Here is a 144179-nt window from a genome sequence, read left to right on the forward strand (position 1 = left end):
CCGTTCTACCAAAATGTCAGCATTATTCTTAGTTCCTTATCAGAAACATGCAGCTCATGTGCTTATCCTTTGTTCTTGTCCGTTTAGAAATATACTAAATATGTGAATAGTACATTCAGGTTCAAAATACCTAATTTATTTTGTTGGGGGGAAATCTACTACTTTCATCTGGATGTGCTGAATCAAATTCCAGTGTGCTAGTCTAAGATTTATCTGAAATACCTTTTTCACTCCAGTATCTGTTCTCAATGTGACAGTGGTGGAAACTGCTGTCAAGTCATAGCCAATTTATGGTGGCCCCAAAGGGTTTTTGCAGCAAGAAATATTCAGTGGTTTGCCATTGCCTGCCTTGACTTAGTGACCCTGAACTTCCTTGGTGGTCTCCTATCCAAATACTAATCAGGACTTACCCTGTTTAGCAGCCAAAATCTGATGAGATTGGGACTAGTGTGGGCCATCCAAAGCAGGACCTGGTAGCTATCTGTTCTACTAATGTGCATGGTATTGACCTGAACTGACAAGTGTTAAGGAATATTTATGTTTCATTTAAGAGGGACGATTGCTAATGTAGGAGCCAGTATCAAAATAGTAAAAAGAAAACGTCAAATCATCGTTCTGGATAGGTGAGTGCATAGCTAACAATCTATTCCAGCAGAACGTTTGAATTTAGTGGCACCTTTAACACCAAGAAGTTTTATTCAAGGTATTATCATTTGTGAGCAAGTACATTTCTTCAGATACAGATGCTGTATCTTTTAAACTTCGTTCTACTGCTTCAGACTGGCATGGCTGCCCACCTGGATCAATGTAATCCAGCACAAGCTTTCTTGAGTCAGACTTCATCTCGTCATCTTTCAGTTGCATCTGCCTATTGGAGATATACTTCACACATCTCATAAAATGACCTCTGACTCAGATAAATTTATGTTGGAATATTTTTTTTAATCTAACATGCCACTGGACTCCTCTATGTCCAAAAATACTCTGTACAGTACATAATTGCTTAATTAAAAGCTATCAAAGGTTGAGAGAGCATTAGAGGACTGGAAGATATCAGTAGCATTTTATGGTATCTTTTTTCCAGGCTGGAGAAGTTAAGAGTAGCCCAAACCTTGAAGATACAAGTCTTTGGATGGCCCACGCTAGTCCAATCTCACCATTTGTCCTGTTATCTTGTAAGAGGCTGCCTTGCTATCTAAGATAGCTGCTGCCCCTAACTTTGTACTGTAAATGTGCAAAAGAGCTCTACTGTAATCATGTAGGAAACAAATGGCAAACTTTGCATGTTATCCAGGCTAATAGTTGTCTTTTTTTTTTGTTACTGTCAAGTCACAGCTGCCTTACGGTGCCCTCTGGGGTTTTCAAGGGAACAACCATTCAGACATGGTTTGCCATTGCCTGCCTCTGCATAGCGATCCTGGATTTGACAGACTCTCAACCAGATACTAACCAGGGCTGACCTTGCTCAGCTTCTGGGTTCTGCCAAGATTGGGCTATCTAGGTTAGGGAATTAGTCATTTGTACACAACCATTAAAAATACATGAGTGGTGCCTCCTGGTGTTTGGTCACTTGTGGGTTTTTTGCTTGCTTTCATCTCTGCAGTGATTTTACCTTAAGTAATACTTTTTGCCTCAGTCCCATTTAGCAACTGAAAACTGGTATGGTAAAGCAAATAGCTCCCATCCCCCTTCAATGCAAGCCCTTGCTACTTTATGGAAGAGAGGGAAAAGAACTTGAGTGCAAGAACAATGTATGACTTTTGTAGGCAGTCTTCATCAGAGATTATTTCGTTGCTTTGAAGATATTTCCCTGGCCCTGCTTGTGAAGCAACTCAAGAACTTGCAATTTTGCCCTCTGTTGCTAATATGTGACTTTCTATGGTTACACGACGTGCGGGGAGGAAAATAAAGTATGACATATCTATCTGAAGATGGCTCCAGGTTGCCAACACAACGGAAGAAATCCCAAACATTAATAGTGACCAGAATCCCCACTAGAAAAGTCCTTTATGCTTGTATAGACCACGTAAAGAATCTCGTGACAGTGTCGTGAGATGTCAACTGCCATTTTCTGGAAAGATACCTAGGGTGGGTCCTTTTCCCTTCTTTTCCAGCTCCTATCCCTGCGCAGACAAATGGCAGCAGCTGCAGACGGGAGGAGACGCCGCTCCTACTTTCTCCTTTCCAAAAAGATGAACAAGCGCCAGCGACTGTGAAAAGGCGTCAGCTCCCCTTGCGCGTCTCCGCTCGTAAGGACACGACCACTTCGGCACAGAACGACGGATACGCGGGGCGATTGAGTCCAGATGCCTATTGGCCGCCAGGGCGTGACGTCACCAACACACGCCACAAATGACGGCTCTAGCCGTCGCGCGCCTTTGTCGACAACCCACAGCCGAGGCGGTTGGTGCGGTATGGGCAGTTAAATAGATATATTTAAGAGCATTGTCTGAAGAGGGGACCATGACAGGCCGTAAATTCGCTAAAGAGAAGAAGCGGCATCGCTCCCGCCTGTGTTGCCCGGAGGAGGGAGGAGGCACCGAGAGGAAACGGCGGAGCACGGACTCTCAGCACGGCCTTCAGGAGGTAGAGCGCGCCCTCAGTCGTCGGGGGGGGGGCTGTAACTGTAAAACGCACGCGCAGAATTGGGGGGCGGTGTTTGATTGTGGCTCGTCTTAACCCTTTTCGTCCTGCCACAGTTGTTTTGGTTCGGTGTTTTGTATTTCTCACTCGTAAAAATATTCTTCCGTTCCAACCCGAAAATATGTCTTGGAAGAAGGCGAAGAGAACCGTCCAGGAGCCCGATCCAGCCTAATTTTAGTGTCATTTACTCCCATTGATTCTTAGAAGCCATTCTTGGCGGGGTTAGGAAACCTTGATTTATAGAATTTGTCACAGTAACATTTCCAGGCTTTCCTTTTACGAGAGCCGGATTAATAAATAGGCCTCCACGCCTTTAGGAGCCCCGGGCGGCTCCCCCGCCCTGGTTTTCTCCCTGCTTGCAGCCCTCCCAGCCCACATATGCAGCCAGCAACTGAACTGCTCTTTGCGCAACTTGCCTGGTATGGCTGCTGCTGGCGTTGTCACCAAGTTTGCCTCTCTCCTGCAGCTTAGTAAAAGGGTTTTTTAAGAAGGTGGCTGCAGGGGGGGCCTTGGGCAGCGGGGCTGGAGCTCAGACTCTATTTGCTAGAGGCCCCAAGATTTTGACTGCCTAGGGGCCTCCACAGAGTTTAAGTTGGCACTGCCTCTTATAGAGTTGACCAAATCAAAGAGTATTGATCCGAAAATGGGAAACTTAAAGAAAAAAAAATCCTGAGCTTACAAGTAATAGAATGTTTCCTCTGGAAATCAAATTTCAGGGAAAACATTTTTTAAAAACATGACGTTAGTGTTTCTGTTTAAAGGGTTAAGGAAAACATGACAAGAATTTGAAATTGGAAACCTGAAGCAAAGAAACTTAATTTTTTTTGGTCAATCAGACCAAAGGGCTATCAAATCCTTGTATCCCAGCATCACATAATGGTGGAGGTACTTGCTCTGTTACCGTATAGTTTGTCTCTAACATTTACTAATCAGAAAGAGAAGGCACTTCTGAATATAGTTTTTCTCTTTAATAATCCTGGTGAATAGCTGATAGATCCATCTATGTTGCCTAATCATCTTTTATAGTTTTTTAAGCTAGTATTGTGGCAAGGAATGAATTATAAATTGCATGAGGACAGGTCTGAGAATTGGTACAACGTTATTACATGCAGTACTGGATCAGCCTATTCAAGTCTGTTAAGCTCAGAACCTTGTATTCTGTGCAGTAGGGTGACCATAATGTCTGAAGGCCAGCCAGGGACACGTTGGGGGGGGGGAAAGGTAGGGGTGCGCGCGCCGCCGGAAACAGGAAGTGACGTCACTTCCGGTGATGTCATGCCACCACAGGAAACAGGAAGTGACATCACTTCCTGTGACATCATTTCCCTGCGTCACCTGCCGGAAACAGGAAGTGACGTCACTTCCGGTGACGTCATGCCACCACAGGAAACAGAAAGTGACATCACTTCCTGTGGCATCATTTTCCTGCGTCACCTGCCGGAAACAGGAAGTGACGTCATGCCACCACAGGAAACAGGAAGTGACATCACTTCCTGTGGCATCATTTCCCCGCGTCACCTGCCGGAAACAGGAAGTGACGTCACTTCCGGTGACGGCATGCCACCACAGGAAACAGGAAGTGACATCACTTCCTGTGACATCATTTCCCCGCGTCACCTGCCAGAAATGGGAAGTGACATCACTTCCTGTGACATCATTTCCCCCAAATGACATCATTTCCCCCAAATGCCACTGCTGGAAACAGGAAGTGACTTCACAGCACTTCCTGTGACATCCCCAAAAATCCCCCAAATATCACCGCCGGAAACAATTTTGTTCTGAAATCCTGTATATACTTCATCAGTATATGGGATAAGGCACTTTCTCAACTGTGCTGCATAATGCAGCCTATTTATTTTGTCCTGTTTGCTCTGTTGGCTCTATCTGCGACATCTTCATCACTTTCGGGGTGTGGATCCCCCCGTGGGGTGGTCTCCCGACTCCCTCCGCCGGCTGTTTCTGATAGCCCTGCGCCCCCTCTTTCATTTGATATGTGTCCCGTGCGGGTGCCACCCTCCCACCGGGAGATGCCGCAAAATGAGCCCCCTTGAGGCTTATGGCGGCAGGGCTCGGGGGAAGCGAGCTAGACTGCTGTTCTTTTGAGGGGTTATAGAGTGTTTCGAGCCCGTCCCTGTGTCATCGGTCCCATCGTTGTGGGACCCAGGGGGCCGGCGCAGCGGCACGCCGAAGCAGCCTGTCACTAATAACACAGGTCGAGATGCAGGACAGGAACCCGGAAGTGACCGACAGGCTGCTTCAGCGTGCCGCTGCGCCGGCCCCCTGGGCCCCACAACGATGGGACCGATATAGCCAGCCCGGGAGGCGGGAATAGGGGGCCAGAACCGGGACATTCCCGGGCTCCCGGGACGGTCTGGCCACCCTACTGTGCAGCAACACCTCTGAATGGAGGCTTTTCCCAGTCTACCTGAAATACTTTTAACTGGAGGTGCCAGGGGGTATCCTTGTAGTCCAGAGCTCTCTGTATACCAAACATATACTATGTCTCCCCTTCCATGGCCCACAGTGAGGGAGTAGGACTGTCTTCTATTGCAGTGCTGACTATATGTGTGTTCTTGTTTTTTAAACACCATCTTCCTCCTTTGTTAGCCCATTTTCTGCATTTTGGTATGGCATGTGTTGGGCAGGGTTGTTGTTTTCCAGTTCTACACTCCTATGCTTACTACATTGTTTATTGGCTGCCTTATGCTATTTTTTTTGTTTTTGTCTTGAATTAACCTAGCTTTCTCTCTTTTGGGACCCAGGGTAGAACATATAAGGAATAGAACACAGCACAACCACCAGCAATACTCACAGATAGCCCACAAATATGAATAGAACCATCCTTTGACCAAATACAATTATAACCAACTTTTACCATCCTTATAAAAAGTTGTTTTAAATCTCTTCCAAAACCTCAAGAGAGTTGAAGCCTTTCTCACTGACTGTGGTGTGCGTAGCCACAGTCCTTATCTCCTTACCAAATGGAATACATACCAAACCTTGCTGCAAGGATCTTAACTGCCTTCTATATGGGGCAGCATGCGCCTGCGAGTATAAGAGTCGCAGATTCTACCATTTATTTTGCTGCATATCTTGATATGTTACCTGAGAAATGCTTGGAATACTCTAAAGTGCTATATAAATGCTGTGTATTTTTACTGCTTTTGTTATTTCCTTGAGCAATCATTTTTATTGAACTGCTCTTAATTGTAGTATTTAAAGAGAATCCTCTTGATGGAGACTCAGGTGATGCATATCGCCAAGGAGGTGGTTTTCCATCTGTGCCAAGTTCAGCAGCTGGCTCCTCTCCTATCACACACGGACATAACCACAGTAATCCATGCAATGGGCACCTCCAGATTAGACTACTGCAACTCACTGTACTCTGGCCTACCCCTGAGACTGACCTAAAAACTCCAGTGGGTCCAAAATACGCTGGCGTTGGTCCTGACAGACAGCGCATATTTAACTGGTGCTGCTCCAGTTGCATTGGCTCCTGGTGGAGTACCAAGTCAGATTCAGGGTTTTGGTTTTGACCTTTAAGGCCTTAAGCGGTCTGGGACTAATGTCTCTGCAGAACCATCTCCTCATGTATGTCCCTAGAATAGTATTATGGTGATCTCTGACCCTAGGGAGGAACGGCTGTCCTCAACCAGGGTCGGGGACTTTTTGTTTCTGGCCCTAACCTGTTGTAACTCTCTGCAAGAAGACATCAGGACCCTGCAGGACTGTATGCAATTCCGGAGGGCCTGTAAAGCAGAGATGTTCCTCCATGTCTTTAGTTGAAGGCAGAGACGGTTTGTTCTCAGCTGGCACTTTCCCCTTTTATTTCCTCCCCAGGCACTCTGTTTCTCTCCCTCCTGCCACATCATGCCCTAGTAGTCCAGGATGCAGAAATCTTATAGGGTGCCATCTGGGACTTCTAAATAATTTTAAAGTAATTTATTGTGTTATTTTAACTGTATATTGTTTTAATTTATGTTGTACGTCACCCAGAGCCTGGCATAAGCTGGGATGGGGCAATCGAGTTTAATAAATAACAGTAACTACAACATCTCAATCCACTCTCTGCACTTTTCCTATGTAAATATATTTGTTGACCTTCTGATCTTTCAGATCAGACATGTGGAATTCAGGCTTATGAAATATCATGTTAAAATACCGACATACACAATTGCTTCCGTCCAGTTTGTGAAGCTCTATGATTTTAGGTTATACAAAATCATGCAGAAAGCTATTACTTTCTGTATACAAGCAGTTTAAGTGACCCATGCTGCAATCCTAAGGACGCTTTTTCAGTTAGTAAGATCGATTGCATAACGTGAGACTTACTTCCAAGTAGACTTTCTTAGGCTTGCCCCCTCAGTTCTCTAGGTAGAGCTTAGTTGCTAAGATTATCCAGTAAAAGAAGTGTTCTTCCAGTAGATGACTGAAACATTTTTCTCTCTTTATATTTTAGGAAACAAAAAGTACTCTACAAGTTTCAGAAAAGGAGGAGGTGGGAGAAGAGCCCAGTGACATAGAAGAAGGTGGATTAGACCTCAGTGTTCAACTGAAGCCAGTTAGTTTCTACATTACAGACAAGAAGGAAATGCTTCAACAGTGCTTTTGTATCATAGGAGAGAAGAAATTGCAGAAAATGCTGCCTGATGTTTTAAAGGTAAGAACATAAGAGAAACCATGTTAGATCAGGCCAATGGCCCATCCAGTCCAACACTCTGCGTCACACAGTGGCAAATTTTTTTTATGTGTATATGTGTGTGTGTGTATACACACACACACACACACTGTGGCTAATAGCCACTGATGGACCTCTGCTCCATATTTTTATCTAAACCCCTCTTGAAGGTGGCTAGGCTTGTGGCTGCCACCACCTCCTGTGGCAGTGAATTCCACATGTTAATCACCCTTTGGGTGAAGAAGTAAGGTACTGTTTATTAGTTTGAGAATGCTTACTGTTTGCAGTTTTGCTTAAAAAATATTAGCCACTATGTTGGCTAATAATGTAAACAAGATCACTAAAACATCCTCATGAAATGAATCTCCCCCCCTCCAAATTAGTATAATTAAATTATACCTATATTTTCAAATGTTCATGCAAACTGGTCTTGTCTTTTTAGGTTATATTAGTGTTTTTTTAATGAAAGTTAAGGGAAAAATGACAAGACATTCAATAAACCAAGTCTGTCATTACAGCTTGTTTATTTGGGGCAGGAGGGAATCAGAAGGATGCCATAAAGCCCTTTTCATGTTTCCTGCAGTTATATTTGAGCTGGAATTGGAACAATATTTCATATATTAAAGGTGTACTACACTTATCTCCTGTTGGCTGCAATCATGTATGAAGTAAGGTTGCTTAGATCTCATTGGTGGTAGAGGGATTTAATGCAGCCTAACTGCATGGAGGAGTGCAGCTGTTGTCTTTTCACTGGATTACGTAAAGGATGCAATAGAAGTGAAATGATAAGACCTTTTGGCCTACTTAATTATTTCGTCAAAAGAGCTCATAAACAGCAAGTGATATGAAATTTTGCTTTGGCAGAAGACTGGTTGAATAGTTTGGGGATATAACAAAGTTAGAGTCCAGTGGCACCAGTTCGGGGATATGTTATTCATAACCAAACTTATTTGGTTAGGTTTAGAGAAGGTGAAGAAAAGTCCAAAAGGTATTGTTCCTTTATGGATAATTGGAAACTTTTTGTTATCTCTTGGAATCATTAATTTAATTGGAGTGTTCCTGTTATTATTTTATGGCTGTAATGGCTCTTTCTTTATTTTTGTGGTGGTTACCCATATGAGCGTTTGTCTAGATTCAGTTAAAAACATCGTGTTGAGATACCACGTCAGCATGTGTTTTCTCGGAGCCAGCCATGCATAGGCCTCATTAGACATCTAAAATACTCAAGCATCAGCATCATGTTTCTTTGTCTTCAGGTGATGAGGCACCTGGGTTGTTCCAGCCATACCCAACAGTCAAACTACATTGCCACTTCTATGCTCTCTTCCTGCACATGCTCCAGCATCTGCCCTTTTCAGTATAATCTTATCACTTTTGACACCACAATGTTCAATATTTGGACTGTCAGCTGATTAGAGAATTTTTTGCTGGTTAATAGTCTTCCTCTTAAATGGTTCTAAATTTTGCATATCAGCAAAGTTGCCATTAACTGATATTCACAAGAGGGAAAAATAGTTTTCCATTTAAACCAGTAATTCTCAAACATGGAATGAGAGAACTGCTTTTGCTGCAGGCAATAATTAAAAGCTCCTATGGGTCTAAGAACCTACTTGCTGAGGAAGCTGCCATCTGCATGAAATGCTATTCTGGGCTTGCCTTCTTCCAACCAGAACAGTGGCTCAGAGGTATAAACAGGGCAGGGAGGCAAGGGCTCCTGTGCAAGCAGAAACACTGTACTGTGCCACATTCTAAAAGTAAACATTTCTGGATGTAAGTGAAGCGTGGCTTCAGGTTTAACACTACAAAAACTGCTGCAGCTGTCAGAAATCTGGGAAGTGCTGGACTAAAGCTGTGTAGAAAAGAAGAAACAACTTTCATATTTTTCATTGTTGTGACCTACAGGTTTGTTAAATTTCAGCCATTAAAATGTTTTCATGCTGATTAATCAACCAAGGTTTTCCCTGATTAACCTACCAATTAACACTTGGGAGCCCTATATAATGTGTGCCAGCCTATGCATTTATGATGCAGTTCAGCAGTAGTTCAGCAACATCAGACAGCTACAAAGACACTCTTTATCTGTGTATGTTTTTAAAAGAAATACTATTGCACAGTCCTTGGAACTGAGCAGGCTGGAAATGTAAATAACATTAATTACAGTGGCATATGGAATAATGTAGTATATAATTATAGTATTTCCACTGGGATGTTGAAATTTTTCTTTAATTGGACGTAACGCCAATGCCATCAGAGATGAGTGTGGCAACCTGGCAGTTTATAAATAAGTCATTTATAATTAAAAAAGAGCAATAGTCCCAAGAGACTTTCTGATGTACTATATAGTAACTCCAGGCAGGATTTAAGAATAAACTAACAACATAGTACACATTTTGCGGTGTTTCAGTCGGTCAAGGAAAGGCAAAAATATTCAGATTTATAATATAATGTGCAGCCTGGAGTTAATAAATATTTTAATGTGGAGTGAGCAGAGAGATTCACTCTCCCTTATCCACTCTTTGTTGCATTTCTTTCCCAAGGCTCCAGAGGAGGCTCAGTATTAGAGTTTCCATAGAATCATCCAGCCAGCTACATGGAGGTCCACTGCCACATAGTATCTTTGCAGATGGGTCTTCTGGCCCCCATACATTTTTACAAGCATGCTTACATCTCTGTGTTGGTGGCTTACAAGGAAAAATATTACTGTTAGGTTGCCTGGTCCCACCAGGCTACTGGCAGTTTGCAAGCCTGCCACAGAATTTGAAGTGGACTGGAATGTCTTGGAGTAACTGAAAATGCTGGAACACGGCAGAGTTCTTGCCAAAGGGCAGATGCTGGAGCATGTGCAGGAAGAGAGCATAGAAGTGGCAATGTAGAAGTGGCAGAGTTTCTTGTTCTTGTTTTTCTGATAATAGTGGTTTAATAAACTAGGGTCTGAAATGGCAATTTTGAATTGGTTGCAGATCTTGGGTAAGGGAAATCCTAACTAGGTTATAATCACAGTTAGTGTCACTTGGCTTGATTGTTGTTAGAGGTGGATTTTATTCAAGAAGAGGGAAGGATAGTAGTCTTCAAGGAACCAGTGTTTGTATTCAGACATCTAATTGATCACAGTTAAATAAAAATGTTCATGGACCCAGCTTGTGCGTGCATGCATGCATGCCTGTTTCCTCCTTATTTTTCTCTCCTCACTCTTTTTGCTCAATGGGATCCTCACCTGCCCTGGTTTAGGGATCCCAGTCATTGGGGAACAGCAAATTTCTGGTTAACTTGCATGCTGACTTCTTTTGCCTCATAAGCAGTGGAACTAGTCTTAAACCACCATGCTTTCATTGTACTTCACAAGGAAAAGTAGATGGAAGCTACAATTAGGGCTTGAGAACATTTTTACTTAACCATAGTTTAATTGGGTGTTTGACTGCAATGTTACATCTGTACTCATATTGTCTAATGTTTTAAGAAACATACAGTTGCATAATAAGTTAGCTTCAAGGTTCACTGGTGCTCTTTGTATGATCAACATGCCTTCAAAATCATTTCATTGTAAAGAGAAGATTGTATTAAAACTTTACGTGTATTAAAACTTTAGACATTCCTTAGGAGTAGGACTGATCTTATCCATAAGGTTATAGACCAGTAGTGGCAAACCTATGGCATGAGTGCCAGAGGCGACACTCTGAGCCCCCTCTGTGGGCACGCGTGCTCCCTGCCCCCCCCGCACACAAGTCTCTGGAGTCATATCTCATTGAAGCTCCTCCTCTCCCCAAACTCAGGCTCCTTCCCCCAAATCTCCAGGTATTTGCCAACCCAAACCTGGCAACCCTAACTGGGCCCTCCTTCAGAGAGACAACAGGGTACTCCAACCTTTTTGAGCTCATGGGCACCTTTGGAATTCTGACGGGGGAGGTGGGTGCAACCATAATGCAGCCCCCAAGCACAACACACAGAGGAAAATTCCTTGCAGGTGTTCCTGCAGTTTTAGGGAGGGGGTTAGATGGGACCCACTAGGGCAGGGGTGGCCAAACTTGCTTAACATAAGGGCCACATAGAATAAATATCAGATGTGTGAGAGCCACCAAACACAAATGTCAGATGTATGAGAGGAAGGAAGGAAAATAGGTGGGGAGGGAGGAAGAGAGGTGGAAAGAAAGCAACTTGAACTTTAAATGCATTCTCCAAGCCACAGGCTGGCTTGGCTTGAAGAAGTAGTTTAAAGAGACAAATGCCTTCTCTGGTGGGGGCTTCAAGAGCCACACAATGTTGTGAAAGAGCACCATGTGGCTCCCGAGCCACAGTTTGGCCACCCCTGCACTAGAGGGATGGGTATAAGGCGGCTTCACATTTTCATGTGGCCAAGACTTGGTTGCGTTTCATATTTCAAAACTGTTGTGGCATGGTCCAAGCCGAAGGGAAGAAGAGAGCATGGGGATGGGGGGGGGGGAGGAGAGATCATGACCTTGAATCAACTACATTTTTTTGAAGGGATGTGGGATTATTACAGGAAATGTTGGATCCCACTAATTTGGCAGAAACTGCGGCCAGGATTGCCTCTGGTTTAGGAGTGGAAAGGGCGGAACTGCAGGCTTTCTTGCTTTCAAATACGATGCTTCTGATAGTAGTATCTGAGCAGAGCTGTTTCAAGCTATAGGGACCATAAGGCAAATTGTTGATAACCTGTTTTTGAACTGTTGCACTGCTGTTCTGATTTCTCGGAGCATCCCTGACAAGTGTTTGTCCAGCTGCTGCTTAGCGACTGCCAGTGAGGGGGTCGATTGCACTGTTGAACAACTCTTACTGTTAAAAAGTTTTTCTTATGCCAGCGTTTCTCCTCTGCTGCCAGCAGGAACAGCTCTCTGCCCTCCTCTAAGTGGCAGCCCTTCTAATACTTTAAAATAGCAATCATGTCTCCCCCTCAACCTCCTCTTATCCAAACTGAATATCCCCAAGTCTATTTGCCTTTCCTCATTGGGCTTGCTCTCCATGGTTTCTCAGAAGTAATCTACAGTGAGCACTGTGGCTCCTACTCTCTACACATGCACAGGATTGCAGTTTAGTTTAAAGAAAGAAGATATTGGATTTATATCCCACCCTTCACTCTGAATCTCAGAGCAGTTCACAATCTCCTTTATCTTCCTCCCCCACAACAGACACCCTGTGAGGTAGGTGGGGCTGAGAGAAGCTTTCCCAGAAGCTTCCCTTTCAAGGAGAGCTCTGTGATAGCTATGGCTGACCCAAGGTCATTCCAGCAGCTGAAAGTGGAGGAGTGGGGAATCAAAACCGGTTCTCCCAGATAAGAGTCCACACACAACCTCTATACCAAACTGGCCCTTCTTTCTCACATCAGACTTTCTAGTTAATACAATTCAGACTATCCCTGAAGTTTCCAAGGGTAGCCGTGCTGGTCCATAGTAGAACAACTAGATTCAAGTCCAGGAGCACCTTAGAAGATTTGGGGGAGGGGGCACAAGCTTTCCAGCATTAGAGCTCCCTTGATTAGATAAAAGGAGTTTTGACTCTCAAAAATCTTGTTCTCTAAGGTGCTGCTGGGCTCAGATTCAGCCATATAAATCAGTTGACTCCTTTCATCAACTTAATTTATTAGCTAACATCATGTATCCCCTGCCTTCCTCCCCAAAAGGACACTGAAATGGTTTGACACGCTCTCCCCTTCTCTTTTATCCTCACAACGAACCTATGAGGCAGGTTAACTCAGAGTATATTACTGGTCCAAGGTTTTCCAGCAAGCTGCCAGGGCAAAGTGGGCATATGAATCAGGACCTCCCAGATCTGAATTGGACACCCTAACCGCCAGCTCCTACTAAACACACTATATTTTAAGGTATTCTTTTCTCCTAATGGCAAACTAGAATGATGTTTATAATATATGTTACATGTTCAGAAGTAAATTAGGTGAACAGGAACACCTCTGGGAAAGGCATGTTCTCAGTTTAACCCAGACCTGCAAGCAACAGAACAATGAACAGCCTCCATTTATTGCCTTATGACACTCTCACCATCATTCTCCCATTCTGACATGTTACTATTTTGTTGGTTTCCTAAGCAAATGCTATCAAATGTGTTTTCAGTGTGTTAATTTCACTATGAGTTGTGTTTTTCTAAACTAAAACCTCAGTATTCAGGTTAAATTGCCGTGTTGGCACTTTGCAATAAATAAGTGCGTTTTGGGTTGCAGTTTGGGCACTCGGTCTCTAAAAGGTTCACCATCACTGTTATAGACTGTTTTCTTGAATATAATTAATGAAAACAGAAGTTTGAATAATCTGCATGGAATTGTCAGGATTCGGACAGAAATGTTGTTAGAACACGGGTCTCCACTTTCCAGTGTGGTGGCCAGGAATCCCATTGAGCCTCCCAGCACTCTTTCTGGTGCCTATCAAGTGTTTTAGAAAGTGGACAGGATTTGTGATTGGCTATTGGAGATATGATTGGCTGTGCAGCTTTTTAAAAAAGGTTGCTTTGGCAGCAGGTGCTAACATAGCACAAGGGTTTTCCCTGTATGACTAAAGATAAACTCTGTTTATAAAAATATTATCTTGGAAACAATATGTTCAGAGTTTCTTCCTGAAATTGTGAGGTGTTACTGTGAGGTGTTACTGTTAAAAGTTATGCAGAACTTTGCTCACTGATATTTTGTGGCAGGCTGTACATCCTGTGACAGCCATTTTGTGGTTGCACCCACCACCGTGTCAAAATGTCAAATGTGTCCACATGCTTTAAAAAGCTGGAGACCCCCGATGTTGCATATTTGTTACTTAACTGACATTTTCTTAACATTCTTTATTGTAGAACAAAGTTTGTCTAGTGGCACCTTTAAGACCAACAAAGTTTTATTCAAGGTATAATTTTTGTGTGCAAGCACACTTCAGTTTCAAGCTTATATCTTGAATAAAACTTCGTTGGTCTTAAAGGTACCACTGGACTCAAAACTTTGTCCTGCTACTTCAGACAACATGGCTACACACCTGAATCTATTCTTTATTACAGTTATAAGCTTTTGTTTGACTTGTCGAAACTCTTTTCTAAAATGTTATTGGGTAACATTTTTTTCAAAACTTAACTTTGCCTAGAATTGTTCCATAGAAGAAATCAAAAGGCTTTGTCTTGAACAGTTGGAACTCATGTCTGAGAAGAAATTATTGAAAATTCTTGAAGGTAAGCATTTTTATAGAATACAGTGATACATGTAAGTTGGTATTATATTACTCTGAAGCTATGTCCAGTAAAATCCTTAGCTGAATCTCTACTAAAACTTTGTGAACCCCCTGTGAGCCTTGGGAAACTTAACTGACAACACTTGGTTTGACCCCAGTGAAACTTTGGTGAAACCTTTGCAAAACTGGATGAAAGCTTAGTGAAGAATTTTCACAACAGCTGTAAGGGACCTTTGACAAAGATCCCGGTTAGATTTTAATGTTATTTTTGTATATTGCCTTTACATAACTGTGAATCAGAATTACAGATTTCTGTTTCTCCATTTGCAAACATCAGAAAGACGGAATCACTTTCCTCTATCTCTTGCATGAGTGGAGTAAAGCTTCCTCTGTCGGTATGAGAGAGGCCTACTACTGTCCTGGGAGTAAGCCCAATTAAATAAAATAGGACTTTTCACAGACTTACTTAGGATTTCTATGCAGTACCAGGGTAACAGTTTAACATGCTGATACTCTAAAAATGCTAGATTTAATTTTATAGGAACAATTTGGTAAAGCCTATTTGGCTATGTGGTATTGTTTCTCTCTCCCCACTGCTCCAGACAATAAAAACTTCCAGGGATGGCCTTTTACAAGAATAGCTGTTCGGTAAAGAGAGGTACTGGAGGTGTGTAATGTCTACTTGCTTATAAAAGTACTAGTTGAGTATGGGAGAGCAAGCCTGTACTGGTCTTTAAAGTAGCATATACTGTCTACAGAGGAACAGCGTACCCTTGGAGCTTGCTAAAGTTTCTTCTTGCCAGCCAACTGGAAACTCAGACCAATATCTCCTTCATTCCAGTTCCAAAAGTTTTCTCCTCTCCAGGCTTCACTCAAGCAGTCATACTGTGTGTCATCCATAACAGTCTTTTATTTAGATACAGCAGTAACAAGACAGAGGAAATATTTCCAAGATATTGCAACTCATAGTAATGTTTTATTTCAAGGTGAACATGGGACTGATTCTGACAGCGATGAAGAAGCCAATGCAAGTGAAGAGAAGGCTGCTATTGAATCAATTAGTCAGTAAGTATTTGTAATAAAGAGCTTAACGTTAACCATCAGAAGATTTTGTTTTGCACTGGAAATGGTCAAGTTGCTGCTGAAAGTCCAGAAATTCCAAGAAACCCCCAATTAAATGTTCAGTAAAATCCTTAGCTGAATCTCTACTAAAACTTTGTGAATCCCCTGTGATCCTTGCAAAGCTTAACTGACAAAACTGGGTTTGACCCCGGTGAAACCCTTGCAAAACTGGATGAAAGCTTAGTGAAGAATTTTCACAGCTGTAAGGGATCTTTGACAAAGATCTTGATTAGATTTTAATGTTATTTTTGTACATTGTGCATTACTATGTATCAGAATTACAAATTTCTGTTTCTCCATTTACAAACATCAAAGTTGGTTGGCTGTGTTTGATGTACCTTACTTGCCCTGCTGTGTATATTTCCAGTCTTGAGCAATTTGGGGCAAATTCAGGATACAAATATTTAAAATAAAATTTAAATATGTAAAGTCTGTTTGTGGATAATGAGATTTGGTGGAGTGCATTGTGGATGGCCTACAGTGCAAACTTTAATCTCATTATTTCCTTCTTGGCTTATCAAAGAAGTGGTCCTACTGTCAAGAAATATGAAGATATCTTTTTTACAGTTTCCTTTGAGCTTTGCATTTTGATTAAAAAGTCAACAATGAACATGTTCCTTTATTATCCAGAGAAAGCAAAAAAATCAGCTGATTTCCCCAGAGATTCACATATTATTTCCTTTTCTGTTCTGTTACTTTTGCTGGCACAATGGTGTTTAAAGGATGTGATCCACTATGGTCTGTGGATGTGACTTTATTGTGTTCATGGCTGTTCAACCATGGGAAGGCAAAGCTCTAATGCACCTGGAGAAGGTCTCCAACTCTATCCAGTTGCTTAATAATTAGCTAGCCTGGATGCCTTTTTATACATTATGGAGTACACACAGATAACATCTAGTGTCCCTACCCTATGTCAGTTGTAAGCTGTCCTCAGTTTCTGCAAGTATGTTTTCCAGTTGGGATTGGTACCACAGTGCACATGGGAAAATGGCACTTTCTCAGCCTGAAATAGTTTGGGGTGGGGTGAATGGACCTGTTAGACAAATCCACATGTATGCCTGGAAACATGTGGATTTCGCCAAAGAGCCTCCCCCCAGGTTCAGCTACTCTTTATATATTATGTAAAGAAAAATTAGCCAGACCCAACACAGTTTGACTGATCAGATTTTGTATCCTGCCATTATGAAATATCCTTTGGAAGCTTAAAAAAGTTCAAGCCTGTACATTTTTGAAGTAAGAACGATGGGTGATTGAAGTGCATTATGATGGTAGATGTACCGTAGGGGGGTTGACTTGATTTGCTTGGTGAGTGGAATTTGTTCAGTGCGTATAGGGAAGAGAGACTAAATGAGGTGCTATAGAGTGTGAGAGAAATCTGTGTTCTTTGTGGAGGTTATTAGTCTAATAGGCAAGTTAGAAAATTAAGCTTTGTGGATGGTTATTAGCCTATGGCAAATGAGAAAATAAACCCTTGTAGCTAGGTCTGTTTAAAGAACTTCAGAGAAAGAAGAACTGTACCTATCTGAAACCATTAGGCTTATCACCTTTATTGCAACCATTACTCTGTTACACTTCTAAATAAACTCTGTTTATATTAAAGAGAAAACAACTGTTTTATTTAGAGTAAATAATTACCTTTTACCGCAGAATCACCCCCACACACTGACTGTTCTATCATTCTACCAAATATAGCTAAGCCATTCTGTTCTTTAGGTCCAATTAAGAATTTCAAGACGAGAGCTTTTGGTGGCAGCAAAAATAAGTAGGAAACACTAGAGAAGGCAAGGAAGTAGCATAGCACTTCACCTCAGAATACTACAGAGAGGTTATATATATAATCTCCTTTCGTGGTGGCAAAATGAAGCATCCTGATTGGTTGGGATTATGGTGTATCAACCATGAGCCCATCAAACCATCCATCAAGGTCTGTTGCATGAGGATGGGAGTGTGGGGGGGAACAGCCACAGAAAGCCTTCCCCTATTTGGCTGAGGGTTCCTGGGTCTTCCTGGTGAATGTGTAAAAGGAAGAGGAGCAAGCAGAGCCGCTGTTTGTTTGGAGCTGCTCTGTTTTCATTTTCCTGTTAGTCTTAAGAAGTTGGGTGAAATATAGCAAATAGTTCCATTCAGCAGTTTAGGTGAATAAATTGCCCCAGTGTGATAACAAAAGTGTATGCTTGCAAACTGTGTTTATTTGACTGCTTTATGTGTGAGAGTGTGTGTGTGTTCACTTTCATTTATTGGAAGTGCATTCAGCTGTGGGTGATGAGGAAATGGGCTGTATTCAGGGGAACAGCATTGTTGTATTTTTATTTTTTTTGGGGGGGGGTGGAATGGGAAAGACTCCTGACTCCATTCCCAAAGTCCCCAGGTATTTTCTGAGTTGGACCTGGCAACCCTACAGCCAAGCTTGGTTCTGTCAGTAAAAGGCTGAGGGGGGAGGCCCTTTCCAGGCCTATTTTGGGCTTTGGGGGAGAACGCATTGGGGCCAGTCCTGACTAGGGCTGCCAGTTCCAGGTTGGTGGGAAATTCCTGGAGATTTTGTGATGGAGTCTTTGGAAGCCAGACTTTGGGGAGGGGAATGACCCCAGCTAAATAGAATGCCATAGAGTCCAGCCTCCAAAGTAGTTATTTTCTTCAAGGGGAAAGAGATCTGTTGTCTGGAATTCAGTTGTGATGCCAGGATATCTTACAGCCTCCTCCAGGAGGTTTCCTGCTCTAGGCCTGGCAGCACCCTCTGGGTGACATAATGCCACCTGACTGGCATGACTTAACTAGGCCTGGCTGCTTGCTCCTGTTCAGAAAATACAAAAAAAGCCCAACAAACTGATATACTGGCTAATAACATTTGGTAAAACATTTTTAAAAGTCATAGAAATCCTGTTAAATACATTATAAAGAAGTTCAGCTTTGCTAGATTACAAAGAAAAGTCCATCCAATCAGTGCCCAGATGTAGGCTCATTTCATCAAAAGTCTTCCTCAGGAGTATTTCTATTTTCTTCAAAGTTATTAGTTTCTTATTACAATTCAGTGTTAATATTGGGAGCCAGCCAGGTCTTAATGTCTTCTCTAAACAGATGCAAAAGCCTTTCTGAATTTTACTGGCAAAATACTCTCTCCGAAAAGCTTGAAAACTATCTCTGCTTAAAGAAAACTATTCTAGGTAACTCCATGCAGCTGTGTCTTAACTATCACTTTTTTTAAAGGTATAAGACACAGTGATATAGTAAAGATTCAATGGTATAGTAAAGTTTCATAAACGGTGTTCCACTAGATCCTCAGAGAAATAATAAGTTTCTGTTATGATTTTAAAATGTTTTAAATACTTTTAAAATGTTTTAAATACTTCAATCATTATCATTGAAGGGGATGATGCTTCAGTTATTTAGTAAATGTAAGAAATAGAGCCCAGTTCATTTCTTAAAATTATCATATTTAAAGTACATTTAAGTGGAAGTATTACATATGGTTTCAGCCCACAATAACTTTGACAGCTGCTGTGACATTATAGTCAGTGCTTTAGGGCAGGGTCTACCAGACCCTACTGTGGAAACTGACTGGGTGATTTTGGAACAGTCACAGACTTTCAGCCTAACCTACCTTACAGGGTTGTGTGGATCAAAAAGGAGAGAGGAAAATTATGTAAGCTGCTTTGTTCCCCACTGTGGAAAAAGACTGGGAGCAGGGAGAACATTGAAAGCTGATGTCAGATGGGCAGATAAAGGTAGGTCGATGGTTGGCTGGGAAGGAGAGAGGGTTGCCAACTCCAGGTTGGGAAATTTGTGAGGATTTGAGGGGTGGAGCCTGGAGAGGGTAAGGTTTGAGGAAGAGTGGGGACTCAGGTACAATGCCGTAGACTTCACCCCCCAAACCAGCCAGTTCTTCCTCGGGAACCATTGTTGCTAATCTCCTAGCGAGGCCTGGAGATCACTCAGAACTACGACTGCTCTCCAGATGGACAGATATCAGTTCCCCTGGAGAAAATGATAAACTCTGAGTCGTCATATCCTGCTGAAGTCAACTTCCTATGACAGCTAGTGTGACATGGCAGCTGGCACTTCAGAGCAGGGTCTGCCAGACCCAGCTTCTTGCTATGGAAGCTGGCTGGGTGATTTTGGATCAGTCACAGACTTTCAGCCTAACCTGTCTCACAGGGTTGTTGTGCAGATCAATGGGGGGAAGAGGAGAATGATGTAAGTTACTTTGGTCCCCCACTGCAGGGAAAGACTGCACTTTTCTTTTCCTAGATAGAGGCTGCAGGAAGGGGAGAGGAGATGGAAAGCAGTCTACCGCCATCTCTTTTGCTTCCATTCCCTCTTTCTCAAGATATCCCCCTTCTCTGATAACTTACCCCAAATCTCCCCACTTTCTCCATTTCCCTTCCCAACAGCTACCTTCTTGACTTACCTTGCTTTCCTCTAGCTTTCCCTTCCCTCCCCAGCCCCCCCCCCCCCCGGCCATGAAACTCACCCATAGCAAATTTCTAGTGCCCGTTGCATATTCCCCCACAACAGGCCTTATTACTAGTTATATATCAAGGACCTTAGAAATCCTTGATATATAACTTGCATATTCCCCCACAACAGGCCTTATTACTAGTTATATATCAAGGACCTTAGAAATCTGTAAAACTATTACAAGAATTTTAATTCATTTTGGTATACAAAGGGTAGTGAGAAGGATCCAGCACCTGGAAACATTTTTGGATTAGCACCTCTGCTGGCAATTGACATTCAGAGTATGATATAATCCTTCAACATTCTCTTAATATGAATTCACATGTGTTTCATGAGAAAAGAGAGAGACTGAGAATTCTGCACACTAGCTACTAGATAATAGATATCTAGTTATTCGGGTGAAATTTTAAAACCAGAAAAGGTAAGAGAACTAATATATGTTGTCACTGTTTGACCACAAGATGGCAGAAAATGCATATATATTAAATTCCTAATACCAAGCTCCATACTCTCTGTATGACAGCACAAGATCTGATCAGTGGCAAAGTATTTTGGACAGCAGATTCTCTATTTTAGTGTGCGTGCCTTTCTGCTGAACTGGTTGCTGTAAACCAAATACTATGAAGTTCCGTGTCTGGTTTTGTATTAGGCTGTTCAGTTGTCCAAAAATAAGCATAACTAACTAAATTTAATATAAATATTTCTTATGACCTGCATTTAAAACCAAGTGCATTGTTAGAAATAAAAAGGTTGCTGTGAGAATGGTGCCAAAGGAGTAATTCTGATTGTTGAATGAAGTTGGCGGAAAGATTCAGGACAGCGGGAGCTTTATTATTCTGTATTTGACATATTTTGATATCTTATCCTTTTACAGACTTACAGACCATACCTCTGTTTGTCCAAATGGCATGTTTGATATTAACATTATTCATAATTCAGAGGTTGATGTTTTCGTCCTGTGCTTGGGTGGGAATGAGGGACATAAATGCCAGGTTATATTTTCAGTACACTTTTACTCTGCTTAAAGCAGCCGAGACTCAAAAGACTCAATAGCTTGTGTGTGTATGTATATATGTATGTGTGTGTGTGTGTGTGTATGTATATATATATATATATATATATATATATATATATATAAAATACTGAGGTTTTCAGGCTGTTGCATTCAATACCAGTTTCTGCTTCATGGTGATGATCAGGGCTTTTTTTGAGCAGGAACGCACAGGAATGCAGTCAGGGTGTGTGGTCTAATATGTAAATAAATTTCTGCTGGGCTTTTTCCACAAAAAGCCCTATGTGAAACAATGGTGACATCAAGGTGTGTGGCCTAATATGCAAATATGTTCCTGCTGGGCTTTCTCTACCAAAAAAGCCCTGGTGATGATCAAAGAATACTCACAACTTTGCTTGTACCACAGATGGACTGCGTAAACATTTTTACATCATATACACAAGTTGGGGACTTATAAAAATCCCCACTCAGATCTCCTGCTGTAGAATACTATAACCTCTCTGGGTTTGAGAAATCCAATTTCCAGCCAGTTTCCTCATCTGCCTATGTATTCTTTCTTTCTTCAACCAATTCTGATTTAGTTAAATGAGCATTGGGCAATTTTAGGAGCCCTTAAAAAAATTATGAACGAATATTTTTCTTCATGCCTGGGGGATCACCTGACTGTACAAAACCTTTGTTTGGTGAGTGTGCACTTTCCCCTTATACCTTGAGAAACACCTGAGTATAGAAATCCTTACCTTATCTATGGCTTGGTCTAGATTTGCTGATTGACATAAGCCACCCACTTTACAGATAAATAAATGGTGATGTATTTGTGCTCCAATGTAAAAGGTTGGCCTAGAATGTCAAATCCATAGCTGCCTCTTATACTGAATTGAAGCAGCCTGAGAGAAGATACCCTTCCATTAGGCAGTTTTTGTATCTGTTTAGCCAAGGAAGTACACTTTGGGCCAAAGGAGAAAAGACTTCATGGAGATTTTAACTTAAGATCTAGCTAAAAATGAATTTAATTGATAGATTAAAGAAGAAAGAAGAAAGATATTTAATCATGACTGTTAGTACTTCAAATAACTGGACGCAAATAATTAGAAGTGAACCTGTGAAATTAAAAAGTCTGGGTGACTCGTTGGGATGATGCCAGTCTTTTAATGGTTCTGTTTAACTCCTGTCTGTAGGCTGGGTGCTTTGATTGCACACATATTAACATAATATGTACTTCACAAATTTTAGACAAAGTAGTTGAGGTATGAAATTGGCTAGGTGAATATAAAATAATTTTATGGCTAAAATGCTCATTAAACTCAACAATTGGACTCGCCTTTCATGATTTCAAGATCCTATGGAGAGCTGTATCCTGCCTTCTCAAGTGTATCATAATCTTTCATTTGCTTTCTTGCTTTGTATAAAGTCATTTGATAACTATGGTGAGAGTGCAGATAAAATTTTAGCCTTTTCAGGAAGTTTTGAGTCTCCTCCCCCAAAGCAGAAATCTTTAAAGCAGCCGCTCTTTCCTCCTCCCAAACTGGAGCTCATAGTTTTGTTGTTCAGTCGCAGTTGAGTCCAACTCTTTGCGACCCCATGGACCAAGTCACACCAGGCCCTCCTGTCTTCCACCATCCTCTGAAGTCTGCTCAAATTCGTGCTAGTTCATAGAGATATTAGTGAATAGGACATGCGATGGGTATGCTGTGAAGTAGTCGCATACTCTCAGCCTAACCTACCTCATAGGGACGTTGAAGATAAATTGGAGAACCGCTTTGTAAACCACTTTGAGCTGAGCACATTTTTGCTGCTTTATAGTGTTCTAATCCAGACTGTACAACTACCCTCAAGGAGAAACTAGGATTGGCCATTGTTTGTGAATTTTCCTGCCTTTGGACAGTAGTAAAGGTCCCATCTGGGATAAAACAAGAGCCTGCCACACGGCAGAGGAAATTTTAGTGTAGCTGGTGTAGCCATAGTGCTCTGATAAATTCTGTATTTAGACCTTTAAGAGGTGTTCGCAATTTTCTGTAATGCTGTGCTTTTATTCTTGTTAATTTTCTCAGAGCAGTTAAAATGAACTGTTTCTGGTCTAGAAAAATTGGCATCTGCTGTAACTGTGTCCTAAAACTAGGCTGGAGCTTCTCCCCCAGTCAAAGATATAATCATGTTAATTTGACTGTCTTTGGCTCCTGGGGCCAGACTGCCCATTAAACCTGAGGAGAATGAAAATTCATGTGAAACATCAGTATTATTCTCCGAATCCATGAGATGTCATTGCAGAATTACAATTCCTTACTATGTTGCTGTGCATTCTGCCTTGGACATAAGATGCTGCTAATGGTGACAGTTTGTAGAGCCATGAAAATAATTAGTTTTAATTTCTTGACCTAGATATGTAAAGGAAAATACAGGGTTTTATCCACCCATCCACCAATGCAGTGTGCACACATTTTCATCACTCTGCCCTTCCCCAGTAGTCCTTACTGGCCCCCCCAAATGATGTTCGGTGTTGCAAGTCCCACAGGAACAGAAAGCAGTATGGGTTGGGGGCTGCAGGAGAATTGGATGAGATTCTGCACACACCCCGGACCTGCTCCCGGTGCTCTGCTTGTGGAAGCCTCTCAATCCATGTGACTTTTTGTCCATGAGGGTCCTGCAAATATCAGGCATTATCATCTTTCCAGGGATCGAAAGAGGCTATATGGGAAGGAGAGTATCAGGAAAATCTGCATCTACTGGGGTCTTCCACTGACTTTTGATTTAATACAACCTTCAGTGTTCAGTAAAGGACTGAGCTGCTTATTCCTTTTTTTTTTTTTAAATAAATATTTTTATGTTTTATTGACTTTAGTACAATTGGCCAGTACAGCATATGGATGTTGAAATTACAAATAACCCTCCCCCCCCCAACCCTCCCCATCTTCTTTTAGTCTTTTCCCCTCAGCCAAGGGCACAGAGTCCTGATCTTCCACTGAATGTCCTTCCTTGCTTCTCCTGAGATCCACTCTAAATAAGGGTTCCATCTGGTCTCGATTTCCTTGACTTTATCTTCCCACGTGGAATCCTTGTTGATTGTTGCCGCGATGTCAGACTGTATGTAATCAAACAAATAGCTGTGCCAGCTTTCTATTGACCATTTACTTTTATCTTTCCACCCCAAAGCGATGACCGCCTTCCCCGCTAGTATCATTGCCTTGACAAGGTTTTGCATGGGTCTACTTAGTGCCGGACTTCCTATTGTGCTTAACAACATCATATTAAAGCCAATGGTTAATGGTACATTGCAGACTTTTCTAATAAATTGAATAATTTCCCCCCAAAAGGGTTTAACCTCTTCACACTCCCACCACATATGTGCAAACCAACCCTTAAATTGTTTGCAATGCCAGCACTTGGAGCTCACTCCTGGGAATATATTGGCTATTTGTGTGGGAGTTTTGTACCATTTTGTGAAAAATTTATATTCCAGTTCTTTAAATTTGGTTACTTTAATCCTTTCTAGACCATCCAGCCAACCCCTCTGTTAACTGACCTTCATGACTCCAAATCTTTTGTAAATGTACTATTATTTTATCTTTATTTGAAATCATTTTTCTGTATAGTAACCCCACTAGACCCTTCCTTTGTTTGGCCATTACCTTATATATCTCTTCCATTGGAGTGTCTAACCAAAGCTCTCCCTTTTCACTGATCATCTTAACTCTCTTATGCAAGCCTGCTATGTTTAACCAGTATTGATTACCTAAATCTTCTATAATTTCCTGTAAGGGTTTTAGCTTACCACCCCTAAACATATCGTCCACTCTAAAATAGCCTTTGTTTTTAAGCCTTTCCCACCGTTTTATAGCATGCACCTCCTTAACAATAGCTTCTAGGGGGCTCCACCTTGAAACCTTCCCTAGCCACTGTGGGTACCATTTCATCCAGGTTTCTAATGCTGCTCTTCTGGGCCCTATAGCTAATTTTAGATCTTTTGTCGACACTGTGGAAAAAAATCCAAATCTTCCAATGCCACTGTTGACCGCATTCTCGAAATTAGTCCACTTCTGTACCTTATCCTCACTCAAATCTAGTAACGCTCTTAGTTGGAAGGCCTCATAATATTTACTTAAATTTGGGATTCCCCAACCTAATTCTGATTTAAGGTTGTATAGAATTTTCTTATGAAACCTACTGTTTTTATTATTAAAAATCCACACTTTGATTGCTTTATTCCATTGTTCAATTTGATTTTTCCTCAAACCTAAGGGTAACGTTTGGAATAAATACATTAACTTTGGTATCATTAACATTTTAAGAGATCTTATTCTAGATGATATCCCTAGTATTTTATGATTCCAATTATTCATATCCCTCTCTATTTTCTTCCATATTTTACCATAGTTCTCCTTTATCATTTTGTCCATATTTTTTTGCAGGACTATCCCTAAATATTTTAATCTCTTGGCTCCCATTCCTATATTCGTAATCCTGTTTATTTCCTGTTTTTCCTCTCTATTAACATTAAGGTATAGAATTTCTGATTTTGCCATATTCACTCCGAGCCCTGAACACTTTTCAAAATCATCTAAAATTATCTTAATCTCTTTAACTCCATCTTTTGGGTTAGACATAATTACTATGATATCATCCGCAAATAAATTAATTTTCATTTCTTCAATACCTGACTTATACCCCTCTATTCTCCCGGCATTCCTAATTCACTCTGCTAGTTGCTCTATAGCTATTATAAATATAAGCGGGGATAGTGGACAGCCTTGTCTTACCCCCCCTTGAATTGGGAACGCTTGTGATTGGTCAGTGTTGACTCTAACTTTGGCCTTACCTCCGTTGTATATTTCCTGTATAGCGTGTAAGAACCGTTCCTCTAAACCTATCTTCTTTAATATTTGCCACAAGAATTCATGTGAGAGAGTATCAAAGGCTTTATAAACATCCAACTTTAACAGAGCTATTTTTTTCTTTTGGCCATGGTGCAATACATTTAAGATATTTCTAATAGGATGGGCAATAGATCTACCCTCAATAAAACCGTATTGGTCCCCTTTTATGATTGACGGGATAACTCTCTTAAGTCTATTTGCTAAAACCTTAGCAAAAATCTTATAATCTTGATTTAGTAAACTAATGGGCCTATATGAACCTACTTCTTCCGGATCTTTCTGGGGCTTTAATATCAAAATTATTTCTGTTTCCTTCCATGAGTCCGGGGCTTTCTTTCCTTCCAAGACTTCGTTAAAAACTACCTGCAATTCAGGTGCTATAATTTCTACCATTTCTTTATAAAAGTCAGAAGTAAAGCCATCCAGCCCTGGTGATTTACCCTTTTTGAGCGCTTTTATTACTTCCTTTATCTCTTGGAGTGTAATCTCAGCACCCAGTGAGGCTTTTGCTTCCTCCTCTATGATTAGCTTAGGTGCGTCCCACACCTCCGTTATATTCTTTTTCATATATAAATTTTTATAGAAGTCTTCAAATGCCTTAGTGATTTCCTTAGAGTTTTGAGTTGTACTATTATTAATTTTAATAGTTCTAATTGATTGTTTTGCCTTTTTAACTTTCAAATAATTAGCTAATCTTTTTGCTGTATTAATGCTATTCCTCTGGAAGTCGTTCTTAACCATTATTTCCTTTTTCCACATTGTTGCCATATCTAGGGCCTCCAACTGTTTTTGAATCTCTTTAATTCTAATCTGTAAACTAGGATTACACTTTCCCACTATTTCTTTTTGTAACTCCTCCAATTCCTTAAGTTTTGTTTGCCTTTTTTTATGCCATTCACTTTTTATGTCTTTTTCCTTTCTAACCAAATGGCCCCTTATTACCGCTTTAGCAGCGTCCCACAATATATTAGTTGACACAGTTCCTCTATTTTCCTTAAAATATAATTTTAACTGTGTCATTAAGTATTCCCTATCCTCTTCTTTTGTCATTACCAAGTTGTTATACCTCCAAGGTCTATTTTTCGAGGGAAGATTTAATTCTAATTCAATACTTAGAGGGGCATGGTCAGAAATCAAAATTGGATGGGTCTTGATCTCTTTAACCACCATATTATTATTTTTTTCCAAAATTATATAATCTAAGCGGGATGCTGTTTTATGTCTACAAGAAATATGTGTCGGGCTGGGTCTCGTATTGATGAACTCATGAGCTTCTTTCAAGCCCCAATCTCTTAGCTTAATACTATTGTTCTTGGTTATGTCCATATTTAGATCGCCCACTACAATTAGTTCGCCCTCTGAAAACTGTTGTATCTTCTTAAAAACCAAGTTTAAGAATTTCCTTTGTCTTTTATTTGGTGCATAAACATTTACTATAGTGATTTTTATGGCTTCCAGCTTAAACTTAACTAAGAGGTATCTACCTTCCTTATCTACTAATTTTTCCATGTTTTCCACCTTAATATCCTTACGAATCAATGTAGCCACGCCTCTAGCTTTGGAAGACCCTCTTGCTTCTGCTAAAACCTGCCACCTCAGATCTTTTATCAATGGTTTTCTATCATTTATTTTTTTGTGAGTTTCCTGTAGGCACAACAAATCTATTCTTTGTTCTTTAGCCATTTTAATTACTCTGAATCTCTTAAGATTTGATGTTAGACTATTCGCATTCAGTGAAAGGACTCTTAAAGATCTATCCATTCTCTTTATATGTAACAGACTTGGGCCCTAATGGCTGAGGGTATTTTTCTATACTTCTTACTGAACCCCCCCCCCCCATTCCCTTCCCCTGTGGCACAGACAACTTCCTGGATGAAACCATCATCCTGTCTTCCACCTTCCAGGGGGCACGCATCCCGCCCTCCCCTTCTAGCTTATAGCTAAATTTAGCTCAAAATATTTTATACTTCCCTTTAGTAGTCCGTTCTTGGCCTTTTCTCTTGTCTACTTGAGCTTCCTTCTCCCGGGTCCACACCAAGCTCCACTGTTTCTTCTTCTTCTTCTTCCTCTCTCGGGTCTCTCAGGTCGTCTGTGGCGATGCCCAGGCGAGTGAGGAGATCTCTTGCTTCTTTAGGGTTGCGGGCCACCAGCCTTTTTTCATCTTTAAAAATAATTATTGAGGAGGGGTACCCCCAAGAGAATTTAATCTTGTTGTCATATAATTTTTGCCCAAAGGGTCTCATTAGCCTTCTCTTTCTGATGGTTTCCTGGCAGAAGTCTTCTCTCACCCAAACTTTCCTTCCTCTAAAAGAAAGGTCTTTCCTTTTTTTCAAAGTCTTGAAAACTGTCTGCTGAGTCTTTTCCCTTGAAAATTTAATTATGACTTCCCTTGGGGCACCCCCATCTTGTCTCCTTTGCAGTCTATGAGCTCTCTCAATATCCTGAGATTGCAGAGTGACTCCTTGCTCACCCATCCAGTCTATAAGGGTTCTTTCCAGGAGCTTATTATTTATTTCCTCTGAAATTCCACCCAGGATCAGAGAGCTCTGTAAGTTGCGAATTCAGCTGGAGTATTTTTTATTAGATAAGGCCAGCTCATTAGCAGAGATTGCAATGTTCCGTGTGTCCTTGAGCTCTGCACTCAACTCTGTAAAAGCCTCCCTGAGTGATTTAATTTCAGATCTCATCTGGTCCTGGGACGACATTATTAAAGTCTGGAAAGCTGATATCTGCTCAGATAATTCTTTAATTGTCTTAGCCATGATGATTATTTTCCGGAGTTACCCGCGACCGCTGAGTAATTAACCAGGGCGTTGCCTCGTTTATTTGATAGTAAAAGTTGTTGTCTTACCCTCTGGGACCCTAGAAAGGAATTCTTATGATCTTCAGACCTTCGTAAGTAAGCTCATTCTTCAAATAGACTTGCCAAAGAGCTATTTACATTCTTTTGAGCTATTTAAAATTCCAGTTCGAAGGGGAGGACGAGCACACAGCCGGCTTAGTTAACGCATGCGTACAAACCCCCCTGAGCTGCTTATTCCATGCCCCAAGAAGCAAGGCTGGGTTAAGATGCTGAGACCCTGAGCTATGTCAAATTTAAGAAGCCTCATAGTATTACAAAAAAAACCAGTCCCCCCATATTAGTACAATTCATTTTTTTTTAAATTTAGAGGCCCTAATAATCTGAGGAGGGAGCCTCAGGGTGCAGAGTGGTAAGCTGTAGTACTGCAGTCCAAGCTCTGTTCATGATTTGAGTGATTCTGGTGGAAGCTGGGTTCAGGTAACCGGTTCAAGGTTGACTCCACTTTCCATCGTTCCGAGGATGGTAAAATGACCCAGCTTGCTGGGGTAAAGCGTAAGTGACTGGGGAAGGCAATGGCAAACCACCCCATAAAAGTCTGCCAAAAAAAGTCCTGATGTGATGTCACCCCATGGGTCGGTAATGACACAGTGCTTGCACAGGGGACTGGGACTACTTTTACCTTTAATAATCTGAGGTCCTAAATTGTAGTTAACTTGTGCATAAACCTAGCTCTGTTGAATAGACTTTGGGCTTGTATTTCTCAAATAGCAGTTTCTCTTTCCCTACTACATGGCAAATCACTTTTGAAACTTGGGAGACTCTCAAAAACAGTTTACTTCATGATGTAGTCATCTGCTGCTCAAAGGAAAAAAGTCTTTAAAAGCATATTGCATACTTAGCCCAGCTCGTAGGCATGCCAAAATTAGCTCTTTGGATCCTGGCCAGTATTTAGGAAAAACTGTCAACAAATATGCATTATTGTATTAAACTTCCTTAGACTTATTTCAGATTTGGGGGCAGTGAGGGTATTGATATGCTTGACATACTTTCTTTTATATAAGGTATGCTAGCCTAAATTGGTTCTTCATTGTTCACAGGCAAGACAACAGCATAGATTCTACTTCTTCTTTGAAGGAAGACAGCAAATTGGAGGGTTTGGACCCAAAACAAGGTGAGGATTATTCTTTAAATTAGGAAATCTGAATAACAGTAGGATAATATTACTGAAATATTTTTAAAAGGTTTGAGACATCTGATTGTGTGTATAGTAATGCTGACTGGTGTATTAACTTAGCTGCATAATAACATTTAATTAGAGCCATTAAGAGCTCCCGTTTGAGCTACTTTTAAAACCCCCAAAGTTTGTCAGCCCCCAAAGTTTTTCAGCATTTAGGGAATGGGTGGGTTGCACTTTCATACTGGAAGTTATAATTGGACATTACTGTGGGTGATGCAAGTTTCCCTTTTAAGTATTTGTTCCCAGAATTCTGTTTCTTGGTTATCCTAGAGCAGGGGTGTCAAACATACAGCCCGCGGGCCAGATCAGGCCCGCAGAGGGCTCCAATCAGTCCCTCCAGCAACTGGCTGTCGTCTGCTTCATTTTCCCTTGCCTGCTTTTTTCGGTCGCCATTTTGTGTTTCTCCCTGGACAGGCCAGAGCAGCAAAGCAGCCTTTCCCTCTCTCCCCTCCCTTTTCCCAAAGGGAGGAGGAGGGAGAAGCCGCCTCAGCCAATGAGGGAGCTTGGCTTGGCTCTACAGCTCTGCTGAGTGATTAAGTTTGCCAAGCTCAATTAATCATACTTCAGAGCTACTGAGACAAGCACCTCTTCCTTCTGATGAATGGCTGAGGCTCCTCCTCCTCCTTGTGCCCCAGGGAAGGAAAGAAAGAGCCAGAGCTTCCTTTTCCAGTCCCCACCATCAGGAGAGCTACAAAGAGTGCTTTTAAGACTAGCAACGTTTTACTGAAGGTGTGAGCTTTTAGCCTTGCTACAGAGAGAGAGAGAGAGTGTTTTGTTGGGCTTGTTATGGGTGTAACTGGATTTCCCTCCTCTTTTTCACTGTACTCATGCCCTCCAGTCATTCTCAATAGAAAAGCATGTGAACTATTTAGAAAAGAAATATCAAAATTAGGCTGAGAATGTGTTCCACCCCAGGTTTACCTAGCAAATTTTCCTTAATTTTCCTTTCACATTTTCCTTTGATTGAGAGTCTTGAATTTAGACTTCCCAGATAGTAGGCTGACACTGACCACTGTATATGGCTGTCTCTCTGTTCTTGTAGTAGTTTTTTTTTTGGGGGGGGAGTTGTATTTTTTTTTTATTGTAGTCATTTTTCTGGGGGAAATTATAGTTTTGTAGACAAGCACATAGCCCTCAGTCTGTGCCATGGTGCCTTCACATGTTCTTGACTAGTGCGTGAAGCAACTTCTGCACAAAAGCTCACAGTGTCCAGCTGCTTCATGTTCCTCTGGGTCTTAGCCTCAAAGCATTGACCATGAAATATCTGTAATGAATGTCAATGAATCAAAAGTAGGTTTGCAACTGACAGATGTGTACACCTGAACAGCACATATTCAAGACTGGTACAGCATAGACATTGCAGTTTTTGATGCAATAATTCATAGCAAGAGATTTTATTAGAGACTGTAAAATAAAATATTGTAAGCGTGCTAATATTTTAGACATGCTTTATTTTAAGTTAAAAGAAATCTTTAATTGTGTGTCTGTGCCCTTTATAAAGATTATATGTCCACTACCTGGCATTATAATTTACTATACACATGGCCTGGCCTGACAAGGTCTCATTTATGTCAAATCCGGCCCTCGTAACAAATGAGTTCGACACCCCTGTCCTAGAGTATCGGAAATGAAACCAAGCAGCGGACTGTTATTTGCATTGCCCACCTAAAGACCTATCACACCTAAAGACTGAGGGATGGGTGGCAGGTGGGAATGCAGGTGAACATTATGGAGTTATGCTTTTTCAGTCTACTGACTTGACTTAGAAGCATGTAACTCTGCATAGGATTTCACAGGTAAAATCCATCCTCTCTCCTTATCCTGAGGACATTTTCACTGACAGTGAAAGGGAAGGGGCGAGTCTTCCTTTTCCATGCCTGACCAATCATATTGAAGTCAGCATTTATCTGCTTAGCTGCACCCTGAATCCTGTAATGTTAAATTTATATTGAGAAAAGGTAAAGTTCTGTACTTCTTGGCTGAGATAAGAGGAAGGACTGGAATTGGACTCACAGATGACCATGATGTTGTGAATATAAGCAGAAACAGCAAAGAAAACAATTAGGAGTTTTATTATTGACTGTCAGGATTGGTTTATGGACCCAGCCTTGCTGTTAGAAAAGCAGATTGGTGTAGTGGCCCAGAGTATCTTCTGTCAGCTGCATCTGGTTTTGTCAGCTCTCTCCTTTCTTAGACTCAGCCTATCTGACCATGCTGATCCATGTTTTTGTAAATTTGTGACTGGATTGCTGTAATGAGCTCTCCATTGAGCTGCGCTTGAAGATAACCTGAAAATTGCAGCCAGTTCAGAATGCCACAGACTGATTATTGTCAGGGCTAGCTGATGGGAACATATCTTGCCTATCTTAAAACAGCTACAATGACTGCCAGTTTGTTTCTGAGTCCAAGGTGCTGGTTAAGATCTTCAAAGCTCTTTGTGGCCAAGGATCCTCATATTTAAAGAAGTAAATGTCCTAGTGCACCAACTGGTCTTTGGCCTTGCCGCCTGCTGGGTGTGCTCTCTCTTAAAGTGGTCTGCTCGCATCATAAGAACATAAGAGAAGCCATGTTGGATCAGGCCAACGGCCCATCCAGTCCAACACTCTGTGTCACACGGTGGCAAAAAAATTTATATATACACACACACTGTGGCTAATAGCCACTGATGGACCTGTGCTCCATAGTCCCAAGCGTTTCAACCTTTCTTCATAGGGAAAGTGCTCCAGCCCTTTAATCATTCTAGTTGCCCTTCTCTGGACTTTCTCCAATGCTATAATGCTTTCTCCAATGCATCAACTGTAGCCTGTTCCTTTTCTGTTCTAATTCCCACTTTGTGGAGTGGGCTTTCTGAGGTTGTGCTTCAGGATGTGCTGCAAGACCATTTTATTTGCCAGGGCTTTAAACAGAATATAAACTGTAGGCATCATTTTTTTTGGGGGGGGGGGGGGGAGTTTCTTGGATTGTATTCTATTAGTTTTAAATAGTAATGTTTCAACTGTGACTTGGAAGCAGCCTTGAGCTACAAGGAAAGTCAGGATATAAATATTTGATAAAATAAATAAATGGTGATCAGCTAAATCTCAGTGTGAGCCCAGAAACTTCAAGCCTCCTCTTTTGAGAGGATGGTATAAAACTACCTTGTATATAAAGAAATACTTTACTGATTGCAAGGAAGCATGTCTGTTTACTTCCTTGTCCACTGAAGACAGGCACATGTTACAGGCAGTGTTCCCTCTAAGCAGAGTTAGCATAAGAACATAAGAGAAGCCATGTTAGATCAGGCCAATGGCCCACCCAGTCCAACACTCTGTGTACCACAGTGGCAAAAATTTTTATACACACACACACACACTGTGCCTAATAGCCACTGATGGACCTCTGCTCCATATTTTTATCTAAACCCCTCTTGAAGGTGGCTATGCTTGTGGCCGCCACCACCTCCTGTGGCAGTGAATTCCACATGTTAATCACCCTTTGGGTGAAGAAGTACTTCCTTTTATCCGTTTTAACCTGTCTGCTCAGCAATTTCATGGAATGCCCACGAGTTCTTGTATTGTGAGAAAGGGAGAAAAGTACTTCTTTCTCCACTTTCTCCATCCCATGCATTATCTTGTAAACCTCTATCATGTCACCCTGCAGTCAACGTTTCTCCAAGCTAAAGAGTCCCAAGCGTTTCAACCTTTCTTCATAGGGAAAGTGTTCCAGCCCTTTAATCATTCTAGTTGCCCTTGAGCTAGTTCACAGATTTTTAGCCTCCAGCTCATACATTTTTGTCTTAGCTCAGGAAAAATGGCCTCAGAACACAATAATTTATGCAGCAGCTCAGAACTTTAATACCAGTAGCTCACAAAGTAGAATTTTTGCTCACAAGTCTCTGCAGCTTAGAGGGGACATTGGTTACAGACTGTAGAAACTGCTTTGCTGCTGTGTGAAAAAGTATGCTGGACTAGATGGACAACTGGTGTCATCCAGTGTGATTCTTCTTTATATTCTTGTGAAAAGGATAATGGAAGATCTTATAAATCTCCCTCATTGATAAGATGAAGGTAAAACTAGTTGAGAAGGCTGAGGTCTTGAAGGACATCATGTTTTCTTCATTTGCTGGCATCCAGCTGACACTCGCTGACTCAGTTAAAAAACTAGGGGTTATACTGGACCCAGCATTGCTACTGCAAGTGCAAGTTAATATAGCTGCAAACAATGCTTTCCATCTTCATTTAGCCTGGAAGATAGCTCCTTCCCTCTCCCTAGACAATTTGCCATGCGGATCCTTGCAGCTGCAGGTTTGAACTATTATAATGCATTGCAGTTCATTGCACTATATTGGTTCTGCCCTTAAAATCATTTCAGGAACTCCAGTTGATATAGAACAGTGCAGCTTGGTAACTATCCAGAGCTAAGTAGACCAAGAATATCATACCTATTCTATAGTCACTTAGTGAGTAACTAGTTGCTATCTGGATTCATTTTGGAGTATTGGTTATCATGCACAAAGCCATTGATGGCCTTGGACCCATGTTTCAGCAAGACCATCTCTCCCACTGTGCTCCTCCACAAAAGCTTCGCTCATTCAAGCAAAGGCTGTTAGGCTGAAGTAGATGCAAACCATTTCTGTGATTCCTTTAGGTCTCGCCCACTTCCAAGTGCTCCCTTTAAATGGCTTTTGCAAGCCGAGTGCATGAACTCCAAGCAGCGAGTTTATCTGTAAGTGGTGAACCACTTACGGGTGAACCTGCCACTCAGACTTCATTTGCCCATAGTGCCCATTTGCGAAAGCCATTTAATGCAGTAATGTCAAACTCATTTGTTATGAGGGCTGAATCTGACATAAATGAGACCTTGTCGGGCTAGGCCATGTGTGTTCCTATTTAAGATTAGGTAGCAGAAATATAAACTTTATAAAGGACACAAACACAATTAAAGATTTTTTTAAAAATTAAAATATTCTTAAAATATTAGCACTAGGTCTTAAAGGTGCTTTCATTGTATGTCTCCCATAGGATCCAGGGAACTGGGCCGAGGAAGCTCTGGCTCTTTCCTTCCTTCCCCAGGGGACCAGGAGAGGGAGGAGCCTCACCAATAGAAGGAAAAGAGGCTTGGCTCAGTAGCTGTATTGTGCGATTGAGAGAGCTTGGCAAAGCAAGCTCTGCCTCCCCCCCTTTCTTCCCAAGGGAGAAAATAGCCAATGGAGAAAATAGAGGTTTTGCTCTGTAGCTCCTATGTAATTGAGCAAGCCTTGCAAAGCAAGTTGTTATGCTGAAGGAAGCAAGAGAAAAGGAGAAGGGAGCAGATGACAGCCAGTTGCTCAGGGACCTGATAGGAGCCCTCCAGGGGTCTTATTCGGCCCTCAGGCCACATGTTTGACATCCCTGATTTAATGGGAACATTCCCTTTAAATGGCTTTTGCAAGATCTCCCCCTTCCCCTTTCTATTCTACTGACCTCAGGGAGTTGCCCCCTGCAGAAAGGAACCTCACAAGCTGAACCTGTTTGGTAAACAAGGAGGTTCATGGTTTGGATGACCTCATGATCCGGGATGAACCTCCATTTTCTGGTTTCTGCCCATCCCTATTTTGTAATCTGCCTCAAGACTCAGAGTGAGAAAGGCAGACTATGATATGAAGTAAATAAAGGTGAATCCATAGGGAGGAAGGCCCTATTCTTTATGGTGAAAGTAGTTAATAGGGAGAATTGGGCTACACAGAAATGGTTATCATAAGGTAACCAAGATCTCCGTGCCATGCTGTGGCTTTGAAAAATGCTTTAAATATTGCTTGTTGCACTTTGTGGAATGACCTCTGAATTGACACGTTTCCTGCAGACTTCCTCTCTTCCTTCAGTGCTATCAGAGGGAATTGATGACTGTTGCAGGTGATTGCTTCTTTGTCCTTTTTATGACTTTATCAGCCACTGTTTCGTGATGGCTTTGGGCAATGACAATGGTGCTAGTCAGGATGTTCGCTTTTAAAGAGCTTTTGAAACTATGTGGGCATAAATTGTGAAACTTAGTAACTGTTCTCTTTCCACACTCCAAATCCATGATGTACAAAATGTACAAGAAACAGAATTGCTGAAGGGGTTAGCAGAAATGAGTAAAAAGTGGTCAAAGATGAGAAATTTAAGTGCCCAGAAATGAATTTCACAATTCTAAATTGACAGAATAAATAGAAGTTATCAAAATGAAAAAAAGATAATGAGAAAAGGCAGCATCAGAGATTTTTATTACAATGTAAAATTACAGCTGTAAAAAAGGGGAGGGGATATGGAGCACTTCAGCTAATTAAATATTTGTTGGGCCAGTAGGGCTGGATGATTACTGTGCATTCCATGCATATTGCTGAAACTGAAGCGAATCCTGTGGTTGATTGTACTTTTAAGGTTGTAGGAACTACCTGTTTCTACTGGAGAGGGATAAATGGTTTTCTAAAAAAAATAAAAAGGGAAAAAAAGAGAGAAAGATTGGTCTCATTCCCCCAGGCCAGTGCCCTTTTCACTTGGATCAGTTGGCCTTTGGCAAAAAGAGATGAACGCACTGGAATGTAACTTTTGAACTTTGAACCAAGGTTATTCAGAGAAAACACTTTCTCTCTGTAGAGAGATTCTCTTCACTTGAGCTATGTATTAAGTAAATATGGACTAGTGCACCATAGCAAGGCAAAATAATTTCCATTCCTTAATCCTATTGATTCCCATTTCTTTTGATCTTTCCACACACTTTGTTTCTGGCAAGTTAAAAGTGCTGAGATGATGTTTGGAGTTCATGGCTGCCTTTCTGTAGGTGGTGCGTAGCAGAGAGTAAAAACTATGCTTTGCAAATTAAAATTGGATGCTCTTTTTGACAACTGCTTCTTGCCAAAGCTAATTGAAAGCTAATATTTTGCATAGATGTCAAATATGGTTTTTTTAAAAAAAAAAACCCAGCATGATTGTATAGTTACAAAATATTGATCATGATGCTTAGATTATTCTAGTTGGGCCATTTGTTTAATAAATGAACTCAATACAGTTTTGCTCTTTACCTTACCTCTGGTGTGCATTTTCTAATTGTAGTGTTTGATTGACCATTTGTTCTGCTTCTACTGAGCTTGTGTTATATTTAATATCTGCCTTAGGTTTTACTTTATTATAAGAATTAAGAACATGCATTGTGGTTAGGTTTATATGGATCATGGCCATAGTCCTGGTTTTGCTTGAACTGGGTGTACTAGTAAAGTTGTATTTGTGGATTTTTTTTTACTTTGTGGTTGTACTGATGTTGTCATAAAAACTTGTTTATAGATGAAAGTGGCCTATTTGCATATGTTTCCAGAATTTAACACACTGTTCCTTATGGAGCGGTTTACTTTCTAGTTCTTTTATGAAGGGTTACCTCCTACTTTGCAGGGGAAGAGCATTTATTATACATTTCTTTTAGTGTTCAGTATTGATTTTTCTTGCCCCTCTAGATACCAGTTATATCATAAAAAGTCAAGGAAAATATGTTTTTCTAAAGATTTTTTTCTTTGCTCATAAACACAAGAACCAGGCGCACACAAACAAAGTTAAGGCTTTTCTTTCTCAAAAAGATTTAAGGCCAGGGTAGAATTTTTAAAGCCTTTATTTTTTTTCCTTCCTACTTCTGATTTAAGAGAGGGGGAAAACTGACTTCTGGCAGCAATCTTGCTTGAACTCCTTTTGGAACCAGCACAGATTAATTCCAGTAGTATGTATTCTGCTGCTCAGCCCTTGCATGGAACTTGCAGAGAAGGGAAACTATCCAATATAAAGATCAAGCAAAGAATATTGCCTTTTATGTGTATGGAAAAGTTTTTACTTATTTCCATTTTCCAAAAGAAAACCTCACACCTGTGTAGCCAGTTTTTTTAGTACAGTGTCCTGTTTTTGTCAAGGACACTGACATATTTAAGAGAACAGCAACCCACTTCTAGAATCTGTTTCAGAAACTTTTGAGATGAGCAAAGACCAGCAAATGTTGGAAATGGGCATTCTCATTAGAAGACCCAAGAATGCTGAATAATCCTCTTGGAACTTCTTACAGAAGTGAAATGCTATCTATTAGTAAGCTGAGGAAAGCCCTGCAGTAGCTGCAGTCTGATCCCAAGATTATCGCGGCTGGCAGTACAAGCACAGATATATATCCCAAATGTGTACTATTGGGGTGATATTGCAGGTGGCTTGGGGAACTGGCATGGTAGCATAAATGTTCAAAATGATGGTGCCAGTTAATTACTGGTGGAAGGCCATTTTGGAAAATATGTGCAATACAAGCCCAAAGCAAGGGATTTTTATCATTCAGTTGTCTGTCTTTGTCTCTACATCTGTTTTCTACTGTTGTGTCTCTCGGTTGCCACTGTCATTGGTTTGTCTCACTTTGCCTTATCTTCTCTTTGTGATCTTTCATCCAGCAATGTGCTCTTGCACCGCACCCCTGTGAGGAGCTTCACATAGCAGTTTGCAAGCTTTTGTGTTAGAAGCACACAAAGACTCTGGTGCACGCATAGGCTTGCAGCTCCCAGGTCCTGGTGGGGGATCCCCCAGTTTTGCAGGCTCCTCCCCCACCACCAGCCACCTGACCAGCAAGGGGAAGCCCCACCCCAACAGCTACAATGTGCCTTTAAACCTCGGCAGGCTTAAAAGAACCTTGCAAACTGCTTGTGTTTTGGGCTGCATATGTAATTTCAGCAGGCTCTTGTCAGTGAGGTGTGAACCATGTGAGAAAGGAGGATAAGCCAGTACAGTCCCTCAGTTTGCTCTGCATTGGTTTCAGAAGTTGTGTGTATAGTAAAATGAAGTTAACTAGAACCTGATTATAGGATGGAGGAAAACTCCATTCCCTAGGCTGCTCTCCTTGTGTTTTCCTGGTAGGCTGAAGAAGTTGGTTGAATACAGCAGATGGTTACATTCAGCAACTTCCATGAGTAAATTGCCCCAGTGAGATCACAAAAGTGTGTGCTTGTCCCCAGATATTTTTAGAGTTGGACCTAGCAACCTTATGCAAACATTCCGCCTCATGTCTCTCTTCTGTAGTGCAGTTTTGTATAGCTCAGGAGCAGGCAATGTTGTGTGTTTCTAGGGAGATGATGAATGCAATTGAACTCCCTATCAGAAATACCCAGGGGAATTATTTAAGTCCTCTTTAGCAGCTTCTCGGAAGACTATTTTGAAAGGAAGGATGAAAATGGTCTAAAGAAATTGTCCTGGACCCTTCAGAGGGGATCACTACAAAAATTGGCATAATGTAACAGTAAAGCAGGTGCTTTTGTGGTTTGTTTTTATATTGAAACGTTTATGTCTGTTTTTATTACTGAATTGTTATGCTGTTTTTATGATTTAGTTTTTGTGAGTGACCTCAATCAAGCAGGTCTTTGGAGAGGTAGTGTATACCTTTTAAAATAAACAGAAAGGGCTAAATAAATACACAGCACAATTTCTAGGATGGTATGACATTATTGTTTATTGGGATGGGGCAAAGGAATTATTCTGGTTCCTGGAAAACCCCTTCAGGGTACTGAGCCAGTGGTTCTTTCCTTTTCCAGAGTGCACATAAATTAGCAAAACAGTAATACAAATGGAAAAAGAAACAGCCATTGTTTCCCTTGTTTTTAAATTGGTTAAAGCTATTGGGGCTAAATGGAATGACCTCAAGGTTTCCAGGCCATCAATTACCCAACCTTGACTTGGAAGTCTTATATGTTCCTTGCTGCTTGAATTTGTGGGTCACTCTGTATGTCATGCTAAACCATGATGTGAAATTGGTTTGCAGGGCAAGCATAGCTTTCATGTTTAGTTATAACAGGAGACAGTTTTTGTTCTAAACAGAAAGCAACTTATTGAATCAGAACACGCAGTGGGGAGTGCCATAGCATAAGACTTATTCCCATGGTTTTCATTACTTGTGAACAAACCCATAACATGAACTGGCACCCACTTTATAACTGAAACTTTACTGAAACTGAAATTATCCAGTGGTCAAGATCTGCCAGTTCAGAGACAGTTTTGTATTGGTTTCCAGTATATCAGTGACTGTGGTGCTGATGAGCAATACTAGCAGAATCAATACTGCTTCCAGCCTTGGAGATTTGAAAGCAGAAGCTGGAGGAAAGAAACTGCTAATTCTGTAAAAGCAGTGAGAGAAAATATTTTGGGCTGTAAGGGAAAGGGCTAATTAAAAAAACAGACTCCCAAAGAAAGAAAATGACTTAGTAAAGTATTGATAAAGCACATAATTATTTCTAGGTGTTTTGGTCTAGTGCTATCATTTTATTATCATTAATTGAATATAGGAGCTTGCAAATGAATGCACTGTTACTTTAGGCTATTCTTCTAGTGCAAACTGAAAAAGCTATCTGTATTTTTAAACCACCCTTCAGTTTAAAACAGCAGAGTGGCAGGCATCAGTGACAATTGTTTAGTAGACCCGCCATTCAAGCCCCGACCCAGGCGGGATCCACACTATACCCCGCACCGCTTCCCGCTACCACCATGGGAGCAGCGTCGGTGGCAGCCTCCCTACTCCCGGTATGAATCCTGCCGTTGGTACCCGGAGGACTACCAAGACTGGGAGCAAGCTTCGGAGTTCTCTTCGGTGTCGAGGGTCTCACATCGTTCCCGGAAGGCGTCGGCGTCGGTTCCCCCGGATCGACAGCTAGTTCCGGTCGAAGCCCCTCGTAGGCTACAACCGCTTCAACCTCCACCGAGAGAGTCGACCCCGATCCTGTCAGAGCATTCCACTCATCAAGACTCTTCATCGGAGTCGGACGGTGAAGTCCACGACTTAGACCCTTCACCGGGCTCCCAGACGGCTGAGGATCTTCCGATTTCGCCATCGGAGGATCTAAAGTCTTATGGGGACCTTGTGAAACGCATCGCTGCCACCCTTCGATTACCCGTGACCCAGCCAGAACCCGTAGTGGACGACAACGTGTTCAACATAATGAAGAAGAACACGTCCACTGCGGTCGCTCTACCGGTTACCAAGGTGATCCTTCAAGTGGTCAAGGAACCTTGGAACAAACCATCTTCGACGCCGGTGTCATCCAAACGGCTGGACCACATGTACAGGGTCCAGGAGACGGGGGCTGAATTCTTATTCACCCATCCATGCCCTAACTCGGTGGTAGTCTCCTCCTCCTCGAAGGCCAGGAAGGTTCACTCCGCTCCACCGGACAAAGAAGGGAGGAAGATCGACGGAATGGGCCGCAAGGTCTACTCAGCTGGGGCACTCGGCATAAAAATATCTAACTATGCAGCCTGCATGGCTAGGTATCAGTATGCCGTGCTGGAACAACTTGCCCCGTTCCTCTCTTCTCTTAAGTGAGGACAAAAAGGCCGCTGCAACCAAGCTGCAGAAAGAAGGTCTCGCTGTGGCCAGACAACAACTGGCTGCAGCGAAACACATGGTGGAAGCCTCAGCCAAACAGATCACCTCTGCAGTCTGCATTAGGCGTCACTCCTGGCTTCGGTCTACGGCACTCCACCAAGATACAAAAACCTTTATCGAGGACCTGCCTTTTGAGGGTGACGGGCTCTTCAGCACCACAACTGACATGGCGCTGCAAGAGTTCGATAAGAGCGTCAAGACCTCCAAGAACTTGGGCGTCCAATCCACCCCCAAAACTTCTAGGTCCAAGCAGCGGCCTAAGCCCTGGACCAAGAAGCCCTATCAAAGGTTCTCCCCTGATCAATGGCGTCCCCGGCCTGCACAGCCTGAACGACCCTCCTTCTCTGGTAACGGCAGGAACCGTTACGGGGCCCAGCCCTCCAACAAGTCTAAGGGGGCTCGTCCTCAGAAGCAGGGGGTTTGACTTCCTGCAAGCACGCGTCATCGTTCCCACTGTTGGCTCTTCCATCCGCCTACGCCCTTTCCTGCCTGCCTGGGAGTTGATCTCCACAGACAGGTGGGCACTGTCCATCGTAAAAGAGGGTTACAAAATAGAGTTTGTTCAGACCCCAAACCAGTCCGTGGTAGTTACCACTCCCCCTTCCCCACCTCTGCTGGCGGAGGTGAACAACCTCCTACAGAAACAAGCCATAGAGGTGGTTACGCCGGAGGCCAGGACAGGAGGCTTCTACTCCCGTTACTTCCTGGTCCCCAAACGGGACGGGGGTTTGAGGCCTATCATGGACCTTCGGAGTCTGAACAAATTCATTCTGTACCAGAAGTTCAGAATGGCTACCCTGCAAACTATCCTGCCCCTCGTCAATCAGGGAGACTGGATGGCGACCCTGGACCTCAAGGACACCTACTTTCATGTCAGCATCCACCCTGCGTTCAGGCGTTTCCTAAGGTTTGCAGTGGGTGCTCGGCACTTCCAGTTCAGGGCCCTGCCGTTTGGACTGTCTACCGCTCCTCGGGTGTTCACGAAGCTGATGAGTGTGGTGGCTGCCCGCCTTCGTCTTCAGGGAGTTGTTGTCTTCCCATACATCGACGACTGGCTTCTTGTGGCGAAGTCGAAGGAGAGTTTGACAACGCATATTGCCATCACTCTGCGTCTTCTCGGCACCCTGGGATTGCAGGTCAACCTGGAGAAGTCCCATCTGACTCCATCAAGGACAGTTCAATTCATAGGGGCTCTGCTGGACACAGATCAACACCGAGCATTCCTTCCTTCGCAGAGAGCAAAGGACATCATCAATCTGGTACAGCTTCTCCAAAGGCGGCAGTGGGGCACGGCTCAGCAGCTCCAGCGGATGCTGGGGCTGATGGCTGCGACGACAAACGTGCTACGTTTCGCAAGACTGCGAATGAGGGGACTGCAACTGTGGTTCTTACGCCATTTTCGTCCGCTCAGAGATTCGCCCTGAAAGAGGTTTTCCATCCCACCCGGGACTATCCAATCTCTGCAATGGTGGGGATTGGAGAGCAACATCTGTCAAGGGGCTCCCTTTCATCTACCAACCCCTACTGTGACTATTGCCACCGACGCTTCCATGTGGGGGTGGGGAGCTCACCTGGAAGACCTATGTGTGGGGGGCCAGTGGCCTCCGAAACTGAGTCGGTGCCATATAAATTACTTGGAACTGCTGGCGGTTCACTTCGCCCTTCGCTCCTTTCGCCCTCTGTTAGCAGGGAAGTCTGTGGCACTGCTTACGGACAACACCACTGCCCTGTGTTATATAAACAGACAGGGGGGGACAGTGTCCCACAGACTGTGCTCGCTGGCGATGGACCTCTGGACGGAGTGCCTCCAGTGGAACATTTTTCTGAAGGCAACACACCTGCCGGGGGTCCTCAACATTCAGGCGGACTCTCTCAGCAGGGGTGGAGCTCTCCCACACGAATGGGAACTGCAATGGCGGTTCCTGGAGCCGGTGTTCCAGCGTTGGGGGTACCCACAGCTAGATGTCTTCGCCACAGCGGAGAACAAAAAGTGCCCCTTGTTCTGTGCCAGGGGAGGTGCGGATCCAGCCTCGCTGGGAGACGGACGCCTTCTTCAGTGGGGGGGGGGGTGGTGGTGGTTCCTTTACATGTTCCTTTACCCTTGCCTCTTCTGACAAGGGTAGTCCACAAGTTAATTCAGGAGAAGCCACGTTGCATCCTGGTGACTCCTTGGTGGCCCCGTCAGAGTTGGTTCTCGATCCTGCTCCAGCAGTCGAGGGGGGTATTTTATCAGTTCCCGACAGATCCGGACCTGTTGTCGGCCCAGGGCGGGCACGTACTCCACCACAACGTGCCCCACCTGAAGCTGACGGCGTGGTTCATCGATCAGTAGGGTTTTCCACCAGGGTCCAGCAAGTCCTCCAGAGTAGCAGGAAGCCTTCCACTCGTGCCTCTTACGAGAGGAAGTGGAAGAAGTTCAGTAACTTTGTGGCTGACTCCCCTACGTCGCCTGACTCCGTTGGGCTTTCGGCAATTTTTGAGTTTCTTTTAGCCTTGGTGGATGAGGGGCTGGTATTCTCCTCCATCAAGGTTTATTTGGCGGCTATCTCTGCTTTCCATGTTTCAGTAGAGGGCTACTCTGTTTTTGCTCACCCTCACTCCAAGAGGTTCATGAAGGGACTGTTCCGCCTTCATCCCCCTTCTAGATCCCCTCCACAGTTGTGGGATTTGACTCTGGTTCTGGACAGGTTGACTCGTCGTCCTTTTGAGCCCATGGCAACATGTTTCTTACAACTTTTGTCCTGGAAGACTGCATTTTTGGTTGCCATCACCTCAGCACGTCGTGCGGGGGAGCTCACGGCGATGCACTGTGATTACCCCTACCTTGCCTTCAGGGAAGCGGGGGTCTCCCTAGCTCCAGACATTACTTTTCTTCCCAAGGTGGTTTCCCAATTTCATCTTAATTTAGAAGTTTGGTTACCCACGTTTTACCCTAGCCCTTCCTCGGATGAGGAGCGCAGGCTGCATGCCTTAGACGTTAAGCGTGCCCTCTTGTTTTATTTGAATCGTTCACGGGGCTTTCATGAGGACAACCAACTTTTTGTCTCCTACTCTGCCCCCAAGTTAGGGTCCAAGATTTCGTCTCAAAGGCTTTCCAAGTGGCTCACTGAGACAATTAAACTTTGTTATTTGTTGGCGAAGAAGCCCTTACCTGGACCTGTTCGTGGACACTCCACAAGGGTGGTGGCCACGTCGGTGGCATTCCTGAAAGGTGTGTCCCTTTCCGACGTCTGCAAGGCAGCTACCTGGTCTTCTCTGCATGCCTTCATGAAGCACTACGCGCTGGACGTGCATGCTCAGCAGAGGACTCGGTTGGGAGCTGCGGTGCTGCAAGCTGTTTCTTCAGGTTGACCGTCTTCCCACCTCCAGGTATGCTTTGCTTGCTAGTCTCCCATGAGTGTGAAGCACAGAGACCACGAAGAAGATAGACAGGTTGCTTACCTGTAACTGTAGATCTTCGAGTGGTCATCTGTGCATTCACACTACCCGCCCTCCTTCCCCGCTGCTGACGGTCTCCCTCCAGTAAGAGGCTTTCGGCGGTCAGGAAGGAACTGGCGGGATCCCCGCGCTGGCGCTGGTGGGCATGCGCATTGGGACGCCTGCGCATGCCCATTGGCGCCGAGCGCAAAAAAATCCCGGGCTTTTTCAGGTACCGATTCGGGGATCGGCGCAGGCGCACTATCCCATGAGTGTGAATGCACAGATGACCACTCGAAGATCTACAGTTACAGGTAAGCAACCTGTCTTTCCCCTCCTTCCTTCCCCCCTGGCAGCCTCTGCCTGGGAAAATTCTAGCTGAGTTGCATGGTGCTTGCTGGCCAAGGCCCAGTAGTCCAGTGGAGAACCTGCAAAGAGTGGCTCACTTTCCCACATATCCCCTACCCAATCTATTTCCTTTTTTCCTCTTCCTGACAATTAGCTTCACCTTTCTCTGCTTCCTTTTCCCTTTCTGAGACACAAATCAAACTACCTTGTATCTGTCTTCCATCTTCAGCTATATTATTTATTCACTTCATTTATACCCTGCCTTTCTCCTTGATGTGGACCCAGAAAAGCTTACAGAATTATCCTCCTCTCTGCTTTATCTTTACAACAACCCTGTGAAGTAAGTTAGGCTGAGAATCAGTGTTCCCTGTAAGCTGAGTTACTGCGAGCTAGCTCACAATTTTTTAGCCTCCAGCACATACATTCTTGTTTCAGCTCAGGAAAAATGGCCTTAGAACAAACTAATTTATGTAGTAGCTCACAACTTTAATGCCAGTAGCTCGCAACTTTAATGCTAGTAGCTCACAAAGTAGAATTTTTGCTCACAAGACTCTACAGCTTAGAGGGAACATTGCTGAGAATGTGTGTGACTGGCCCAAGGCCACCCAGTAAGCAACATGGCAAAGTGGGGGTTTCTAGTGTGTTTCCCTGGTCCTAGTCTGAAATTAACCACTATACCATGCTGGCTTTTGTTGTCTGCTATTGAACAGTAGTAAGCAGCTGGTGGGTATTACACATTCGCTCCATGGTTGGTGGCAGGCCTAGCCCTGATGAGTCTTCTTTCAAAGACCAAAAGAGCCCTAAAAGGGCCTGTCTCTGTCCTTGCCTTTTAGTAACAGAAACCAAAGCTTTGTCTCATGTGAAATCACTTCCCAGCCTAGGTTGCACATTCTACCTTTTTCATGACTTTTGCAACCGTTTTGCATTTACATGGCACTCACTTCCTGCATCCGCTTCCCCCTCCCCTTACTGCCTATATATCTCTGGCCAGTTACTACATACCTTTCATGCATCTGATGAAGAAAGCTGTGTTTCTTGAAAGCTTATGCTATAATAAAATGTGTTAGTCTAAAGGTGCTGCTGGGCTCTTTACTATTATTCTGGTGAGAATTTGATGGAGAATCTATTATTTCAGTAGGTGCTCATTCTAATGTTCGTTTGTATATCCTGTATGTTTAATTCTTTAGAAACCAACAAGATACAGGGGGGTACAAGGTTTGGAGATTCGAGCTCCCTTTGTCAGTACCTGCCAAAGGGAGGAGCTTTGACTCTCCTAAGCTTATTCCCCTAAAATCTTGTTGGTCTCTAAGGTGCTACTGTACTTGAACTTAGCTTGAACTACTGCAGACTAACACAGCTCTCCTCTGAAGTTGTTATAATTATTGTGCATTTTTAATCCTGAGTGCTGTTAAATTTGTAACTCTTTGCAACTTGGTTGCTATATCTTTTTTAACCTTGACTTCAAGGAGTTAAGGTGGAGTAGAAACAATTAAATTTTTACTAAGAGCCAATGTACTTTAACCATTAGACCTAAGATTCAGGTTAAAATCCGGATTCAGCCATTCTAGTTACTGCGTGAGCTTGGCCAGTCACTGGGTGGTATCCTATCTTAGATGAAATGAAATTTTTCCCGTCTAGAGTGGCTTACTCTTAGTAGGTGGTTTTTTTTCCCTTGGAAGAAAAGGCACTTAAGTTGGAGAAAGGCTCCTTAGGTCGGAGGATGACCACAAATTTTGTTGTGGACTGGTAGAACACAGGTCAGTGTCTAACAGAGCTGTTCAGAGGATGCACAAAATTGTTGGGAAGAAGAAATAGAGGACAGGAGATCCATGTTTCCAAGCTGAGTATCTTGGTGGCAAGGTGGGATAAAAATGGGACAAGATTTTGCTATTTTTCTGCATTACGATGTTTTGATAGTCATCTGAGTAATAAGCAGTATCCATGGAGGACTTCCAAAGAGATCACAAATCAATAGTAACTGAGGCCAAGAAGTCACAGCAGTATTTTTTTTTATTACTACCCAATAATTTATGTATTTGGTTAGAATAATGCCACATTTTCTGAAATCTGTGCTTTTAATTGAACAAAATGTCTTTTTAAATTGTGTTTGAGATAATGTACGTTTAAATACTTTCATTTAAATTGTAATGCATGTATTTGTACACTGATAACTGTAACCTGTTTTTACAGTATATAAAGTAAAGTGAGGAGTATTTTTAAACTACACTTTAGGAATTAAATTCACTTTTAAAATAATAAACAGCAGTCAGTCCCAAAGGCTCTTCACATCAACTTTCATTTTGTAATGCAGACGCGTCCTTGTGATATAAAACCTTATGACATTTTAATTAGGAAAATAGATCATGCAATTCCATATGATGGAATAAATTTCCCCAGTACTGTAGCTTTGATTCTACTGCATGTTCTTTAAATTGGAATAAAAATGCATTAAAATTTGTCTAAATTCGATCAGTCTTAAAGTTGGGGAAGGACAGGAAAGGGAGAAACTGTTGTTTTTAAATTTATAGATTACCTTTCTTATACCCTAAATCCGTGCAAATATGTTGAAGCAAATACTGCATGTTGAAAAACCAGTTGCTTTTTTTAAAGGCTTCTGATTTTTTCTGTTTGTTATATTAATTTTGTGTTGCAGGCAAAGGAGAAGATAGTGATGTTCTCAGCATCAATGCAGATGCCTATGACAGTGACATTGAAGGCCCATGCAATGAAGAAGAGAATCCCAGTGTGCCAGAAAGGACTGTCAGAAGTGGAGATGGTCAGATAGACGACCTTCAGAAGGACATTGAGAAAAGTGTGAATGAGATCTTGGGGCTTGCAGAATCCTCCCCAAAGGACACTAAGGCAGCAGCATTAGCAGTTCCTCCAGCAGATGATGTTCACCCATCAGCACAGCAGCTGGAGCTCCTGGAGCTTGAGATGCGAGCCAGGGCTATTAAGGCCCTCATGAAAGCTGGAGATGTAAAAAAATAGCCTCCGGGCAATTTCATTTGCAAGATGTCTATATTTATTTTGATGGGTGTGATGTCAGTTCCCTTTAGTGAGAAAGTGTATTTGGACTGGATTTGACATTCCTTGTTCAAACACTTTGTGTATTGTAACCCTTGGCTGAAATAGTCGGCAGCACTTTGTCACTGCCATCAGTAAACTTCCTCTGCGACTTGCTTACATTGTCTGGTTTGATACTGTTTGATTCTCGTTGGTTACTTTTTCTTTGTGCTAGCTTATTTCTTGACATGAATTGTGAAACAATAACAACAACATTCCTCTCTGACTAAATCTTGGTGCCTTATGGAAATTTCAAGAACAGTAGGCGGGGGGGGGGGGGTCACCATGCTACTCCAGCTTTTTTTTTTTTAAGCCACTAGGTAACTTGGGCTAGGAGGTCAAAAGAAGGGAGAAGGGGGTAGAAACACTGCCTATCTGAAGTGGAGAGGTATAGGGCATGTAAATTGAGAAACCACTCCAGAATCCCTCACAGCACAAACCTTTTGAGTCCCTCTAGAGCTGAGTCACTCTATTGGTGTGGCATCTGACATTTTTGAAGTATTGTATACTGCCTCTGACCTCAGTAGCTCTACATAAAGGGCTAAAATGGGTACACTGGCTCTCAGTGACTGGATGGCTGGACTTTTTAAATGGTTGGATCCCAGCTGCTACTTGACCTTGTTACATGTGATGCCCATGGGCACTCATAATCTGTGTAGTTAGCACTTAAGCTTGTTTCTTGTCTTCCTTAGTTAGCAAATTCAGTGTTGATGTGTTCATGTCTGAAAGTACTTTATTCCTAAAGAACCTTTCATTGTCTGGGGGTAACTTATATATATGAGTCTGTGATGCCCAGCTTCTGAATTAAATTATTAAAATGACTTTTTCCTTTGGAAGATTGAAAAATGTTTAAATTGTGAAATAGTTACAGTTATGGATAATTTTTAAACTCATATTGGAAAGATACAGAAGCATGTGATTCTTTCCTGTGCATAATTATTTTCTTTCAGACTGTTGTTTCATCAACTGTAGTGGTTTCCACCTTTTTTAACAATACAAAGGAGAGATTTGTATCCATTTGAAATAGTTGAATTTATTTGTCACACCAGGTATCCATCATGTGAAATGATACAGAGCAAGCATCCTTACATTCATCCTAAATATCATCTGTGGAACCATCACTTGCAGCCAACACCCACCATCTTGAAAAAGGAAGAGGGAGAGGGAAAAAACTTGTGACTTGAATCATTATCCATGAAGCTGCCTTGTACTGAGTCAGACCATTAAGAACATAAGAGACACCATGTTGGATCAGGCCAGTGGCGCAACCAGTCCAACACTCTGTGTCACACAGTGACCAAAGCCCAGGGGCCATCAGGAGGTCCACCAGCAGGGCCAGAACTCCAGAAGCCCTCCCACTGAAGAAGCAGAAGAAGAAGACATGGGATTTATATTCCGCCCTCCACTCAGAGTCTCAGAGCGGCTCACAATTTCCTTTATCTTCCTCTCCCACATCAGACACCCTGTGAGATAGATGGGACTGAGAGAGCTCTCTCAAAAGCTGCCCTTTCAAGGAAAAGCCCTGTGGGAACTATGGCTGACCCGAGGCCATTCCAGCAGCTGTAAGTGGAGGAGTGGGGAATCAAACTCGTTTCTCCCAGTGGACTTAACCACAACACCAAACTGGCTCTCACCAAACTGTTGCCCCTCAAGCACCAAGAATACGGAGCATCACTGCCCCAGACAGTTCCAATAATATACTGTGGCTAATAGTCACTGATGGACCTCCATATTTTTATCCAATCCCCTCTTGAAGCTGTCTATGCTTGTAGCCGCCACCACCTCTTGTGGCAGTGAATTCCACATGTTAATCACCCTTTGGGTGAAGAAGTACTTCCTTTTAGCCATTCTAACCTGACTGTTCAGCAATTTCATTGAATGCCCACGAGTTCTTGTATTGTGAGAAAAGGAGAAAAGTACTTCTTTCTCTACTTTCTCCATCCCATGAATAATCTTGTAAACCTCTATCATGTCACCCCGCAGTCGACGTTTCTCCAAGCTAAAGAGCCCCAAGCGTTTTAACCTTTCTTCATAGGGAATGTGTTCCAAACCTTTAATCATTCTAGTTGCCCTTTTCTGGACTTTTTCCAGTGCTATAATATCCTTTTTGAGGTGCAGTGACCAAAATTGTACACAGTATTCCAAATGAGACCGCACCATCGATTTATGCAGGGGCATTATGATACTGGCTGATTTGTTTTCAGTTCCCTTCCTAATAATTCCCAGAGTGGCATTGGCCTTTTTTATTGCAATCGCACACTGCCTTGACATTTTCAGTGAGTTATCTACCATGACCCCAAGATCTCTCTCTTGGTCAGTCTCTTCCAGTTCACACCCCATCAACTTGTATTTGTAGCTGGGATTTTTTGCCCCAATGTGCATTACTTTGCACTTGGCTACACTGAACCTTATCTGCCACGTTGACGCCCACTCACCCAGCCTCAACAGCTCCCTTTGGAGTGCCTCAATCCTCTCTGGTTCTTATCACCCTGAACAATGTAGTGCAAAATTGGCCGCTTCACTCCCAATTCCAAATCTTTAATGAACAAGTTAAAGAGCATGGGACCCAAAATTTCCTTTTGGGCCCTCTATTTAGACCCAAAGCATTTCTAGAAGGGAATCTAATTCTCTGACCTCAGTCTTACTGGACTGTATACCCTCTCTGACATACAGAGCCACCCCACCTCCACCCCTTCCCTCCCTATCCTTCCGATATAACTTATATCCAGGAATCACCGTGTCCCACTGATTCTCCTCATTCCACCAAGTTTCTGAAATTCCCACAATGTCTATGTTTTCCCCCAACATTTCTAGCATTTGTATACAAACATCTATAATTTCCCAGGCAAGTTAGGCCTGCAACCTTCCTCTTGCTTCCTCGAGACTGACAGACAGTCCATTCTGTTTGTCACCATCTCTGGACAACTCTGATCCATTACCCAGTAGAAAAGTAACAGCTAACTCTTCATCTCTTTGAGATGAGTCCTCCCGAACCAGAGACAATTCATCTCCTGTCGGCTTTCCCCCAGGATTTAGTTTAAAAACTGCTCTGCCACATTTTTAATTTTAAGCACCAGCAGCCTGGTTCCATCTGGGGACAAGTGGAGACCGTCTCTTTTGTACATTATACATTGACCCATCAACTCAGTATTGTCTCCTCTGACTGGCAGTGGCTGTACAGGGTCACAGTTGAAGTCTTTCACATCACCTGCTACTTCATCATTTCAACTGGAGATTGAGCCTGGGACACTGCATGGAAAGCAAATACTTTGCAACTGAGCCAAAGTCCTTCCCAAGTGTGAATTGAATCAACAAAACTGATGTTATTTTCTCACACATGCATAAGATATTTTAAAAGACTGAGATTTTAAGTCAAAACCACAAGAAGTGCATCAAAACATCATAGATTATCTCCACAGACAGCTGGATCCTGGTGGGCCAGCACTGCTGTTGTTAAAATCTGGCAGCAGCATTTGACACTGTCAACCACAATCTGATGACACACCACCTCGCTGATGTGGAAATATGTGGGATAGCCTTGAAGCGGCTGATCTCATGTCTCCAAGGCCAGGGACGAAGGGTGGCACTCAGGGAGATGGCTTCTTTGAGGCATTCATTGGAATGTGGGGTCCCTCAAAGGACAGCCCTTTCACCATCTACATGCAACCCCTTGTCCAACTAGTCCAGAGTTTCAGGTTGAGCTGTCATCAATATGTTGATGACACACCACTATTTCTGTTGATGAGTGGCTTGCTGGAGACTATTCCAGTTACCCTGGCTGAGGAATTGGAGGCAGTAGTTGTATGGCTGAAGCAGAGCTGACTGAAACTAATTCCATTGAAGACAGAGGTCCCATAGCTGGATTGAGATGAAGCTGGAGCAGGATGCCAACTTCCTTCTCTTGACTAGGTACCTCTAACACTGGCACCAACTGTCAAGAATTTAGGGATGTTTCTGGATGCTTCCCTGTCAATGGAAGCATAGATTACAAATCTAACTAGGCTGGTGTTTTTCCATCTACACCAGGCTAGACAATTGACTCCCTACATGTCCTGCCAAGACCTAGCCACAATGATCCACACAACAGTCACCTCCAGACTGGTCAACTGAAACTCATTCTATGTAGGGCTACCCTTGAGACTGACCTGGAATCTCTAACTGGTCCAGAATGCAGCAGTGCAGGTCCTTATGGGGACCCCAGTCAGAGCATTTATTCAGCCTGTCTTCTGCTAGCTGACTGGCGCCCAATTAAATACCAGATCAGGTCCAAGGTTATGGTATTGACCTTCAAAGCCTTAAATGACCTGGATCCAATTTATTTGAGGTGCCACTTCTCCTGGTATGTTCCCATAAGGGCACTTGGCTCAGCTAATAACAAACTGTTAGTGATTCCTGGCTCGAAGGCTGTTCTACTATCTGCAAACAGGGCCAGGTCTTCTTTGACCTTGGCCCCAACCTGGTGGAATTCTCTGCTCAATGAGACCTGGGTCCTGTGAGACTTTAAACAATTTTGAAGGGCCTGTAAGATAGAGCTATTCCACCAGGCACATGGTCTAGGATGAGTGGTGGCTTCCCTCTATAGACCAATTCCTGATTTCCTCTATTGTACTATCTGATGAAGAACTGCAAATGTTAACTTCCGATTAGGGCTGTCAACCAAAAAAAAATTTGGTAATATCCGGAAATAAATTTTTCAGTATTCCGGATATTACTGAATAGTGGTATTCGGATATATCCGAATATACAGATGTATTTGGATATATATGGTATTTGGCTGCCATTATACCCTATGGGCAATTTAAGTCAATGGCAAAATAGGGTATATTGGAAGCCGCCTGGAGGGGAAGGGGTTTGAGGGAGAGCCCTCAAAACTGCCGGGAACCTGCAGGGGACTCTCCCCTACAAAACCCCCAAGTCCCAAAAAGATTGGGCCAGGGGGTCCCACTCCAGGGGCATCCAAAGAGGGTGCCCCTATCCCACCATTATACCCTATGGGCCATTGAACTCAATGGCAATCTAGGACATAATCAAAGGCTGCTGGGGAACAGGGGGTTTGAGGGAGAGCCCCCAAAACTGCAGGAAAACTGCAAGGGACTCCCCTACAAAACCCCCAAGTCCCAAAAAGATCTAAAGAGGGTGCCCCTATCCCACCATTATACCCTATGGGCCATTGAACTTAATGGCAACATAGGGCATTATCAAAGGCTGCTGGCGGGGGGGTTCTGCGCAGACTCGGAGGAAGGCAGACGCTTGTTTCTTCGCTCCTAAAAACGCTCCTAAAACGCTAAGTTGTTTTCAATCTTCTAACTTTTATCTTGCCTTGTTATAATTGTTTTTAAATAGTCTCATCTTATCACCTCACTTTTAATTTTGGTGCAGCTGTTTTGTCTCTCCCAAGCTCTGGCTGTTTAATCAGTTAATAAGCTTCTCCTTTTGTTTTCTGACACAGAAGCTGCTGCAGCTAACGAACGACAGCTGATGTTTTATAAAGTTTTATAAAGTTTTACAAAGTTTTACAAAGTTTTACAAAGTTTTACATTGTCCCTCAAAGACAGGGGTTTTTTTTAAGAGTCTTTTAATTTGAACTGTGAATTTAACTGAAGGTTGAAATTAAGTCAACTCCTGTAAAGCAACATGGCGGAGTGCAGTCGACTACAGCGGTGGTTCTGACAAATTTGGCTTTTAAAGACATTTCATGATATTCTTAGCAGTTGTTGTGGCTTTTATCTGTAATTTTTAAGATATCAATTGTTTGGTGTTTGTTTTATTTACTTATTATCAGAACAGTGCCAATTACCATCCAACAGAACCCCCTTAATGGCATCGGGCAAGCGGCCAAGAGAAATGGAGGAGGAATCTGCTTCTTTGCCAGTTTGCAAACAGCTTAGGATAGAGGACTTTTTTACCTTAAACAACAAGTCCAAATCTGCTCTGCCGTCATTTGCTGTTGAAACATCAAATCGCTTCTCCCCTCTAGAGGACGTGTTGGAGCCAGCAGAAAAGGAGGAACTGACTAGTGAACTGACTAATGGAGGAGAAGATGGAAGAGAAGCTTGTCCTGTGGGCCAGCCCTTTTGTAACACTAATGAAGCTCTGAATGATAACATATCTTGCCAACTAAGTGACAAACAATCAAATAGGCATGCGGAGGGGCTGGAGTTGCTAGCACAGCAAACAACCCTGGTGGCAGAAGCCTTACAGACAATTTTTACTTACTTACGAGAAATAGTATCTTTGATAAAGGAGAGGGGTGGAGATTATGCAAAAGAAAATAAAGAACAGGCACAGGAGGGGAATAAAGCAAACGTTGTTAAGAAAAGAGGTCCAATAGGTACTGGGATTAAAGCTACTTCGACATCAAAGAAACCAAAGGTTGTTAAAGAAAATCTATTTTCATTGGTGTACAATCCAAAAAGTATTGTTGTAAATATTTTCCCATTGCAAGGGAGATTTATCGATTGGAGCGCCAAATGGAAAGCAAAAGGACATTTAGCCAACTTACTTGGGATAGCTCCCCCTTTGGTTGACCTCATACAGATGGAAAGGCTGCCAGGTCCTATAAGATTTGAACGCTTTTTACTCCATTTTAATACAGACAAAATTCCCTCGTACTTGTTTGCTTATGCCAACAGATATGCGGCGCTAGGGATTAGATTACAAAGACATTTCAAAAATGCTATAATTTCGAAAATAGTTGCAAAAACAAAAGATGTTGGTTCTAAGAAGGACTATAAAAAACAGTCGCTGGTGGCAGAACTGGAATCTACCAACACTGTATTGATCTTAGATCAACCAACTCCTTCTAATCTACCCCCTCCTTTGTTGGAATCAGCTCTGAAGCCCTCTATTACCTCTATTAACTTAGACAAAGAGGCACCCCTAACAGGAGATATTGGGATTGGACAGAAAAATCTGGATTCCAGTTGGCCAGAGGAGGAACTCGAGAAACAACTGCTTGCAAAATTTACGTTGTTACAAGACTGTGAGCAAGAGTCCTTGATAGACCGTTTTGAACAATTGACATCTACCCTGAAGGGTCTCAGAGGTTCTACTGATTGTAGGGAGATGGAAATAGAGGGAAGTACTAATGCCTGTGAGCTGAGGAAGAGTGAAGGTGAAGGGACCCATTCTGCAGAGGAGGCCCATCATTTCCCATTAGAACCAACTGTAATAATTAACAAAGGAAAGCATAATTCCAACCTGATTGTGGCAGCTGATGACCCTGAAATATGCGAAATAAGGGATGTCCCCCATGCACCTGATGGAGGAAAATGCAAATGACTGTCCTCAACGCAAGACATGGGGATCACCAACAAACCTGTTGAAATTTTGTCATGGAACGTGGCGGGATGGCTAAGATGTCTTCATTCGTACATAGAGGTTCCTTTTTTCCAGAGAGACTTTGATATTATTTTATTGCAGGAAACGTGGATGTCAGAAACTCTTTTGCTGGACGGTTATTCCTCCTATAGTTTACCAGCAGTTCCAGGAAAAGGTCCAGGGAGGTTAAGGGGAGGCTTGGGCATTTTTATTTCCAATGCCCTTAAGGTTCAATGCGTGTTGAAACCCTCGCTGTCCCATTTAGCTATGGCTATATTGGTGAGATGGGATAGGGGAATCCTGATTATTATAAATGTATACCTCCCACCTCTAACAAAACAGACATCTATAGAAGAAAACTGGGCGTCACTAGACCAATTCATAATAAATCTTTCCCTGGAACACCCGGAAGCTCAAATCTTACTGGCAGGGGATTTCAATGCCCGTATGGGAATGAATGATGCCTTCTTAGCAAATAAATTTAATTCCCTACTAAATGAGCAGGAACAAGGCCAGAATGGACTTCCCTTCACAAGAGATTTTAAAGATTGTAAGGCAAACTTTGCCGGCCTATGTTTAGCTAAATTAGCAGGCAGAAGAGAGTTCCATATCCTAAATGGGGCATTCTATGGCGATCATCCAGGCGAATATACTTTTATGTCTGGGAATAGAATGAGCACTATTGATTATATGTTGGTATGCAATTCTCTATTACCTCTGATTAAAAATTTCCAAGTACTCCCATACTTGGAGGGTGACCATCTACCTCTATGTCTGCAGATAGCTCTCCCATTAAATCCTAACCAAAATGAGGTATGTTATACAACAAGGATAGGAATTATGGGGAAAAGAGTAAGGTGGGGTGGGGAATTGGATAAAAAAGTGAAAGAAATCTTAACTCCAGAAAATTTGCAGAAGCATGTGTTAGTGTTCACAGCTTTAGAGGAAAACCAAGACCCGTTAATAGTTTACCAAGATATAATCCAGGAGATTTACTCTATTATGACTGTGCCAGCAGGGAATAGATTACATCAGCATTATAGGAAAACAAAACGTTGGTTTGATTCTGAATGTGTCCAAGCAAAAAAAGAACTAAATCGTTTGTATTATCTTGCTATGAGGAGTAGCATAGAAAAAAGGGTAGAGACACAAAGTGCCCTAGTGAGCCATAAAAAAACCTATAAAGGCATTATTCAAAGGAAGAAGAAAGAGTATACTCGGAAACTATGGGAGGAACTTATACAGGCTGTAAAACTAAAAAATTCTGCGCTTTTTTGGAAATTAACAAAGATTGGGGGGTTTAAGATAGCCTCTCCCCTGGACATGTATATTCCGGCGGAAACATGGACTGTTTTCTTCCAGAATTTATATGATGACAATGTCCAACCCTCTTTTCCAGGTAACATAGAGAACTTCCCTCAGTGGCCACCAGTTAGTACGCAAGAAATAAAAGCCCATATAATGCAACTGGAAAATAGGAAGGCTCCAGGTATAGATGGCATACCAGCTGAGATGCTTAAAGAGAATGTAAATTGGTGGGCACAATTCCTGGCATCTTTTTTCACTTATGTTGATCAAACAGGCCGAATCCCAAAGCAGTGGGGGACAGCTATAGTTGTCCCTATTTTTAAAAAAGGCAATCGAAATAATCCCGCCAATTATAGGCCCATAAGTCTTTTAAATATAATAAGTAAGATCTATACAAGACATCTTTTAGAAAAACTAGAAATATGGATGGAACAAGAAGAAATTATTCCCCTAGAACAGGCTGGATTTAGGAAAGAAAGGTCGACAATCGAGCACTGCCTGATATTGCAACAGTTAATTGGGAAGTACTCTGCCAAAGGTACAACTGCTCTATATGCTGCTTTTATTGATTTAAAGGCAGCATTTGATTCCATTTCAAGGCAACGATTGTGGCAAAAACTAGCGGCTTCTAATATTGATAAAAGGCTGCTATTTCTTATTCGTGGACTCCATGAAGAATCATTTCTTAGAGTGAGATGTAATATGCAGGGATTACTTACAGAACCAATAAAAACTCAGAAGGGTGTAAGACAGGGTTGCCTTTTGGCCCCCATCCTATTTAACTACTATATCAGTGATATGGTGGAACATATGACTGATACTAAATTTCACCCCCCAAAGCTGGCTCTTCGCCATCTTTCAGTACTGCTATATGCAGACGATGTGGTACTGTTATCTAGAACACCTATTGGGTTGCGGAGAGCATTAGACAGCTTTGTTAAGTACTGCGAAAATGAACGGTTGGTAATAAACTTTGAAAAAACAAAAGTGATGGCATTTGGCAAAAAAGCCAAGAAGAGGTATTGGACTATGAAAGGGAAAAAAATAGAACAAGTAACAAAATTTACTTATTTGGGAATGGTAATTCAGAATACAGGTGCCTATACTGAACATTGTAATATGAGGGTGGAGAAAGCGGAGAAAACAATGTACGCTATCCTGAGATTTTTTCGCTCTAAGGGGGCCTTCTATGTTCCGGCAGCACTGAAACTGTTCCAATACAAAGTGTTAACACAATTGCTCTATGGTATTAACCTGGGCATTTCGGCTAAAAAACTGAAGGCTCTCGAGAAAGTGCAATCTAAATTTCTTCGTAACGTTTTGCAGCTTCCGCCAGGTGTGTCAAATGCCCTTTTGCGTTTAGAAACTGGGCAAATGAGAATTGAGGCCAGAATTATGTTATCTTCGGCATATCAATGGCTAAGGATCCATAAAAACAAAAAAGGCCTCTTCCCTTTAATAACTCAAGACCCCTATAGGCCAAGGTGGCTGCAATTGGTCAGAAGCAACTTAGAAAGTATAGGATTCTCACTTGAAAACCTCTTGGCGCAGAGCTATGCCAAAGCAAAAAGTATTATCAAACAAAGAATCTGCGATATAGAGAGACAAAGATCTAGAACAGGCCCCCTCTTTTTTAGCATCTACTGAGACCAAATATGTTATGAGGACGGCCAAGTACTTTTTTTATTTGGAGGTACCAGCCCACAGAAGAGCCTTTACGTTGGCTCGATGTGCAGCCATGCCCTCAAAGGTGCTAGAAGGGAAATATAGAAAAGTCCCGTATGAAGACCGACGCTGTCCTTGTGCTATGGGAGAGGTGGAGTCGATGACCCATATGTTTTTTCGATGCCCTTTCCACCAAGTACAGAGGAATAGGTTTGTTTCCCCGTTTGTAGTTAAACCAATGGCAGACGCGGATGAGGCATGTTTGGAGAAACTTTTGGTGGATGCAAGTCCAACTCTCTCTAGACAGATAGCCAAATTTTGCCATTATCTTGTGAAGTTCCATACTAAGAAACAAGAAACTGCATGTCTTGTATGACCTCTTGGAATTTTAGTTTATAAATGTTTTTATATACTCTGATTTAAAGGATTTATATAAATTGGAACTGACTTGAATTTTAAAATCGGTTAAATTATATTTTAGTTATCTTGGATTGTATAGGTGGGGAAATGTTCAAGTATTTTATGTTTTTTTAGGAGGGTATTTTATACTATCTTAGGTATTTTAGGAGGGTTTTATATGATGTGTTGTAGTTTTTATATTGGTCTATGACTGTAATAAAGTTCATTCATTCATTCATTCAAGGCTGCTGGCGGTCAGGCAACCTGCAGGGGACTCTCCCCTACAAAACTTTCAAGTTCCAAGAAGATTGGGCCAGGGAGTCCCTGTCTGTGGGCTCCCCAAAAGGCCCATTGCTACCAATACTGGGGAAAGCCCAATTAGCCACTTCCTCCACTATAATTGCTGTGGGAAAAGTGGCTCTGGCCAGAAGGGGGTTTGAGGGAGAGCCCCCAAGACTGCAGGGCAGCTTCAGGGGTCTCCCCAATCTGCGGGCACCCCAAAAGGAAGTGTTCCCAATGGTGAGAAAAAACCAATTAGCCACTTCCCCCACTGTAATTATCATGGGAAAAGTGGCTCTGGGGAGCAGGGAGTTTTGGGGAGAGCCCCCAAAACTGCTGTGCAGCTTCAGGGCACTGCCCCACACAAAACCCACAAGGCCAAAAAGAAAATTGGACCACGGGGTCTAATTCCTGGGGCAACCAAAGCCAAACCTAACTTCAAATCAGAGAATCTCTATATGACACCAATGCACTATATCTATCTACTCTATGCATCCTGGCACCAATATAAACCCAGTTGCCAACTTCAGTGCAACACAAAACACAATCTGCTCAAGGACTGGTCTGCAGACCTGGCTTTAGTAAACTCAGCTCTCCAACCCTGCCCCAAACAACATGAGAGCTGGCCAAGCACACCAAGTATGCTGGTTCTGGGTCTCTCACCCAGATGCCAGCTTCCCTGTCACGGAACACACAATCTACAGATGCCAGCTCTCCAGCCCTGCCCCAAACCTGGGGAGAGCTGGCCAAGCACAAGCATGCTGGTTCTGGGTCTCTCACCCAGATGCCAGCTTCCCTGCCACAGAACACCCAATCTATAGATGCCAGCTCTCCAGCCCTGCTTCAAACAACAGAAGCAGTGGACCACACCTAGCTCCACATCTTTATCTGACACAAAGCAAGAAGCATTTAGACTTACCTTGAGCGATGGACAGTTGGTTGGTATAGGCTCTTCGGCATTACCCAGGGTGCACCACGAGGAGGCGAGCCAGAGTTGCACCCCAAATGAGGGAGATGTCTGGGAGGGCCTCAGAGAGTGAGAGGGAGAGAACCATTCCCTCTCTCTCAGCAGCAACACACACCAACCATCACTGTCCCATTAGGGGAACTTTAGCCAAGGATGTGGCTGCCCTCATCATCACAGGCCCCCCCAACTTTCACCTCCAATGAAGAAGAAAGAGAAGGAAAAGAAGAAAAGGAAGAGAAGAAAACAAAGACGACATTGGATTTCCCTCCTGCCCTTCACTCTGTCTCAGAGCACCTTACAACAAGTCACACAGTCTCTCTTACCTCTTCCCCCCAATGCAGACACCCTGGGTTGACCTGAGAGAGCTCTCACAGAAGCCACCCTTTCAACGAGAGCCATGGCTGACCCAAGGCCACTCCAGCAGCTGCTCTGCAAGCAGAGGAGTTGGAAATCACACCAGGTCCAAAAAAGATCTATACACTTAACCATTACAACCAGGAAACCTCCTAATACAATATGGCACTCTGACTGGAGCTGCTGGTTTTCCTTAGCCCTTTCAAAAATTCTATTGGCTATGATGAGTTGGGGATTGGGAAGATTTTCTTTTACTGCTCTGCTGACCATGCATCATTCTTCTGAGTCAGGCAGGCAGCGTGTTGGGAGAAATGTTGGGGCTGGGCCGTTTTCCCACCAATCAATTGACCAATCTCTGGGCTGGGGCTCTTTCTGGGCTTTCTAATTTTAATTTAGGGAGGAGCGTTTCCCTGACTTCTTAGACCAGACTGAGAGAGGATGCAGGCACAACCAAGTGCTCACTTTGTACACCCCAAAGTCCACGTCTGGGCAGCCGAACAGTGGCATGTTGACTTCCAAGAAGACCAGCATCACCACTGTGTTGGGATTGAGGCTTGTGTGATGTGGACTGACAATGTTGCCTGTATGGGAAAAAATGTGCTCGCTCTCAATGCTCGATGGGCATGAGAGGAACACTCGGGCCACGGCAGAGAGGTCCGGCCAGATCATCTCCTTTGAGACCCAATTATCCAATAGACAAATGTCCTGCAGCTCGCAGGGCTCCTTGAGGTACCTTCTTCTAAAAATTCCCCAATCCCCTTCCCCACAGTAATGGGGAAAAGGAAGGATCTTACCCAGTCAGATGCTGAAGTCCAGGATTCAGGATCAGGATCACTACACGAGGCCACAGAGAGCAGAGCACTGTGCCAAAGCAGCAGAGGCTAAACACCAGCTCACAGTCTCTCTGTGGCAACAGGAACAGCAATGGAGTCCAGGGGGCAAGAGGTGGTAAATAAATACTCTCTCTCTGCCCATAGACAAAATAACAGTTTGAAATTAAATTGTTCTGTTCTCGGATTGGCTTGAGGGGGGGAAACATGCAATCCCATTGGAGAATTGCAGTTTCTCCCTTCCCCCTACCTCATACAACAGAAACAGCCCTGCAGGGTTCTGCAAAGCCATGCATTAACAATCTGCAAAAATGCATGGCTCTGATTGGTCAGAGGTCTCCCCCACCTCACCCCAGCTAGAGGCGGGAAAAGGCCAGGGAAAGTCAATCACAGACTGCCTTTTGCCTTTCCCCATTGTTTTCTATGGAAGCAATAACTTTACCGAATATTTCCAAATAATACCGTACTTATTCGGAAATCAGGTATTTGGAAATACAAAATAGGCTCAAAAATCTATATGGAATACCTGTTTTTGAATATTTACCGAAAGGCTTCTATTCGGTAAATATTTGGTAAAGCCTTTACCGAACTGACAGCCCTACTTCCGATTTAACTTATTTTAATTGTTTATTGGTTTTAAGTGTTGTGACCTGCCCTGAGCCTTACTCAGTAGGGGAGGGAGGGCTAAATTCTAATAAGGTTTGTGAAGTTTGCTCCAAGCCTTTCCTTACAACATCTTTTTGAGCAGAGCACTGTGTTGGTAATGTGGAACAGTGGACCACGTGTTCTTGCTCATCTTGAGGTCCGGTGGGTAGTTGCTGATTAAATGATAGCTGTTCCTTTTAAGTTATATAACTTTTGTTTTCCTGGCTATTTAAACTGGAGGCAGAGCTGAGAGAAGGGATAAGGCTGCCATGTGGGTAAAAAAAATGAAGGAAGAGTGGAACTGGTGTTGTACTGACTAGAATTTCGGGTCCATCAACTGAATGAAGGAGACAACAAAAATTAGTGAGAAAAATGCCAGTGGAGGGAGATGAGGAAACAATTAATGGGGGTAGGTGAGAAATATGAGAGGAAATTCTTTTTTTATGGTTTTAGAGTTTTTCTGGTATTGTGGATCTCAGTTTCCACTTCAGTTTTGCAGTAGTTTCTGGCCTTGGTCAAATTACTTGTCTCTATCTGGTCAGCTTTAGCGCTCTTTCCAACAGTGATTGGCCAGATGCATCTTTACTATAGTCAAAGTTAATTAGATATCATAGTATTGGGTCATGTATGCAAACAGAATGTGCATTAGCGTTATCATTTTTTAAAAAACCTGTGTATTTGGGGGTGTCACAGCTGACTCAAAAGGAGTTATGTGCTAACTGGTGACACTTTATGTTCTCTAGTGTTTTTGTACTTCAAGGAACCCTTCATTTTCTCCATGCCAGATCCCTGTATTGTTACACATTTTACTTTGGAGATTGCTTTGAAAAGATTGTGGGGTCAGTTTGGCCCCAGCTCAAATGAATGCAGGAAAGTTCAACACTCCACCCACTAGTTATTGAAGGGTCTTAGTGACTCTCAAGCATAGTGAAAACATATCACACAGCCCAAAGCAGGTCCTATCCATTGAATTGGTCTTACTGACAAGTAAGTAAATAATACTATAGTGATATTATGTTGATTCTGCAGTTAAAATATGGAGGTAAAAAATTTCATGTTGATACTTAAAAAAAAAAACTTCCAAGAAAGCTGAGGGTTGAGGAAATCAGAATGTTTTTTAGACACTGGAGTAATCACATGTGCCATCTCTATAGTTTATTGTACCTGCACAAGAAACAATAAAATTTAAAAATGTTCACATTATACTAATTACCCATTGCATCGTCCAGTTTCCACTGATGAGGCTAGCAAAAAAGGGCAAGAAGCAACCAGATAGCCCTAATCCTGCTCACTGAGAATCATCTTCACAAGGAACATTTTGTATTTAATTTTTATGTGTCATTTGTAATAGATCTTGGTTCCTGTTCAGCTACTTTGGAAGCCAGCTTTTGGCTGCAAAACGCAATAAAAATAGTGAAATAAATCTGACAATAAACTGCTTTTCCTAAATACATGAAGGCTACACTGAAATTGTAAAAATCAATCATAAGGCTTTAGTAAGCTCAGTACCAGATGAACCTCTGCAGGGAGAATTCCATAAGGCCCTGTCTTCACTGTGCTCACTCACTTAACCCAGTTCTAGTGCATATTGGGGGAAAGCTGACCCCAACACCAGAACTGAGAGTTTGAGGTAAACACTACAGAGGAAATTTATGCCTTCATGTGGAGCCTCAGGCTGTTTCCTCTGCCTAGATAAGTTTCCTCAGGCTGTGAATCTGCCCTTTCATAAGACTGTAACTTGACCTAGAACAGGAAGTCCACAGTCCTATGTTAGCCTTATTCAGGCTTACGTTAGCCATGTTCAGCCACTAATTTGTTTTGGGGCTATTGATGTAGTGGTTAAGAGCAGCAGACTCTAATCTGGAGAATCAGGTCTGATTCTCCAATCAACATGAAACCTTGAGTCAGTCACAGTTCTCTCAGAGCTCAGCCCCACCTACCTTACAGGGTATCTGTTGTGGTGAGAGGAAGGGAAGGTGATTGCAAGCTGCTCCTTTGAGTACTGACGAGTGGGGTATAAAAACCAACTCCTCTTCCTCCTGGATTAAGCTTCACTGATTGAATTCATGGTTCAATTGTGGTCCTTGGCTGAAAACAATAATGTAGCTATAAATAATGAACAATAGAATAAACTGTGGACTAGATAAATTTGGGAACACATGAACTTCTGAGGAACAGCTTTTGGGGACAAGCAAGAGGCATCTGTTACAAACTTCACATTTCTGGGATCCAAGATCACTGCAGATGGTGACTGTAGCCATGAAATTAAAAGAAGTTTGCTCCTTGGGAGGACAGCTATGGCAAACCTAGGCACTATAATAAGTAGAGACATCATCCTGCCAACAAAAGTCTGTATAGTCAAAGCAATGGTATTCCCAGTAGTAATGTATGGCTGTGAGAGTTGGACCATAAGGAAGGCCAAGCGCAGAAGAATAGATGCTTTTGAGCTGTGGTGCTGGAGAAGAATCTTGAGAGTCCCTTGGACTGCAAGATCAAACCAGTCAGTCCTAAGGGAAATCAACCCTGACTGTTCCCTGGAAGGTCAGATGCTGAAGCTCAAATACTTTGGCCACCAAATGAGAAGGGAGCACTCACTGGAGAAGATCCTGATGCTGGGAAAGACAGAAGGCAAAAGAAGAAGAAGACGGCAAAAGATGAGATGGCTGGATAGCATTACTGATGTAACTAATATGAATTTGAGCAGACTTCGGAGGATGGTAGAAGACAGAAGGGCCTGGTGTAACTTTGTCCATGGGGTCACAAAGAGTCAGACTCAACTCAAAGAGGCATCTATGGCTCCCCAATATTTTCTTCTGTAACCCATTGGGTATATTTGCCAGAATTCACTTGCAAAGATGAATGGGGTGAACCAATAAGATGTTGCTGAGACCTCTGCCTAGTTAAGTTTCTCTAGTTCAGTATTTCTTTTGTTCTTGGCTGCTTTGGGAGCTAGGGATTCCTGCAAGATTGGAGGTAGATAGGTGGAGGAGAAACCAGGTAATAAGGAAAGACAGATGATGAGGCCTCAGACTTAGTGATTCACAAGACGTAAAAAAAGTGGTGAAATTTTGGACTAGATCAAGTTTTACACTTGCCACAAAGTAACACATCTGCACAATTCCTTTAGAATTACATTTTTAAAAGACAACTTGAGTATAAGCACTGAATGTCTTTTTCTGGCAGAAATTACACATTCTGCCAGTAAGTATATATTGCCAAATACATGATCACTTGTTAATACAAATATAGAGACTGAAGTATTTGCAGGTAACAATCACCAAATAGGAAGGGGAGGGACTATGGCTCAGTGGTAGAGTATCAGTTTTGCAAGCAAAAGGTCCTAGGACTTCCAGTTTAAATCTCCAGCATATTCAGTTTTAAAAGGATCAGGTGGTGTGGTGATGCGAAAGATCTGAGATCCTGGAGAACCACTGCCAGTCAGGGTGGACAGTACAGATCTTGATAGACCAATAGTTCCACTCAGTATAGGGCAGCTTTACAAGAGTGACTTATTCTGTCTTTCATCTACAGAGTTGCCCCTACAGATAGTCCCCAAGCCATTTTCCCCAAACTATGCTGCTTCAGGTATGGAGGAAAGATTGGAAGTGGCAGAAGTTTTTGCACTGAAAAATTGGTGGAGGTGGGAGGATTGAGCACTAAAAGCCTGCCTGTTGGGTCTCGTTTTAGTTCGTTATGAGGTGAACACCTGTTTTTTTCATACTATGTCATTTTGCTTTTAGAATATATTCTTTGCCTGCTTGTGTGCTAACATTCTTGCTATAGTAGCTGAGGTGTTTTGGCTCCATTTAAATGATTATAACACTTTGCAATTTGTTCTACAATATTTTAATGGATTTTTGTTCGAGTTTTATAATGTACTTCTGGGTACAAGTGTGGAAAAGCAGTTCATAAACTTAAAAAAGTTTATGTAAAATATTTATGTCCCCTCCTATCTCCTTAGGCTCAAGACAGCTAACAAACCAACAGTAAGTTGCAAATACATTAAACAATATTATTATTAACAAGAAGATTTTCCCTGGCCTTTCTGACCTCATGGGGCCATCAAAGTGGCTAACAAATTAAAACATACAAATTAAAATTTCATCTTAAAAACCATTGAAACTGACATGCAAATACATCATTAAAAAATTTTTAAACCAGAGCTTAAAACAAATGCAAAAGAAAAATAAAATGGCTAAGATATGGAGAAGGAAGGAGGGATTCCTGAGGGAATGCCAAATGAAACAAAAGAAATCTTCACTTGAGGGTTGGTGTCACTGGCAATGGAGGAGGAGGTGCAGCTGGGTAGATAGGCATAACCTCCAAGCTGGGACAACACATGGACTGCAATGGTCTCTGTGTGGAGGCTCCAGTTCTCACAAATAGGCCTCATTTTGGGCAGGAGCTCACAGCAGAGCTCCAGAACCTCAAAATTTTATTGTGCTCTTTCTTTCTCCCCACCACATACTTGCTTCTGAGCTCCATTGTTCAAACCCCCTGCGAGAATTTTGCTGAGTTCTAAGATTTGACAAAAGGAGCCCCATGGCATAGAGTGGTAAGCTGCAGTACTTGCAGTCCAAGCTCTGTTCATGACCTGAGTTTGATTCCGGTAGAAGCTGGGTTCAGCTCAAGGTTGACTCCACCTTCCATCCTGAAGGTGAAGGTAAACTGAGTACCCAGCTTGCTGGGGGTAAAGTGTAAATTACTGGGGAAGGCAATGGTGAACCATCCCATTAAAAAGTCTACCAAGAAAACGTCATAATGTGATGTCACCCCATGAGTCAGTAATGCCTCAGTGCTTGCACAGGGGACTACCTTTAGCTTTACCTTTTAAAAAAGATTTGACAAACTTTCTAATATTCTCCCCCCCCCACCCCCAAATAAGAAAATATAAAATGGACTGATGGAAATCTTCATCATGCCACTGTGGCCACACAGGAAAAAGTAATTTAAAAAGTATGATGGGAGTAAGGTTTTATTATGACAGTTACAAATCAAGAAGCATTTTAAGGTAGATACTGAGCTGATATAATTTAGAATACATTCCAGGGGTTTGTGGCATATGCAAATGAGTTATATGAATGTTATCAAAGATTTCAGGTTTTCACGGCTGGTAACATCATTAGGGTTTGTAGAGTCTTTCGGGATCAAGTGCCGTGTTCTACTGGAAAAAGTTTTCCTTCCAGACGTTTCGTTCTCAGCTGCGGAGAACATCCTCAGTGGCGTTGCAGCCGGAGCAGGCGCTCAGACCTTCTTGGCTGCTGTGCATTGAGTGGGGTCAGCTCTCCAGCAGCCCTGGCCCCACTCAATGCACAGCAGCCAAGAAGGTCTGAGCACCTGCTCCGGCTGCAACGCCACTGAGGATGTTCTCCGCAGCTGAGAACGAAACGTCTGGAAGGAAAACTTTCTCCAGTAGAACACGGCACTTGATCCCGAAAGACTCTACAAACCCTAATAGTTATATGAATGAGTTGTACTAATGAGCTCTGGCACCTCTTTTTCTGCCAAATGACGCCTACAAACAAGTGCTACCCTGCTGAGAGCTTGGAACCAGCTCTTACTCCAGAGGATATGAGGTAAGTACAAACTGGCACGGGGGTGGGGTGGGCCAAGCAACTAGTGCACAATAGCAATTGTTACCCCCTTTGGAATGCAGTAACTAAATTCAGGGACATCTGAATTCTAGCACCTAACTCAAGAAATGGCATACAAATTATTATTTTTTAAAACATGTATCATGTAAAGTGTAGACTATGTACAGGTGACTGATAATTAGGCTGTGAAAATTCAAAGAAAGACTTCAGGAAAATTGAAGATGTTTGCAAAGAAATAATTATTTCTTCATAGTTGTGAGTTGCGTGGGAGACTGCATGCAACCACTTGTTCAGCCGCTAATTCGTTTTAGAGCTACTGCATTATTTTGATTTGAAGAGCTAGCAGCCATATTTTATTAGACTTTGCACCATTTCCTGCTTGCTGGCTTTCCAATATAATTAAACCTGTCAAAATATCTTAAATGCTTACCAGATCACTTTTTCCCCATGATTTCTGTTTTAAAGGCCTCTTAGATCATTCTGCCGTTTTTGTTTTTTAAAAAAGAGGAAAAAACAGGCATTGGTTGGAGAAGCAATTTGCATGTAAAATATCTCTGAATTATTTATGGAATATATACTTAATGGAAGTTTGCGTTACTGTTTTTCCTGGAATTGCTGGATGATAGCTTCAGTAATCAGTGACAATATGAAGCTGTGGTAACTGTTCTGCAGAGTTCAGTGCAATCTTGCCCTTCAGGAACTAGGGCTCTTGAAACATGGACCTGGCTGTAGCATCCAACCAGGAAGCATCCCAAGAAAAGCAAGGCGCTGGACTGCCAAGACAGCCTGACCTTCAACATTCCAGCTATGTAAATGGCATAGCCATAATTTATTGATAACCATGGTTTTATCTGTTTTTATTTGTTTTAAATGCTGATCCCTTTATATGTTTAAATACTGTAATTTTGTTGGATCTATCACTGGAAGCCGCCCTGAGCCACTTGTGGGAAGGGCGGGATATAAATCCCAAATAAATAAATAAATAAGGTCACCCATATGGGGCTCAAATCAGAACTTCTGTCAGCCAGGCTTTAGTGCCTCATTGTTTGCACAAGTTTGGCATGGTGATAAGCAGTGTTTCCTCTAAGCTGTGTTAGTGTGAGCTAACTCACAGTTTTTTAACCTCTCACATATTTTTGTCTTAGCTCAGGGAAAATGGCCCTCAAGCAAACAACTTTAATGTCAGTAGCTCACAAAGTAGAATTGTTGCTCACAAGACTCTACAGCTTAGAGGGAGTGTTGGTGATGAGCTAGCTTCCTCTTTCTCCAGCAACTGAAGTTCTAAAAAGCTGCCCCCCCACCCCCATGCCTGCCTTTCCAGTGCCTGTCTCTCAAAGGGCCAGTTCTATAACAGCTCAGGCCTGAGGAGGGCTAGAAGACAGAAAAAGCTACTGTTTTCTCATCGATGCTGATGCTGTGATTGGGAGACATTGTTATGCTGTCTGTGCTTCATGACCTGCCCCTACTGTGAGAAGTCCCTACTACAAGATTTATCTGGCAACCTTTCTGAAGTGTGTTATGCCCTTTATTAGGCCATACTCATTAATGTTTTTGATTCCATTTATAATCTCTATGACTGATAACTGATTGCAATGGTTTCTGTGTGAATGCCTGATTCAGGCCTGTTAGTCAAAAGATTATCAGTTATATATGTAAAGATTGTGAAAGAACCAAGAGCCCCGTGGTGCAGAGTGGTAAAGCTGCACTAATGCAGTCGGAGCCCTCTCCTCACGACCTGAGTTCGATTCCAGTGGAAGCTGGTTCAAGTAGCCGGCTCCAGGTTGACTCAGCCTTCCAGCTTTCCGAGGTGAGTAGATGACTGAAAGGCAATGGCAAACCACCCCGTAAGAAGTCTGCCATGAAAATGTTGTGAAAGCAGAATCAAAAACGACTGGTGCTTGCACAAGGGACTACCTTTACCTTTTTAGTGAAAGAACCAGACCCTAAATTGAGTCTGGCCTAACTTGAAATAAAACCATTCCACATCCTTTCCCCCCTCCCATTATGAGTGCTGACCAGTTCTGCACAGATATGTCTGCCAAATGAAAACTCGGGTATGATGAAGTAATCTTTTCCCCCCTCACCCCTCCCATAATACTAGAACTCAGGGGAACCCAGTGAAATTGATGCATGATGGACAAAACGATGTACACACAGTGTGGAATTCATTGCTAGTGCATATGGTGAGGGCTATTAGCACATCTGCCTTTTAAGGGAGATGCAACAGATTCATGGAGGATAGGTCTATTAGTGAATGCTAGCCATGGTGACTAAAGGGAACCTCCACTTTCAAAAGCAGTAAATTTCTGAGTATCAGCGTCAAGAAGCAACATCAGCCTTTATGCTGCATTTTTGGCACTGCAGGGCAATTGGTTGATCACTGTGTGACGCTAGACTGGATGGTGCATTGGTCTAACCTAGTAGGGCTTTCTTATGTTCTAGTCTACAAAACTTTGCACTGCAGTAAAAACGTGCTGGTCTTTCAGGAGTATCAGACACTTATATATCCAGGAACGGGGGAGATGATGTAGTTTTATATCTGGGGTGCTGATCTGAAGCTGTCAGTAAAATGAAACTACTGGGGCTCCTGTTCTGAGATTCTTTGCTGTCCTGCTTCAAATTCAAGAGGAGAGGAAATCTCACACTAGATTTATTTCAAACTTGTTCAAAATTTACAAAGGGCAGGGGGGATGGAAGAAATAATCAGGGCTTTTTTTAAAAGCAGGAATGCACAGAAATGCAGTTCCAGCTGACTTGGTGTCGGGGTGTGGCCTACTATGCAAATGACTTCCTGCTGGGCTTTTTTGTGATGCCAGGGGGTGGGGCCTAATATGAGTTCCTGCTAGACTTTTTCTACACAAAAAGCCCTGGAAATAACCCTCCTTTGTCATAGGCTAACAACTGTGTTTGGATATTGGTCAAGCAATGGGGAAAAAAATCAACGCAGTAGGCCTCAATAAATGAGTTGCTGAAGAATACCATTTCATTAAGCAGTTCTTCACTACTTTGCTGTTGGCAAGACAGCAGTTGGATTATCTAAATAAAAAGGTGTAACTCCCCCAAGAGTCAAAAGTACCAATTATTCCTAGCAAGAGGCTTTAATACTGTTTTTATGGTGATTTGATAGAGAACAATAATTAGACTTCAAAATGTCACTTTTAAAAAGACAAATTATAGGCATTTCCTCTGAACTATTCAGGGTTGTTTGCGGCATTTTCTTTTATTATAGTGTTTTGCATTTGGAGGGAAATGTTTTCCTAAACTGCTTAGAAAACCAAAGACCTGGTTAATTTGCTTCTGAATCTCTCTTAAGATTTTACCCATCTTTTGTTGCTGTTTGTTTGTTTCAAATAATTAGTTGCAAGGTATTAATGCATTGATCATGAAGCTGGCAAGCTATTACATAATATTTTTGATCAAGTGTTGTAAAGACAATCTCATAAAGATGCCACCAATGTAGTTACCATCCTTTAAATGTTTTGAACTGTGAAGTTGGTGTTATATATAGCTATGGTCACCTTACAGCAAGCAATTTCAAAGTCTCTTGGTGAATGTCTCAAAGTGAAATCACTGTTTGAGGCCTTCCTAAGTGTACAGCATCTTTCCTGCCCTGTATCTGATTGTATGTGGTACTAGGCAACAACTAAGCAGTGAAACTGGTTAGACTTAGAAAGTGCTGATCTGCACACAGAATGACACAGATGAAAACAGGGACATGCTTGGAACACCCTGAGCTTGAACTAGAAAAATGCACTTTAGTTCATGGTTTGTGATATGCTCTTTTTGCAAAACATGGACCACTATAAATTTTTAGTCGCCTCACAAACTGGTTTGGCTTGTGAGATGGTAGAATACCCCACCCAGTAGGATGCTAGAGCCTCCATATTCACGGGGGATCTAGGGTTGCCAATCTCCAGGTGGGGGCAGTTTGGAGGCCCTCCCTCCACTTCAGGGTCATCAGAAAGTGGAGGGGGGGAGGAAAATGTCTCCTGGGCAGTCCGTATTCCCTATGGAGACTGATTCCTATAGGGTATAATGGAGAATTGAACCATGTGTATCTGGGGCTCTAGGGGACTGTTTTTTGAGGTAGAGGCATCAAATTTGCAGCATAGCATCTGATGTCTCACCTCAAAACACCTTCCAAGTTTCAGAAGGATTGGACCAGGAGGTCCAATTCTATGAACCCCAAAAGAATGTGCCCCTATCCTTCATTATTTCCAATGGAGGGAAGGCATTTAAAAGGTGCGCAGTCCATTTAAATGTGATGGCCAGAACTCCCTTTGGAATTCAGTTATGCTTGTCACAACCTTGCTCCTGGCTCCACCCCCAAACTCCCCAGATATTTCTTGAATTGAACCCGGCAACCCTAGAGGAATCTCTGGCTGACTTTCCTCTCCCTACCTTCCATGTTTGGTTAGGATTGGATTTATGAGGTCTGAGTTACTGTCCCCAAAAAAGGTGCCCCCAGGAAAGTGCTTTCATGTGAAATGATCACCTGTCATGTCCCCAACAAACATTTTCCTGGGGGGCACCTTCTTTGCAAGGGGGTATAACTTGGACCCTCTAAATGCAATCCTTACTAAACTTGGAGGGCAGGTAGAGGAGAGTCAACCAGAGAGTTCCTGTTAGTTTAGTATCTCTAGATTGCACAGGATCTAGTCTATACACTTCTTAACCTTCTGAACCTGTGCCTGTCAAAATGATCACCTGTCAACTGTCATTTTGATAGGCACAGGTCCAAGAATGTTTATAATAGATTCTGTGCAATCTATAAACACCAAACATGGGGGGCATCCAGGGGAGGTCTGCTGCAAGTTTGGTGTCTCTAGCTTGCAGAGGACTTATTCTGTCAATATGTAAAGATGACTGAGGTTCAGGAGTATAGAACAGAACATGTGCAAGCTAGAGACATTGAAGACACAGGGGACCTCCCCCAGATGCTCCTCTATCTGCCTTCCAAGTTGTTGCTTTGAAGTTCAGTAAATATTTTGATTGAGTGGAGACAGTCCATCTGGGAGCATCTCTTGCTCACAGACTGTCACAAACCTCCATGAACAGCTTGAAAGTTTATGGAAAGTCCATTGCCAAGTGACCTGCCACAAACTTGACTTCATGAAGCCTGAACTGGCCAAAGTTCATCACAAACTTAGCTTTGTGAGCTAATCACAGACTATGGACTACCCCATCTTAAAAGGAGCCAAGAAGGCATTTAACAGTCAGGAACAAATACTTTCAACTCATTTAAAAAACCTTATCCTACCTCCAAGAAGCCCAGGGTGGCACAGAAGTTTCTCCTTACCCCATATTATTTTAACAACAGTAAGGCTAAGTAAGTAAGTAAGGCTAAGAGAGAGTGACTGCTTATGTTAAGCTAGTGAACTCCATGACAGAATAGGGGTTTGTTTTATTTTTATTTTGCTTCATTTATGCCCCACTTTTCTTCTTAATGAGGACCCAATATCATCCCCTTCTTTATTTTACCCTAGGTAGGTAAGGTTGAGAGTGTATAACTGGACCAAGATCACCTAGCAAACTTCCATGGCAGAATGAGGATTTGAACCCCGTTTTCCCAGATTCTAGTCTTCGGCCTTTGAATCGGAATCTTCCAGATCTTAGTCTACCACTCAAATCACACTGGCTCTGAACTCTCTCTCTTTCCAATATTTGACTTCTAGAGATCATGGAGAAGGAGCTGAACCAAAAAGAATGACATCTCTAATGACATTTGAATCCCAAATAGCAATCATAAAATTAGGGACATTGATAGATGGAGACAGATTCCAGAAACAGGGGCTTTTCCCGTTAAATAAGAACATAAGAACATAAGAGAAGCCATGTTGGATCAGGCCAACGGCCCATCAAGTCCAACACTCGTGTCACACAGTGGCAAAAAATTTTATATACACACATACACTGTGGCTAATAGCCACTGATGGACCTGTGCTCCATATATTTATCTAAACCCTTCTTGAAGGTGGCTATACTTGTGGCCGCCACCACCTCCTGTGGCAGTGAATTCCACATGTTAATCACCCTTTGGGTGAAGAAGTACTTCCTTTTATCCGTTTTAACCTGTCTGCTCAGCAATTTCATCGAATGCCCACGAGTTCTTGTATTGTGAGAAAGGGAGAAAAGTACTTCTTTCTCTACTTTCTCCATCCCATGCATTATCTTGTAAACCTCTATCATGTCACCCCGCAGTCGACGTTTCTCCAAGCTAAAGAGTCCCAAGCGTTTCAACCTTTCTTCATAGGGAAAGTGCTCCAGCCCTTTAATCATTCTAGTTGCCCTTCTCTGGACTTTCTCCAATGCTATAATATCCTTTTTGAGGTGCGGCGACCAGAACTGCACACAGTACTCCAAATGAGACCGCACCATCGATTTATACAGGGGCATTATGATACTGGCTGATTTGTTTTCAATTCCCTTCCTAATAATTCCCAGCATGGTGTTGGCCTTTTTTATTGCAAACGCACACTGTCTTGACATTTTCTGTGAGTTATCTACCACGACCCCAAGATCTCTCTCTTGGTCGGTCTCTGCCAGTTCACACCCCATCAACTTGTATTTGTAGCTGGGATTCTTGGCCCCAGTGTGCATTACTTTGCACTTGGCCACATTGAACCGCATCTGCCACGTTGACGCCCACTCACCCAGTCTCAACAGATCCCTTTGGAGTTCCTCACAATCCTCTCTGGTTCTCACCACCCTGAACAATTTAGTGTCATCCGCAAATTTGGCCACTTCACTGCTCACTCCCAACTCTAAATCATTTATGAACAAGTTAAAGAGCATGGGACCCAGTATCGAGCCCTGCGGCACCCCACTGCTTACCATCCTCCACTGCGAAGACTGCCCATTTATACTCACTCTCTGCTTCCTATTACTCAGCCAGTTTTTGAGATTTTGATGTGGAAAGAGTAAAACATGTCATGTCCTACCTATGTAACTCCATGCCACAAGATCTTCTGCACAGATTGGATCATACAGATTACTTGGCTAGTAGCATTCGCTTCAGGGAGTAATTGAGGTAAAAACTGAAAGCCAGCATCATTAAAAAAAACACTGTATGTTTCTAAAAGAAAGATCCCACCCGCCTCGGTATGCCTGGATTTGGTGGGTGATGACCCAGGAATGATCACAGCATCCTCCCACAAAGCTCTAGGAACTCAATCTCTATAGTACTTATCATCGATATTGAGGGGCTTCCTAGAGTGTTGCAGGGACTGATATCGGTAATCCTTCATTCTCCTAGGTTTCCCTCTCAAACAACTTCCAGGAATTATGGGTAGAGGCCTGGCAATACTTGCTGTGCCACCAATAAAATTTCTATCTCTTGGCCTCCAGACCAAGAGATTATTGTGATAGAATTTTTGCCTCCCCTTCTTGTAACAGCCTGCACTTCTTTAGCCCATTAGCTTAACCACGGTTTTATAGGGTTTTGGTGATGTATGGAGTCCAGCTTGTGTAAAAACTATACAGTTGTGAAGCAGAGGTGGCAGAGAGGTAGAATGAGGTGTCAGCCATCCCAAAATATGATGGGAAAGACAACAACTTTAGGAGTTCAGAGTCCAAATTAAAACCAGATTATTAAACCCTGCAGTTTAGTCATGATAATATAAAGCTTCATGTTTATGGCAAAGTCAATCTGCAATATGTGCACAGGAAAAAAACCCTGTTTATTATGTTTACCTTATTTACGGCCAAATTTAAATGTTAAAATACTGCAATTTTTTTGTCAAGACTCATGTTTTATGGTTCTTTCTTTCCATTAATATTAAAATATGTAAACAGGATACATAAAAGGTGAAGAAAAGTCTGAAGCCCGTAAAAGGGTTTTTGCTGCATACCAGTTAATCAAAGTGACTCTGTAGTCAGAGGGGGAAAGAACCAAAGAGCGTAACAGTAAATATTGCATAGTTATTAAACTGTAGAGGACAAGCTATCATCTCTTTTAAAAAATGTATCTTCATATGGTCAAACAGCCCCCTCTGGAAATGCATGACTAAATTCCATCCTTTCTCATAGTTTTTTTAAAAATGGTTAATGCTTATATAATGGATCTCTTTTGGTGTCCGCCCCCTTTTGCTACCTGTCACTTGAGAAATGCTTTAGATTGCAAGTTGCTTGTATAAAGCCATATCCTCTCTGCTTCCCTTTTCTTAATTCGACTCATTTACACTCCAATACGAGGCTTTTGAAATAAAGATTACAGGTTCCATTCAACTAATCTAAAACCACATTATTTCCCTGAACATTCAACTAAACCAAGAGGACCATGTTTGCCATAGGCTGATATGGGAAAAACAGGATAACGCCCCCCCCCCCAAAGAAAACCTAATTAATGCATAACTTTGGAGAAAGCTTTTAGGGTTGCCAATCCCCAGCCAGGGATTTATAGGTATCTGCAGCTCTGTGGGAGCTGTTTTTTGAGGTAGAGGCACCAAATTTTCAGCATAGCATCTGGCACCTCCCCTCAACCCCCCCTCCCCAAGTTTCAAAAAGATTGGACAATAGCAGAGGTGTTAAACCCATTTGTTATGAGGGCCAGATCTGATATAAATGAGACCGTCGGGTCAGGCCATGTGTATACCTATTTAAGATTAGGTAGCAGATATATAAACTTTATAAAGGACACAGACAAACACAACTAAAGGTTGTTGTTGTTGCTTTAAAAAAACCCCTTAAAATTTGCTTAAAACAGCACTTGTTGGTATTAAAGGTGCTTTCTTCGTATCTCTCCTGTGCAATCCAGAGAACTGGGCAAAAGAAGCTCTGGCTCTTTCTTTCCTTCCCCAGGGGACCAGGAGTGGGAAGGAAGAGAGGCTTGGCTCAGTAGCTCTGCTGTGCGATTGAGAGAGCCTGGAAAAACAAGCTCTGCCTTCCCCCCTTTCTCCCCAATGGAGGAGCCTCAGAGAATGGAGAAAATAAGAGGTTTTGCCCTGTCGCTCCTGTGGGATTGAGCAAAGCCTTGCAAAGCAAGCTGTGATGCAGAAGGAAGCAAGAGATAGGGAGAAGGAAGTAGATGACAGCCAGTTGCTTAGGGCCTGATAGGAGCCTTCTGGGGGCCTGATTCGCCCCCCAGGCCACATGTTTTACACCCCTGGACCATAGGGTCCAATTCTATGAGCCCCAAAAGAAGGTGCCCCTATCCTCCGGTGTTTCCAAATGGAGGGAAGGCATTTAAAAGGTGATGACCAGAACTCCTTTTGGAGTTCAGACATGGTCATGGTTGGCACAACCTTGCTCCTGCTTCCACCCCCAAAGTCAGGAGATATTTCTTGGGTAGGACTTGGCAACCCTATTGTTGCTAATCCAGATGAAGTTTATGTCATTGAGGCACAATCTAACCTGAATTACTCTTTAAATTGATTGATTTTCAAATGAGAGCTCTGTGCACATTTTTCATTCTCTCATGCTAGAATTGGTGGAATTCAGTGCTGAGGCCGGATCATCCTCTTACAGCTTGATTTTATGCATCTTTTACTCAGAAGTTACACCTAAATGTTACATACAGTTTTAGGTTAGTTCCCCCCCCCCCTAAAATACCCCAATCTCAAAGATTATGGGTGGGTAATAAAACATTTATACTCAAAGAGCAACCAAATTTAATATTAATGAAATGGACAAAACTACTAAATGATCCCCTCCCCACTATTTATTTATTTATTTATCTATTTATTTATTTATATTTCAATTTATATCCCACCCTTCCCACCAAGGTGGCTCAGGGCGGCTTACAACATATAAAACTTACATAGGTTTGGCTTAAAACAGTTAAATAACAACAGTTAAAACAATAATTTAGTAAAACGTAAAACATAAAAAGCATAAAAAGCAGCGGTCTATCAAAATGCATTCTAGCTCCATCCAAAAATTCTCAGTGTCAGTTAGTTGTTGTAGGCCAGCCGGAAGAGGACTGTCTTGCAGGCCCTGCGGAACTGCCCTAGATCCCGCAGGGCCCTTACCTCTTCCGGCAGCTGGTTCCACCAGTAAGGCGCCATTACCAAGAAGGCCCAATCCCTGGTGGATTTCAGACGGGCCTCCTTTGGCCCAGGGATTACTAGCAGATTTTGTGAGCCCGATCTTAGTACTCTCTGGGGAACGTGTGGGGAGAGACGGTCCCTAAGGTAGGCAGGTCCTAGGCCATATAGGGCTTTAAAGGTAATGACCAACACCTTGTACCGGACTCGGAATATTATTGGCAGCCAGTGCAGATCCCGAAGCCCCGGCCGAACGTGCTCCCATCTAGGGAGCCCTAATAGCAGCCGGGCGGCAGCATTCTGCACTAACTGCAGTTTCCGAGTTCGGCACAAGGGCAGTCCCATGTAGAGGGCATTACAGTAGTCCAACCTTGAGGTGACCGTAGCATGAATCACCGTTGCTAGGTCGTCGTGCTCCAGGAAAGGAGCCAGCTGCCTTGCCCACCTAAGATGAAAAAATGCAGACTTGGCAGTGGCTGCTATCTGAGCCTCCATTGTCAATGAAGGCTCCAATAGTACCCCCAGACTTTTGACCCTGTGCGCCGCTGTCAATGGCGCCCCGTCAAAGACTGGTAGGGGCCACAACGACCCAAGCAAACGACCTCTGTCTTTGCCGGATTCAGCTTCAGCCCACTCAGCCTAAGCCACCTAGCCACCGCCTGTAGCGCCCGGTCCAAATTTTCTGGGGCGCAGGCAGGCCGGCCGCCCATAAGTAGATAGAGCTGGGTGTCATCAGCATACTGATGACAACCCAACCCATACTTTCGGGCAATCTGGGCAAGGGGGCGCATATAGATGTTAAACAACATCGGGGAAAGTACCGCCCCTTGAGGCACTCCGCAATCAAGCGTGCGTCTCCGGGACAGTGTGTCCCCAATCGCCACCCTTTGTCCCCGACCATCAAGGAAGGAGGAAAGCCATTGTAAGGCCAGGCTCTGAATCCCCGCGTCGGCAAGGTGGCAAGCCAGCAACCGATAATCGACCGTATCGAACGCTGCCGATGGGTCTAGCAACATCAGCACCGCCGAGCCGCCTTGATCCAGATGCTGTTGAAGGTCATCCACCAGGGCGACCAGCACTGTCTCCGCCCCATGGCCCAGGCGAAAACCAGACTGGCAGGAGTCAAGGACAGAAGCGTCCTCTAGGAAACTCTGTAGCTGCAACGCCACTGCCCTCTCAATAAGTTTGCCCAAAAAGGGTAAATTCGAGACCGGCTGATAATGTGCCAATTCGGCCGGGTCTAACGTTGTTTTTTTCAGGAGGGGACGGACCACCACCTCTTTAAGTGCTGATGGAAAATGCCCCTCCAATAGGGATCTATTTATGATATCCCGCACAGGATATCTCAGCTCCCTCTGGCAGGTCTTAATAAGCCAGGAGGGGCACGGGTCCAATTTGCAAGTTGTTGGGCATGCAGATAGGAGGATCCTGTCAACTTCTTCCAGGCTGAGAGCACTGAAGCCGTCCAGAACACGATCCGAAGACAGGCACAGGGCTTCAGGTTTGCTAACTGTATCTAATATGGCAGGGAAGTCGGAGCGGAGCGACGCGATTTTATCCACAAAGAAATTCGCAAAAGCCTCACAGCCAATTTCCAATTCGTTAGAATTTGGTCTGCCCTGTGGCAGTGTTGTAAGAGTCCGAATTATATTGAACAGTTGTGCCGGGCGCGAAGTTGCAGACGCAATCTCGGCCGCAAAGTATGTTTTCTTTGCGGCCTTGACTGCCATCTCATAGGACTTCATAAACTCTCTATAAGATGTTCGAGTCACTTCGTCTCGAGTACACTGCCATTGCCTCTCTAGTCGTCTGAGTCCCCGTTTTAAACGCCGCAACTCCTGGTTATACCAAGGTGTCGGCTTTAAACGAGGGCGCAGAGGACGTCTAGGTGCGATCTCATTGATGGCCCTGGAGAGTCTGTCATTCCAAGACTCCACCAGGTCATCTAGGGAATCACCAGGGGGCCAGGGATCCCGCAGAACCATCAGGAACCATTCTGGGTCCATCAGGCTCCGCGGGCGAGCTAAAATGTGCTCGCCGCCTAAACAGGCTTGGGGTGGGACGTCCACACGAGCCTTGAGAGCAAAGTGATCCGACCATGGCACTGCTATAGAAGCAAGATCGTTCACTAAAACTCCCGCCGCGAAGATCGTTCACTAAAACTCCCGCCGCGAAGACCAAGTCTAACATGTGCCCCACCAGGTCCATCGCCTGATTGGAGGTCGCGTCATCGGCATGAACATTGAAGTCACCCAGGATCAGAAGCCTCGGGTGCTCCAATGCCCATCCTGCTGCGGCCTCCATCAGGGATAGTAAGGCGCTGGCCGGTGCATTAGGCGGTCGGTACACCAGCCAGATCGCCAACCCCTCCCCAGCGTCCCACGCCAGACCGGCACATTCAATGCCCTTGATCTCCGGGGCCAGGAGAGCCCGGAAGGAGTAAGCCTCTCGTATGAACAATGCCACCCCTCCCCCCCGCCCGCTAGTCCGCGACTGGTGAAAGACCGAGTATCCTGGGGGGGCCGTCTGGGAGAGAGCTACGGTCTCCCCATCGCGCACCCAGGTCTCGGTCACGCATGCCAGGTCCATGTCCTGCTCAAGCAGGAATTCCCGAAGGATGGAGGTCTTATTATTAATGGACCTGGCATTACATAACACCAGTGATGGAGGCGAGTAATTTCGCCTTGCCCCGCTACCTGTCACCATCGGGATGGGACGCAGGCTGGAAGGTGGTCGAGCACTATCTTGTCTCAATCCCCTTCCCTTACATTTCCGCCTGTTCCCACCGTCATACCTTCCCCTCCCCAGGAGTACCGGAATCCCCAGGCAAGTCATCTCTTACTGGTAACCACCAGCCCTTCGACTGACAGGATGTTTAAGCTTGTCCCTTCTCAACCCTCCCAGCTCCGATCGACCTATCAATAAGTTACCCACTAATATTCTAATAGTTATTTAATATAAAACCCTTCCCAACACAATCCTAATTCATTAGCTAACAATGATAAATTATTAAATCTATTGGCTCCTTAAATAAAACCTTCAATCAATGTCCCTCTTCCAATTAATTTGCCATAAATAAATCCTTTAAATTAGCTAATCAATGAGCAATCAATTTAAATAACCAATACATTTGTCCACTAGAGCTACCAACATTGTTCAGAAATTCCTGGAGATTTGAGGGTATAACCTGGGGAGAGTGAGACTGGGGAAGGCAAAATCTCAGTGGGGTATAATACTAAAAGGGTTGCCAGCCTTCAGGTGGGGCCTGCAGATCTTCCGCTTTTACAACTGGTCTCCAGCTGGCAGAGATCAGCTCCCCTGGAGAAATTGGCTGCTTTTTTTATAACTCAATTTAAAAAAAAATAGATATATAAAGCATATATAACATCTTTGAAAAACTCAAATCAATTTTGAAACTAAATAAAAAAACATAATCATTAAGAAATTTTTCCCATGTATATACACAGAATAAAAAGAATGTACAATGACATCTCTAGCATTTCTGTGCTTCAACATAATACAATCTGAATACCTTAAAATAAAACAAAACCAAGATATTTCATCGGAATGGATGACCTAGTAGACAGTTTTTCGTTGATATAAGCCAGAAAAGCAAACCATTTTTCAACAAAAGTATCAGCAATTAGTGGATTCTCAAATTTCAGAACAATAGCTGAGAGTTTATCTTGTACCATCGGATCCCAAAGTATTTCAAATTCCACTATTTCTGAAGCAATTTTAATAATAGATTTCCAGAATGAGGTTATTTCATGGCAATCTCACCAACAGTTTTTCCACAGTGATTACCAATGCTCATCTGAAAATTCCTTCTCACAGTCTTTATGCCATTGCTTTGTTGTGATGTGCTCTGATCCCATATTTTCATATTTAATAAGCAATAAATAATTGAGATCGCACCCCTTACCAAAGAGGATCCAGATTTTAGAAGAGATTCAAACGGATTCACTGATCTATTGACACAGGTTAGTGGGATGACATTATGCAGAGCATCATGCAATTGGTAGTATTGCATCCATGGAATGCTGATTTTATACTTTGCTTCTAGTTGCACCTTAGTACTCATTTTACCATTAGGCATAACATCAATTAGATGAAAAATATTGTGTTCTCTCCATATTCTGAATTCATGTATATCTTTACCTGGTAGGAACCAAGACTGCCCTAAGAAAGACATAAAAGGTGAAGTTGCAGGAGATAAACTTTCCCTATATTTGTCCCAAATTCTGAGTGTATGTTCCAAAAAAGGGTTACCTAAAGTTAATTTAGGTCTTTCTGTTTTCCCACACCAAATTAGTTCATGGAGCATTTTTTAAAGAAGCCTTCTCTATACTAAGCCATGAATTATTGTGATTGGGTAAGACATATATTTCAACTGAGATGCTAAATAAAATTTATCAAGAAGGGGAACTCCCAAATCTCCAAGTTCTGTAGGTTTTGAAATAAGAGAGGTTGCGAGCCTCATTTTTGTATTATTCCATAAGATATCCATAAGATACTTCTGTAGGGTTGCCAAGTCCAATTCAAGAAATATCTGGGGACTTTGGGGGTGGAGACAGGAGACTTTGGGGGTGGAGCCAGGAGACATTAGGGGTGGAGCAAAGATTAAGGATGTGACAAGCATAATTGAACTCCAAAGGGAGTTCTGGCCATCACATTTAAAGGGACGGCACACCTTTTCAATTCCTTCCATAGGAAATCATGAAGGATAGGGGCACCTTCTTTTGGGGCTCATAGAATTGGACCCCCTGGTCCAATCTTTTTGAAACTTGGAGGGTATTTTGGGGAGATGCACTAGATGCTATACTGAAAATTTGGTGCTTCTACCCCCCAAAACAGCCCCCCCAGAGCCCCAGGTACCCGTGGATCAATTCTCCATGATTTTCTATGGGAATAAATCTCCATAGGGAATAACAGAGTTCCCAGCAGACATTTCCCTCCCCTCCCCCGCCCCCCCCCCGCTTTCTAATGACCCTGAAGCGGGGGGAGGGCCTCCAAACCAGGGGATCCCCTGCCCCCACCTGGGGATTGGCAACCCTATACTTCTGCCATTTTTGCAAGTCTTTTTTACCTAACGGAATTGGGGGATTTTGAAAGAGAGAGAGGAATTTTGGTAATATAAAAGATTTTGGGAGATCTATCTTTTCAAATAGTGAGAAATTACATCTAGACCAATCTGATAAGGAAGATTTGACTAGTTGAAGAAGTGGGGAATAATTCATATTAAATAAGTCCTTAAGTTGTAATGGGATGTTTATGTCTAAGTAACACCACGACTTTTCTGCCCATTTATAGGCACACTGCTTTGATATAACTTGTTTTAGATTGGGTGTAAGTACCATTGGGTAAATTTCAGATTTCAAAAAGTTAACAGTGAACCCAGAATGCACACTGAACTGATCCAATTTTAATTTCAGTTTTTGTAAAGACCTAACAGGGTTGAGATAAAAAAAAAGTGTGTCATCAGCAAATAAGCTAACTTTATGGATCATATTGTTTAGGACAGGGGTGGCCAACAGTTATTGAGGGTATGCTATATGAACATGGACAATCCATAGATGAGCATTATCTGAAATTCTAGCAGCAACCCAACCCTGTTTTTTTTTTTTAAAAAGGAGAGTGAGGAGCTGCTGGCCACCAGCAGCGCTTCCTTTCCCATTTACCACAAAGGCAGATAATGTTGTCACTACTGTTCATTAAATATCAATAGGCCAAAGGGAATGAACCTGGCAGACTTAGATCTATGGTCGATGAAGAACTGCAGGCCTCATAAAGCTGTTTGGGATATAATATATGCTTATCATTGAATGCTCTAATCAGCCCCAAGAATCAGTGGGCAGTGTCTGTCACACTGGATGTATAAAGTTGATGGAGAATTTAATCTGAAAGGGAAAAGATTTTATGCAGGGCAAAGGAAGGCTGGGTGACAGATTTTATGTTATTTTTAACCCCCCCCTCCCATGAGGGCATGTGCAAATGCAGACAAATTCTCCCAATGCAAAACTTGCACAAGCTTTTTATATCTAGCATGAATAAGTGAACAGTAATTTCCTTTGTGGGAGTTATCAATTGGGCTGGAAATTTTTTTTAATCGAAGTGAGCCTGTGTACTCAAAAGCAGTTCAGGCACACGTGCTTTGTTATGCCCTTCTAAGACAATTGAACTTCCATTGATTTAGAAAGGTGTAACTCCCCCCCTCAAACCATAGAGTTTACCCAAATACCAGAGTTTTCCCTAAACAATGATGTCACTTCTGGATGATGCCATCACATCAGGGATGTTGTGTGGTGATGTCCCTTTTTAGGGGAGAGTTTTTTCTCCCCAGCCAGCTGGTCTGTAGCAGGGAGGATCCCCCAAAACTGAGGGGTACCCTGCTGTGACCTGAGGGCTGTCAACCCTATTCATTGGCTGTCTATTTTTTTAATCTCAGCATTGGTTCTTTTTTTATAGCCAATGCTCCCTCTGAGCTGTGGAATCTTGTGAGCAAAAATTCTACTTTGTGAGATATTGCATGAATTAGTTTGCTCTGGGGCCATTTTTTTTCCTGAGTTAAGACAAAAATGTGTGAGCCAGAGGCTAAAAAACTGTGAGCTAGCTCTCACTAACTCAGCTTAGAGGGAACACTGTTTATAGCTCCAACAGTGCAGCCCCAAGTAGAATGACACCCTTCTAAATCCAGTGGAGGGAGTGGACTTAGAAGGATGTTACTCTGAACTGCACTATATATGGTCAAGGGCTAACAAACCTAAAGGATCACCTGCTTCCATATGCACCTGCATATGCCTGAAAATAATTTTTGAGGACCCTGTGTTGCGTTCCTTCACCTTCTGGGGTAAAACAGATGGTTACTAGAAACAAGGCATTTTCAATGCAGACATGCAGGAGCTGAAATAGTCTTCCTTCTAAGGTTGCTAACTCCAGGCTCAGAAATTCCTGGAGATTTGGGTGAAGCCTGAGGAGAGCAGGGTTTGGAGAGAGGAGGGACTTCAGCAGCATATAATACTACAGTGGCCACCTTCCAAAGCAGCCTTTCTCTCCAGGGTAACTGTCATCTGGAGATTAGCTAGTACCCCAGGAAGTTAGTGGGTCCCACCTGGAGGTTGGCAACCCTAGCATATTACATCTATTTCTAGACTGTGGATCTGTATACACTTAGTAAACCACACACACACACACACACACAGTCAAGTCAAGTTAGCCTTTATTGGCAAAATAGACAGACAGATATACACTGTGAGCAAGAACCACCTATTTTTACTTATATACGGACATCGTGATCACTGGTTTGGCTGCCAGGGTGCCTGGAGCTTTAGCTCACACACATCTGTGCTAAGACTTGGGTTTTGGCCTGCAATTTCCTAACAGACTTATGTGGATACTAAAGGCCTCATCTTTACAGCAGCACTCTCTATCTCTGAATTAGTGCTAGCCAGAAGTAGAGCAATCTCCCAGCCTCTCCATGTGTGCACAATCTCAGCTGTTGCAGTGGAAGAAGTCACGCCACCATGAGCTGTCCAATTAAGCAGTTTTCAGCCCTTTTTGATGGAAGCCATTGTCAAGGCTAACACCACCAGCAACCATCTTCCTGCACATCCAAACTCCATGAGGGAGAAGTGGGAGCCCCACGTATCCAGCGGTTGCTTCAGACACCTGCATAAGGCCATTATGCTTATCTTAGGTGTGTATCCTGCCAGACTGCCCAAGTCTTTGTCAAATGGAACGTTCAACAAAAGAAGATGCCAGCCAGATGAGTAAGAAGAGGAAGACCAGTCTTAATCCAGAGCCAGAGCTATTGTGTAAATCGGATGTCACCTTAGATATCAATTCAGCCCTCTATTGTCATTTCAGATAAGTTTGTGTAGCCTGTTTTAATCCCCTCAAACCATGCCTCACCCCAACTGCCATAATGGAGCCTCCCCTTTCTGAGGTAATGTACCACGTGATGCAGCATCATGACCCATCTGACCCTGTCACAGGTCCTTGGACCTCCTACCCCCTAAGGGCTCAAGGTAGTCCTTATAACCTCTGACCCATCATCCCACAGGTGTGCATCTAACAGTACCCCTACCCTGCTGTTTAGATACAGCAGAGCCAGATTAACCATTAGGCCAAGTAGGCACTGGCCTATGGCCCCCCTGCCTTTAGGGGCCCCGGACTGGCTTTCCCCCTCCATTACCCCCCTGCTTACAGCCCTCCCAGCCTGCATGAGCAGCCAGCAACTGAGCCACTCTTTGTTCGACTTGTCTGGTGTGGCTACTGCTGGTGTTGTTGCCAAGTTTGCCTCTCTCCGCCTCTCCCCCCAGCTTAGTAAAAGGGGCTTTTAAGAATGTGCCTGAAGACTACAGTGGGGGTGGTGAGCAGTGGGGCAAGTGCTCAGACTCTGAGATAATTTGTGAGCCCCCCCCCCAGATTTCAACTGCCTAGGGGCCTCCACAGGGTTTAATCTGGTGCTGAGGTATGCCCCCAATACCTGATCAGTTGAGGCTCCCTTCCCCCATCTCCTTTTTCACCATTGGAGCCTTCCTTGAAGACTACAATAGGTAATTGTATTGCCCTGTTTGTCCATCCTCATGTTACCCTTGTATATTTCATGCTGTTTTCCATGTATGTGTGTTGAATGATTTTATTCCCTTGTATGATTGCCTTTATTTTATAATAAATACCATTGATTATTAGACAACATTTCCTCATTATTGGGTGGCTTCCAAAGGAGACATCTTCTGTATACATAGACCCTGATCTCGCTAGAGCCTAGTTGCCCACCAGTCTAATTCCCCAAATCTATTTTAGGGCAATTTGGCTAACAACACACAAACACATTTTGAGAGAAAGAGGAGTAGAAAGATCTTTGAGGAGAAGGAGTGTCCTTTGGAGAGAAGCCTGAGGAGAAGCCCTCTGGAGTCTTGTAGCAATATCACCACAGACATCAGCAGCAAAGTCCCATGGCTTTTGCGTCGCAAATGTAAACTGGTTTTTGGCAGTTTACATTTGCGACGCAAAAGCCGCGGGACTTTGCGGCTCTTCCGGGTTTTGCGGAGCAGTTGGTGCGAAATCTGCGCAGACACTGCGCGGTGAAGAGTGACGTTGCTCCGGGGTAAGCCCTGTGCGAAAACACCCAGGGTCTGTGCATTTGTTTTGAAATTGTATTTTTCTTTAGTTTGGCTACTGGTAATTCCTGCTGGTTAGGAGCAGTAGAAGCTAGAGGAATTTATATTTTCTCCTCTGCACCTCCCCTTTCCATTAACCAACTCAGGTCCCATAATTTCTGCTCTCAACTGTGGTTGGTGGGAGAATCTGGGGTTATGCAATCTGTCCCAGACAGCTCACTGTTGGGATAGACAAAAGTTCTTCTCCTGCTTGAACTATAAGCACATAGTCCAGGTCAGATAACTGAGTTTTGTGACAATTGTGGTTCAGTTATGAATTTGTCTGTGGTTTCTGTACACAGGGAATGAGACTGTGTACTGTCCATTTCCTCTACCACATAAAAAAATTCTAACCAAATGTTGCCATGAAAAATGGTACCCATTTTTTTGTGTCAATTGTTATAAATGTCCTTTTGAAATGTAGAAATGAAACATATAAGTGATATATATAAATATAATAGCATGTATTACGTGGTTTTAAAATGGCATATAACATTAAACATTACCTAAAAGCAAGGCTTTTTTCCTGGGGGAATGTAGCAGAACAGAGTTCTGGAATCTCTTTGTGGAAACAAAATTCTAAAAAAAAAAACAAGTTTAAAAGTTCATAAGGGGCATAGGGGGAGCATGACATCACTTGTGATGTCACAAAAATATTAAAATAATATTTTTTTAAAAAAAGATTTAAATGAAGGGGTACCCAGTAGCAGCTGTGGGCAAGCGGGGAAGCAGTCAGACAGCACAGGGGACTTGTTGCTCTTGTCAATATAATAGATATTTCCTCCACTGAGTGTGAAAGATTTTCCCAGAGGAACCTGATCCACTCCAGAAGGGTCCTCCTTGTCAGACAAAATCATAACATCTTTATTGTTTATAAAAATTGTTGGACTGCCCTTAACAGGCTTTGATGCAACCAAGTATGTTAAAACGTGGTTGCTTCAAGGTCATCACTCAGTGTAAGGCACCAAAAGCAAGGCCCAAAAAAAGAACAGAGGAAGTTGGTGACATGTCTAAAGTTTGGAAACTGCTTAAATATTGAGGTAAGTCCATAGCACTTGAAAATAATATTCATAGACTCCCATGTGTTTCTCCTTTGTTTCCCTCTTGAGAGTTCTGGCACCCCCATGAACACATTTAGCCTTGCCTAAAAGAAACAAAAAATGAGACATTTATTGATTTTGATATTGATACCCTCTTCTCCCCCAACCCCTGATGGGGATCTAAAATGGCTTACATAATACTTCTCCCTTCCTCCATTTTATCCTTGCGACAATAATTTAGGGAAGTAAGTTAGGCTGAGGTAAAGTGACTGGCCCAGCAAGCTTCCATGGCAAAATGGGGAGTCAAACTCAGGTCTCCCAGATCCATGTATGAAGTGCCAGTCTCTCTATATAATAAACACCTGCTTCCATATGGCTTTGCCCTTAACTGAATCAGGACACCTGTTTTAAATTTTAGCTTCTTTATGTGTTTGCATGGAGAAGATAATTCCACCCCCCGCCGTTCCCTTGGGGACAGCATAAGAAAGACATCCAAATAATTCAGGGGGCTGTGATAGAAAGACAGAAGCCCACCTCTCTTGAATGCAAGTCTTTCTCACTTCATAGATGCCACACACCCCCTACATAAAGCGTAATGGCATCTTCTCTCTCTCTCAGTTCCCCATGCTGCTGTATACCAAAAGCAATAGAAATATTTTACTATGGCAGTTTGCTCTTTGTGGCTTCTCATGTTGGTATTGATAAAGTGTTATAATCAACACTTTGTCTTGCTACCTCATTTTAATTTTTTCCCCCTGTGTGTTTATCTCAGCAGGGAACTCTAAACTATATTTTTATAATGTTCTCTTTCCTTGCAAACTTTTATCTTCAGCTAGTGAAAAAGATTAATAATCCCCTTACCTTCCCTGCAAAAGGTTTAATAAACAATGCTTAATTAAAACAAGAGAAGCACAATAAACCCAAAGGGTTTGGCTTTAGTGTTGCATATTTGTGTCATTTTTCTTGTTTGTTGTTGGGGTTAAAAAAAAAGAAAGAAAGAGTGGGGGGTGGGTAGGAGGGGAAGGGCCAGCAGAGAACATCAGAGTTTTATATTTAATTGAACTAACAGCATGTGCTGACAAGTAATAAATAACAGCAGAACGGAGTGACTAAATAAATTGGTTTCCCTGAGCAATGATTCATCCTCTGTCTTTCATTGCCATCAAGTTAAGAGAGAGCTTCTTTTTGTCAGCTAGTAGGAAAAATATTTAATAGTGCAACCATATCCTCCCCCCCTCCATTGCAGCCATGGCAGACCTTTAAGTGCCCAAAATAACAAGAAATTATAAGAAATAAATAAAAATGTAGTCATTAACCAACCCCCTTCCTTTCATAGTAGGGCTGCCACTCTGTTGATAAGCACTCTGCGTGTGTGTGCATGCATGCAACCAATCCCTCTGGAAAAGTATTTTGTAGGGGTTCCATTTTCAGTTATTCATATGGCCAGCAATCCAATGAAATCAATTAGTGATTGGTTCAGGGTTCTGCTCTGTACTCAGAAGCCTCCCCTCCCCACTTTCTTTAGTTTAGTTCTATTGTATTTCCCTTTTTGTATTGTGAGCTGCTTTGGGACCCTGGTGGGGAAAATAGCAGGATACAAATCATTCACTAAATAAACATCTACTTATGAATACCAGATGTTGATGGCGACCAGTGTATGTATGTATGATTATCTGATAGCACTAAGGAGTTTTCCAGGGTCCTCTATCTGACCACAATTAGATGCTGGACTTTTTGCGTGATCCATATTTCTTAGACCATTGTGACCAATCCATGTGATACACAGTTCCAAATACAAGCTGCAACCACAACATGAATATAGGTTAGCTAGTTGCCAAATGGGGCCTGAAGATCTCCCAGAGTTACAGCACATCTCCAGACTATAGAGTCCAAATCCTCTGGAGGCAATGGTTGCTTTGGGGGATGGATTCAGTGGCATTATACCTTGCTGAGGTTCTTCCCCTCCAAAATCTTGCCTTGCTCAAGCTCCACCCCCAATATCTCCAGGAATTTCAAGAGAGAAGTCTGATTTAAGCTCCTTATCATAATGGTAACCAAGCTCTCATTGTAAAGTTGAAAGGGTTATTGTGCTGCATAAATAATGCCCAAACCTCTGTTGGTTTTTGCTCTGCTCCTGGACTCCTGCACAGTTAAAGTTAGAGAAGAATATAGGATGCTTGGGGGGGAGGAAGACAAATAGGTGCATTTTGGAAACTTCTGTGAGACACATGTGGCATAAGTATCACTATCTATTATACCAATCCCCTACTAATTTTGAATACATTTGTAAGTGTAGCAGAGTTCTGACTAGAGTTGGTAACTTGTGTCTGGAATGAGATACTTCAGATTGCATGCAGGGGCTCACTTGGTCAACGGCACCTTCATAAGAAAATTTTGAATGAGCCAATTTTGGAAGTGCAGTCACTGTGCTTTGGGGCACACACAAGATCTTCTGTTTTGTTGGCTAAATTTAAGAGAAACTAAATATTCTAATTTGCAGCAATATAGGCTGTGTACAGCAGTGATAGGCTGTGCCTTGTGTCAATTCTGAAGCAAGCCTTGCTTCTTGGAATGTTTTTTTTTAATTTAAAAAGTAAAACTAAGTGCCAAACAAAATTTGGAAGTTGGGCTGTTCAATTAATTTCCGTATAGACTTGCTGCCTGTTTGTCAGCTGTGATCAAATGCAGTGAAACATTTAACAAACAGAGTGGATGTATTCACTTGTGGTAAAAGTTGATTGCATAGATATGCATGATCTCAGAGTGCTTGCCCACATGTTTCCATCCCTGCCTTCATCTCCACCATTGTTTCCCCACCTGCAATGTACAATATTATTAAAGTAACAACAACAACAACAACAGGAAGGTGTCTCAATTCCATATGGGTTCCTGGCTTAGCATCAAAGAGTTGGAAGGAACCTCCAGGGTCATCTAGTCCAACCCCCTGCACAATGCAGGAAACCCACAAATACCTACCCCAAATTCACAGGATCTTCATTGCTGTCAGATGGCCATCTAGCCTCTGTTTAAAAACCTCCAAGGAAGGAGAGCCCACCACCTCCCAAGGAAGCCTGTTCCACTGAGGAATCGCTCTAATGGTCAGGAAGTTCTTCCTAATGTTGAGCCAGAAACTCTTTTGATTTAATTTCAACCCATTGGTTCTGGTCCTACCTTCTGGGGCCACAGAAAACAATTCCACACCTTCCTTTATATGACAGCCCTTCAAGTACTTGAAGATGGTGATTATATCACCTCTCAGCTGCCTCCTCTCCAGGCTAAACATCCCCGGCTTGGGATTCAATAATATCAAATGTTGTCTAGATGTGTATGAATTCATGAATGTGCATTCATGCAATATTTTATGGGAACTGCAAGTACCCCTGCATCTCTCAAACTCTTATTGTTATTCTCTCTCCCCCACCCCACTAACTAAAGGGGTGTTTGGGGGCTGTACATCTTGTGTTCATGGTTCACCATACCTCCATGACCCAGTGAGTTTTAAACAGAAAAGAGAATCAAAACTGTTCAGATTGAAAATACTTCCCATTGGGGCTTTTTTTTTGTAGAAAAAGCCCAGCAGGAACTCATTTGCATATTAGGCCACACACCCCATACACCAAGCCAGCTGGAACTGCATTCCTGTGTGTTCCTGCTAAACCCCTCTCCCCAAAAAACAAACAAAAAACCCCTTGCATACTTGAGCGAAGTTCTATAATCCCTTGGGCAATAATGAAGAGTTGGTATGTCTGGCTGCCATCCCTGTTCTTTAATTGTTCACAACACATGTCACAAATATGTATTTACCAAGGCATGACCTAGCCATGATCCTCTAGCATAAGAAGCTATTTATGTAGGAAAGCCCGTAGAAGTGGCTACTGTGCCAGTACCAAGGTTCTTGACATGGCTTTTAAATCAAAGTTTGAACAAAAGTATCAGGGCAATCCAGTGAAGAGCTTGACTTGCATATAAATGAGCAGCTAATAATGCTAAATTTGAATGCCTATCATGTTTCTTTTGATGTTCTTAGCTTCCCTGCATGCAAGGAACTTGGAAGGGGAGGGACTAGACAGCCCATCTGCTGGGTGAACAGTAACCAAAACACTATTCTGAAAAAACATAGTAAGTGCATGCTTTGAACTGTTTAATTAATAAGCTCTCTTGGGAGCTATAGAACTGTAACAATCTGAGCAAAAGTTGGCTCCATTAATACATTTTGGGAGTTTTCAGTAGGTGGCAGTATTGCACCTCCTCTTCTAGATATGTGTGTGTACGTTGTCAGTGTGAAACTGGGCTTGGGAAGCCATATTTAAATACCTCCAGTTCAGGGCAAAATAACAACATTCTGTGGTAAAATACTGTTTTGAAAAGGGAGAATCAAAGACTGACAGGGAGTATTCATTCTGGTCTGTGATTTTCTTGTTAGTATAACTTTTTTGCAGGGAGGGGAATGTTACAATTCCTACAAAGTCTAATGTACCAAGCAATGTAGGAAGTAGTTATTTTAATTGAGAGGGAGATAATTGTGGTTATTCAGTTAGAGAGGTCTGGTAAATACATATTACCATGTCCTTGTAAACAAAGTCTTCAAGCAATACATGTACTGATCAGGAATTAGTACCTTCACCACAGAACAACGGAACATTTTCTGGGAGTATCACTGGGGCCACATGGGCAGAGCATACTATTTTGAATAACATGAATAACAAGTTTAGCATAGTATTTCAAATTACATGAAAAACTAACATTTGAAAGTGAAGAATGTGAATTGGCTTAGGGTCATTATTAAGAAATGGCATAATAAAGAATATTTTAAAGCACAAGAAGTTAAAATGATATTTGACTCATAGTGAAACTGCTCTTCTGTTGGAAGAACCGGGCATAAAATTTCCAGAAGATCTCAAATCTGAACAGAAAAGCAGTGCTGGTGTCTCAGGAGAATTTGAGTGAAGAAGGGGGAGTACAGCCAATTATTTTTGATTGGAGGCCATTTTGGGGGCCTAATCTAGGATGCAATATAAATTCATTACAGAAATTGTTTTCCAGGGCTGTGGGGAAGTTAATTCTAAAATAATTAAACAGACAGGCTATTTAATAAGTGATAGGGAAGAAAATGATAATTCTTATCATGAATGTATATTACACACACAAAAAAAGATTAATTATCCTGATTCATTCTAATACTTTTCAGGGTCCACCTCCCCTCCTCCGGTTGGTTTCATGCAGAACTTTTTTGGTAGAAAGAGCCCAGCAGGAACTCATTTGCATATTTGGCCACACCCCCTGACGTCACCATTGTTTCAGATAAGGCTTTTTGTAGAAAAAGCCTGGCAGGAAGTTATTTGCATATTAAACCACATCCCCTGACACCAAGCCAGCTGGAACTGTGTTCCTGTGCATTCCTGCTCAAAAAAAGCCCTGGTTTCATGAGATTCAAACACTTTCCCCTGCCTGAGACCTTGCAGAGTTGCTGCTACTAACAATAGAAAGTTTTAATGGAACATGAATCTAGCTCAGTGCAAAGCAGTCTCATGCCATTTTTTTGTAGGTAGCAAGAAAGTTAGGCTTGCCAGCCCCCAGGCCTCCCCAGAAGATCCCACTATTCTGCAGGCTCCTCCCACCACCAGCCACCTGGCCAGCAAGGAGAAACCCAGCAGCCACAATTGCCTTTAAACCTCGGTAGGCTTAAAAGAACCTTGCAAACTGCTTGTGTTTTGGACTGTGTGTGTGCCTTTAAATCCCAGCTGGAGGAAAGCTACCTGGGCAGGGTGAGCAAGCAGAGCCATGTGGTTTTTGCCAGTGAGTGTGTGAACCATGTGAAGCCAGTACAGTCTCTGAGTTTGTTTTGCATTATTTATTTATTTAATGATTTATATCCCGCCCTTCCCACCAAGTGGCTCAGGGCGGCTCACAACATAAAATCCAACATAAAAATTAAGTCTAGGCATTTAACACAGTTAAAACATTAAAACATTAGTTAACATTAAAACATTATAAATAACAGAAGTCTAATAGAACCACACTTAGTTTCTTGTGCTGGTTAGTTATAGGCCAGCCAGAAGAGGGTTGTCTTACAGGCCCTGCGGAACTGAGCAAGGTCCCGCAGGGCCCTCACCTCTTCTGGCAGCTGGTTCCACCAGGAAGGGGCCATAACAGAAAAGCCCTGTCCCTGGTAGATTTTAAGCGGGCTTCCTTTGGCCCAGGGATAACGAGAAGGTTTTGGGTTCCCGATCTCAGTACTCTCTGGAGAACATGTGGGGAGAGACGGTCCTTCAGGTAGGCAGGTCCTAGGCCATATAAGGCTTTAAAGGTAATAACCAGCACCTTGTACCGGACTCGGTATGTTATCGGCAGCCAGTGCAGAACCCGGAGCCCCGGCCGAATGTGCTCCCATCTTGGGAGCCCCAATAGCAGCCGGGCCGCGGCATTCTGCACTAGCTGCAGCTTCCGATTTCGGCATAAGGGCAGCCCCATGTAGAGGGCATTGCAGTAGTCCAACCTCGAGGTGACCGTAGCATGGATCACTGTTGCTAGATCGTCGCGCTCCAGGAAGGAGGCCAGCTGCCTTGCCCGCCTAAGATGAAAAAATGCGGACTTGGCAGTGGCTGCTATCTGAGCCTCCATCTTTAAGGAGGGCTCCAATAGTACCCCCAGGCTTTTGACCCTGTTCGCCGCTATCAACGGCGCACCGTCGAAAGCTGGCAGGGGGATTTCCCTCCCCGGACCCCGACGACCCAGACAAAGGACCTCTGTCTTCGCCAGATTTAGCCTCAGCCCGCTCAGTCTGAGCCACTCAGCCACAGCCCGTAATGTCTGATCTAGATTTTCTGGGGCGCAGACCGGTCGGTCGTCCATAAGCAGATAGAGCTGGGTGTCGTCAGCATACTGATGGCAACCCAGCCCATACCTTCGGGCGATTTGGGCAAGGGGACGCATATAGATGTTAAATAACATCGGGGAGAGAACCGCCCCCTGAGGCACTCCGCAATCAAGCGTGCGCCTCCGAGATAGCTCACCCCCAATCGCGACCCTTTGTCCCTGACCTTCGAGGAAAGAGGAAAGCCACTGTAAGGCCAACCCCTGAATCCCCGTGTCGACAAGGTGGCAGGTCAGTAACCGATGGTCGACCGTATTGAACGCAGCCGATAGGTCCAACAACATCAGCACCGCCGAGCCGCCCCAATCCAGATGCCGTTGAAGGTCATCTACCAGGTCAACCAACACCGTCTCCATCCCATGGCCTGGGCGAAAGCCGGACTGGAGTGGGTCAAGGATGGAAGCGTCCTTCAGGAAGGTCTGTAACTGCATTGCCACTGCCCTCTCGATAAGTTTGCCCAAAAAGGGCGAATTTGAGACCGGCCGGTAATGTGCCAATCGGGCCGGGTCTAAGGTTGTTTTTTTCCCAAGAGGGGACGGACCACCTCCTCTTTAAGTGGCGTTGGAAAATGCCCTTCCATCAGGGATCTATTTATGATATCCCGTACAGGATTAGTTTCAGAAGTCATATGTATAGTAAAATGGAATTAACTAGAACCTGAGTATGGGATGGAGGAAAATTCCATCCCCTAGGCTGCTTTCCTTTCATTTTCCAGTTAGTCTGCAGAAGCTGGTTGAAATACAGCAGATAGTTACATTCAGCAATTCCTGTGAGTAAACTGTCCCAGTGAGATCACAAAAGTGTGTGCTTGCAAACAGTTTATTTTGGCTGCTTCATGAGTGTGTGTGTTCACTTTCATTTAGTGGAAGTGCAGCTGCTGGGGGACCAGGAAATGAAGACTGTTCAGGGGAACTGTACTGCTGTATTTTTATTTATTGTAGGGAATGAGAAAGTCTCCTGGCTCCACCCCCAAAGTCCCCAGATATTTTCTGAATTGAAACTGGCAACCCTAAAAAAAGCTCATGCAAAAAAATGGCACAATCTGGTAATTTATATATTCTATTGGCAGCATATATCCTAACAAAGACATATCTTTAATAAGTTTTTATTAAAATCTGTTTTGTATCAAAAACATTATTAAAATGAATCTATCAGATTGTTACCTTTGAAAATATCCATCAGTCCAAGCAGTGTTAATAGGCACATCACCGCCGTATTCAGGAGAGCATCTGAAAAGGCCATCTGCTCTTTCAGAGATGCACAGAAGCTAAATTATTCACAACTGCTCTGTGGGCAGGACAGTTGGTTTTTTATCGCCTCAAAGGAAGGGGCTGTAATATTTGGCCTCAAAGAAGGCTGCAGAAATGTTAAAATAATGGACGATTTTTCTCCCCAGGCCTTGTTGGAAAATCCCCCTTTTAAGACGTGTTGCTGCCATGCCATGCCTGAACCAGCAGGAGCTAATACAACCAAGGCTATAGCTGACTTGGTACGTCATGCAGGTCAGTTAAATCCACTTTCTCTCAGCCACCTTGCTGACTGGAACTTTGCATACAGTAAACTCTGTCTCCACTCCCAAAGCACCATCAGATGGCAAGCTGGGGTCACCAAGCCTAAGGAGCACTCTTCAAATGTTCTAAGGTGCAGAATTAATGCTCTAATGGGGAATGGGGGCAGCAGCTGCAAGCTCTGCCCCAATCTTATTTATTAAAACAGTTGCACTCTGCTTTGATCTTGTGGCTCGGTGTGGCTTATGGCTTCACAATTAAAAACAGAAAAGACATTAAAACCCGTTTAGCCCCTCCTTCCCAAGAAAATGTTTGCAGCTTAAACCCCATTAAAAATGAATATAATACTCATGTAAGTGAGATAATAGCAATGCCAAAATATACAGACTTCGGTGTGAGTATGATAAAAAATTAATAATGATCACTGAAGTGTATATTCTTCGGGGATCATTTTTTTTTATTAAACTCCATTAAAAGCTCTTTCAAATAAAACAGTTCCTAAAAATATTTAAAGATGGTGCCCTGCTTTACCTCTTCCAGGAACAGAGCCTACAAGATGGCTGCCACTCTTGCCATGGAATGGGTTCTGGGCTCCAGCAGATGACAAGAGGCTAGGATTGCCAAGTCCAATTCAAGAAATATCTGGGGACTTTGGGGTGGAGCCCGGAGATTTTGGGGGTGGAGCCAGGAGACATTAGGGGTGGAGCCAAGATCAAGGCTGTGACAAGTATAATTGAACTCCAAAGGGAGTTCTCACCATCACATTTAAAGGTACGGCACACCTTTTCAATTTCTTCCTTCCAAAGGAAACAGCTCCCCCCCAGAGCCCCAGATACCTGCAGATCAATTCTCCATGATTTTCTATGGGAATAAATCTTCATAGGGAATAACAGAGTTCCCAGCAGACATTTCCCTCCCCTCCCCCCGCTTTCTGACGACCCTGAAGCGGGGGGAGGGTCTCCAAACCGGGGGATCCCCTGCCCCCACCTGGGGATTGGCAACCCTACAAGAGGCTACCTCAAGTGGAAGAACAACTAAAATGTGGTGACCCAAAGACTGTGGCCATTTAAGAATCTGTGTGCATGCAGCTTTATGAGCATATGGCTCTCTCCAAACAGTTGCCTTGCTTTTTCAAGATTCCTGATTGTGTGGAAAGAGCCGCATGTATCGGGCAGGGCTATCATATTTTGAAAAGCAAAAAAGATGACACGTTTTCTGATTGACTACTTCAAACATATGATCACCATGACAAATCACATTTTAAATACCCCTTACTATTTAAGGTGTGATAATCGCTACTAACTAGGAATATTCCTAACCTTCCAACCCAAAAAGAGGACATTTTCATTAGTTGTTTTTTTTTAAAGCCTCAAAATGGATGGGCACAAACAAAAAAAGAAAAAGAAAAAGGAGGTCGTCTGGTAGACCCTACATCAGGTGTACATGTGTTGATTCAATAATATGTTCCTATATCAGGGCAAAACATACCAATGCAATCCTGCTCCCTCCATATGCTGCTTAGAATGTCTGAATAAGGATAAGTGCTGTCTTGTACTGTGCAATTGCTCCCTGATCTCACAGATGCAGGAATTCTATTCAGCTCATGCTATTGTGATCACACTGGATAGATTTTGATGTATCGTTGATTGATTGATAATGTCTGGAGTGGTGTACGATCACAGCAATACAAGCATTATCAGTTGAATGAATTTTTGCATTGCCTTACCATCTGACTTCACGGGAGCTGTTCACAAATGCACCACTTTACTGCCAACAATGAAAACAAAAAGATGTATTTACAGCATAAATATTATAAAGGGTATTAGCATATAAATAAACAAAGATAATGGAGCAAATAGTATGAAGATATTTTTTGCTGCTAATGTAATTTCCTCCAATGAAGTAACACCAGATATTCGTGAATGACTCACTAGAAGGGCTATTGTTAGAGAGTACAGGTGAAGGTTAGGCTTTGTTTCTAATATGAATTCTGAATAGGTTATAAACCATATGTGTTTAGGAACTCATTTCTTTGCAGTGTTTAGTAGTAGAATGGCATTCACTCCAAAGACCTCCTTATTCATTTTATATCCACACAATGGGACAGAATAATGAAATTTTATATTCACATATCAGTGCTTGCAAAACCACCGGATAAAAGGCTGGCCCTATTTAAATGAGTAGTCCCTTCCACCATGGACTTATTTATTTGGATTATTAAATCAGTATGTTCCTGAAAACTCCTGGAATGTAAAAAGTAACATTTAGAAACAAATCATCAAAATATCTTTATATTTCAGGCTGGGAAGCTGCAAAATGCAAAGCCCTGATTATCTTCAACTCTGAAATGCTTCTATTTTGTTTGTTTGTTTGTTTTTTAAAAAACATTTCCTTTATAAGATATTGGGGCTTCAGCTTTGCTTAGAAACAGATGACCTGAAGATGCAGGAGCAGCCAGAAAAAATGCCTATGTTTCTGCCCTTCAGGTTCAGGCTTTGAGTGTAGATGAGTGCTCCTGTTATCATGCTTGTTTCCCATCACTTCTCCCTGCCTGCCATTCATTGTTACATTACAGTGCAACCAAAATTTGTTGAAAACAAATTAAAATAGCAAATAGTTACAAATAACCATTTTGGCACACATTTCACCTTACATCTTTACTTGATACTTCTACTGGCCACTTTACAGAGACAATAGAGATGGTCAAGTTATCCCAGACAAAACAGAGTACAGTGGAGAAAGATCGCTGTTTGTGTTAGTCCTGTGTAGGGTTCAGTTTCTCTGCGTGCAGAACGCATGTCTAAAACCAGGACTTTTTTTGTAGCAGGAACTCCTTTGCATATTAGATCACACCCCCTGATGTAGCCAATCCTCCAAGAGCTTACAGGGCTCTTACTGTAAGCTCTTGGAGGATTGGCTACATCAGGGGTGTGTGGCCTAATATTCAAAGGAGTTCCCAATTTCACTTCCCAATTTCTTCCCAAGCATACCATCCATAAGTCATGAAAGAAACATTTTCTCTTTGTTTCTGAAATATTATAAATCGGCTTGCCAACTCTGGGCTGGGAAATTGCTGGAGATCTGGGGGTTCAGCTAGATGGGGGTGAGGTTTGGGGAAGGGAGGGACCTCAGCAGGGTATAATGCCACAGTCGATGCTCTAAAGCTGCCATTTTCTCCAGGGGAACTATAGTATGGAGAGATGTTGAATTTTGGGAAATCTCCAGGCTTCATCTCAAGATTCAAAGAATATGCACATGAACATATGAAGCTGCCTTCTACTGAATCAGACCTTCGGTCAATCAAAGTCAGTATTGTCTAGTCAGACTGGCAGTGGCTCTCCAGGGTCTCAAGCTGAGGTTTTTCATGCCTATTTGCCTGGACCCTTTTTAGTTGGAGATGCCAGGGATTGAACCTGGGACCTTCTGCTTCCCAAGCAGATGCTCTACCACTGAGCCACTGTCCCTCCCCTACACGGAGTTTATACACGGAGCTGTTGCTTATTCCTTGTCTCCTGTCCGTGTGACTTTTTTCTGTTGCCTCCATCTCAAGATTGGCAATCCTATTGGCAACCCTAGACAATGTCATGATGTTGGACTTTCATCCCATAGGAGGCCATTCTAGACTCTCAGGCCTCATGCAGGTATTTCCCATTTCCCTTTCCATGTTTAGGTCCTGGCTGTATGTGATAGATATATGTGGGAAACTAAGCTGTAGCCTTGAAGTCTTGAAACTAAGCTGTAGCCTTGCAGGCCTTGTGATGAAGATGGTGCGGTCTCATTTGGAATACTGTGTACAATTCTAGTCATTGCACCTCAAAAAGGATATTATAGCATTGGAAAAAGTGCAGAAAAGGGCAACTAGAATGATTAAACTTTCCCTATAAAGAAAGGTTAAAACGCTTGGGGCTCTTTAGCTTGGAGAAATGTCAACTGCGGGGTGACGTGATAGAGGTTTACAAGATTATGCATGGGATGGAGAAAGTAGAGAAAGAAGTACTTTTCTCCCTTTCTCACAATACAAGAACTCGTGGGCATTCGATGAAATTGCTGAGCAGTCAGGTTAAAATGGATAAAAGGAAGTACTTCTTCACCCAAAGGGTGATTAACATGTGGAATTCACTGCCACAGGAGGTGGTGGCAGCTACAAGCATAGCCAGCTTTAAGAGGGGATTGGATAAAAATATGGAGCAGAGGTCCATCAGTGGCTATTAGCCACAGTGTATATATATATATGTGTGTGTGTGTGTATGTATGTATGTATATGTATGCATGCATATGTCTGTGTGTGTGTGTATACACACACACACATATTGGCCACTGTGTGACACAGGAGTGTTGGACTGGATGGGCCATTGGCCTGATCCAACATGGTTTCTCTTATGTCCTTAAGTTAGAAGACAATTTAGGCCTTCCTGTTGTAGTCCAGTTCTTTCTTTTAGGGTTGTTATTTTATTGTTAATTGACATGGTACATATTGATCCTGCCTTTCTAAACAATCTTGCCTGAGGCAGCTAAATAAATAATAAAGCAACAAATACTATAATTTGCTTAAAACAATTAGGATGGATTAATATAATTAATACAATTCCATCAATATAATTTCCCATAGTAAAACAAATGCTAGTGCAATCAGCAGCAGGAAATTGTACAGAGAACTGGCCACAGAGAAAGGGTTACAATATCCAACTTGGAGGGAAAAAGTTATCTAAATGCTTAGATGAAGATAAATATTTTTGTATGGATCCTAAAAACTTGCCAGTTGGCTCACTTCTGCAGGCAAGGGCAGGCCTTGTGATGAGGATGTCAACTGGCAGTAGGAAGCCATACCATTAACAATTTGGGTCCTGTTCTGGTTCAGCAGTATTGTTTTAAAACTCTCTGGTTCATTTACAGTTCAGACACTAGTTTTAAAATTGGTTTATTAACTAGCTCAGTACTTGAAATCCATTCTGGGCTGATTTAGATATATTCTGTGAAGAATCATATCACGAGGCTGACTTGCAGTGTGACTGTAAAATGGGCAGGAAAGGGAGCTGAGTTTGAAATGGAGAGGTACATTGTGTTTAGCAGTTTTAACCTGAATATTTTATTAGTCATTTTGAAATGGTGTCTGATGCCTCCTTGGGTGATTGGGATTAGGGTTGCCAAGTCCAATTAAAGAAAAATCTGGGGACTTTGGGGGCGGAGCCAGGAGACTTTGGGGGTGGAGCCCGGAGACATTGGTGGTGGAGCCAAGAACAAGAATGTGACAAGCATAATTGAACTCCAAGGGAGTTCTGGCCATCACATTTAAAGGGACAGCACACCTTTTAAAATGCCTTTCTTCCATAGGAAATAATGAAGGATAGGGGCACCATCTTTTGGGGCTCATAGAATTGGACCCTCCGGTCCAATCATTTTGAAACTTGGGGGGTATTTTGGGGAGAGGCACTAGATGCTATACTAAAAATTTGGTGCCTCTACCTCAAAAAATAGACCCCCCAGAGCCCCCAATACCCACGGATGAATTTCCTATTATTCCCTATGGGAATCGTTCTCCATAGGGAATAATAGAGTGCCCAGTAGACATTTCCCTCCCCCCCACGCTTTCTAAAGGGGGGGAGGGCCTCCAAACCAGGGAATTCCCTGCCCCCTCCCTCTCTCTCACACCCAAATACTTACCAGATCTTCTTCCGGAGAACTTTTGCTGTGAAAACGAAAGCAAAAGAAAGGGAGGGGCCATTCTCCCAAGCCCTTCCTGCTTCCTGCCCAGCCTTAAAGGGGCATACATTTTACAAACGGCTCAGGAGCTCTATAATAACATGAAGCCTACAGGTATGTTCTCTCCCCCCCTCCACCCCCCACCCCCCGCTTCCCGATTTTTGAAGAGCAGGAGATGAGGCTCTCCCGCCAGAGCGGGAGGGTTGGGAAGCCTAATTGGGATAAATTTTCTCCCTTTGGGCTACTGTAAGAATAGAGTCATTCTATACAGTCTGCTTGAATTTTTTTGGTAACCTTTCACCAGTATCCTATCTCCAACCTTCCTCCGACTTAAGTGGCTCTTCTGCAGTTGCTTGGCCCAGCCTGGCAGCCAGTAGGAGACTGGGGGTGGGGAGGTATCAGAAAATGGTGTGATGTCACTTCCAGGAAAACCTGGCAGTGACATCACACCTCTCTTGGAATTGACTGAAACACCTATGGTAAAACTGCCAGTCAGCAGTGATGCCAGACCTCTCTATGAATAATTGAAATTTTTTTGACTTTACCATAGAGTTTTCAGCCAATTCCTAGAGAGGTGTGCAATCACTTTTGTTTTTTTTCTGGAAGCAACATCATGCTGTTGGCTATTGGTTATTTATTTTATTTTTCTTCTCCTGCTGCTCTGAGTGATGGTGTGATACTTTTTGTGAAAGAACATGACACTTAAGCAAAAAATACTCTAATAATAATTATTAATAAATAATTGAGTCCAACGCAGTGGTCTTATAGCCCAGTTCCAAATGAAGGTCCTAGATATTTTTTTACTCCGTTTCAATTTTTTCTTCCACAGTGGTTAGGGCTCTTCAATCAATTATATCCAGGACATCAATTGTATACAACAAATTGTGATATTCTGTTATTTATACAATGTGTAAGCTTCTCTTTAAGATATTCTTCTCAATCTCCTATTTATTTCTTGCATGAAGTTAGGAATCATGATGTCAGAAAAAAGAGGCTTGATTCCTATATTCATGCATCACTACTAAAAAGGAGACAGGAGGATTACAGACAGTTGTTGCCTACATATTGTGTTAAAAAAAATCTCACTGTTTCAGATACTTAACAATCATCTTGCTAGCTAGAAACACCACTTGATGGTCCACCAAGACTGGTTTTTCTTCAATCATATTATTGATAACATTCTGTGTAGCAACACCTCCTCCAAGAGATACTTAATGAACTCTGGAAAAAAAAGCTGTTCTGAATAGAAAAGGTTCTATTATCAACAAATGGTAGCTGGAAAGAACTAAATAGGATTATGAAGATTATCCTTCTTTAACAATGCCTTAAATTTTTATCTCCTTATCCTTTCCTCATTGCTTTCTCTCTCAAGACATTATGGTTTATTGTGTCTCCGCAAGGTACCTTGCATGTGATTTACACACTGAACGGCCTGGCTTTCAGAGCAAGTTAATGATATAATATCCCCATTTATATTCAGAGCAGTCAACACTTTCTAGCTCTCAGAATAATAAAACCACCTGCATTTAATATACATGGAAAAATGGGAAGGCAAATAGCAGATATGGCACAATCAGATAAGTGTAATCAGATAAAATATCACAATATTATAGCAGATCAGCATCTGGTAATGACTTGAATTTTAAAAGACTGACAAACAGCATGGCCCAAAGCAATCAGGCATACCTCATTCGGAGCTACTTATCCCAGATATGATTGCTCTTCTCATATGTTTCTGGCAGATTAAACATTCAGGGTTTCTTAGCTTAACACTTCTAGCGCTGGGTGTCTCTTTGGTGGAAAAACTCTAGCTTCCCCTCCTCCCCTGCTTGAAAGCAACGGCACGTGATAGAATGGACGAGCGACTAGGGCTTCCTTCAATTGTTACAGTTAACTGAGCCAAGTCATTCCTGGCAGTCTCACTTTATTGATGTACACAGCTGCCTGTGTGATTCGCCACCTGCCTTTGCATTTGGTACTCTGGTTTTTCTGCATCTAGCTCATTCCCAGATTGAGATCAAACACAAGAAACCTAGGACCAGTCACTCTAGCTCAGGGATTCCCAGTTTTGTTGAATTTGTGGGTATTTTAGGAATTTTAAGAAAGGATAGTGGAAGCCACCAGAAAATGGCTGCTGTGGGAGGGCAATCACAAACTAAGTACTCCCGTGGTGCAGCGGTTAGAGTAGCAGACTAGGACTAGGGGTGTGCAAGAAAAACATAGGTTTTTTTCCTCCAAATTCTGGTATATTGGACATGACAAATATCAGTATTCCCCAATGTTCCTGAATACCTATATTGGCATACTATTTGAATTTGGTAATATTTGGGAATACTGAATTTTGTTGGTCCATTGTACCTTATAGCAGGGGTGCCAAACCGTGACTCGGGAGCCATACGCGACTCTTTTATGCATATTCTGTGGCTCTTGAAGCCTCTCCCCACCCTGTCAGCCAGCTTGGAGAAGGTAGTTCTCTCTTTAAATCACATTGCCAAGCCAGCCAGTGGTTGGAGAATGCATGTAAAGTTAAAGTTGCTTTCTTTCCATCTCTTCCTCCCTCATCTATTTTCCTCCCTCCCTCCTTTCCCATTGTTTCCAAAGTTGCTTTCTTTCCATCTCTTCCTCCCTCATCTATTTTCCTCCCTCCCTCCTTTCCCATTGTTTCCAAAGGAGGGGGAATAGCAAGGTAATGCATGCTCAGCAAAATGTCCCAGAAAAATCTCTTCAGTAGAAAGTGACGGCGGGATTTTTGCAACATCAACAGCAAAACCAGTGCCACTGTGGCAGACTGCCAAAACCCAACAGGAATAAGGTCAAATTTGAGAATCTCTGAAGTAGAAACCGGGGAGAGGGCATTTCTGCAAGGACAGCAGAACAATCCCGTGCACTAGTGCCAGACCTTCATCATAGGCTCTCCCTTTCCCACTTCCCTCCCTTGCAAAGAAAAATATGTAACTGATGGTGGGAGTGAGGGGGAGGAATGCAGCTCCTGGATTGCCAGCAAGGCTAGGATCGGACTGGTGCTGGGGCTTCCCCTAGTCTTGGTATTGTCAGTTCATGGCTGGCTTTGGGAGATGGTTGCTGGACACAGAATCATGAAGGGCTTTAGAAACCAAAACCAAAACCCAGCACTTAGAATTGAGCCCAGAAACAAGGTAGCTACTTTGAAATAGATATTATATGATCGAATCTGGTTAGCAGATGAGCAGTTGTTTCTGTACCAATTAAAGTTTCTTCATTGTCCTCAAAGTCAGCCCCACGTAGAGTATGCTGCAATATTATATCAGAGTCTCTGCAGTTTTATTCCAAGTTATGATGGGAAGGAACATGAGCCAACAACACCATAGAAATTAAGCAGCTCTTGGTCTGTTCAATGTCTTTTATGGGGAGATCTCCTGGGAATCCATGTACATTGTCATGCTGGAAGAACATAAGAAGAGTCCTGCTGGATCAGAGCATTGGTCCATTTAGTCCAGCATCCTGTCTCACACAGTGGCTAACCAGTTCCTCTGGAGAGCCAGCAACAGGCCTAGAGGCCAAGGCCTTCCCCTCATGTTGCCTCCTGGCACTGGGATTCATAGGTTGTCTGCCTCTGGACATGGAGGTTCCCTTTAGTCAGCCACTGATAGACTAATCCTCCATGAATCTCTCTAATCGCCTTTTTCCTTCCGTCACCATGGCTAGTGGCCACTGACAGGCTTTATCCTCCGTGAATCTGTCTAATCCCCTTTTAAAGCTGTCTATGCCTGTGGCCATCACTACAGCCTCCGGCAGCAAATCCCACATTTTAACCTCTCTTTGTGTAAAGAAGACTTATGGACAGACTTAAGATGGGATAAATAAAAATAATCAATCTGAACAATTGTGGCAGCTCAAAAAAGAGCTTCCATGGTCTCACAAATCACAATGGCTGTTTGTCCAGCTTCCAAGTGGAAGGTCTGGTCCATGCAAATAGCAGCACATGTAGAGCAAAACCGGCTCTCTTCCTCTTTCTACTGCAGCCCACTGAGCAACTCCCTTCCCATATTGTTCTGGAGGCACACTCAAGAATAGCAGAAGGGTGGAAGTGGTGGGTCTGCAGCAAGAGAAGGCAATCAACAAAAATTTGTGGCCTCCTCCTCTGCTGGCAGTACTATTCTGCTTGTGGACTGAGGGATTGGATACAGGCCTGTGCCTCTTGGCTGTGGGTTTGGTATCAGCCCTGCATGCTCCTGACCTGATGCATTTGAGTGTGCGGGTTAGTGGTCAGTGTCAGATTAAACCCTGTGGAGGATCCTAGGCAGTCAAAATCTCAGGAGGCCCTAGCAAATTATCTCAGAGTCGGAGTGCCCACCCCACTGCCTGTGGCACCTTCTCAAAGCCCCTTGACAAAGCTACGGGGAAAGGCAGAGAGAGGCAAACTTGGTGACAACACCAGCAGCAGCTGCACCAGGCAAGTTGGGCAAAGAGTGGCTCAGTTGCTGGCTGCATGTGCAGGCTGAGAGGGCTGCAAGCAGGGGGGGAAGCCTGCCCAGGGCCCCTAAAAGCATGGGGGCCCATAGGCCAGTGCCTACTTGGCCTGATTGTTAATACAGCCCTGTTAGTGGTGAACTGCCTGAGGCACTTTGTAACAATTGAAGGCATTTTTAATATTTAAACACTGTCCCTGACTTCTGGAAGGAGAACTGTCTGGGGTTGACTCTCTGCCTAGTTTGCTTTCAGAATTAATCTCTGGCATTGGTAGAATAATAGCTGTTGCATTTCTGTTCTCTGCCTTCCAATGCAATATATATTGCTTCATTATCACTTTGCACCCAGAGGGACTTTTCATAATGCAGATTCCTCCAACAGGTCCTAATCAGGGCTTTTTTTGAGCAGGAATGCACAAGAACGCAGTTCCAGCTGACTTGGCACCAGGGATGTGTGGCCTAATATGCAATTAATTCCTGCTGGGCATTTTCTACAAAAAAGCCCTATGTGAAACAATGCTGACATCAGGGTGTGTGGCCTAATATGGAAATGAGTTCCTGCTGTTTTTTTTTCCTACCAAAAAGCCCTGGTCCTAACTATGTGTAACTCTTCTCATATTCTTCCTGCTCTTTCTTTCAAAGATCACATGCATTGGCTTAGTTGCCATTATCTCTAAACATGCTGATTTTTTTTATCCTTGGTAGTGCAGAACATGTGGTTCAAAAGTTCAGCCCTAGTGTTTTGAAAGATTGGTTGGCTGTTGTTTTTTTCAGTTTGCTATGGTTTTGTTCCCCACACTTCTTGGCCTGTTGAGCCCTTTTGGGAATTGTTCAACTCTATAGGTTCTACATCTTCAGGATGTTGTCTGTTTTTAATTTCCCTTGGATTTCATATGAGCATTGAATGTTTCAATTTATAATTAAGGTTGTAACTTGTTCATAATGTTGATGGATTGTTCATATGTTAGGAACTCTGCTGGCAATAAGTAGAAGGCCTATAATGGATAGAGTTTGTCCCCAGCCTTGATTGCAATAAGTTCTTTCTTATAAGAAATGGAAATAAAATGAGCTATGACTTGTAAAGGCAAAATTGTGTGTCTGAAATAACTCAATCCAGAATAAGTGGTTGATAAGGAAAGAGTTTCTGGAGATACCAAGACTGTGATTCTATGCATACTTGCTTGGGAGGAAGCCTCAATGAAACTAGAAGGGTTTACTTCTGCGTAAACATAGCTAGGATTGAATTATAAATGGTTTGAAGAACTGTGTTGTGCAATAGATCCAAGTGGGCAGCCGTGTTGGTCTGAAGCAATAGAACAAAGCAGTAGACAAGTTGCACAAATGCAGACTCCAATTCGTGATTCTTTTAATCTGCTAAAAACATTCCCATGATTCTACATACCAACTCACTGCCCACTTATATTAAGAACGGCTGCTTGCCATTCCAATTTTGTCTGATGAAGTCTGCTTAGAGCATACGAAAGCTTACATTCTGAATAAAACTTAGTTGGTCTTAAAGGTGCACTTGTCTACTGCTTTGTTGTGTTGTGTAATAATGCTCTTTATTTACTCAAAACATTTATATCCTGCCTTATCTACTAAGACTCATGGGGGCTAACAACACAACACCAGGTTGCAAGGGCACAAAACATAAAAGTCCAGTTAACAAGATTTTAGAAATACGCCGATTTAAAACATTCAGAATTAAAAACAGAACATTATTGTTTTATGTGTACTCTGAAAACTATGTTGTGGTCTATAACAAGGGGTTATAACAGCCATTACACATTAATGACTTGTTTTCCAGCTTGGTATTTAATAATTAGGAACAACATATCTAGAGTCCCCGGTTATACTGTGGTAATAAGTCCTCTGGTGTTTTACTTATTTTCCTCACTGGTTGCTACTTATTTTTGGCCATAGGTTTTTAATACCCTACTACAAAATACATGTGCATGGCTTCTATTATGGTTATGATGGTAAAGCCCAATGACTTTTTCTTAGTTCAAGTGAATGGTGAGTGGAAAAAAACCTGAGTCCCTGCCTGTTCATATGAACATATGAAAAATTAAGCTACCGTTGGAGGCTCATGTGTGCTTTTTGCAATTAACTTGAATGCAAAATACATTTGCCAGCCTGTTTTTGTTCTTCAGCAGCTGCCAATGGTTGTGTTTGGCAGGGCTTAAACTTAACATGGTTCTTCACCTGGAAATCTATCAGCCACTGTCTATTCCTGGTAACAGCTGAAAGGAGCCTCCATTTTCAGAGGCAAAGAATACCAAAATGGTGTGTGTGGAAGGAAATAAAGAATGGTGGATGGTTGTTAACCTTCATGTTCTGCTTGTAAGCTTTCACATGACATTCCTTCTTTCCAATACGGGATGATCTCTTGGTGTAAAGTTGTTTCCTTAATAGTATGGCTGGTTTCCCTGAAGTTGGCCTTACAGTGGCTTTCCTCTTTCCTGGAAGGTCGGGGACAAAGGGTCGCAATTGGGGGGGAGCTGTCTCGGAGGCGCCCACTTGATTGTGGTGTGCCCCAAGGGGCGGTTCTCTCCCCGATGTTATTTAACATCTACATGCGGCCCCTTGCCCAGATTGCCCGAAGGTATGGGTTGGGGTGTCACCAGTATGCTGATGACACCCAGCTCTATCTGCTGATGGATGGCCAGCCTGTCTGCGCCCCGGAAAACCTTGACCAGGCACTACGGGCCATGGCTGAGTGGCTCAGACTGAATGGGCTGAAGTTAAATCCTACGAAGACAGAGGTCCTTTGCTTGGGCCGCCGCGGCCCGGGGAGGGGGATCCCCCTGCCGGCTTTTGATGGTGCGCCGCTTATGGCGGCGGACAGGGTCAGGAGCTTGGGGGTGCTATTGGAGCCTTCTTTAAAGATGGAGGCTCAGATAGCAGCCGCTGCCAAATCCGCATTTTTTCATCTTAGACGGGCAAGGCAGCTGGCCCCCTTTCTGGAGCGCGACGACCTAGCAACAGTGATCCATGCTACGGTCACCTCAAGGTTGGACTACTGCAACGCCCTCTACATGGGGCTGCCCTTGTCTCGGACCCGGAAACTGCAGCTGGTGCAGAATGCCGCGGCCTGGCTGTTATTGGGTCTCCCAAAGTGGGAACACATTCAGCCGGGTCTTCGGACTCTGCACTGGCTTCCAGTGATATACCGAGTCCGGTACAAGGTGCTGGTTATTACCTTTAAAGCCCTATATGGCCTGGGACCTGCCTACCTGAAGGACCGTCTCTCCCCACATGTTCCCCAGAGAGCACTGAGGTCAGGAACACAAAATCTCCTCACTATCCCCGGGCCAAAAGAAGCCCGCCTGAAAGCCACCAGGGAAAGGGCTTTCTCCGTTATGGCCCCCGTATGGTGGAATCAGCTGCCGGAGGAGGTGAGGGCCCTGCGGGACCTAGCGCAGTTCCGCAGGGCCTGTAAGACGACCCTCTTCCGGCTAGCCTATACCTAGCCTACATCTAGCTAGGATAACAACCTGAGGAAACTGGCCAGCCATCTGTTCATAGGAAACTGAATTACTCTGTTTTAATGTTTTAACTGCTTAAATTATTTAATTGTTTTACATTTGAAATTGTTTATTTTTAAGTTTGATTAATTGTTGGAAGCCGCCCTGAGCCATCCGTGGGAAGGGCGGGATATAAATCCCAAATAAATAAATAAATAAATAAATAAATAAAATAAAAGTTATTACCATTGTTCAGATCTGAATTATAATGCACAGAGAGCACGCCCATTTGACCTAAGAACATAAGAAGAGCCTTGCTGGGCCAGACATAGGGTCAGTCCAGTCCAGCATCCAAGTTCCAGCAGTAGCCAGTCAGATGTCATTGGGAAGCTTACAAGCAGGCCACGAAGGTTAACAACCATATATATAATTGAACCAAACTCCTATCTTTCCCTTAGATACTTTCCCTCCTCCCCCAAAGGAGGTCTTAGCCATGGGGCAACCTTGGCAGCTTCCCCAGGGACCCTCCACTTGGGCTCTCTGACTGCCCAGTTGCCCTGGTTCCAGCTGCAGCTGCTGCCCTCTTTGTCCGTGCAATGGGAAACGACAGCAAGAGGCATCACTTTGGCACCACTCCCGATGATGAGCCCTACAGCTGAAGCTGCTGTGACTCCATAGGCAGTGAGGAATGGAGTTGCTATCCCTCACTATCATCAGCTCTGGAATGATGGCAGAGGCAGCTTCATGGTAGCAATGAGTAATCTGCCTTAGGGCAGGGAGTGGCCCTGACTGCTGCCGGGCTTGCCATACTCAGTATCTCTAACAACCCAGGCAAGCTACCCCTAACAATATTCAGTAAGTTTTGAATATGATGCTCTCTTTGACACCCCTGCTTTCCTAGGTTGAATTTCAGGTTGTCAGCTCCTTGATGCAGAGACTTCATTTTTTCTCATTACTTTTGTAAGGTCCCATAAATACGAACAATACTGTACAAATCATCATCACCATTAAGTCCACTGTGGGCCAGGTCTTTGGTGCTCCAATGAAATTCTCTAGGATAGGATTGCTTGGATATAAACAAGTAGGAGACTTGTACTACTCATTTTTTTCTGCTCTGCTTTCCTTCTTGCTGGGGCTGCTGGTCCGTCAGTGGACTTGTAAGCCACTACTGAATTGACTCTGTAGATTTAATGCCCCCACTCTCATTTACTTTAAGTTGTTCTTTATTTTCAGTTACTTGCACCTCTATTTGCTGATTAGCAATAGAGCCTGGTGCAAAGGCATCACTTTCTAGCCTTGATAATACAAGCATCAGGGCTGAAGAACAGTTTTTAATTGCCTTTTGTTTTGACTTCCCAGTTGACCATGCTTCGGGAAACCAGATCTAGGGGGGGGGGGGCGGATTTGAGCCTTTTCTATACTTTTTGTTTTGTTTTGTTCACTGTTGTCATCTCGTTTTGGTTCACTTCAGTTTTGTTGCTGTCATCAGTGATTCTTTGCATACACTTTGACACAAAAATAATGTTGGCAAATGTGTTGACTTTACTATGTGTGTGTGTGTATGTGTCAGGGGGAGCCGGTATGAAAAAGACAACTCACAGGTTCCCTTCTCACCATCAAGAAACAAAAACTGAAATGAGGATTTTCACATCAGATTAGCTAGGTTTCGGAATTCAGTTTTATTCTTAATCAGTTGCATTGCACCCTATATCTTGGGGAGTTCGTTCTCTTCCATTTAGCATGCTCATAGCTAGACTTTGCATTCTTTTTGCATAAACACTGCATCTCCAAATAAAAAGGGATCTACATTCTTGAATTTGAAGAAATGGTGTTATATAATGCAAAATGTTTTCCTCTCCCACCTTGCTGTGGTACTTCTGAGTACTCACCCTTGTGTTTGCTGGAGCATCAGTGGAGTTCTTCATAAAGCTTGAAAAGGAACAATTTTGAAGACTACGCTAAAGCATAGCGGAAGGGAGAGAAGAAAACAAACATTGCGCCCTTCATTGATCACATCTGTGATTCTAAGTGGGGATTAAAAGAGAGCATCATATTCAAAACTTATTATTCAAAAGCTCTTACACAGTTCAACAGTTCTCTCCATCTAGTTTAAAAACAAGATTTTACGAAGCAGAGTATGCACAGAGTAAAGCACAGAAAGGATTGCCTCTGGAATAGTGTGGGACAGAAAGTGACAACATAGTCTCTGAATACCAGATAACTTTCACTCATGAAGCTTGGAATTGTTTTTGCTTTGTAACATGAATCCTAAAAGTAGCCAGAATGGTCATTTACATGGCAAATGCCTTTCCTCTGCTTTCTCTTCCTATGAACAACAACCAGATGTTCACACGGTGTATATGAGACACTGAAAGGCATGTGGGAACCTTTATGAAAGCCTCTTATGACCCTTGTGCTGTAAGGTTACAGTGCAATCCTAAACAGAGTTACCCCCCTAATAAGCTTATTGACTTCAATGGATTTAGAAGGGTGTCAATTCTGTTTGGGATTGCACAGTGAATTAAGTTAAAAAAAATCCATCATTGATTAGACTATCAAGCAGGTATAAAAGTCTCTGCCTAGCCAATCTAATGAAACTACCCTCCCTCCCAAATTCCTGGCTGGGCCCATGATGACCTGCTAATTCCACATTGCCAAAAGAGGTGAGGGGAGCATAGGAAAAAATGCCCTGTGAAAGTATGGTTGTAAAGGGTACAGATCAGGTCCCTAGCCCCTCATCTTTTAGCCTTCACACAAAAAGTGCTTAACAGTCAAGCTACCCTTAACAAAAGCTGCCTTTACTTCCTTCTTCACAGAGGAAACTGTTCCCTGTTCCCAAATAAGATGGAAACTGACATTGACAGTATGAATACCTGCCTTCTTCTTTCACTTCCACATTACCAATGAACAGATGTGGCAGAGACAACAGACTCAAAGGCAGTTTCACTGTCATGCATGAATCTTCAATGAGTGCTGGTAAAAGAACATTTTTGTTGTCTTGTTTGTAGGGGCATGGCTCAGACACCCAGTTAGAGTAACAAACAGAAGGTTTGTGCAAAAGGGAGGAATGGATGGACTCCTTTGACCACCTAAAATTGTTATGCGGGGAATCATGGGTCCAACAGGCACAAGGGGCAGTGCTTGTAATAGGAAGAGAACTGGAGAAGTCTCAGTGAAAAACCTGTCTGGGTCCAACACGGATTCTATATTATCTACCATGAAGTTTTAACTCTTCTTGCACTGTAACATCAAATAATAGCATTTTAAAATGCTGAATGTGCTTTGCAAATCTCAGTAATTCTTCCAGTGTCCAAAGTCATCCAGTATTTACCCCGTATTGCATGAGAGGCTGAACCACTCAGGGCCATTTGTTTAGTTCAGGGTAGAGGATGGATTTGAACTGGTGGCTTCTACATCAAAAGAGAGCCATTGTGCAATCCAGGTCCTCCAGTGACAGACTTAAGAGTGAAATATGGCCAAGAGATTCAGGGTGGATACAAATCCCCATGGAAGCTGGATGCAACAAAAGCTAATAGCAAACCTAACATGAAGATATTCTTATAACACAATATACTACCAATTATTAGGAAGGGAATTGAAAACAAATCAGCCAGTATCATAATGCCCCTGCATAAATCGATGGTGCGGTCTCATTTGGAATACTGTGTACAATTCTGGTCACCGCACCTCAAAAAGGATATTATAGCATTGGAAAAAGTGCAGAAATGGGCAACTAGAATGATTAAAGGTTTGGAACACTTTCCCTATGAAGAAAGGTTAAAACACTTGGGACTCTTTAGCTTGGAGAAACGTTGACTGCGGGGTGACATGATTGTGCATGGGATGGAGAAAGTAGAGAAAGAAGTACTTTTCTCCCTTTCTCACAATACAAGAACTCGTGGGCATTCAATGAAATTGCTGAGCAGTCAGGTTAAAATGGATAAAAGGAAGTACTTCTTCACCCAAAGGGTAGCATGGAATTCACTGCCACAGGAGGTGGTGGCGGCTACAAGCATAGCCAGCTTTAAGAGAGGATTGGATAAAAATATGGAGCAGAGGTCCATCAGTGGCTATTAGCCACAGTGCGTATATATATGTGTGTGTATGTATGTGTGTGTGTATATATATATACACACAAATATATATTGGCCACTGTGTGACACAGAGTGTTGGACTGGATGGGCCATTGGCCTGATCCAACTTGGCTTCTCTTATGTTCTTATCTAAAACCTGGGTACCCAAACTTTCCATACCTTCTGAAATGTCAATGTAATTCTATGTGAATAGTACTCTTATTTATAGAACCATGTGTTACAGCCAATGTAACTGGGAAGATTAGAAGCTGGCTGCAGGTTGGTAAATCAGGTACAGAACTGGAAATCAAAGTCAATTATGAATCCTGACTTCTCACTCCCCTTTGTAACTGTTCCTGTCAAAATGATTTGAGACTTTATTGTTAACAAAACAGAAATTGAACTCTTCTTTCTTTTTCGGACTTGGTTTTTTGTTTTCATATAAAACAGATTTCTTACCCGCATAAAAGAGTCAGAAAGCATTTCTGCTATTGTATTTCTCTCCACAGGACTGTATATTCTCTTCTACTCCTTGGTAACTGCTGGAGATTGTTGAGCAAATTTATTAGGCATGCATTGTGTCCATGGAAATAGATGAGGGATGATTTGTCACGAGTCTGTCTCTCTCCCTCTCCCTTTGTTTCGACAGAATGCACAGCTCTGAGATGAAAGATAGATCTGTTTCTCTTTTGTCTTCTCACTCTTTTTTGTCACCTTAGTGCCTGGGGCTTTAGGTCTATTGTCCTCTTGGCTTTTACTGCAATCTCTATTTTCCCCGGCTGCAATTGTTCTCTTCTAATGGCTTTGTCTTTTAAAGGAGAGCTCAGCCTTGTGCTGTAGTGGAGGCCCCCCATCCCATGACAGGAGGTTATTTATTTATTTAAAAGGCTTCTATCCTGTCAAGCTGGACCTACAGTTGGTTGAAATAACAGTGCCATCCTAAGCAGTTATGCTTTTCGAACCCCAATGGAGTCTGATGTGCTTTGAAGATGGCAGAGGTCATTTTGCAGAAAAAGAGGTGCCAGAGCTCATTAGCGCAGCATTTGCATAACTCATTTGCATGTGCCTCACACCTTTGACGAAGAGCCCCGTGGCGCAGAGTGTTAAAGCTGCAGTACTGCAGTCCTAAGCTCTGCTCACAACCTGAGTTCAATCCCCAGTGGAAGCTGGGTTTTTAGGTAGCTGGCTCGAAGTTGACTCAGCCTTCCATCCTTCTGAGGTTGGTAAAATAAGTACCCAGCTTGCTGGGGGGAAAGTGTAGATGACTGGGGAAGGCAATGGCAAACCACCCCATAAAAAGTCTGCTGTGAAAACGTTGTGAAAGCAATGTCACCCCAGAGTCGGAAATGACTGGTGCTTGCGCAGGAGACCTTTCCTTTCCCACACCTTTGATATTTATGGAAGATGTACTAAATAATATCAGCTCAGCATCTACCTTAAAATGTTTCTTGAATTATAATTGTCATCATAAAGCCTTATTTCCATCATACTTTTTAAATTACTTTCTCCTATGTGGCCACAGTGGCATGAGGAAGATTTCCATCTGTCTGCTTTATATGTTTTGGTTATTTCCCCATTTTTTGTGGGGAAAAATATTAGGAAGTTTGTTAAATCTTGTCAAATATTCTCACAGGGAGTTTGAACAATGGAGCAAGGTTTTTTTTTGGGGGGGGGGGTTAAGAAAGAAAGAGCACAATAAAATTTAGAGAAGGGGTGTCAAATATGCAGCCGAGGGGCCGATTTAGGCCCCCAGAGGGCTCTCATCAAGCCCCTGAGCAACTGACTGCCATCTGCTTCCTTCTCCCTCTCTCTTGCTTCCTTCTGCAACACAGATTGCTTTGCCAGGCTTGCTCAATCACACAGGAGCTACAGAGCAAAGCCTCTATTTTCTCCATTGACTGAGTCTCCTCCCTTGGGGAGGAAAGGGGGGGGGAGGGAGAGCTTGCTTTACTAAGTTCTCTCAATCACACAGCAGAGCTACTGAGCCAAACCTCTTTTTCTTCTTTTGCTTGAGGCTCCTCCCCTTTCAGGTCCCCGAAGGAAGGAAGGAACCAGAGCTTCCTTTGCCCAGTTCCCTGGATTGCACAGGAGAGATACAAATAAAGCACCTTTAAGACCAACAAGTGCTAATGTTTTAAGCATGTTTTAAGTTTTCTTAAAAAATATTTAATTGCGTTTGTTTGTGTCCTTTATAAAGTTTATATCTCTATTATATCTTAAATAGGTACACAGATGGCCTGGCCCAAAAAGGTCTCATTTATGTTAGATCTGGCCCTCATAACAAATGAGTTCGACACCCCTGATTTAGAGGTTCTGGAGCTCTGCTCCTGTGAGCTCCTGCCCAAAATGAGGCCTAACTATTAGTCACATTAAGCAATAATAAAATGTTTTTCTTAATGCTGCTCACTCCTTTGAACACATTTAGTTTATTCACTTCATTTATACCCCGTCTTTCTCCACAAGGGGGACCCACAGTGGCTTACATCATTCTGCTGTCCTGCAACCTGCACTTAACGACTCTGTGAGGTAGGTGAGGTTAAGAGTGTGTGACTGGCCCAGCTTCCATGGCAGAGTAGGTATTTGAACTTGGGTCTCTATAACCAACTCCATAGCCACTACACTATACTGAATATGCCTCATAGCATACTGAATCAGAGCACTGGGCTATCATGTTCAGCATAGTTTACTTTGACTGGCAGAGATTATCCAGGATCTCAGGTGAGGTCTTTCACGTCATCTGGGACCTTCAGCATACAAAACATATGCTCTTCCGCTAAGCCATGGCCCCATCCCAGATAGCAGTTCTAGCAGTGTTTGAGGCATACAGTAGGGCAGGATTGAGAAGCAAAGACACAACCGCTCCCCTGAAAGCTTTCTCATTAATTTTGTTGTAAAAATTGTAACCTGTCTTTCCAGAAAGCTCAAAGGGACTTACAATCACCACATTTTATAACTCAGTACAATTAAACAATAGTATCATATTTTTGCTATTTCATCACTAGCAATAGGCCCAACACAAACCTTTCATAAATGATTCTGCACAAGAGAACTGTCTCACTGACTTTTAAAAAGACTGGCTGTGAAGGTGCTCTGTGAATATCCTCTGGCTTGCTATTCTATTGGGTTGCAGGCTTAAGGAAAAGGTTTGAGACTAGGGTTGCCAGATATTACCTGGCTGCCAGCAGGGGAAACTGATCCTCTTATCTGGACTCCAACAACATCACCCAGAAGTGATGTCATCATGCTGGGCATGTCGCTTGAGGAATGCTCTGTCATTTGGGAGGGGACTGTATGGTCATCATAGAGTTTTTCCCCATATGCTAGAGCAGGGGTGTCAAACATGAGGCCCAGGGCTTCTATAAGGCCTGTGAGCAAGTCTGCTTCCTTCTCCCTCTCTCTTACTTCCTTCATTTATCAGAGTTTGTTAAATAAAATATTGCAAGAGTGCTAATCTTTTAAGCATGTTTTATTTAAAGCTTTTTTTTAAAACCTTCATGTTTGTCTGTGTCCTTTATAAAGTTTATGTCTCCACTTCCGCATTACATTTTATGACACACGTGTCCTGGCCCCACAAGGTCTCATTTATGTTAAACCCGACCCTCATAACAAATGAGTTCGACAGCCCTGAGCATCCCCCATATGGCATGCCGGATGCAATGATGTCAGCCTCTGAGTGACATCATTGTGCTGGGCACATTGGCCACTCTGGTGCTCTTTGCGGGCAGGGATCCCCCACCAGCCAGTTCTATGGTGGTGAGTTGGAGGCCCAAAAAGCAGGGGAACCCCTGCCCCCAGCAGGAGAATTGAAACCCTATTTGAAACTGAGGAATAAACTATCCAGGCGGAGAGGACAATAAGTCAGGACTGCTGTGCACAGGTTCACACAGGGAGAATTGCTAGACTTTGTGAGTTTCAGGTAGGGTTGCCAGGTCCTCTCCCTAGCCACTGGTAGGGGAGGGATGCCAGATCCAGGTTGAGAACCTCCTGAAGATTTGGGGATAGAGCCTGGGGAGGACAGGGACCTCAGTGGGGTACAATGCCAGAGTCCACGGCATCCATTTTCTCTAGGAGAACTGATCTCTAGTCTGGAGATGAGCTATAATTCCAGGGGATCCCCAGGTCACACCCTGGATACTGGCATCCCTAATCAGGTCCTGAAAGATAAGAACCAGTACCTTAAATTGAGCCCTCAAACCTACAGTTTAGCAGCATAGCCATTTCAGGGTCAGAAAAATGTGCTCATAGTAGGGTCCCACAATAAGATGAATGGCTACATTTTGCATCATTGAAGCTTCTGAATTGTCTTTAAGAGTAGCCTCCACAGAGAATGCATTGCCATAATGTTAGCATGGATATAATTTGGGGCATAGAGGGTATTTTTTAAACATGAGCTAATCACAGACAACATGCTCAGAGTGAGGGGCAATCATGAAACAAAGAGATAAGATACCAAACTGTGGAGAGCTTAGAGTTGCCCCTGGAGAGTTTTAAACCAGAGATGGGACATTGGCTCTTTGCTGTGGCCAAATCAGTACTTCTTCTAGAGCAATCTTGATATGCTACTTCCAAAGTGGGGAGCTTGGAACAGGGGTAGGTGGTACCTTTTCTAGGTTGCAGACAGACCCGATCCCTGTCTACTCCCTTCCACTCATTGGATTTTACCCCAGATAGATCAGTAATTCACTGCCACCATTCCAGTTAGGAGGAAATTGGGAGAGCCTGGGACACGCTGGCTTCCCTTGGCAGTGCTTTATCATGAGAAGAGAACTATGTGAACTAGTGAGTGAATCTGAGAATTTTAATACCCTGGTGGAGTTCTAAACGTTGGATTTTAAAAAAACTGCATTGCAAACAGGAAAAGCAAATGGAACACAAGATAGTGAATAACTTGATTAAAAGAAAGGCTGTTCAGAACAGTGGAGAACTTGCAAAAACAGTTCATTGCAAAGTACTGTATACAGACACAGAGGGCACAGAGCTGTTGCTTGGCTTGAACTGACAGAGCAGTGGAGCAGCAACAGTAGTTGGGTTGGCATTCAAGCTGCACATGTTCTCTGCAAAAAAACAAAACAAAACAATGAGATTCAACAAAAGAATAAAGAACACAATGGGCAAATAGTTTAAAAGACCCAGGCAAAGAAAAGCTATAGAAATTCTCTGATGCAATTAAATAGAACTTGTCCCTTGTTTACTTTCAGCCAGGTTTGCCTATTCATCCCTTGGACTAATAATAACAATAACAATAATAATATTTTTTTTTTATTTATACTTCACCCTCCCCGCCTAAGTCAGCAAGGTTCCAATGCTTCCTACGCACAGATTCCATTGGCAGCAGCTCGCCACCACAAGAGTCCAGGAAATGCGCACCTGAGGTACTTGGTTGGGGAGAGGAAAAGGAGGAGAAGACATTGGATTTATACCCTGCTCTTCACTCAGAGTCTCAGAGCTGCTTACAATCTCCTTTCCCTTGCTCTCTCCACAGCAGACACCCTGTGAGATAGGTGGGGCTGAGAAATCTCTTTCGAGAACTGCTCATAAACAGAACAGTCCTGAGAGAGTTGTGGCTGACCCAAGGTCACATCAGCAGGTGCATGTGGAAGAGTGGGGAATCAAACCTGGTTCTCCCAGATTAGAGTCCATGCACTTAACCACTACACCAAACTGGTTTTTACAGACTGTCCAAAGAACCTGCACCTCACAATAGAATGCAATGCACTTTGTCACCTGAATCCCAGGGCTTAATTTTCACCTGAGAGATTGAGGGCAGGAAGAAAAGGATTAACACCTCTGCCTATAAGGGGGGAAACAAACAAAATCTCTGTTAAGCATGTGTTTTGGCCGTGAGTCAAATGTCAAAGTGGATGCTCCGGGTTTCTGAGAAGGTCATCCCATGAAGGAAAGGATTTCCAGGCTCCTTGCTGGGGTTGCCAATTGCCTAGAGAGAGAAAAATGTCCTGTCCTATTAACAGCAGGCTAAATGAGATGTTATTTACTGGGTTATATTTATTTCCATGCCATAAAAACTTCAGTGGCCTATTTCCACTCAGAATGTCTTTGTTAAAGGGACAGATAGTTTCCCCTCCAGGCCTGTTGGCAACAACCCTAGCCAGGAGAGTCAGCAAAAACTAAGTGGAAATTATAATTAATCTGTAGGCTCTGTGGTACACTTTTTGGTAGCCATGCACTTTTATATGCCCTTTTAGGTTGCTTTTGGGGCCCAAGAAAAAAATATAATAGAGGGAAATGTTGAAGATTTGGTAGAATTTTGAATTTCCTGCTACAAACAGAAGAACAAATTTCAAATGAAAACTGCATTGATTACTCAATACATATGCAATGGCAATAGAAGCTTGAGGGAGGTGTAATATAACTGTGGCAGGCAAAGATTCTGCCCTGTATTCAAATACAATTTTATTGCACTGCAAATGCAGAGGACAGAGAAGTTGACTGATTCTTCACTAGGCTTTGTCCTGGTCTTGTGCTCCTTTTCCCCACGGCTCTTCTGCCTACTGTGGGGCAGCAACTTGCCCCGCTTCTTTTCCAAGTTCCCTCTGCCATTTCAGGATCCTGGTTTTCAGAGAATCGTGAAGCTGCGGAGGGAGCTTGGAAAAGAGGTGGGGTACGTTGTGGCCCCACAGCAGAATGTGCAAAACTGGGCAGGAGAGCAGTGGGGAAAAGAAGCATGGAATCAAGACAAAGGCTAGTGAAGAATCAGTTGTTGGCTTTTGATGCAGGAAACTTTCATGTTTCTTACCCTGTGGAGAAGCCCATGACTCAGGGGCAGAACACCTGCTTTACATGTACAGGTTTACTCCATGGCATGAATAACTTACCTGCTACTAATGTCCTGATTTTAAAGAAGCTCCTACATTTATTTTCTTTCTTTCTTTTTGTGCTCTAAAATGCCTCCCTTCTTGAGGTAAAACTGAAGCCCAGGCTTAACGCAGAAACAACCTACCTAAGTTTCAGGCAAACCTCTGGGACTTGATATACTTTACCTTGTCATGATGGCAAAAAATGATAATTATTCATTACACAACTATCAGGCCTCAGCCAAGCATGAAGAGAAACACTGATGCCTTTTTAAAATACGCAAATGGCAAAGCCAGATTTCTCCCCCCTCATTTGAACTTTTCTTCCCAATATCTCACTACTAAATGCAAATTAGACATTTTCACTATCCACTGTTTCTCTGCGCTTCTCCCAGTCCACCATGATTGGGGGAAATGAACATAAAAAGGACTTTGGGGTGGGAGGACGAAGAATGAGAGAAATTCCAGTTGCCTCACTGTTAAAGGAAAGGAAGAAACAGTTCAGCTGAAATCTGTTAGGAGGCAGCAGGATTAGGAGGCCGAAGGGGCTCAGCCCTCCAACCCCTCTCTTAATTTATTGGTAAGCGGTATCAGTCAGAGATGAACATTCAAGCATTTTACAAATTTTATGTTTTCTACTGAGCAAGTTGTTTAAATGAACATAAGATATAACAAATAGGCGTTCAGTTTTTGCTCCCAGCTGGCAGGTGCCTTATCAAAAAAGAAAGACTCAAATGTTTTAAGTAAATAAATATTATTGGGTTGTTGGAATAAGAGAAGGGGGAGGAAGGAGGGGAAGGAGTGGATTTTTTTGAAGGGGGGGGGGCGGAAATCCTGGACTGAGATGTGAGGAAATAAGATCCTGTATTTTCAGGAGAATGATCTTGGCACATGCTCAGAGGCAGAGCTTGCCTAGTACAAGAAAATGATGAGGGATAGTGGAGCAAAAAGAATCGGTCTTAAGTGGACTTGCTGGGAGGAAATAAAGGGAGGAAAGAAGGAATTAATTCTTATGTAAAGAGGAATAGACTATGTTTGTAGTTTGTTAGCAATGGACGTGGCACTCAGGCTTAGTTTGTAAAGAGGGAGGTACTGGGGCTTTAGCCTGTGTGGGAACTCTGTATTTATGTAACCCTAGGGTTAGCAGATCCAGGTTTGGAAACACCTGGATATTTTGTGGATATAGCCTGAGGAGGGTGCGGTTTGGAGACGGGAAGGACTTCACTGGGGTATAATGCCATAAAGTCCATCTTCCAAAGCAGTCCAGGTGATCTCGGTCACCTGGAGATCCGTTGTAATCCCAGGAGGTCTACAGCCATTACCTGGAAGTTGGCAACTCTTAGCCTCACTTCCTCGTTCTAATTGCATAAGAAGTGGATAGTTTAGAGGAATGTGAAAGGCACTTTGGATATGCTCATGCTCAGATAGGAGCTTTTCCAACTGGAGGAGATAGACAGCAGTTGCTCTGTGAAAGCCAGGTCCAGCATCACCAAACGCTCAAATGGGGCAGCTGCCAGGGGCAAGGGTTTCTGGCAGGGCCCACTGCTGCTGGCACCCCCTGCCTACTTACTTGCCAGCACTCTACCACCATGCTCCTTGGCACTTAGACTGTTCTGTGCCACTGGGGATAGAGCTGAAGGTAGCTGTGAGCACGGGCTACAGGAGGACTTGTGAGCAGACAAAGGAAGGGAACAAGCAGATGGGAGGCATATAGATGGATGGAAGGGAAGGAGGCCCATGAGAACTGTGTGGCCAGGGGTCCCAGAAACCTGGAACCAGCCCTGGGGAAAGTGCATTGCATTAGGAATGCTCAAACAGCAGCCAGTTTGGCTGCCGTCCTGCTTGCTGGTTGTGATAGGGTTACCAAGTCCAATTCAAGAAATATCTGGGGACTTTGGGGGTGGAGCCAGGAGACATTAGGGGTGGAGTCAAGATAAAAGCTGTGACAAGCATAATTGAACTCCAAAGGGAGTTCTGGCCATCACATTTAAAAAGACGGCACACCTTCTTTTGGGGCTCATAGAATTGGACCCCCTGGCCCAATCTTTTTGAAACTTGGGGGGTATTTTGGAGAGAGGAACTAGATGCTATACTGAAGATTTGGTGCCTTTACCCCAAAACAAAGACCCCCCAGAGCCCCAGATACCCGCAGATCAATTCTCCATGATCTCCTATGGGAATAAATCTCCATAGGGAATAATGAATTCCCAGCAGACATTTCCCTCCCCTCCCCCCGCTTTCTGACAACCCTGAAGCGGGGGGGGGAGGGCCTCCAAACCGGGGGATCCCCTGCCCCCACCTGGGGATTGGCAGCCCTATTACAAGGCTCTTCATATAAGGCCTAATGTAAGCTTCAGGAGGATTGGATACATGATTGTGAACAGGGAGCAGATTTTTCGATGGTGGCTGGTCGGCAGGCAGCTTTACTGTATTTCTTCCTAACTATTCCTTCTCTTTCTGTTGTTGCCTCCCATTCAGAAGGTGAAGACTTTTTTTTATTTCATTTGGCATTCTCTCAATTAGCTCTTTCCTAATTGGCATATATATGTTTTGCATGCATGTATTTTACTTCTTTAAAAAACTCTGTTTTATCGATATATCTTGGGGGGTCGATTTTAATGGTTTTATAATGTAATATTACAAATTTGCATAATGGTTTTATAATATAATGTTATTATGTATGTTTTATTAAATAGTTAACCACCTTGGCAGCCCTTGTAAGGGCAGAAAGGTGGGATATAAATTTTGTATATAATAACTACTATGGAATACAGGATAACTGCCATTTTAAGCGAGTGCTTTCTGAGTTCTGTTACTCCTTGGTACTTGCTGCATAACTGCTTCATTGCACTTTTAATTGTTGAAATAGACAATTAAGTCAGTCACAAACCATATGAATCAGTCCCAACTAAACACTGTGTTTTATTAATAAAATCCTACCCTTTGGGGTTTGGCTAAGTAGTCCCTAGTGATGCTAATGCCTGCCAGTAGGTTTTAATCAGCAGTGTCTTTGTGCATGCAGTTTTTCAAAACCCCAGTGTAAAACCTGTCAGGTAGGCATTTGTGCTGTTTGCCACAAGCTGAACAGACTGGTTGATTGGCTTGCATCCGATCACAGTAAATTCATCCAACAATTCAGAGCACCCAAGTGCTGTTTATGTTCATGCAGGAATTTTCTCTTATTACCACCTTTCTGCTTCCTTGCAATAAATTCCTGGTGGATTTTCAGCAAGTCCCCTTTGGTGGGTAGTTGCACCACTGTTGTTGCCTGTAGCCTTTTGCCTGTATACACTTCTAGATCCCACTTGCTGCTTGTGGTGCATTTGAATTTGGTTACAGTGGTACAGTTAGGTAATGTTACAATGCAGTCCTAAGTGGAACTATACTGTTTTAAGAGAAAGTCAGTGTACTGATAGCGTCTGGGCTTAATGGCCTCAAGTCCCCCACCCCTACCCCAATGCAGAAGCCAGTTACTGTTGACTCCAGTATTATAGCCTGCAAGCCTATGAAAGCATGAGAACTTATTTATATGAGTAAGCACAAATAGGATAGCTGTGACCGAATCTGGAAATGGTGAATATTATAAGCAACAAGAAGAAAATCTGAATTTTCCACATAGGAATGATTCTTTGTGTAGGTCTTGCTGCTGCTGTGAATACTGAGGCATTTGCAATGGCAACAGAATACCCACATGGATGTTCTCTCTAAACTTTCGTTGCCTCAGTGCTTTTGAAATTTTCCTCCCTGCCACCAGACGGCTTTCTTTTTAAAAAAAAAAAAAAAAATCAGTAATAGTTATATCCCTATAGCATAATAATTTTATGGCAATTCATTAGAACAATGTATCAGTTCCCAGCTTTCATTAAAGAAAGCCACTAGCCCTTTTGGTTGCACAGTTATAAGGAGAAATGTGCAGCCAGTAACTTCCCCCTTATATCTCTGCTAACAAAAGGGCTAGAATCTTTATAAAAGAAAATGAAATACACTGTTGCAATAGATCTTTATGATGTTATTGCTATAGTGATATGGCTCCTAGTGATTTAAAAAGAAAAACTGGAAAAGCCCTCTGGTGTGTGTGTGTTGGTGAGTGGCCTCTACAGGCCTGAGGTAAGGAAAATGGCACCAATGGGACAGCAACCTGAAAAAAAATACACTCCAAGCCACACAATATGCAAAGACACTTTTACGGCAGTCTTTTCAGAAAGATGATCCAAAACCAAGTCTGGGAAATATGGCAACAAAGAGGAAGAAGGATTTTATACCTGCTTTTTTCTACTCTAAGAAGTCTCAGAGCAGCTGACAATCACCTCCCCTTCTTCTCCCCACAACACTCACCTTGTGAGGTAGATGGGCCTAAGAGAGTTGTGAGAGAACTTTGCATGGCCAAGGTCACTCAGCAGGCTTCATGTGGAGAAGTAGGGAATCAAACCTGATTCTCCAGATTAGAGTCCACCACTCTGAGGCTGGGTCCAGATGGCCAGTTAGAGCCAATACAGGGACGGCCCCCAGATGGATTAAAAGAAGTTCAGATGTGCGCATCTGTCAACTGTTCTGCTACCATATTCACCCCATTCCCTGGCATCTCTAGAGTGGCATAAAAGTTACCACTTCCTAAGTGGTAGCAGATCTCCCAAACGCTTCCCTGCCACCTTTCTTTTTATTTTTTTATTTTTACATTTTTAATTATCATTCCGATCTTACCCCAAAAACATACAGAAAAGAAAATCAGAAAAAGGATTAACATCATTCTATACAGTTAATTACACGCTCCTTTGCATACTTAAAGAGATGAGTTGTGGTTTAAAACCCAAAGTAAAGATTTAACTTTTTAACCATCTTCCTATTTATATTAGTTAATTATAACAAAAACAGTAAATCATAATATATAAAAATCAATTTTTTTCTAACCACCTGAAGACTTTTCCCCATATCTTTACCGCTTCACTCTTCGGCATCTCTTTTACCAAATTGGATAAAATGTCCATTTCAGCAACTTGGAGTATTTTCTGAATTACCTCTTCCTTTTGTGGGACTACCTTTTGCCTCCAACACTTGGCAAATAAAATTCTTGCCGCTGTCAAAATATAGACAGTAATATATTCGTCTTCACGAGGGACTTCCTCTCTAACTAACGAAAGTAGCATCATTTCCGGCTTAAACAAAATATTTATCTTAAGTATTTCTTTCAACATTTTATGAATATCTACCCAATATCTCTTTGCTGAGTTACACGTCCACCATAAGTGGTATAAGGATCCTATCATTATTCCGCACTTCCAACATTTAGGGGATATAGAATGCTTGATCTTATTTAATTCCTGCCACCTTTCTTGGGGGTCTGAATGACTGGGGAGCACCTGGGAAGCACCTCTCAAGCGCTTGAGCAGTCTGACTGCTCCTCTGGAGTGTGCACAGCCCGTTCCATAGCAGAGTGGGGATTAAGAGAACATAAGAGAAGCCATGTTGGATCAGACCAGTGGCCCAGTCCAACACTGTGCCACACAGTGGCCAAAACCCCCCAAGTGCCATCAGGAGGTCCATCAGTGGGGCCGTTTCTCTCCTGACAGCAGAGTGTGCACTGTCTGACCACTTTGGGGTCGTTGTCCACTGTGCAGGCTTTCTTCTGAGCCAGGATGCTGCCGCCCAAGCTGCTGGTCTGGAGTCTGGACCCAGCCTTAAATGCTATACCACACTGGCTCTCAAAGCAGACGAAAACATAGAAACAGGGTGAATAGAGGTTGATGTCATGTGGATTCTCCTGAAAAAAATCACAGTGATGAGGAAGCCAAGGCAGAACAAACCACCTATGTGGAAACAGCAAAGAACTGCATTTTTAAATGTTTCTGTCACTACTATTACTGATATTTAGGCCGCTGTCTTGGTGTTGTGATGTGCCATCGCCTTTCTGGTAGAAAAAACAACAACTATTTTTTTTATTCCAGCATTTTATAAACCTAAACATAACGAAGGAGGTGTCCTTGGAAGGCAACTCTGAAACTTTGCTGTCACAAATTCTACAGAATCATTTTTACAAAAAGAGGGAGGGAAATGTCCAAAAGAATCCTATTTGTTCAATTAGCAAAAACCACCCTGGCATTTCAGAGGCATTCTGCTCTGATTGATAAAATGCTGAAATGTCTCACGCACAGGAAAACACTTTTTGAAAATGGCTCACTGGGGTTGAATTAACATTCTACAAATGTATCAATTTTATGGCTGGGCATATCTTTGGTCTTGTTCAAAATTAGTAATGCCAAATACTAAGACCTTGTTAATGTCTTAATAGGCTGATGGGCTCAACCAAGCATGCACAAAAGGATAATTTAAATCAACAGTCTGTTCCTAAGAGTGATTCTGTGTTTTGTGTTTTCCTCTGTGTCACTTCTTTTTTGTAGAAAAAGCCCAGCAGGAACTCATTTGCATGTTAGGCCACACCCCCTGATGCCGAGCCAGCCGGAACTACATTTCTGTGTGTTCCTGCTTAAAAAAAAAAAAAAATCCTGTTCCTGCCTGCTCCATTTTATCCTAACAACAAATCTGCATGCTTTTTCCAGACCCGGAGTTGGCAACCGTAGTTAAAATACATATAACAAAAATAAAAATAACATGTAAAACATCAGTTAGTAAGGAAGGGTCATTGAGGGATGCGAAACGGGGTGAGGGAGGAGGGAGGAATCTTCACCCACTGGCAGAAGACAGCAACAGAAGGGGACAGACAAATCTCCGTAGGGAGAGAGTTCCAGAGCTTTGGTGCCATGACTGAGAAGGCCTTCTCCTGGGTTGCCACCAGCCTAATCTCAGAAGGTGGGGAACTTGAAACAGGACCTTCACAGATCGCTGTATGATCATTGCTCTTGCCAGGGCTTTTTTTGTAGAAAAAGCCCAGCAGGAACTCATTGGCATATTAGGCCCACATCCCCTGATGCCAAGCCAGCCAGAACTGCGTTCCTGTGCGTTCCTGCTAAAATAAAAATAAAAAGCCCTGTTCCTGCCTGTTCCATTTTATCCTAACAACAAACTGCTGAGGTTAGTCTCAAGATCACCCAGCAAGCTTCCACGGCAGAATTAGGTTTCCCAAACCTCCCACTCTGGCGGGAGACCTTTGGGTTCGCAGCCTCATCTCCCGCTCTTCAAAAATTGGAAAGCGGAGGGTGGGGGGTGGAGGGGGGGAGAACATACCTGTAGGCTTCATGATATTATAGAGCTCCTGAGCCGTTTGTAAAATGTATGCCCCTTTAAGGCTGGGCAGGAAGCAGGAAGGGCTTGGGAGAACGGCCCCTCCCTTTCTTTTGCTTTCGTTTTCACAGCAAGAATTCTCCGGAAGAAGATCTGATAAGTATTTGTGTGTGAGAGAGAGGGAGGGGGCAGGGGATTCCCTGGTTTGGAGGCCCTCCTCCCTTTAGAAAGCGTGGCGGGGGGAGGGAAATGTCTATTGGGCACTCTATTATTCCCTATGGAGAATGATTCCCATAGGGAATAATAGGGAATTCATCCGTGGGTATTGGGGGCTCGGGGGGGGGTCTATTTTTTGAGGTAGAGGCACCAAAGCAGGGGGAGGGGAGGGAAATGTCTGCTGGGAATTCATTATTCCCTATGGAGATTTATTCCCATAGGAGATCATGGAGAATTGATCTGCGGGTATATGGGGCTCTGGGGGGTCTTTGTTTTGGGGTAAAGGCACCAAATCTTCAGTATAGCATCTAGTGCCTCTCCCCAAAATACCCCCCAAGTTTCAAAACGATTGGACCAGAGGGTCCAATTCTATGAGCCCCAAAAGATGGTGCCCCTATCCTTCATTATTTCCTATGGAAGAAAGGCATTTTAAAAGGTGTGCTGTCCCTTTAAATGTGATGGCCAGAACTCCCTTGGAGTTCAATTATGCTTGTCACATCCTTGTTCTTGGCTCCACCCCCAATGTCTCCTGGCTCCACCTTCAAAGTCTCCTGGCACCGCCCCCAAAGTCCCCAGATTTTTCTCTAATTGGACTTGGCAACCCTAGGCGGAATGGGGATTTGATCCCGAGTCTTTCAGGTCCAAATCTGGCATTCTAACCACTGTACCATACTGGCTGTCTTAAATAATAAACACCTTTCTCCTTCCCATTCCCTACACTGCATAGAACAAGTGAACAACTTAAGAGTTTAAATATATTAACTCATTGCTTGTAGGTAACATCTTTACACCCCCCCCCCCCCCCTACTACTTAAGAGCCCTGTGGTGCAGAGTGGTAAAGCTGCAGTACTGCAGTCGGAGCCCTCTGCTCATGACCTGAGTTGGATCCCAGAGGAAGCTGATTCAGGTAACCGGCTTGAGGTTGACTCAGCCTTCCATCCTTGCGAGGTTGGTAAAATGAGTACCCAGCTTGCTGGGGAGGAAGTGTAGATGACTGGGGAAGGCAATGGCAAAACATCCTGTAAAAAGTCTTCAGTGAAAACATGAAAGCAACATTACCCCAGAGTCAGAAACGACTGGTGCATGCACCTTTACCTTACTACTTGGGACTCCTAGGCATGAAACCTGACATCCACCAGATCCAGTGGTTACAGATGTACTCTGTAAAGATTTGCTTGCCAACCAACTGATCAGTGACAAACAGCTGTCTGGCAGCTCTACTCTGGGGCAAGTGGGGAGTGCTCTGAGGCTGCTATTGGGCCCTCACAGCCTTGGGCACTGGGCATGTCTTTAAAAGTCTTGAGGGAGGAAATGAAGGATGTATCGTCTCTAGTTCCCAGTTCAGGAGGGAGCAGAGCTAGAGTAGAGGAGGTGGAATAGGATGTTGCTAAATGCCTGTATAATATAGTGGGTTCACAGCATCGAGGAGACGAGGCAGCAGTGATAGCAGCTCTTTATTAGAGACAGCATGGTAAGGGCTGCTCCCAACAAGACTGACCCAGGCCCTACGAGCCAAACCTATATACAACTCTAAGTTCCCACGCAAGCATGGCATTGGTTGATTCAAACAGGCAGGGGTCTGTGATTGGTGCTGGGCAGCAGGTATTTGAATCCTACTGTCCATTGTTCTCCAGTCCCCCAAGCTCTGCTCTCCTGGCTCCAATGGGCCTGGCAAACCCCATACATAACAGCCTGCCTCTTCCTGTCTGAGGCCAAGGGAAGCTGGTTCAGCCAAACTGAATCCTGGCATACCATGACTGTGGCCCTGGTCCTCAACTTCCAATATGCAAATGAAACAAACAAATGTGTGGGATTACACAATATATCCTACAGAGGTTCATTCCTAAAACAGCCATAATTCGCTGCAGTTGGAGAAGCTGAATGTCCTCAGTTGAGGAGAGGTGTATTCTCTACTGCAGACCTGGCTATGCTGCAATGTAATGTGTGGAAAGTCCAAATCCAAACATGGCAATTATTGTTATGCACTCACCATTTCCCAGTGCAGCAAGAAATTCTTGGGGCAGTGCTGTAGGATATGATTGCCTTTAGAATTAGAAAGTCTCGGTGTTTTAGGGTGTTGTAATTCTTGCCTTATTTACAAATCTATAAGGAGACTGCTGGTGGGAGTAACAGGGCATTCTTACATGGTGGTAGAGTTACAAACCCACATCAGAAGAGAGGGAGGAGGAGGAAGAAGAAGAGATTGGATTTATACCCTGCCCTTCACTGGGAGTCTCACAGCAATTTACAATCTCATTCCCTTCTTCCAACAACAGACACCCTGTGAGGTAGGTGGGGCTGAGAGAGCTTTGAGAGACTAGTTTGGTTGAATTACAGCACATTGTTACTTTTGAGAGATAAACATGGATGGACTTCTTCAGTCAAGCATCTGGCTGAGGTAGCCAGACCCCTGGTCTAGCCAGGGGATTTCCCAGTCTTTGGGGCTCCAATCTGCCCCTGGCCAGAAAGGGAAGCCCCACCTCTAAACAACGCTCTGGTTTCTGGCCCCAAACCCCCACCCAAGATGATGCTCTGGTTTTTGGACAAACTCTATGGTTTTATAGCAAAAAAACAGTTTCCGCCCAAAAACTAGAGCATAGGAAAGAGCAAGAGTCCAGTACCACCTTAAAGATTAACAAAAATTTGTGGCAGGGTATGAGCTTTCATGAGTCACTTCTTCAGGTGCTTTTTTGTCGTATCCCAAAGCGTAGTACTTCATTTACCCAGAGTAATAAAAGTAGTCAACTATATAAAAATGAGTGGAAGTAAAAAGATGCATTTAAATAAACTACAGACTGGAGCATCTTCTGCTTGATAATTCCTGTGACCACCTTAGGCATTGAGAATCAAGCCTATTCATTATCTGCATAGCCATATCCTGGGTTCTGTTTCTGGTCACAGTGTCATGTTAGCTACTGGCTTTTATATAGAGAGAGATTTATATTCCTCTCTGCCTGCAAGGTACTCAGTATTGTACAGTAACCTGGAGTTGTCCCATTTTCTCTTCACACAAACAGGTCCTCTGCCCAGATTTGCATTCACAAAGCACTACATGCTCTGTGGCTTTATTTGCCTTGGGAGCATGGCACAATGAGAGGAGAGGCTTCAGCTTTCTCTCCTGCACCATTTTCCCAAACTGAAACAGCCATGGGTGAGAGCTGTTTGGCCTTGCTGTAGCATGTGGCACGCCACAGCAGGGCAAACATGCCTCTGTGGCCATTTTTGGTTTGGAAAATGGTGCAGGAAGGAACAGTGAAGCTACTTTTTAACCTGTGCCACATTCCCAAGTAGTGGCCTCGTGGTGCAGAATGGTAAATCAGCAGTACTGCAGTACTGTGGTCTGAACTCTCTGCTCACGACCTGAGTTTGATTCTGGTGGAAGCTGAATTCAGGTAGCCGGCCCAAGGTTGACTCAGCCTTCCATCCTTCCGAGGTCGTTTAAAATGAGTACCCAGCTTGCTGGGGGGAAAGTATAAAAGACTGGGGAAGGCAATGGCAAACCCCGTAAAAAGTCTGTCGTGAAAAAGTTGTGAAAGCAACGTCACCCCAGAGTCGGAAAAGACTGGTGCTTGCACGGGGATCTTTCCTTTCCTTTCACATTCCCAAGCCTTATTGGATCTCAGAACACTTGGGAGCTTCTAGCTCCTTGATGTTACATCATGGGATTGCAAGTCAATGGGACCACTGACCTTACCTGTGTCACATGTTTTGTTTGGTTTGGCCCTTAGAAATAGTGACTTGTGAAGATGTTTAAAACAAAGCAAGAATTTGTATCTTCTACCTTTTTGGTGTTCTTACCACATCAGTGATGGAAACTTCTTGAGATTAGTGAGGTCTGGTCTGCTGTTAGAAGGCCTATTATTTTACCCTAGCCACCTAAGAGAATTAAGGCTGGTGCCAAGTAGTATATTAAAAAAAGTTGTTTATATGGTGAGGGAGAAAGTATTAAAATATGAACAATGATTCCATTGCTGTCAAAAAACTAATCCATTATTCTCAAAAAAATACAGCTGAAACAATCATTTTTATTAAAAGAAATCCCACACAGCTTAAAAAAATGAATATCTTTGTATTAAAACTATTTTGGATCTGAGATGTAATCTCTTAATTGAAGAAATGAAAACAAGAGAGATTCATTCATTTGTCTTTCTTAACGCTTCAAGATGAATGAGGATCAGACCTGTTCAAATAAATCACGCTTGGTTGTATGAATCAAAACAGGGCCATCTGACACATGGTGGAAGTTATTTCTTTGTGGCTGAATTTCTTAATAAGTTTATGCTACTCAGACAACTTAAAATGTTTATGCTATTCAGACAACTTAGTTAATATATTAGGTGTTTGTTGCTTCCTATTTAAATAGGCAAGGAACAGCCTTTTCACATGTTACAGAATACACAGGTTGCATTTGGAGACACCCCCTCCCCCCAAATACAATCCATGGCCACATCGGGCTTGCAGATTCTCTCAGTTTCCGTGCACAAGGTGCTGATTCAGATCTCAACTGTGGCACACATGGAAAAGGGACTTCAACTTCCTCCTCAATGTCCTTTCCTCACCTGCGATGGGGGGGGGGGGGCACACTGTTTGGCCTGCTAGGGAAACACACATGTATACTTGTAGATTTTCCCAGCAGTCTAAACAGCACTGCTCAGGATCAAACCCAGCCTGTTTTTTTTCTGTGCCAGGTTCTGAGTTCAAGGCAATCTCACCCTCCAGGGTTGGGCAAGTGTCCCAGGATAGGTCCTCAGAACAGAGCAAGAGGAAGGGTTTTTTCTTCACCCAATTTCCACACTCTGCTCTGTCAATTACCTATTCCCACCTGCTGGGTATGGGTCCAACTTAGAGTTGCCAAGTCTAACTCAGGAAATATCTGGGGACTTTGGGGTGGAGCCAGGAGACTTCCCCATTCCAAATAAATTAAGAATTAAAAATACAGTATTTCAGTTCCCCGAAATACAGTCTTCATTTCCTCCTCTTTTTTTGCCTTTTTTGTCCCCCAGCCGCTGCTAAATGAAAGTGAACACACACACCCCACTCAAAATAAACAGTTTGTATGCTCTCACCCTGGGGCAATAGTGTAGAGAGCTTTACTCATCAGAGTCCTCGAAAGTAACAATGTGCTGTAATTCAACCAATTTAAGGAGAGAAAGGTCTAGGGGGTGGAGTCTTTCTCTATCTCATAATCAGGTTCTAGTTAACTTTTTACTATCCTTCCCTCCACCCCCAATCTCTTTACTACCCCAAACAGCTTCTGAAAGGAATGCAAAAGGAACAGAGGAACTGGGCTCTCTGGCTTTCTTCTTCTCTCACACACATGGCTCTGTCTCCTTGCCTCACCCCCCTGCAGCTTCAGTTCCACTGAGATTTAAAGGCATACGCACACCTTCCAAAACACAAACTATTTCTGAGGAAGGTCCTGGCAAGGAAAAAAAGTTTGACAGTCTGGTGTTGCTGTTTGAGGCTTTGGAAGATAGAATGCCAGGCTGGTCAAATTGTTATAATAGTTGTAATCATTGGTGCAGCAAATTCTGCAAAGTGATGCTCCTGGAGACTGAAGTGCAGAACAAATACATTTTACCTCACTCTGAGGAAGTCTTACTCCTAGTGATCATAAAATGGCTGTTTCCTTGGGTTTCATTTTTTTGATGGGATACACAGCACTGCTTGTTTCCATGGATGCATTCACAAAACACTGTGTTTCCTTCTATCAGTACCAATTTGCACTTTTAAGAAAATATTACTGTCTTTATCACTCTGCCTTTTGATGCTGTCACAGGCAGCTCCGTGTCCAAAAACCTTTTCTGAAGTTTTACTGGCACATTGTGTTGTAACCAGAGCCAGCCAACTCATTAGGCAGATCTGAGGATGGGGAGGCAAGGGATTGTCAAGGCTGCCAAAAGAAGCTTTTAGGGTGATGGTGGTTCCTTGCCTGCTTGGGTTTATGTATGTCTTGGTTCAACCCTGTCCCCGAACTGATATTCCACTCTACACTTGAGTGTTCACCCTTGTTTTTATCTTGCCCCCCCCCCATTCCACACTAAACTCGAGTTGACTCTTGTTTTTATTTTTTCCCATTTCCACATTACACTAAGTTTACCCCAGTTTCACCCCATGATTGTCCTAGGATATGTGGATGCTGTTTTGCCCAGAGAACCAAGTGGAGGTCCAAGTGTGGAAAGGGCCTGTAACTGCCAGTGCAATCCAAAGAACACTTCCTTGGGAGTGAACCCCATAGACCTCATTAGGATTGTTCTCTGTGTCACTTTAAAAAATGAGTGCACACGTTCACTTTATTTCCATTTCTTTTCTGATGTCATATAATATTTGCTGCTCTATCTGAACATATCTGATGATTCCACAGGAGATTAAAGTGTGATACAAAGGCTGCATCCACTCATAGAGAGGATTCTGTTTCCCTGTCATCACATACCAAAGCATAAAAGCATTTGTACTGGCAACAGATCATCCACACAGGTGTACTTTTCTCCAAGAGATGCAGTTTTTTCTGCCTGTCCCGCCCAGCCCGGGCAGGGACTGCGCGGAGGAGACCCCCCCGGCGCCTGCCAGCCGCTCCAAGCCCCCGGCATCGCCCCAAGAGCCCCCCCACCTCTCCAAGCCCCTGTGGAGGCCCCACCCCTCACCTCGACTGACGGGGCGAAAGCAGCCACCCAAGCGACGCCTCCCAGACGGCGAGCCCGGCTTCGAGTCCGTGAGGTCTGGCCGGGGCAAGACGCCGGAGAGCAAGAGGGAGAGCCATTCAGCTCGTCGCAGCACAAGACGCTCCCTTGCAGCACGCCGCTGAGGGCTGGGACGCCCGAGGCACGCCCAGTCAGCCCGGCCCCGACGCACTTCTCCTGGGCGTCTGGGGCTTTGAAGGGGGGAGGAGCCAGAGAGGGGCAGGTCCTGGGAGGGGGGAGGATGGGTCGGGAAGCATAAAAGGAGGGAGGGAGGAGGTCGCTGAGGAGAGCTGGCTGATGCGCAAAGAGGCTGCCTCGCGAGAGAGAGGGACAGGAGCCATAGCACAGCCAGGAGGGAACGGGGGCCTGCGGTGAAGTAACCCAGTGCCCACCCCCCTGTTTCTGAGACCTCCGGGGAACGCCCCAGAGTGCCCGGGTGGGGCAACGGCGACGCCGGGGGACCGGGAGGGGCACCAAAGACCTGACACTGCCTTTCCATTTTTTCTGCATTCCCCTGTGGTGTGCTACTACAGGGCTTTTTTAGACTTTAAAAAAAATCTGTAATGGCTACAGTGGAATAGCATTTTAAGGTTATATGGTCTATTGCCAAAATCTACATGTTCCTCTGAATTCCCAGTTTCCATTAGGAAAAAAAAAATCTCTAGCCTTTTTCATTGCAGAGATATAAGGGAAAGGTATCTGCTTTGTTGCTACCAAAAGCAATTCACTTTTTGCCTTTTGTTCCTGAGTCATGCTTATCACCTTTGCTAAAGAAGAAAGGCCACTAGGCTACAGCACCCGTTTGGCTCAGCCTGTGCTGTGCTCATGTACCATTTACACAACTTCTGACAGAGGACACAAACCAGACTCTGCAAGTAACAAACCCTGTAGTCCTATGCATATTAAATTGGGAACAAAGGTTACTTCACTTGCAATCTTGTTGAGTAAACAACACACAGAATTGCACCGCATGTTGTGCAATGTCACTTTTTGTTCTAGCAAAAGAATTAGAATGGTTCAGGGAAGCATTTCAGGTGAATATTCCCCTGTTTTCAAAACGATTCACCTCTGGACTAACCTTTACTGTTTTTTTTAAAAAAATACTTCAGATGTATTTATTTGTGTGCCTATAAAATGTCTGGTGTATGAAAACAAGTGGATGAAAAGCAAATTGTTCCACACCAATAGCTATTGAATTGATATTGCTGTGCTTATCTGCCCAGTGTAATTGTGATGTTGACCATTTACATTTTGTTTCTTTTATGTGGTTTTTGGTAATGAGCTAGACATAGACACCTAAATCCTGAATAGAAAGGAAACTGGGGTGGGAGGGATGGGGGGGGGGAGAGGGAGAAATGTTCCATTCTGTAGTTCATGCTCATATTATTTATTGTATCGCTTTGTAGAAAAATCCCATTGGGGCCTACCTTTAACATCCTGGGCTGCTCCAAAGGCCACACTCAGTTCTAATTACCAGTGTAAAAGGGGGTTCTTCTCAAAGATTTCTGTGGTGTTACTTCAGTTTTACACAGGTATAACTGACAACAGTATATGCCCCTGGGTCTTTGGATGAGAAGGTGAAGAAAATCAATTTCAATATTGAATAAGATGCCTGTGGAGAAGGTCACTAAACTCTATAGCATTGGAATTTTAATGAAGGAATCTAGCAACATGGGGTATCAAGACAAGTTTAATACGTGCATTTCAGAAATGTTCGTGGGCACAATTTATAAAGGTGTGCATTGAATAAAGCTGTTGTGCTTTATGCAACGGGAGTAGGATGCTGGGGATTTATAGCCTTAGGCCCGAGACTTTGGTCGTAGTGATGGAGGCCCAGAACTGGAACTCAAGAAGGGGTGGAGTCTGTTATCACTTGGAAATTTAAAAAACAGATTAAGCCATTCCTGTCAATGTCAATGAAGGATCATTGTATACTTTAACTTGATTTATTATGTTGGTATCATTCCTCTCAGTCCTTCTGTCCTGCAAAAAGAGAGAGATATATTGAAAAGAGAAGGACATATTGGAAAAAGCATTTTTGAATCTTAGAATTGTATGGAATGGCTGGAGTGAGCCCTGTAAACATAGCTTCCCCCTTGCTCCTGGCTGCTCATCCTGAGATTTAGCTGCTTGCCTTGTTGAAGACTCAGAGAAGGAGGCTAGTTGCTCCTATCTACCTGTCAGTGCATGGTTGCTATTCTGCTGTGCATCACTGGCAATGGGGAAGCTCTGTGGATTCTGAAATGAGACACAATAGTCACACAGCAAGGAGATCTATGTATTTATTTACTTTATAGTCCGCCAATGAATTAGGATTTTAGAAGCCTAGAACCACCAGAAAGAATGGAAGCAGCCCCCCACCTTTTCTTTTTGAGCAGGAACGCACAGGAACGCAGTTCCGGATGGCTTGGTGTCAGAGGGTGTGGCTTAATAGGTAAATGAATTCCTGCTGGGCTTTTTCTACAAAAAAGCCCTATGAGAAGCAATGGTGACATAAGGGGGTGTGGCCTAATATGCAAATGAGTTCCTGCTGGACTTTTTCTACCCAAAAAGCCCTGAATGGCAGCATAGCATAAGTATTCACTTGACACATTATGCAGTGCAGAAATTACATAAATATGATAGAGTTATAAGATGTCCTTTTTTTGGAGTCCATGTCTTTGTTGTCTATTCTCTTTTGGGCTCTTTTTAAAAAACTGCTTTATGCAATGGGAGTCCTTCTTTTGAGTTGGGAGACTGAGCCTTTTTTTGCCCTATAGTCTCCCAATGGAGACAAGCTTCAGCTTACAGAGGTATTTAAAACGGGATTTGTCATAGTGATCAGTTTGAAAAAGTCAGGAAATGTGTCCTCTTCTTTACTTTTCAAAATATGGTAACTCTACGTAAATAGGATCCCACTTAACAATAAGCTGTCCACAATAGTATAGACTTCAGCCCCTAATCATTTATCCGAGCAAGTTTGTAAAACTGTTTTGTACCAGTACACCCCTATTACCTACACAGAAAAACTCTCTTGAATAGTTCACTTCTGCATAGTTTGTGGAAAGTTTTGTAGAGTTTGTATAGTTTATGGATTTTCTCCTGCCTTGAGTGTAAGTGGTAAGTGCCCCTCTGTACATTTCCCATCACCAGGGTGAAACACTGTGCAATGTAAGTGTACAAGTCAGAGTCCTCAGAGACAGATTTCCATGCTCCCCACACTGTTGTCTGAGCTGAGGCATCCTGGTGGGGTGGGGTTTTGATTGGTACAGGGCAGGGTTTGGCAGCCACTGAGGAGGGGTGTGATTGGCTGCGGCCATAGTCAATATCCTGTGCTATGCCAGGGCTTTTCCTGTGGGGAGTGGTATTTTGCCTTTCCCATTCCATGGGTGCCTGTGAGCTATGCTACAGTTTTTGTTGGCATAACTTTACATTGGTTCTGGAAGTCATTCTCAGGTTGGGGTGGCTTAGGGAGCCAACTAATTCTGGCCTTGTCCCTTCCCCCCAGCATAGAGAACATAAGAACATAAGAGAAGCCATGTTGCAGTGGCAGCATTATTGAGGTGGTCTGTGGCATTGCTGTGCCAGCAACACAGCAGTAGTGGAACTCTATGCTAACACATCTCTAAAATATGCTGGCTTAGTGGCTGCTCAGCTCCCTGAGTACTTTCGGCCTCTCCACCCAGATTGTACTGTAACACTATAGGGTTGCCAAGTCTGACTTAAGAAATATCTGGGGAATTTGGGGGTGAAGCCAGGAGACTTTAGGGGTGGAACCAGGAGCAAGGATGTGACAAGCACAATTGAACTCCAAAAGGAGTTCTGGCAATCACATTTAAAGGGACCATGCTCCTTTAAAATGCTTTCCTTCCATAGGAAATAATGGAGAATAGGGGCACCTGCTTTGGAGGCTCATAGAATTTGACCCCCTGATCCAATCTTTTTGAAACTTGGAGAGAGGCATCAGATTCTATGCTGAAATTTTGGTGCCTTAAAAAAAAGCCCCTCTGGAGCCCCAGATACCCACGGAACAATTCTCCATTATACCCTATGGGAATTGATTTCCATGGGGTATAATAGAGTCCCTAGCAGACTTTTCCCTCCCCCCCCCACTTTCTGATAATCTTGAAGCGGGGGGAGGGCCTCCAAACCTGAGGATCTCCTGCCCCCACCTTGGGATTGGCAACCCTACACTTGTACATAGGCATCCTCTGTCTAAGGGGTCTGTACAAGAAGAACTGAAAATGGAGCTCATGTTCAGAAATAGAAGAGGAAGCATGTAGAAGAGAGCAAAGATAAAATAACGCAAATTAATAAATGTGTGATTGACTGAGTTATGGAAAAAAATTAATTTAGAAGGGAATACCAGCAGAAAGAAAAATTGTGATCAGAAGGAAAAATGGACTTGAAAACACTGCAAAGGAATAAAGACAGAGACTGTGGAGATTAATATTTGAATTTTTATCTTAGAGTATTGGTTAAAGAAGATTTAATAAGAGTAAATGAAATCAGATTGAGCTACTTGAAAACAGCGCACAGAAGAACCACAGGCATGTCATTGCCAACAACGGCACTTTTACATTTCATGATATATTTTACTACAGTAAATTATTAAATGTGGCTCGTTTAATGTCACCCGCCCTTTAAAGGTAGATTTTAAAAAACAAAATCTAAAGCTTCCCTCTGCTGCCTTGTTTTATTTTATCTTTGCTTGCCATTCTGTTGGACTTACTTTTTTTTCTTCAGATGTATGGCTCATTTTAGGTGGAGGATGTATACAACATTTACAGTTCAATCTTAAACAAAGTTCCATGCGTAAAATTGACTTCAAACACACAGAGAAGGCTGTAACTCTGTTTAGGATTGCACTGTCAGTCACGATGGTGTCCAACAGCATTTCTGTTCCTAAAACAATACTGATCCAGTTCAGATTTGCTAGAATTCCCTAAATGGGATGGACGGACCCATAGCTGGAGTCACATGGAGGAAATAATGTATTTATTTAATTTGCTTATTGCTTGCCTTTCTTGGTAATACTTAGCATGGTTTACAAAATTATAAAACAGGGCCTGAGAGAACCATGAAATGTTTTGGTGCCCATTTGTCTAAGCATGAGAGGCAAAAAATGTGTTCCTGTGCTCACTAGACAGTCTATTTGTTTGCCACAAGTCAGGACTATTGCTAGTGGAGGGGTTTAATGTGTACGATTTGGGCCTTAAATACTTCCTGTGGTCTGATTCCTGACTGGCAGTTTAAAGTGACCCAGGCATGCCTTGGAAACAGAAAAGCACGTCCAAATGCACACATCTGCTGCTTGCCCTGGTCCCGTACTCACCCCATCCTCTGGTGTCCTCAAAGCAGCTTAAAAAGCTACGGCTTTTGAAACGGTAGCAAATTTCTGAGCCGCATGTCAGTCGCCTCTTTGGGATCTGGATGCAGAAGCATGCAAGCAGGATGGATTGGTAGTGTGAACGCCAAGGAAATGGTGCTCTACAGCTGGCTGACCATGCCAAGGTGCACCTTGGGTGGGATAGAGGTGCCTTGCACTGGAATGTGTGGAGGGGATTTGGCTGCTCCTTTTTGGTTTCCAAACACCTCCTGTGCATCCCAAGCTGTTGGTCTGAAACCAGCCCTGGTGATGTCAAAACTAGGGTTGCCAGCTCTAGGTTCAGAAATACCTGGAGATTTTGGGAGTGGAGCCTGGGTAGGGGAGAAACCTTTGCAGAGTATAATGCCATTGAGTCCATCCTCCCAAGCAGCCATTTGCTCCAGGGGAACTGATCTTGGTCACCTGAAGATCAATTGTAATAGCAAGAGATCTATTCTCCAGATGTCATCTGGAGGTTGGCAATCCTAGTCAAAATGGACACAGAGGACATTGCTTCCCACTGTGGAGCCAGTGCTACTGGCTCTTCCTTCCTCTCTCAAACTATATTTTGCACTGAACAAATTGCATTGCATTAGAATACTGCTGTCTGGCTGGAGTAGCGAATTAGATGAGGGATATCTTGTAGGGGTGCTTTCCCTACTGGGCATAATACCCAATTTATTTTCATTTACATTAATTTTTCTACATCAATGGCTCCAAGATGCATTAAACTACTAAATGCAACCAATTCCCAGGACACAAGATGCAAAATTGAAAGGTGTAGTGAACACACATTTATAATAACATCTATAAGCCCCCACACTGACATGGATGATATGTATGCAGAATTGTAGGTCTCTGTTTAATCAGTCTGTGCAATTAGATGTCATAGAAGAGTGCAAATATTCTGAGTGTTTCAGTAGAGTAGCAGAAGAAATGCATTCAAACAAAAGCTTACCTTATGATACAATAATGATACAATGAGTGGAGTTTTCAGAAATGAAAACAGAATTTGATAGATCTGTTACTGGATTAGGGAGCAGTTGCCTAACTTCTGCCATCTAGTTTGGAAAGTTAGTGCAAGGTGAATCTTTTTGATTTATGCAATTTATTATAAATTTATATCTTTCCTAATAACTGTCTTCCTTAAATGACTCTTGCATATATTACCACAATAGTGCAGAACTGTATCTCCAAAAGTTTCTATCTGTGGCACAATGCTAATGTTTGTTCCCCTTCCTGTGCTTCTGGGTTTCCAATCAAATGGTGATCCTTCCTCTTGAGGGAAGGTGATTTAGTATGGGATGCATCCATGTGATTGGCTCCACCCATCTGGTTTCATCTTTGAAAAAGTAAAGTGGAAACATGAGAAGGATCCTCAGATAAAAAGATGACCTTACGCAGAATGAGAGTGTACACAGAGGAGCAGAATGGAGGAGATACAGAGCTGATGCATGCATGCAAGCATACCACTCAATATCTCACTGCTCAGTGATATTAAACTTGCAGCTGACCAGGTAACCAGTCTCCGTTTAGGTAAGATGTTACAATAATGTAAGCCAGTTTGGTGTAATGGTTAAGTGTGCGGACTCTTATCTGGGAGAACCGGGTTTGATTCCCCACTCCTCCACTTGCACCTGCTAGCATGGCCTTGGGTCAGCCATAGCTCTGGCAGAGGTTGTCCTTGAAAGGGCAGCTGCTGTGAGAGCCCTCTCCAGCCCCACCCACCTCACAGGGTGTCTGTTGTGGGGGAGGAAGGTAAAGGAGATTGTGAGCCGCTCTGAGACTCTTCGGAGTGGAGGGCGGGATATAAATCCAATATCTTCTTCTTCTTCTTCTTCTTCTAATGTAAATTACCACTTTGACCTGGTTCACATTTACATGTTTATCACTGGATGATAAACATGGTGATTTGCATATGTAAAAAAATGCATCATGGATCAAACCACCCAGACAGAACCCACTTCACACCTCCACAGATCCAAAGGATTGTCTCATATGAGGTGTGAGCTCAGTGGCATTTGAATGTGCAGAAATTTTCCCTCTTTCCTCAAAGTCTGGGGTGGACCCATACATGAACTTTTCATGAAGAAGATCCCAGGTTCAGCCCTGGCATCTCCAGTAAAAAAGATCAAGTAGTAGGTAATGTGAAACATCATGACATTAAATGCTGGGAATATTGATGTTAATATAACAGTGGTCTGACAGTATAACCCAGCTTCATTATTCCTTGAGATCTCTAAAAAGTTGGGTCATAGGAACCACATGGACAAAGTGGGCTGAAATTTTCTCATCTTCTTCTTCCTCTAATTAGGAAGGAAGGAGGAGGAGATTGGATTTATACCCTACCTGAAGGAGTCTCAGAGCAGCTTGCAATTTTCTTTCCCTTCCTCCCTCATAACAGATACCCTTTAAGATAGATGGAGCTGAGAGATTTCTGACAGAAACTGCTCTTGAGAGGAACAGCTCTGTGAGAATTTGTGACTGACTCAAGGTCACATTGACATGTGCAGGTGGAGGGGTGGGGAATCAAACCCATTTCTCTCAGATAAGAGTCTTAACCACTACACCAAGATGGCTCAACACCAAGAAGCAATGTTGGTGCAAATATGAGGTAGGGCAATTTCAGCTGGTTCTCCCTCTTCACTGGAGTCACTCAGGCCATGCACATATTGTGAACTCCAGTATCAGGGTTTCAGACGTCGGAGAGGATTGCTAGGAGAAAGATCCAGAGATGGGAGCATACTCCATGAGATCTAATGCTTTGCTTTTGTAATTGAGCTTGTTGTCTCATTCAGCTATCAGTCAGTCATGTGCAATAATTAAGTTTACAGAAATCAGATCATTTTCATGAATGTGTGATCCAAGTGAATAGTAGTCAACTGGAAAGAAATTAAGTGGGGTGTGCTGTGCATACATATGTTAATCAGCCCCAATTGTGATTGATACCTGTGTGCAACTTTGACCATGAAGATATTGATGTCATATTTTCTTTGGGAACTGGTTTGTACTCATAGGCCAATCCTCACCTTTTTAATAATTTTTTTGGAATGAAAATGCCTGCTTCATAACATTGCTACTATTGCTGAATTATGAGCACATGATTTGGAATACTATGAATGTTAGCTGGGTATAATTCCTCAGTATTGCTTATTCACTTACAGAGACATTTTATTTTATAGAGTCCATTAGACCCATATCAATATTTGGGGATGGAAAGGAATCCCTCCTCAAATAGGATTAATTGGTAATCTTTTGCTTAGGCTGGATATATATTTATGTACGTTACCTAGTGCTAGTAAAATAATGGTGGTAATAACATAGCTCTGTGTTTCCCATACTTTTGATACCTGGGAAACAGGCTTCATTTCTGATTAGAATTTGAAACACACACCATTCCTACAATAAAAAATACAATAAAAATACTGATACAGTGGTATGAGGTTGGCTATCTCGCTTACAATGAATGAGCCTTTCTTTGAGGAAGTGCACCTGCACATGAAAGCTCCTACCTTGAATAAATGTTTGTTGGTCTTCCCAGCAGGAACTTATTTCCCAGCAGGAACTTATTTGCATATTAGGCCACACTCCCTGACATCTCCAGTTGTGTGTTGTTTCACACACAGCTTTTTTGTAGAAAAAGCCCAACAGGGACTCATTTGCATATTAGGCCACACCCCTAACATCACCAATGTTTCACACAATAGAATAAACAAAAAGGCCCAGCAGGAACTCATTTGCATATTAGGCCACACCCCCTGATGCCAAGTCAGCCAGAACTGCATTCCTATACGTTCCTGCTCAAAAAAACCCCTGTTGGTCTTAAAGATGCCACTGGACTCAAACTTTGTTCTGTTCCAGGGGTGGCCAAACTGTGGCTCAGGAACTACATGTGGCTCTTTCACACATTTTGGGTGCATTCACACTACATAAAATAATGTGTTTTGCAAGTGGATCTTTGCTATTCTTATGCAGTAAAAATTCAGTTGCAAAACCATTACTTAGTGTAGTGTGAATGCACTCTATGTGTGGCCTTTGAAGCCCCCACTGCCCCATCAGCTGGCTTGGAGATGGCATTTCTCTCTTTAAATCACTTATCCAACCAAGCCAGCTGGCAGCTTGGAGAATGT

The 144179-nt window shown here is 43.1% G+C and overlaps 1 protein-coding gene across 1 annotated transcript; it reads left to right on the forward strand.

The window, feature by feature from the left end:
• Positions 1–2271: 2271 nt before the first annotated feature.
• On the forward strand, positions 2272–49217 carry CAAP1 (caspase activity and apoptosis inhibitor 1). The gene is made up of 6 exons (XM_060237198.1): positions 2272–2586; positions 7103–7303; positions 14407–14491; positions 15477–15555; positions 29851–29924; positions 47788–49217. The coding sequence occupies exons 1-6, from the start codon at positions 2464–2466 to the stop codon at positions 48123–48125; spliced, it is 900 nt and encodes a 299-aa protein (XP_060093181.1). The 5' UTR covers positions 2272–2463; the 3' UTR covers positions 48126–49217.
• Positions 49218–144179: the final 94962 nt, after the last annotated feature.

This window comes from Heteronotia binoei, chromosome 4 (assembly GCF_032191835.1).
Source record: "Heteronotia binoei isolate CCM8104 ecotype False Entrance Well chromosome 4, APGP_CSIRO_Hbin_v1, whole genome shotgun sequence".
In the NCBI taxonomy this organism is placed as follows: Eukaryota; Metazoa; Chordata; class Lepidosauria; order Squamata; family Gekkonidae; genus Heteronotia; species Heteronotia binoei.

Excerpts from the sequence above, each read along its gene's own strand:
- CAAP1 (XM_060237198.1), top strand. The coding sequence starts at position 2,464 with ATGACAGGCCGTAAATTCGCTAAAGAGAAGAAGCGGCATCGCTCCCGC. Across the intron at positions 14,492-15,476 it reads ATTATTGAAAATTCTTGAAG|GTGAACATGGGACTGATTCT; the intron begins GTAAGCATTTTT and ends TTTTATTTCAAG. Across the intron at positions 29,925-47,787 it reads GGGTTTGGACCCAAAACAAG|GCAAAGGAGAAGATAGTGAT; the intron begins GTGAGGATTATT and ends TTTGTGTTGCAG.